This window comes from Mobula birostris, chromosome 7 (assembly GCF_030028105.1).
Source record: "Mobula birostris isolate sMobBir1 chromosome 7, sMobBir1.hap1, whole genome shotgun sequence".
NCBI classification, from domain to species: Eukaryota; Metazoa; Chordata; class Chondrichthyes; order Myliobatiformes; family Myliobatidae; genus Mobula; species Mobula birostris.
The window spans coordinates 87351403-87495581 of NC_092376.1; positions in this window are offsets into that span (position 1 = coordinate 87351403).

Below are 144179 nucleotides of genomic sequence, written 5' to 3' on the forward strand. Positions count from 1 at the left end.
CATTTCCTCATCCTGTGTAGATGTGAGGAGGACATTTCCTCATGATGTGTACACATGGAGAGGACATTTCCTCATGGTGTGTAGATGTGAAGCAGACATTTCCTCATGATGTGTAGACATGGAGAGGACATTTTCTCATGTTGTGCAGATGTGGAGAGGAGATTTCCTCATGATGTGTAGATGTGAAGCAGACATTTCCTCATGATGTGTAGACATGGAGAGGACATTTTCTCATGGTGTGCAGATGTGGAGAGGAGATTTCCTCATGATGTGTAGACATGGAGAGGACATTTCCTCATGGTGTGTAGATGTGTAGAGGACATTTCTTCAGGATGTGTAGACATGGAGAGGACATTTCCTCATGATATGTAGAGATGGAGAGGATATTTCCTCATGAAGTGTAGATGTTAAGGGGACATTTCCTCATTGTATGTAGACATGGAGAGGACATTTCCTCATGATGTGTAGACATGGAGAGAACATTTCCTCATGGTGTGTAGATGTGAAGAGGACATTTCCTCATGCTGTGTAGAAATGGAGAGGACATTTCCTCATGATATGTAGACATGGAGAGGAAATTTCCTCATGATGTGTAGATGTGAAGACATTTCCTCACACTGTGCAGAAATGAAGGGGACATTTCCTCACCCTGTGTAGACAGTGTGAGGATATTTCGTCATGATGTGTATATGTGAAGGGGAAATTTCCTCATGATGTGTAGAAATGGAGACTTCATTTCCTCATGATGTACAGATGTTAAGAGGACATTTTCACATGGTGTGTAGATGTAAAGAGGACATTTCCGCACGATGTGTAGACATGGAGAGGGCATTTCCTCATGATGTGTAGATGTGAAGGGGACATTTTCTAATGATATGTAAATGTGAACGGGACATTTGCTCATCCTGTGTAGATATGAGGAGGACATTTCCTCATGATGTGTACACATGGAGAGGACATTTCCTCATGGTGTGTAGATGTGAAGCAGACATTTCCTCATGATGTGATGACATGGAGACTTCATTTCCTCATGATGTACAGATGTTAAGAGGACATTTTCACATGGTGTGTAGATGTAAAGAGGACATTTCCTCACGATGTGTAGACATGGAGAGGGCATTTCCTCATGATGTGTAGATGTGAAGGGGACATTTTCTAATGATGTGTAAATGTGAAGGGGACATTTCCTCATCCTGTGTAGATATGAGGAGGACATTTCCTCATGATGTGTACACATGGAGAGGACATTTCCTCATGGTGTGTAGATGTGAAGCAGACATTTCCTCATGGTGTGTAGACATGGAGAGGACATTTTCTCATGGTGTGCAGATGTGGAGAGGTGATTTCCTCATGATTTGTAGACATGGAGAGGACATTTCCTCATGGTGTGTAGATGTGTAGAGGACATTTCTTCAGGATGTGTAGACATGGAGAGGATATTTCTCATGATGTGGAGGCATGGAGAGGACATTTCCTCATGGTGTGTAGATGTGAAGAGGACATTTCCTCATGATGTGTAGACATGGAGAGGACATTTTCTCATGGTGTGTAGATGTGGAGAGGACATTTCCTCATGGTGTGTAGATGTGGAGTGGACATTTCCTCATGGTGTGTAGACATGGAGACGACATTGCCTCATGGTGTGTAGACATGGAGAGGACATTTCCTCATGATGTGTAGACATGGAGAGGACTTTTCCTCATGATGTGTAGAGATGGAGAGGATATTTCCTCATGAAGTGTAGATGTTAAGGGGACATTTCCTCATTGTATGTAGACATGGAGAGGACATTTCCTCATGATGTGTAGACATGGAGAGAACATTTCCTCATGGTGTGCAGATGTGAAGAGGACATTTCCTAATTATGAGTTGAAATGGAGAGGGCATTTCCTCATGATGTGCAGATGTGAAGGGGACATTTCCTCATGATGTGTAGATGTGAAGAGGACATTTCTTCATGATGTGTATACGTGGAGAGGACATTTCCTCATCCTGTGTAGATGTGAAGAGGACATTTCCACATGTTGTGTAGACAAGGAGAGGACATTTCCTCATGAAGTGCAGACATGGATAGGACATTCACTCATGTTGTGTAGATGTGAGGAGGACATGTCCTGATGTTGTGTAGACATGGAGAGGACATTTCCTCATGATGTGTAGATGTGGCGAGGATATTTTGTCATAGAGTGTAGATATAAAGAGGACATTTCCTCCTGAAGTGTAGACATGGAGAGGACATTTCCTCATGGTCTTTATGTGGAGAGGTCATTTCCTCATGATGTGTAGATGTGGAGAGGTCAGTTTCTCTTGTTGTGTAGATGTGAAGGGGACATTTCCTCATGATGTGTAGATGTGAAGAGGACATTTACTCATGATGTGTAGATGTGAAGAGGACATTTCCTCATGGTGTGTAGACATGGAGAGAACATTTCCTCATGGTGTGTAGATGTGAAGAGGACATTTCCTCATGCTGTGTAGAAATGGAGAGGACATTTCCTCATGATATGTAGACATGGAGAGGAAATTTCCTCATGATGTGTAGATGTGAAGACATTTCCTCACACTGTGCAGAAATGAAGGGGACATTTCCTCACCCTGTGTAGACAGTGTGAGGACATTTCGTCATGATGTGTAGAAATGGAGAGGACTTTTCCTCATGATGTGTTGACAGGGAGACTTCATTTCCTCATGATGTACAGATGTTAAGAGGACATTTTCACATGGTGTGTAGATGTAAAGAGGACATTTCCTCACGATGTGTAGACATGGAGAGGGCATTTCCTCATGATGTGTAGATGTGAAGGGGACATTTTCTAATGATGTGTAAATGTGAAGGGGACATTTCCTCATCCTGTGTAGATATGAGGAGGACATTTCTTCATGATGTGTACACATGGAGAGGACATTTCCTCATGGTGTGTAGATGTGAAGCAGACATTTCCTCATGGTGTGTAGACATGGAGAGGACATTTTCTCATGGTGTGCAGATGTGGAGAGGTGATTTCCTCATGATGTGTAGACATGGAGAGGACATTTCCTCATGGTGTGTAGAAGTGTAGAGGACATTTCTTCAGGATGTGTAGACATGGAGAGGACATTTCTCATGATGTGGAGGCATGGAGAGGACATTTCCTCATGGTGTGTAGATGTGAAGAGGACATTTCCTCATGATGTGTAGACATGGAGAGGACATTTTCTCATGGTGTGTAGATGTGGAGAGGACATTTCCACATGGTGTGTAGATGTGGAGTGGACATTTCCTCATGGTGTGTAGACATGGAGAGGACATTGCCTCATGGTGTGTAGACATGGAGAGGACATTTCCTCATGATGTGTAGACATGGAGAGGACTTTTCCTCATGATGTGTAGAGATGGAGAGGATATTTCCTCATGAAGTGTAGATGTTAAGGGGACATTTCCTCATTGTATGTAGACATGGAGAGGACATTTCCTCATGATGTGTAGACATGGAGAGAACATTTCCTCATGGTGTGTAGATGTGAAGAGGACATTTCCTAATTATGAGTTGAAATGGAGAGGGCATTTCCTCATGATGTGCAGATGTGAAGGGGACATTTCCTCATGATGTGTAGATGTGAAGAGGACATTTCTTCATGATGTGTATACGTGGAGAGGACATTTCCTCATCCTGTGTAGATGTGAAGAGGACATTTCCACATGTTGTGTAGACAAGGAGAGGACATTTCCTCATGAAGTGCAGACATGGATAGGACATTTACTCATGTTGTGTAGATGTGAGGAGGACATTTCCTGATGTTGTGTAGACATGGAGAGGACATTGCCTCATGGTGTGTAGACATGGAGAGGACATTTCCTCATGATGTGTAGACATGGAGAGGACATTGCCTCATGGTGTGTAGATGTGGAGAGGACATTTCCTCATGGTGTGTAGATGTGGAGTGGACATTTCCTCATGGTGTGTAGACATGGAGACGACATTGCCTCATGGTGTGTAGACATGGAGAGGACATTTCCTCATGATGTGTAGACATGGAGAGGACTTTTCCTCATGATGTGTAGAGATGGAGAGGATATTTCCTCATGAAGTGTAGATGTTAAGGGGACATTTCCTCATTGTATGTAGACATGGAGAGGACATTTCCTCATGATGTGTAGACATGGAGAGAACATTTCCTCATGGTGTGCAGATGTGAAGAGGACATTTCCTAATTATGAGTTGAAATGGAGAGGGCATTTCCTCATGATGTGCAGATGTGAAGGGGACATTTCCTCATGATGTGTAGATGTGAAGAGGACATTTCTTCATGATGTGTATACGTGGAGAGGACATTTCCTCATCCTGTGTAGATGTGAAGAGGACATTTCCACATGTTGTGTAGACAAGGAGAGGACATTTCCTCATGAAGTGCAGACATGGATAGGACATTCACTCATGTTGTGTAGATGTGAGGAGGACATGTCCTGATGTTGTGTAGACATGGAGAGGACATTTCCTCATGATGTGTAGATGTGGCGAGGATATTTTGTCATAGAGTGTAGATATAAAGAGGACATTTCCTCCTGAAGTGCAGACATGGAGAGGACATTTCCTCATGGTCTTTATGTGGAGAGGTCATTTCCTCATGATGTGTAGATGTGGAGAGGTCAGTTTCTCTTGTTGTGTAGATGTGAAGGGGACATTTCCTCATGATGTGTAGATGTGAAGAGGACATTTACTCATGATGTGTAGATGTGAAGAGGACATTTCCTCATGGTGTGTAGACATGGAGAGAACATTTCCTCATGGTGTGTAGATGTGAAGAGGACATTTCCTCATGCTGTGTAGAAATGGAGAGGACATTTCCTCATGATATGTAGACATGGAGAGGAAATTTCCTCATGATGTGTAGATGTGAAGACATTTCCTCACACTGTGCAGAAATGAAGGGGACATTTCCTCACCCTGTGTAGACAGTGTGAGGACATTTCGTCATGATGTGTAGAAATGGAGAGGACTTTTCCTCATGATGTGTTGACAGGGAGACTTCATTTCCTCATGATGTACAGATGTTAAGAGGACATTTTCACATGGTGTGTAGATGTAAAGAGGACATTTCCTCACGATGTGTAGACATGGAGAGGGCATTTCCTCATGATGTGTAGATGTGAAGGGGACATTTTCTAATGATGTGTAAATGTGAAGGGGACATTTCCTCATCCTGTGTAGATATGAGGAGGACATTTCCTCATGATGTGTACACATGGAGAGGACATTTCCTCATGGTGTGTAGATGTGAAGCAGACATTTCCTCATGGTGTGTAGACATGGAGAGGACATTTTCTCATGGTGTGCAGATGTGGAGAGGTGATTTCCTCATGATGTGTAGACATGGAGAGGACATTTCCTCATGGTGTGTAGAAGTGTAGAGGACATTTCTTCAGGATGTGTAGACATGGAGAGGACATTTCTCATGATGTGGAGGCATGGAGAGGACATTTCCTCATGGTGTGTAGATGTGAAGAGGACATTTCCTCATGATGTGTAGACATGGAGAGGACATTTTCTCATGGTGTGTAGATGTGGAGAGGACATTTCCACATGGTGTGTAGATGTGGAGTGGACATTTCCTCATGGTGTGTAGACATGGAGAGGACATTGCCTCATGGTGTGTAGACATGGAGAGGACATTTCCTCATGATGTGTAGACATGGAGAGGACTTTTCCTCATGATGTGTAGAGATGGAGAGGATATTTCCTCATGAAGTGTAGATGTTAAGGGGACATTTCCTCATTGTATGTAGACATGGAGAGGACATTTCCTCATGATGTGTAGACATGGAGAGAACATTTCCTCATGGTGTGTAGATGTGAAGAGGACATTTCCTAATTATGAGTTGAAATGGAGAGGGCATTTCCTCATGATGTGCAGATGTGAAGGGGACATTTCCTCATGATGTGTAGATGTGAAGAGGACATTTCTTCATGATGTGTATACGTGGAGAGGACATTTCCTCATCCTGTGTAGATGTGAAGAGGACATTTCCACATGTTGTGTAGACAAGGAGAGGACATTTCCTCATGAAGTGCAGACATGGATAGGACATTTACTCATGTTGTGTAGATGTGAGGAGGACATTTCCTGATGTTGTGTAGACATGGAGAGGACATTGCCTCATGGTGTGTAGACATGGAGAGGACATTTCCTCATGATGTGTAGACATGGAGAGGACTTTTCCTCATGATGTGTAGAGATGGAGAGGATATTTCCTCATGAAGTGTAGATGTTAAGGGGACATTTCCTCATTGTATGTAGACATGGAGAGGACATTTCCTCATGATGTGTGGACATGGAGAGAACATTTCCTCATGGTGTGTAGATGTGAGGAGGACATTTCCTAATTATGAGTTGAAATGGAGAGGGCATTTCCTCATGATGTGCAGATGTGAAGGGGACATTTCCTCATGATGTGTAGATGTGAAGAGGACATTTCTTCATGATGTGTATACGTGGAGAGGACATTTCCTCATCCTGTGTAGATGTGAAGAGGACATTTCCACATGTTGTGTAGACAAGGAGAGGACATTTCCTCATGAAGTGCAGACATGGATAGGACATTTACTCATGTTGTGTAGATGTGAGGAGGACATTTCCTGATGTTGTGTAGACATGGAGAGGACATTTCCTCATGATGTGTAGATGTGAGGAGGACATTTTGTCATAGAGTGTAGATATAAAGAGGACATTTCCTCCTGAAGTGTAGACATGGAGAGGACATTTCCTCATGGTCTTTATGTGGAGAGGTCATTTCCTCATGATGTGTAGATGTGGAGAGGTCATTTTCTCTTGTTGTGTAGATGTGAAGGGGACATTTCCTCATGATGTGTAGATGTGAAGAGCACAGTTCCTCATGATGTGTAGACATGGAGTGGACTATTCCTTATGATGTGTAGAGATGTAGAGGACATTTCCTCATGATGTGCAGATGTGATGAGGACATTGCCTCATGATGCGTAGATATGGAGAGGACATTTCCTCATGATGTGTAGACATGGAGAGGGCATTTTCTCATGGTGTGTAGATATGAAGAGGACACTTCCTCATGATGTGTAGACATGGAGAGGACATTTCCTCAGGATGTGTAGACATGGAGAGGACATCTCCTCATCCTGTGTGGATGTGAAGAGGACATTTCCTAATTATGAGTAGAAATGGAGAGGGCAGTTCCTCATGATGTGTAGATGTGAAGGAGACATTTGCTCATGATGTGTAGATGTGAAGAGGATATTTTCACATATTGTGTAGACAAGGAGAGGACATTTCCTCATGATGTGCAGATGTGGAGAGGACATTTCCTCAGCCTGTGTACACATGGAGTGGACATTTCATCATGATGTGTAGACATGGAGAGGACATTTCCTCATGAAGTGCAGACATGTAGAGGACATTTCCTCATGGTGTGTAGATTTGAGGAGGACATTTCCTCATGATGTATAGACATGGAGAGGACATTTACTCATGATGTGTTGATGTGCAGAGGACATTTCGTCATAGAGTGTAGATATAAAGAGGACATTTCCTCCTGAAGTGTAGACATGGAGAGGACATTTCCTCATGGTGTGTAGATGTGGAGAGGTCATTTCCTCATGATGTGTAGATGTGGAGAGGTTATTTTCTCATGGTGTGTAAACATGGAGAGGACATTGCCTCATGGTGTTTAGACATGGAGAGGACATTTCCTCATGATGTGTAGACATGGAGAGGACTTTTCCTCATGATGTGTAGAGATGGAGAGGATATTTCCTCATGAAGTGTAGATGTTAAGGGGACATTTCCTCATTGTATGTAGACATGGAGAGGACATTTCCTCATGATGTGTAGACATGGAGAGAACATTTCCTCATGGTGTGTAGATGTGAAGAGGACATTTCCTAATTATGAGTTGAAATGGAGAGGGCATTTCCTCATGATGTGCAGATGTGAAGGGGACATTTCCTCATGATGTGTAGATGTGAAGAGGACATTTCTTCATGATGTGTATACGTGGAGAGGACATTTCCTCATCCTGTGTAGATGTGAAGAGGACATTTCCACATGTTGTGTAGACAAGGAGAGGACATTTCCTCATGAAGTGCAGACATGGATAGGACATTTACTCATGTTGTGTAGATGTGAGGAGGACATTTCCTGATGTTGTGTAGACATGGAGAGGACATTGCCTCATGGTGTGTAGACATGGAGAGGACATTTCCTCATGATGTGTAGACATGGAGAGGACTTTTCCTCATGATGTGTAGACATGGAGAGGACATTTCCTCATGATGTGTAGACATGGAGAGAACATTTCCTCATGGTGTGTAGATGTGAAGAGGACATTTCCTAATTATGAGTTGAAATGGAGAGGGCATTTCCTCATGATGTGCAGATGTGAAGGGGACATTTCCTCATGATGTGTAGATGTGAAGAGGACATTTCTACATGATGTGTATACGTGGAGAGGACATTTCCTCATCCTGTGTAGATGTGAAGAGGACATTTCCACATGTTGTGTAGACAAGGAGAGGACATTTCCTCATGAAGTGCAGACATGGATAGGACATTTACTCATGTTGTGTAGATGTGAGGAGGACATTTCCTGATGTTGTGTAGACATGGAGAGGACATTTCCTCATGATGTGTAGATGTGAGGAGGACATTTTGTCATAGAGTGTAGATATAAAGAGGACATTTCCTCCTGAAGTGTAGACATGGAGAGGACATTTCCTCATGGTCTTTATGTGGAGAGGTCATTTCCTCATGATGTGTAGATGTGGAGAGGTCATTTTCTCTTGTTGTGTAGATGTGAAGGGGACATTTCCTCATGATGTGTAGATGTGAAGAGCACAGTTCCTCATGATGTGTAGACATGGAGTGGACTATTCCTTATGATGTGTAGAGATGTGGAGGACATTTCCTCATGATGTGCAGATGTGATGAGGACATTGCCTCATGATGCGTAGATATGGAGAGGACATTTCCTCATGATGTGTAGACATGGAGAGGGCATTTTCTCATGGTGTGTAGATATGAAGAGGGCACTTCCTCATGATGTGTAGACATGGAGAGGACATTTCCTCAGGATGTGTAGACATGGAGAGGACATCTCCTCATCCTGTGTGGATGTGAAGAGGACATTTCCTAATTATGAGTAGAAATGGAGAGGGCAGTTCCTCATGATGTGTAGATGTGAAGGAGACATTTGCTCATGATGTGTAGATGTGAAGAGAATATTTTCACATATTGTGTAGACAAGGAGAGGACATTTCCTCATGATGTGCAGATGTGGAGAGGACATTTCCTCAGCCTGTGTACACATGGAGTGGACATTTCATCATGATGTGTAGACATGGAGAGGACATTTCCTCATGAAGTGCAGACATGTAGAGGACATTTCCTCATGGTGTGTAGATTTGAGGAGGACATTTCCTCATGATGTATAGACATGGAGAGGACATTTACTCATGATGTGTTGATGTGCAGAGGACATTTCGTCATAGAGTGTAGATATAAAGAGGACATTTCCTCCTGAAGTGTAGACATGGAGAGGACATTTCCTCATGGTGTGTAGATGTGGAGAGGTCATTTCCTCATGATGTGTAGATGTGGAGAGGTTATTTTCTCATGATGTGTAGACATGGAGAGGACATTTCCTCATTGTGTGTAGACATGGAGAGGACATTTTCTCATGGTGTTTAGACATGGAGAGGACATTTCCTCATGATGTGTAGATGTGAAGGGGACATTTCCTCATGGTGTTTAGACATGGAGAGGACATTTCCTCATGATGTGTAGACATGGAGAGGACATTTCCTCATCCAGTGTAGATGTGAAGAGGACATTTCCTCACGATGTGTAGATTTGAAGAGGACATTTTCTCATGATGTGTGGATATGAAGAGGACATTTCCTCATCCAGTGTAGATGTGAAGAGGACATTTCCTCACGATGTGTAGATGTGAAGAGGACATTTTCTCATGATGTGTGGATATGAAGAGGACTTTTCCTCACCCTGTGTAGACATGGAGAGGACATTTCATCAGTATTTGTATATGTGAAGGGGAAATTTCCTTGTGGTGTGTAGACATGGAGAGGACATTTCTTCATGATGTGCAGACATTGAGAGGACATTTCATCATGAAGTGTAGATGTTGAGAGGACATTTCCTCATGATGTGTAGACATGGAAAGGACTTTTCCTCATGATGTGTAGAGATGGAGAGGACATTTCCTCATGGTGTGTAGATGTGGAGAGGACATTTCCTCATGGTTTGTAGACATGGAGAGGACATTTCCTCATGGTTTGTAGACATAGAGAGGACATTTCCATATGATTTGTAGACATGGAAAGGCCTTTTCCTCATGATGTGTAGATGTGAAGGAGACATTTGCTCATGATGTGTAGATGTGAAGAGGATATTTTCACATATTGTGTAGACAAGGAGAGGACATTTCCTCATGATGTGCAGATGTGGAGAGGACATTTCCTCAGCCTGTGTACACATGGAGTGGACATTTCATCATGATGTGTAGACATGGAGAGGACATTTCCTCATGAAGTGCAGACATGTAGAGGACATTTCCTCATGGTGTGTAGATGTGAGGAGGACATTTGCTCATGATGTATAGACATGGAGAGGACATTTACTCATGATGTGTTGATGTGCAGAGGACATTTCGTCATAGAGTGTAGATAAAAAGAGGACATTTCCTCCTGAAGTGTAGACATGGAGAGGACATTTCCTCATGGTGTGTAGATGTGGAGAGGTCATTTCCTCATGATGTGTAGATGTGGAGAGGTTATTTTCTCATGATGTGTAGACATGGAGAGGACATTTCCTCATTGTGTGTAGACATGGAGAGGACATTTTCTCATGGTGTGTAGACATGGAGAGGACATTTCCTCATGATGTGTAGATGTGAAGGGGACATTTCCTCATGGTGTTTAGACATGGAGAGGACATTTCCTCATGATGTGTAGACATGGAGAGGACATTTCCTCATCCAGTGTAGATGTGAAGAGGACATTTCCTCACGATGTGTAGATGTGAAGAGGACATTTTCTCATGATGTGTGGATATGAAGAGGACATTTCCTCATCCAGTGTAGATGTGAAGAGGACATTTCCTCACGATGTGTAGATGTGAAGAGGACATTTTCTCATGATGTGTGGATATGAAGAGGACTTTTCCTCACCCTGTGTAGACATGGAGAGGACATTTCGTCAGTATTTGTATATGTGAAGGGGAAATTTCCTTGTGGTGTGTAGACATGGAGGGGACATTTCTTCATGATGTGCAGACATGGAGAGGACATTTCATCATGAAGTGTAGACATGGAGAGGACATTTCATTATGAAGTGTAGATGTTGAGAGGACATTTCCTCATGATGTGTAGACATGGAAAGGACTTTTCCTCATGATGTGTAGAGATGGAGAGGACATTTCCTCATGGTGTGTAGACATAGAGAGGACATTACCCTATGATTTGTAGACATGGAAAGGACTTTTCCTCATGATGTGTAGAGATGGAGAGGATATTTCCTCATGAAGTGTAGACATGGAGAGGACATTTCCTCATTGTGTGTAGACATGGAGAGGACATTTTCTCATGGTGTGTAGACATGGAGAGGACATTTCCTCATGATGTGTAGATGTGAAGGGGACATTTCCTCATGGTGTGTAGACATGGAGAGGACATTTCGTCATGATGTGTAGACATGGAGAGGACATTTCCTCATCCAGTGTAGATGTGAAGCGGACATATCCTCACGATGTGTAGATGTGAAGAGGACATTTCCTCATGATGTGTGGACATTGAGAGGACATTTCATCATGAAGTGTAGATGTTGAGAGGATATTTCCTCATGATGTGTAGACATGGAAAGGACTTTTCCTCATGATGTGTAGAGATGGAGAGGACATTTCCTCATGGTGTGTAGACATGGAGAGGGCATATCCTCATGATGTGTAGAGATGGAGAGGACATTTCCTCATGGTGTGTAGACATGGAGAGGACATTTCCTCATGGTTTGTAGACATAGAGAGGACATTTCCTTATGATTTTTAGACATGGAAAGGACTTTTCCTCATGATGTGTAGAGCTGGAGAGGATATTTCCTCATGATGTGTAGATGTGAAGGGGACATTTCCTCATGGTGTGTAGACATGGAGAGGACATTTCCTCAGGATGTGTAGACATGGAGAGGACATCTCCACATCCTGTGTAGATGTGAAGAGGACATTTCCTAATTATGAGTAGAAATGGAGAGGGCAGTTCCTCATGATGTGTAGATGTGAAGGAGACATTTGCTCATGATGTGTAAATGTGAAGAGGATATTTTCACATATTGTGTAGACAAGGAGAGGACATTTCCTCATGATGTGCAGATGTGGAGAGGACATTTCCTCAGCCTGTGTACACATGGAGTGGACATTTCATCATGATGTGTAGACATGGAGAGGACATTTCCTCATGAAGTGCAGACATGTAGAGGACATTTCCTCATGGTGTGTAGATGTGAGGAGGATATTTCCTTATGATTTATAGACATGGAGAGGACATTTACTCATGATGTGTTGATGTTGAGAGGACATTTCGTCATAGAGTGTAGATATAAAGAGGACATTTCCTCCTGAAGTGTAGACATGGAGAGGACATTTCCTCATGGTGTGTAGATGTGGAGAGGTCATTTCCTCATGATGTGTAGATGTGGAGAGGTTATTTCCTCATGATGTGTAGACATGGAGAGGACATTTCCTCATTGTGTGTAGACATGGAGAGGACATTTCATCATGATGTGTAGACATGGAGAGGACATTTCCTCATGAAGTGCAGACATGTAGAGGACATTTCCTCATGGTGTGTAGATGTGAGGAGGACATTTCCTTATGATTTATAGACATGGAGAGGACATTTACTCATGATGTGTTGATGTTGAGAGGACATTTCGTCATAGAGTGTAGATATAAAGAGGACATTTCCTCCTGAAGTGTAGACATGGAGAGGACAATTCCTCATGGTGTGTAGATGTGGAGAGGTCATTTCCACATGATGTGTAGATGTGGAGAGGTTATTTTCTCATGATGTGTAGACATGGAGAGGACATTTCCTCATTGTGTGTAGACATGGAGAGGACATTTTCTCATGGTGTGTAGACATGGAGAGGACATTTCCTCATGATGTGTAGATGTGAAGGGGACATTTCCTCATGGTGTTAAGACATGGAGAGGACATTTCCTCATGATGTGTAGACATGGAGAGGACATTTCCTCATCCAGTGTAGATGTGAAGAGGACATTTCCTCATGATGTGTAGATGTGAAGAGGACATTTTCTCATGATGTGTGGATATGAAGAGGACATTTCCTCACCCTGTGTAGACATGGAGAGGACATTTCGTCAGTATTTGTATATGTGAAGGGAATATTTCCTTGTGGTGTGTAGACATGGAGAGGACATTTCCTCATGATGTGTGGACATTGAGAGGACATTTCATCATGAAGTGTAGACATGGAGAGGACATTTCATCATGAAGTGTAGATGTTGAGAGGACATTTCCTCATGATGTGCAGACATGGAGAGGACATTTCCTCATGGTGTGTAGATATGAAGAGGACACTTCCTCATGATGTGTAGACATGGAGAGAACATTTCCTCATGGTGTGTAGATGTGGAGAGTACATTTCCTCATAATGTGTAGACATGGGGAGGACATTTCCTCATGACGTGTAGATGTTGAGAGGACATTTCATTATGATATGTAGACATGGAGAGGACATATTCTCATGATGTGTAGATGTAAAGAGGACATTTCCTCATGATGCGTAGATATGGAGAGGACATTTGCTCATGATGATTAGGCACGGAGAGGGCATTTTCTCATGATGTGCAGATGTGCAGAGGACATTTCCTCATGATGAGTTGATGAGAAGAGGACATTTCCTCACCCTATGTAGATATGAAGAGGATATTTTCTCATGACGTGTAGGCATGGGGAGGACATTTCCTCATGGTGTGTAGATGTGGAGAGGACATTTCCTCATGGTGTGTAGATATAAAGAGGACATTTCCACATGATGTCAGGACATGGGGATGACATATACTCATGGTGTGTAGATGTGGAGAGGAAATTTCCTCATGATGTGTAGATGTGAAGAGGACATTTACTCATGATGTGTAGATGTGAAGAGGACATTTCCTCAGGATGTGTAGAGATGGAGTAGACATTTTCTCATGGTGTGTAGATGTGGAGAGGACATTTCCTCATGCTGTGTAGAAATGGAGAGGACATTTCCTCATGATATGTAGACATGGAGAGGAAATTTACTCATGATGTGTAGATGTGAAGTCATTTCCTCACCCTGTGTAGACATGGAGAGGACATATTCTCATGATGTGTGGATGTAAAGAGGTCATTTCCTCATTATGTGTAGATGTGCAGAGGACATTTCCTCATGATGAGTAGATGAGAAGAGGACATTTCCTCACCCTATGTAGATATGAAGAGGATATTTTCTCATGACGTGTAGGCATGGAGAGGACATTTCCTCATGGTGTGTAGATGTTCAGAGGACATTTCCTCATGGTGTGTAGATGTGGAGAGGACATTTCCTCATGGTGTGTAGATATGAAGAGGACATTTCCACATGATGTCAGGACATGGGGATGACATATACTCATGGTGTGTAGATGTGGAGAGGAAATTTCCTCATGATGTGTCGATGTGAAGAGGACATTTACTCATGATGTGTAGATGTGAAGAGGACATTTCCTCAGGATGTGTAGAGATGGAGTGGACATTTTCTCATGGTGTGTAGATGTGGAGAGGACATTTCCTCATGATGTGTAGATGTGGAGAGGGGATTTCCTCATCATGTGTAGATGTGAAGAGGACATTTCCCCATGCTGTGTAGAAATGGAGAGGACATTTCCTCATGATATGTAGACATGGAGAGGAAATTTACTCATGATGTGTAGATGTGAAGACATTTCCTCACACTGTGTAGATATGAAGGGGAAATTTCCTCACCCTGTGTAGACATGGAGAGGACATTTCGTCATGATGTGTATATGTGAAGGGGATATTTCCTCGTGGTGTGTAGACAGTGAGAGGACATTTCCTCATGGTGTGTAGATGTGGAGAAAACATTTCCTCATGATGTGTAGAAATGGAGAGGACATTTCCTCAGGTTGTGTTGACATGGAGAGTTCATTTCCTCATGATGTACAGATGTTAAGAGGACATTTTCTCATGGTGTGTAGATGTGAAGAGGACATTTCCTCACGATGTGTAGACATGGAGAGGGCGTTTCCTCATGATGTGCAGATGTGAAGGGGACATTTTCTCATGATGTGTAAATGTGAAGGGGACATTTCCTCATGGTGTGTAGATGTGGAGAAAACATTTCCTCATGATGTGTAGAAATGGAGAGGACATTTCCTCAGGTTGTGTTGACATGGAGAGTTCATTTCCTCATGATGTACAGATGTTAAGAGGACATTTTCTCATGATGTGTAAATGTGAAGGGGACATTTCCTCATCCTGTGTAGATGTGAGGAGGACATTTTCTCATGATGTGTAGACATTGAGTGGACATTTCCTCATGGTGTGTAGATGTGAAGAGGACATTTCCTCATGATGTGTAGATATGGAGAGGACATTTCCTCATGATGTGTAGATGTGAAGAGGACATTTCCTCATGATGTGTAGACGTGGAGAGGACATTTCTCATACTGTGTAGATGTGAGGAGGACATTTCCACATGTTGTGTAGACAAGGAGAGGACATTTCCTCATGGTGTGTAGATGTGGAGAGGACATTTCCTCATGATGTGTAGACAAGGAGTGGACATTTCCTCATGGTGTGTAGATGTGGAGAGGACATTTCTTCATAAAGTGTAGATATAAAGAGGACATTTCCTCACCCTGTGTAGACATGGAGAGGACATTTCATCATGATGTGTTGACATGGAGAAGATATTTCCTCATGATGTGCAGGCATGGAGAGGACATTTCCTCATGGTGTGTAGATGTGGAGAGGACATTTCTTCATAGAGTGTAGATATAAAGAGGACATTTCCTCACCCTGTGTAGACATGGAGAGGACATTTCCTCATGATGTGCAGGCATGGAGAGGACATTTCCTCATGGTGTGTAGATGTGAGGAGGACATTTCCTCATGAAGTGTAGACATGGAGAGGACATTTCCTCATGATGTGTAGATGTGGAGAGGACATTTCTTCATAGTGTGTAGATAGAAAGAGGACATTTCCTACTGAAGTGTAGACATGGAGAGGACATTTCCTCATGGTGTGTAGATGTGGAGAGGGCATTTCGCCATGATGGGTAGATGTGGAGAGGTCATTTGATCATGATATGTAGATGTGAAGGGGACATTTCCTCATGATGTGTAGACAAGGAGTGGACATTTCCTCATGGTGTGTAGATGTGGAGAGGACATTTCTTCATAAAGTGTAGATATAAAGAGGACATTTCCTCACCCTGTGTAGACATGGAGAGGACATTTCATCATGATGTGTTGACATGGAGAAGATATTTCCTCATGATGTGCAGGCATGGAGAGGACATTTCCTCATGGTGTGTAGATGTGGAGAGGACATTTCTTCATAGAGTGTAGATATAAAGAGGACATTTCCTCACCCTGTGTAGACATGGAGAGGACATTTCCTCATGATGTGCAGGCATGGAGAGGACATTTCCTCATGGTGTGTAGATGTGAGGAGGACATTTCCTCATGAAGTGTAGACATGGAGAGGACATTTCCTCATGATGTGTAGATGTGGAGAGGACATTTCTTCATAGTGTGTAGATAGAAAGAGGACATTTCCTACTGAAGTGTAGACATGGAGAGGACATTTCCTCATGGTGTGTAGATGTGGAGAGGGCATTTCGCCATGATGGGTAGATGTGGAGAGGTCATTTGATCATGATATGTAGATGTGAAGGGACATTTCCTCATGATGTGTAGACGTGGAGAGGACATTTCCTCATGATGTGCAGGCATGGAGGGGACATTTCCTCATGCTGTGTAGATGTGAAGAGGATATTTTTTCTTGGTGTGTAGATGTGAAGATGACATTTACTCATGGTGTGCAGACATGGAGAAAACATTTCCTCATGATGTGTAGACATGTAGAGGACATTTCTTCATGATGTGCAGATGTGAAAAGGACATTTATTCATGTTGCGTAGATATGGAGAGGATATTTCCTCATGTTGTTTAGACATGGAGAGGGCATTTCCTCATGATGTGCAGATGTGAAGAGGACATTTCCTCACTCTTTGTAAATACGAAGATGACATTTCCTCATGACATGCAGACATGGAGAAGACATTTCCTCATGGTGTGTAGATATGAAGAGGACACTTCCTCATGATGTGTAGACATGGAGAGGAATTTCATCATGGTGTGTAGATGTGGAGAGGACATTTCCTCATGATGTGTAGATGTGGAGAGGACATTTCCTCATGATGTGTAGATGTGAAGAGGATATTTCGTCATGATGTGTAGACATGTAGAGGACATTTCCTAGTCTGTGTAGATGTGAAGAGGACATTTCTTCATAATGTGTAGACATGGGGAGGACATTTCCTCATGACGTGTTGATGTTGAGAGGACATTTCATTATGATATATGGACATGGAGAGGACATATTCTCATGATGTGTAGATGTAAAGAGGTCATATCCTCATTATGTGTAGATGTGCAGAGGACATTTCCTCATGATGAGTAGATGAGAAGAGGACTTTTCCTCATGACGTGTAGGCATGGAGAGGACATTTCCTCATGGTGTGTAGATGTGGAGAGGACATTTCCTCATGGTGTGTAGATATGAAGAGGACATTTCCACATGATGTCAGGACATGGGGATGACATATACTCATGGTGTGTAGATGTGGAGAGGAAATTTCCTCATGATGTGTAGATGTGAAGAGGACATTTACTCATGATGTGTAGATGTGAAGAGGACATTTCCTCAGGATGTGTAGAGATGGAGTGGACATTTTCTCATGGTGTGTAGATGTGGAGAGGACATTTCCTCATGATGTGTAGATGTGGAGAGGGGATTTCCTCATCATGTGTAGATGTGAAGTGGACATTTCCCCATGCTGTGTAGAAATGGAGAGGACATTTCCTCATGATATGTAGACATGGAGAGGAAATTTACTCATGATGTGTAGATGTGAAGACATTTCCTCACACTGTGTAGATATGAAGGGGAAATTTCCTCACCCTGTGTAGACATGGAGAGGACATTTCGTCATGATGTGTGTATGTGAAGGGGATATTTCCTCGTGGTGTGTAGACATGGAGAGGACATTTCCTCATCCTGTGTAGATGTGAAGAGGACATTACCTATTGATGTGTAGACAGTGAGAGGACATTTCTTCATGGTGTGTAGATGTGGAGAAAACATTTCCTCATGATGTGTAGAAATGGAGGGAACATTTCCTCAGGTTGTGTTGACAAAATGAGAGTTCATTTCCTCATGATGTACAGATGTTAAGAGGACATTTTCTCATGGTGTGTAGATGTGAAGAGGACATTTCCTCACGATGTGTAGACATGGAGAGGGCGTTTTCTCATGATGTGCAGATGTGAAGGGGACATTTTCTCATGATGTGTAAATGTGAAGGGGACATTTCCTCATGGTGTGTAGATGTGGAGAAACATTTCCTCATGATGTGTAGAAATGGAGAGGACATTTCCTCAGGTTGTGTTGACATTGAGAGTTCATTTCCTCCATGATGTACAGATGTTAAGAGGACATTTTCTCATGATGTGTAAATGTGAAGCGGACATTTCCTCATCCTGTGTAGATGTGAGGAGGACATTTTCTCATGATGTGTAGACATTGAGTGGACATTTCCTCATGGTGTGTAGATGTGAAGAGGACATTTCCTCATGATGTGTAGATATGGAGAGGAAATTTCCTCATGATGTGTAGATGTGAAGAGGACATTTCCTCATGATGTGTAGACGTGGAGAGGACATTTCTCATACTGTGTAGATGTGAGGAGGACATTTCCACATGTGTAGACAAGGAGAGGACATTTCCTCATGGTGTGTAGATGTGGAGAGGACATTTCCTCATGATGTGTAGATGTGGAGAGGACATTTCCTCATGATGTGTAGACAAGGAGTGGACATTTCCTCATGGTGTGTAGATGTGGAGAGGACATTTCGTCATAAAGTGTAGATATAAAGAGGACATTTCCTCACCCTGTGTAGACATGGAGAGGACATTTCATCATGATGTGTTGACATGGAGAAGATATTTCCTCATGATGTGCAGGCATGGAGAGGACATTTCCTCATGGTGTGTAGATGTGGAGAGGACATTTCTTCATAGAGTGTAGATATAAAGAGGACATTTCCTCACCCTGTGTAGACATGGAGAGGACATTTCCTCATGATGTGCAGGCATGGAGAGGACATTTCCTCATGGTGTGTAGATGTGAGGAGGACATTTCCTCATGAAGTGTAGACATGGAGAGGACATTTCCTCATGATGTGTAGATGTGGAGAGGACATTTCTTCATAGTGTGTAGATAGTAAGAGGACATTTCCTACTGATGTGTAGACATGGAGAGGACATTTCCTCATGGTGTGTAGATGTGGAGAGGGCATTTCGCCATGATGGGTAGATGTGGAGAGGTCATTTGATCATGATGTGTAGATGTGAAGGGGACATTTCCTCATGATGTGTAGACGTGGAGAGGACATTTCCTCATGATGTGCAGGCATGGAGGGGACATTTCCTCATGATGTGTAGATGTGAAGAGGACATTTTTTCTTGGTGTGTAGATGTGAAGATGACATTTACTCATGGTGTGCAGACATGGAGAAAACATTTCCTCATGATGTGTAGACATGTAGAGGACATTTCTGCATGATGTGCAGATGTGAAAAGGACATTTACTCATGATGCGTAGATATGGAGAGGATATTTCCTCATGATGTTCAGACATGGAGAGGGCATTTCCTCATGATGTGCAGATGTGAAGAGGACATTTCCTCACTCTTTGTAAATACGAAGATGACATTTCCTCATGACATGCAGACATGGAGAAGACATTTCCTCATGGTGTGTAGATATGAAGAGGACACTTCCTCATGATGTGTAGACATGGAGAGGAATTTCCTCATGGTGTGTAGATGTGGAGAGGACATTTCCTCATGATGTGTAGATGTGGAGAGGACATTTCCTCATGATGTGTAGATGTGAAGAGGATATTTCGTCATGATGTGTACACATGTAGAGGACATTTCCTAGTCCTGTGTAGATGTGAAGAGGACATTTCTTCATAATGTGTAGACATGGGGAGGACATTTCCTCATGACGTGTTGATGTTGAGAGGACATTTCATTATGATATATGGACATGGAGAGGACATATTCTCATGATGTGTAGATGTAAAGAGGTCATATCCTCATTATGTGTAGATGTGCAGAGGACATTTCCTCATGATGAGTAGATGAGAAGAGAACTTTTCTTCACCCTATGTGGATATGAAGAGAACATTTTCTCATGACGTGTAGGCATGGAGAGGACATTTCCTCATGGTGTGTAGATGTGGAGAGGACATTTCCTCATGGTGTGTAGTTATGAAGAGGACATTTCCACATGATGTCAGGACATGGGGATGACATATACTCATGGTGTGTAGATGTGGAGAGGAAATTTCCTCATGATGTGTAGATGTGAAGAGGACATTTACTCATGATGTGTAGATGTGAAGACATTTCCTCACACTGTGCAGAGATGAAGGTGACATTTCCTCACCCTGTGTAGACAGGGTGAGGACATTTCGTCTTGATGTGTATATGTGAAGGGGAAATTTCCTCATGATGTGTAGAAATGGAGAGGACATTTCCTCATGATGTGTTGACATGGAGACTTCATTTCCTCATGATGTACAGATGTTAAGAGGACATTTTCACATGGTGTGTAGATGTGAAGAGGACATTTCCTCACGATGTGTAGACATGGAGAGGGATTTCCTCATGATGTGAAGATGTGAAGGGGACATTTTCTAATGATGTGTAAATGTGAAGGGGACATTTCCTCATCCTGTGTAGATGTGAGGAGGACATTTCCTCATGATGTGTACACATGGAGAGGACATTTCCTCATGGTGTGTAGATGTGAAGCAGACATTTCCTCATGATGTGTAGACATGGAGAGAACATTTTCTCATGTTGTGCAGATGTGGAGAGGAGATTTCCTCATGATGTGTAGACATGGAGAGGACATTTCCTCATGGTGTGTAGATGTGTAGAGGACATTTCTTCAGGATGTGTAGACATGGAGAGGACATTTCTCATGATGTGGAGGCATGGAGAGGACATTTCCTCATGGTGTGTAGATGTGAAGAGGACATTTCCTCATGATGTGTAGACATGGAGAGGACATTTTCTCATGGTGTGTAGATGTGGAGAGGACATTTCCTCATGGTGTGTAGATGTGGAGAGGACATTTCCTCATGGTGTGTAGACATGGAGAGGACATTGCTTCATGGTGTGTAGACATGGAGAGGACATTTCCTCATGATGTGTAGACATGGAGAGGACTTTTCCTCATGATGTGTAGAGATGGAGAGGATATTTCCTCATGAAGTGTAGATGTTAAGGGGACATTTCCTCATTGTATGTAGACATGGAGAGGACATTTCCTCATGATGTGTAGACATGGAGAGAACATTTCCTCATGCTGTGTAGATGTGAAGAGGACATTTCCTAATTATGAGTTGAAATGGAGAGGGCATTTCCTCATGATGTGCAGATGTGAAGGGGACATTTCCTCATGATGTGTAGATGTGAAGAGGACATTTCTTCATGATGTGTATACGTGGAGAGGACATTTCCTCATCCTGTGTAGATGTGAAGAGGACATTTCCACATGTTGTGTAGACAAGGAGAGGACATTTCCTCATGAAGTGCAGACATGGATAGGACATTTACTCATGTTGTGTAGATGTGAGGAGGACATTTCCTGATGTTGTGTAGACATGGAGAGGACATTTCCTCATGATGTGTAGATGTGAGGAGGATATTTTGTCATAGAGTGTAGATATAAAGAGGACATTTCCTCCTGAAGTGTAGACATGGAGAGGACATTTCCTCATGGTCTTTATGTGGAGAGGTCATTTCCTCATGATGTGTAGATGTGGAGAGGTCAGTTTCTCTTGTTGTGTAGATGTGAAGGGGACATTTACTCATGATGTGTAGATGTGGAGAGGACATTTCCTCATGGTGTGTAGACATGGAGAGGACATTGCCTCATGGTGTGTAGACATGGATTGGACTATTCCTTATGATGTGTAGAGATGTAGAGGACATTTCCTCATGATGTGCAGATGTGATGAGGACATTGCCTCATGATGCGTAGATATGGAGAGGACATTTCCTCATGATGTGTAGACATGGAGAGGGCATTTTCTCATGGTGTGTAGATATGAAGAGGACACTTCCCCATGATGTGTAGACATGGAGAGGACATTTCCTCAGGATGTGTAGACATGGAGAGGACATCTCCTCATTCTGTGTGGATGTGAAGAGGACATTTCCTAATTATGAGTAGAAATGGAGAGAGCAGTTCCTCATGATGTGTAGATGTGAAGGAGACATTTGCTCATGATGTGTAGATGTGAAGAGGATATTTTCACATATTGTGTAGACAAGGAGAGGACATTTCCTCATGATGAGCAGATGTGGAGAGGACATTTCCTCAGCCTGTGTACACATGGAGTGGACATTTCATCATGATGTGTAGACATGGAGAGGACATTTCCTCATGAAGTGCAGACATGTAGAGGACATTTCCTCATGGTGTGTAGATGTGAGGAGGACATTTCCTCATGATGTATAGACATGGAGAGGACATTTACTCATGATGCGTTGATGTGCAGAGGACATTTCGTCATAGAGTGTAGATATAAAGAGGACATTTCCTCCTGAAGTGTAGACATGGAGAGGACATTTCCTCATGGTGTGCAGATGTGGAGAGGTCATTTCCTCATGATGTGTAGATGTGGAGAGGTTATTTCCTCATGATGTGTAGACATGGAGAGGACATTTCCTCATTGTGTGTTGATATGGAGAGGACATTTTCTCATGGTGTGTAGACATGGAGAGGACATTTCCTCATCCAGTGTAGATGTGAAGGGGACATTTCCTCATGGTGTTTAGACATGGAGAGGACATTTCCTCATGATGTGTAGACATGGAGAGGACATTTCCTCATCCAGTGTAGATGTGAAGAGGACATTTCCTCACGATGTGTAGATGTGAAGAGGACATTTTCTCATGATGTGTGGATATGAAGAGGACTTTTCCTCACCCTGTGTAGACATGGAGAGGACATTTCGTCAGTATTTGTATATGTGAAGGGGACATTTTCTCGTGGTGTGTAGACATGGAGAGGACATTTCCTCATGATGTGTAGACATTGAGAGGACATTTCATCATGAAGTGTAGATGTTGAGAGGACATTTCCTCATGATGTGTAGACATGGAAAGGACTTTTCCTCATGATGTGTAGAGATGGAGAGGACATTTCCTCATGGTGTGTAGACATGGAGAGGACATTTCCTCATGGTTTGTAGACATAGAGAGGACATTTCCTTATGATTTGTAGACATGGAAAGGACTTTTCCTCATGATGTGTAGAGCTGGAGAGGATATTTCCTCATGATGTGTGGAGGTGAAGGGGACATTTCCTCATGGTGTGTAGACATGGAGAGGACATTTCCTCAGGATGTGTAGACATGGAGAGGACATCTCCACATCCTGTGTGGATGTGAAGAGGACATTTCCTAATTATGAGTAGAAATGGAGAGGGCAGTTCCTCATGATGTGTAGATGTGAAGGAGACATTTGCTCATGATGTGTAGATGTGAAGAGGATATTTTCACATATTGTGTAGACAAGGAGAGGACATTTCCTCATGAAGTGCAGACATGTAGAGGACATTTCCTCATGGTGTGTAGATGTGAGGAGGACATTTCCTTATGATTTATAGACATGGAGAGGACATTTACTCATGATGTGTTGATGTTGAGAGGACATTTCGTCATAGAGTGTAGATATAAAGAGGACATTTCCTCCTGAAGTGTAGACATGGAGAGGACATTTCCTCATGGTGTGTAGATGTGGAGAGGTCATTTCCTCATGATGTGTAGATGTGGAGAGGTTATTTTCTCATGATGTGTAGACATGGAGAGGACATTTCCTCATTGTGTGTAGACATGGAGAGGACATTTTATCATGGTGTGTAGACATGGAGAGGACATTTCCTCATGATGTGTAGATGTGAAGGGGACATTTCCTCATGGTGTTAAGACATGGAGAGGACATTTCCTCATGATGTGCAGACATGGAGAGGACATTTCCTCATCCAGTGTAGATGTGAAGAGGACATTTCCTCATGATGTGTAGATGTGAAGAGGACATTTTCTCATGATGTGTGGATATGAAGAGGACATTTCCTCACCCTGTGTAGACATGGAGAGGACATTTCGTCAGTATTTGTATATGTGAAGGGGAAATTTCCTTGTGGTGTGTAGACATGGAGAGGACATTTCCTCATGATGTGTGGACATTGAGAGGACATTTCATCATGAAGTGTAGACATGGAGAGGACATTTCATCATGAAGTGTAGATGTTGAGAGGACATTTCCTCATGATGTGTAGACATGGAAAGGACTTTTCCTCATGATGTGTAGAGATGGAGAGGACATTTCCTCATGGTGTGTAGATGTGGAGAGGACAATTCCTCATGTTTGTAGACATGGAGAGGACATTTCCTCATGGTTTGTAGACATAGAGAGGACATTTCCTTATGATTTGTAGACATGGAAAGGACTTTTCCTCATGATGTGTAGAGATGGAGAGGATATTTCCTCATGAAGTGTAGACATGGAGAGGACATTTCCTCATTGTGTGTAGATATGGAGAGGACATTTTCTCATGATGTGTAGACATGGAGAGGACATTTCCTCATGATGTGTAGATGTGAAGGGGACATTTCCTCACGATGTGTAGATGTGAAGAGGTCATTTCCTCATGATGTGTGGATATGAAGAGGACATTTCCTCACCCTGTGTAGACATGGAGAGGACATTTCATCATTATTTGTATATGTGAAGGGGACATTTTCTCGTGGTGTGTAGACATGGAGAGGACATTTCCTCATGATGTTAGACATTGAGAGGACATTTCATCATGAAGTGTAGATTTTGAGAGGACATTTCCTCATGATGTGTAGAGATGGAAAGGACTTTTCCTCATGATGTGTAGAGATGGAGAGGACATTTCCTCATGGTGTGTAGATGTGGAGAGGACATTTCCTCATGGTGTGTAGACATGGAGAGGACATTTCCTCATGGTTTGTAGACATAGAGAGGACATTTCCTTATGATTTGTAGACATGGAAAGGACTTTTCCTCATGATGTGTAGAGCTGGAGAGGATATTTCCTCATGATGTGTAGATGTGAAGGGGACATTTCCTCATGGTGTGTGGACATGGAGAGGACATTTCCTCAGGATGTGTAGACATGGAGAGGACATCTCCACATCCTGTGTAGTAGTGAAGAGGACATTTCCTAATTATGAGTAGAAATGGAGAGGGCAGTTGCTCATGATGTGTAGATGTGAAGGAGACATTTGCTCATGATGTGTAGATGTGAAGAGGATATTTTCACATATTGTGTAGACAAGGAGAGGACATTTCCTCATGATGTGCTGATGTGGAGAGGACGTTTCCTCAGCCTGTGTACACATGGAGTGGACATTTCATCATGATGTGTAGCCATGGAGAGGACATTTCCTCATGAAGTGCAGACATGTAGAGGACATTTCCTCATGGTGTGTAGATGTGAGGAGGACATTTCCTCATGATGTATAGACATGGAGAGGACATTTACTCATGATGTGTTGATGTGGAGAGGACATTTCGTCATAGAGTGTAGATATAAAGAGGACATTTCCTCCTGAAGTGTAGACATGGAGAGGACATTTCCTCATGGTGTGTAGACATGGAGAGGGCAATTCATCATGATGTGTAGAGGTGGAGAGGATATTTCGTCATGATGTGTAGATGTGAAGAGGACATAACCTCATTGTGTGTAGATGTGAAGAGGACATTTACTCGTGGTGTGCAGTCATGGAGAGGACATTTCCTCATGGTTTGTAGACATAGAGAGGACATTTCCTTGTGATGTGTAGACATGGAAAGGACTTTTCCTAATGATGTGTAGAGATGGAAAGGATATTTCCTCATGATGTGTAGATGTGAAGGGGACATTTCCTCATGGTGTGTAGATGTGAAGAGGATATTTTCACATATTGTGTAGACAAGGAGAGGACATTTCCTCATGATGTGCAGATGTGGAGAGGACATTTCCTCAGCCTGTGTACACATGGAGTGGACATTTCATCATGATGTGTAGACATGGAGAGGACATTTCCTCATGAAGTGCAGACATGTAGAGGACATTTCCTCATGGTGTGTAGATGTGAGGAGGACATTTCCTTATGATTTATAGACATGGAGAGGACATTTACTCATGATGTGTTGATGTTGAGAGGACATTTCGTCATAGAGTGTAGATATAAAGAGGACATTTCCTCCTGAAGTGTAGACATGGAGAGGACATTTCCTCATGGTGTGTAGATGTGGAGAGGTCATTTCCTCATGATGTGTAGATGTGGAGAGGTTATTTTCTCATGATGTGTAGACATGGAGAGGACATTTCCTCATTGTGTGTAGACATGGAGAGGACATTTTCTCATGGTGTGTAGACATGGAAAGGACATTTCCTCATGATGTGTAGATGTGAAGGGGACATTTCCTCATGGTGTTAAGACATGGAGAGGACATTTCCTCATGATGTGTAGACATGGAGAGGACATTTCCTCATCCAGTGTAGATGTGAAGAGGACATTTCCTCATGATGTGTGGATATGAAGAGGACATTTCCTCACCCTGTGTAGACATGGAGAGGACATTTCGTCAGTATTTGTATATGTGAAGGGGAAATTTCCTTGTGGTGTGTAGACATGGAGAGGACATTTCCTCATGATGTGTGGACATTGAGAGGACATTTCATCATGAAGTGTAGACATGGAGATGACATTTCATCATGAAGTGTAGATGTTGAGAGGACATTTCCTCATGATGTGTAGACATGGAAAGGACTTTTCCTCATGATGTGTAGAGATGGAGAGGACATTTCCTCATGGTGTGTAGATGTGGAGAGGACAATTCCTCATGTTTGTAGACATGGAGAGGAAATTTCCTCATGATGTGTAGATGTGAAGACATTTCCTCACAGTGTGTAGATATGAAGAGGAAATTTCCTCATGATGTGTAGACATGGAGAGGACTTTTCTTCATGATGTGTAGATGTGAAGGGGACATTTCCTCATGTTGTGTGTAGATGTGAAGGGACACTTCCTCATGATTTGTAGACATGGAGAGGACATTTCCTTATGATGTGTTGACATGGAGAGGACATTTCCTCATCATGTGTGGACATGGAGAGGACATTTCCTCATGATGTGTAGACATGGTGAGCACATTTCCTCATGAAAGGTATGTGTGAAGAGGACATTTCCTCATGATGTGTAGACAAGGAGAGGACACTTTCAGATGATGTGTAGACATGGGGAGAACATTTCCTGATGATGTACAGATGTTAAGAGGACATTTTCTCATGGTGTGTAGATACGAAGAGGACATTTTGTGATGTGTAGACATGGAGAGGACATTTCCTCATGATGTGTACACATGGAGAGGACATTTCCTCATGATATGTAGATGCGGAGAGGAAATTTCCTCATGATGTGAAGACATGGAGAGGACATTACCTCATGATATCTAGTCATGGAGAGGACATTTCCTTATGATGTGTGAGATGTGAAGAGGACATTTCCTCATGATGTGTAGATATGAAGAGGACATTTCCTCACCCTGTGTAGACATAGAGAGGAGATTTCATCAAGATGTGTATATGCGAAGGGGACATTTCCTCATGGTATGTAGACATGGAGAGGACATTTCCTCATCCTGTCTAGATGTGAAGAGGACATTTCCTAATGATGTGTAGATAGTGAGAAGACATTTCCTCATGGTGTGCAGCTGTGGAGAGGACATTTCCTGATGATGTGTAGAAATGGAGAGGACATTTTCACATGAAATGTAGACATGGGGAGGACATTTCCTCACCCTGTGTAGATGTGAAGAGGACATTTCCTAATGATGTGTAGACATGGAGAGGGCATTTGCTCATGATGTGTAGATGTGAAGGGGACATTTCCTCATGATGTGTAGATGTGAAGGGGACATTTCCTCATCCTGTGTAGATGTGAAGAGGACATATCCTCATGATGTGTAGACATGGAGAGGACATTTCCTCGTGGTGTGTAGATGTGGAGAGGACATTTCCTCATGATGTGTAGAAACGGAAAGGACAAATTCCCATGATGTTTAGATGTAAAGAGGGCATTTCCTCATTATGTTTGGATGTGGAGAGGACATTTCCTAATTGTGTGTAGACATGGAGAGGACATTTTCTCATGGTGTGTAGACATGGAGAGAACATTTCCTCATGATGTGTAGATGTGAAGGGGACATTTCCTCATGGTGTGTAGACATGGAGAGGACATTTCCTCATGATGTGTAGACATGGAGAGGACATTTCCTCATCCAGTGTAGATGTGAAGAGGACATTTCCTCACGATGTGTTGATGTGAAGGGGACATTTCCTCATGATGTGTTAATATGAAGAGGACATTTCCTCACCCTGTGTAGACATGGAGAGGACATTTCGTCATTATTTGTATATGTGAAGGGGACATTTCCTCGTGGTGTGTAGACATGGAGAGGACATTTTCTCATGATGTGTAGACATTGAGAGGACATTTCATCATGAAGTGTAGATATGGAGAGGACATTTCATCATGAAGTGTAGATGTTGAGAGGACATTTCCTCATGATGTGTAGACATGGAAAGGACTTTTCCTCATGATGTGTAGAGATGGAGAGGACATTTCCTCATGGTGTGTAGATGTGGAGAGGACATTTCCTCACCCTGTGTAGACATGGAGAGGACATTTCGTCATGATGTGTATATGTGAAGGGGACATTTCCTCGTGGTGTGTAGACATGGAGAGGACATTTCCTCATGATGTGTAGCCATTGAGAGGACATTTCATCATGAAGTGTAGACATGGAGAGGACATTTCATCATGATGTGTAGACATGGAGAGGACATTTCCTCAATGGTGTGTAAATGTTCAGAGGACATTTCCTGATGATGTGTAGACACGGAGAGGACATTTCCTCATGGTGTGTAGATGTGAATAGGACATTTCCTAATTATGAGTAGAAATGGAGAGGTCAGTTCCTCATGATGTGTAGATGTGAAGGGGACATTTCCTCATGATGTGTAGATGTGAAGAGGATATTTTCACATGTTGTGTAAACAAGGAGAGGACATTTCCACATGATGTGCAGATGTGGAGAGGACATTTCCTCATGATGCGTAGATATAGAGAGGACATTTCCTCATGATGTGTAAACATGGAGAGGACATTTCCTCATCCAGTGTAGATGTAGAGAGGACATTTCAGTATGACATGTAGACATGGAGAGGATATATTCTGATGATGTGTAGATGTAAAGAGGTCATTTCCTCATTATGTGTAGATGTGTAGAGGACATTTCCTCACCCTGTGTCGACATGGAGAGGACATCTCCTCATCCTGTGTAGATGTGAAGAGGACATTTCCTAATTATGAGTAGAAATGGAGAGGGCAGTTCCTCATGATGTGTAGATGTGAAGAGGACATTTACTCATGGTGTGCAGACATGGAGAGGACATTTCCTCATGGTTTGTAGACATAGAGAGGACATTTCCTTATGATGTGTAGACATGGAAAGGACTTTTCCTAATGATGTGTAGAGATGGAGAGGATATTTCCTCATGATGTGTAGATGTGAAGAGGACATTTCCTCATTGTGTGTAGATGTGAAGAGGACATTTACTCATGGTGTGCAGACATGGAGAGGTCATTTTCTCATGATGTGTGGACATGTAGAGGACATTTCCTCATGATGTGCAGATGTGAAGAGGACATTTCCTCATGATGCGTAAATATGGAGAGGACATTTTCTCATGATGTGTAAACATGGAGAGGACATTTCCTCATCCAGTGTAGATGTGGAGAGGACATTTCAGTATGACATGTAGACATGGAGAGGATATATTCTGATGATGTGTAGATGTAAAGAGGTCATTTCCTCATTATGTGTAGATGTGTAGAGGACATTTCCTCACCCTGAGTAGACATGGAGAGGACATTTCGTCATGATGTGTATATGTGAAGGGGACATTTCCTCGTGGTGCGTAGACATGGAGAGGACATTTCCTCATGATGTGTAGACATTGAGAGGACATTTCATCATGAAGTGTAGACATGGAGAGGACATTTCATCATGAAGTGTAGACATGGAGAGGACATTTCCTCAATGGTGTGTAAATGTTCAGAGGACATTTCCTGATGATGTGCAGACACGGAGAGGACATTTCCTCATGGTGTGTAGATGTGAAGAGGACATTTCCTAATTATGAGTAGAAATGGAGAGGTCAGTTCCTCATGATGTGTAGATGTGAAGGGGACATTTCCTCATGATGTGTAGATGTGAAGGGGACATTTCCACATGATGTGCAGATGTGGAGAGGACATTTCCTTAGCCTGTGTACACATGGAGAGGACATTTCATCATGATGTGTAGACATGGAGAGGACATTTCCTCATGAAGTGCAGACATGTAGAGGACATTTCCTCATGGTGTGTAGATGTGAGGAGGACATTTCCTCATGATGTGTAGACATGGAGAGGACATCTCCTCATCCTGTGTAGATGTGAAGAGGACATTTCCTAATTATGAGTAGAAATGGAGAGGGCAGTTCCTCATGATGTGTAGATGTGAAGAGGACATTTACTCATGGTGTGCAGACATGGAGAGGACATTTCCTCATGGTTTGTAGACATAGAGAGGACATTTCCTTATAATGTGTAGACATGGAAAGGACTTTTCCTAATGATGTGTAGAGATGGGGAGGATATTTCCTCATGATGTGTAGATGTGAAGAGGACATTTCCTCATTGTGTGTAGATGTGAAGAGGACATTTACTCATGGTGTGCAGACATGGAGAGGACATTTTCTCATGATGTGTAGACATGTAGAGGGCATTTCCTCATGATGTGCAGATGTGAAGAGGACATTTCCTCATGATGCGTAGATATGGAGAGGACATTTCCTCATGATGTGTAAACATCGAGAGGACATTTCCTCATCCAGTGTAGATGTAGAGAGGACATTTCAGTATGACATGTAGACATGGAGAGGATATATTCTGATGATGTGTAGATGTAAAGAGGTCATTTCCTCATTATGTGTAGATGTGTAGAGGACATTTCCTCACCCTGTGTAGACATGGAGAGGAGATTTCGTCGTGATGTGTATATGTGAAGGGGACATTTCCTCGTGCTGTGTAGACATGGAGAGGACATTTCCTGATGATGTGTAGACACGGAGAGGACATTTCCTTATGGTGTGTAGATGTGAAGAGGACATTTCCTCATGATGTGTAGATGTGAAGAGGATATTTTCACATGTTGTGTAGACAAGGAGAGGACATTTCCGCATGATGTGCAGATGTGGAGAGGACATTTCCTCAGCCTGTGTACACATGGAGAGGACATTTCATCATGATGTGTAGACATGGAGAGGACATTTCCGCATGAAGTGCAGACATGTAGAGGACATTTCCTCATGGTGTGTAGATGTGAGGAGGACATTTCCTCATGATGTGTAGACATGGAGAGGACATTTCCTCATGATGTGTTGATGTGGAGAGGACATTTCTTTACAGGGTGTATTTATAAAGAGGACATTTCCTCCTGAAGTGTAGACATGGAGAGGACATTCCCTCATGGTGTGTAGATGTGGAGAGGTCATTTTCTCATGATGTGTAGATGTGAAGGGTCATTTCCTCATGATGTGTCGATGTGAAGAGCACATTTCCTCATGATGTGTAGACATGGGTAGGACATTTCCTCATGCTGTGGAGACATGGAGAGGACAATTCTTCATGATGTGTAGATGTGGAGAGGACATTTCCTCATGATGTGTAATGTGAAGAGGACATTTCCTCATTGTGTGTAGATGTGAAGAGGACATTTACTCATGGTGTGCAAACATGGAGAGGACATTTTCTCATGATGTGTAGACGTGTAGAGGACATTTCCTCATGATTTGCAGATGTGAAGAGGACATTTCCTCATGATGCGTAGATATGGAGAGGACATTTCCTCATGATGCGTAGATATGAAAATGACATTTCCTCATGACGTGCAGACATGGAGAGGACATTTCATCATGAAGTGTAGATGTTGAGAGGACATTTCATTATGATATGTGGACATGGAGAGGACATATTTTCATTATGTGTAGATGTAAAGAGGTCATTTCCTCATTATGTGTAGATGTGAAGAGGACATTTCCTCGTTACGTTTAGATGTGGAGGGGACATTTCCTCATGATGTGTAGACTTGGAGAGGACATTTCCTCATGATGTGCAGGCATGGAGAGAACATTTCCTCATCCTGTGTAGGTGTGAAGAAGTCATTTCCTCATGATGTGTGGACATGGAGAGGAATTTCTTCACGATGTGTAGACAAGGAGAGGACATTTCTTCATGGTGTGTAGATGTTGAGAGGACATTTCCTGATGATGTTTAGATGTTGAGAGGACATTTCAACATGATATGTAGACAGGGAGAGGACATATTTTCATGATGTGCAGATGTAAAGACGTCATTTGCTCAGGATGGGTAGACATGGAGAGGACATTTCCTCATGGTGTGTAGATGTTGAGAGGATATTTCCTCATGATGTGTAAACATGGAGAGGACATTTCCTCATGGTGTGTAGATGTGGAGAGGTCATTTCCTCATGATGTGTAGATGTGGAGAGGTCATTTTCTAATGATGTGTAGATGTGAAGGGGACATTTCCTCATGATGTGTAGGTGTGAAGAGCACATTTCCTCATGATGTGTAGACATGGAGAGGACAATTCCTCATGATGTGTAGATGTGGAGATGACATTTCCTGATGATGTGTAGATGTGAAGAGGACATTTCCTCATAGTGTGTAGATGTGAACAGGACATTTACTCATGTTGTGCAGACATGGAGAGGACATTTCCTCATGATGTGTAGACATGTAGAGGATATTTCGTCATGATGTGCAGATGTGAAGAGGACATTTCCTCAAGATGCGTACATATGGAGAGGACATTTCCTCATGATGTGTAGACATGGAGAGGACATTTCCTCATCCAGTGTAGATGAGAAGAGGGCATTTCCTCATGATGGGTAGACATGGAGAGGACATTTCCTCATGGTGTGTAGATGTTGAGAGGACATTTCCTCATGATGTGTAGACATGGAGAGACGTTTCCTCATGGTTTGTAGATGTGAAGAGGACATTTCCTAATTATGTGTTGAAATGGAGACGGCAGTTCCTCATGATGTGCAGATGTGAAGGGGACATTTCCTCATGATGTGTAGATGTGAAGAGGACATTTCCTGATGTTGTGTAGATGTGGAGAGGACATTTCCTCATCCGGTGTAGATGTGAAGAGGATATTTCCACATGTTGTGTAGACAAGGAGAGGCATTTCCTCATGATGTGTAGATGTGGATAGGATATTTCCTCATGAAGTTCAGACATGGAGAAGGCATTTCCTCATGATGTGCATATGTAGAAAGGACATTTCCTCACCCTGTGTAGACATGGAGAGGACATTTTATCATGAAGTGTAGGTGTGAAGAGGACATTTCCTCATGATGTGCAGATGTGGAGAGGACATTTCCTCACCCTGTGTAGACATGGAGATGACATTTCATCATGATGTGTAGACATGAAGAGGACATTTCCTCATGAAGTGCAGACATGGAGAGGATATTTCCTCATGGTGTGTAGATGTGAGGAGGACATTTCCTCATGAATTGTAGACATGGAGAGGACATTTTCTCATGATGTGTAGATGTGGAGAGGACATTTCGCCATGGTGTGTAGATGCGGGGATGTCATTTCCTAATGATGTGTAGATGTGGAGAGTTCATTTTCTCATGATGTATAGATGTGAAGGGGAAATTTCCTCAGGATGTGTAGATGTGAAGAGCACATTTCCTCATGATGTGTAGACATGGAGAGGACATTTCCTCATGATGTGTAGACATGGAGAGGGCATTTCCTCATGATCTGTAGATGTAAAGAGGACATTTCCTCGCACTGTGTAGATATGAAGATGTCATTTCCTTATGATGTGCAGACATGGAGAGGACATTTCCTCATGGTGTGTAGATATGAAGAGGACATTTCCTCATGATGTGTAGACAGGGAGAGGACAATTCCTCATGGTGTGTACACATGGAGAGGACATTTCCTCATGATGTGTGGATATGAAGAGGACATTTCGTCATGATGTGTAGACACGGAGAGGACATTTCATCATGATGTGTACACATGGAGAGGACAATTCCTCATGATGTGTAGTTGTGGAGAGGACATTTCCTCATGATGTGCAGACATGTAGAGGACATTTCCTCATGATGTGCAGATGTGAAGAGGTCATTTCCTCATGATGCGTAGATATGGAGAGGACATTTCCTCATGATGTGCAGGCATTGAGAGAACATTTCCTCCTGGTGTGTAGATATGAAGAGGACATTTCCTCATGATGTGTAGACATTGAGAGGTCATTTCCTCATCCTGTGTAGGTGTGATGAGGACATTTGCTCATGATGTGTGGACATGGAGAGGACATTTCCTCATGGTGTGTAGATGTTGAGAGGTCATTTCCTCATGATGTGTAGATGTGGAGAGGTCACTTTCCAATGATGTGTAGATGTGAAGGGGATATTTCCTCATGGTGTGTAGATATGAAGAGGACATTTCCACATGATGTCAGGACATGGAGAGGACATATCCTCATGGTGTGTAGGTGTGGATAGGACATTTCCTCATGATGTGTAGATGTGAAGAGGACATTTACTCATGATGTGTAGATGTGAAGGGGAAATTTCCTCAGGATGTGTAGATGTGAAGAGCACATTTCCTCATGATGTGTAGACATGGAGAGGACATTTCCTCATGATGTGTAGACATGGAGAGGGCATTTCCTCATGATCTGTAGATGTAAAGAGGACATTTCCTCGCACTGTGTAGATATGAAGATGTCATTTCCTTATGATGTGCAGACATGGAGAGGACATTTCCTCATGGTGTGTAGATATGAAGAGGACATTTCCTCATGATGTGTAGACAGGGAGAGGACAATTCCTCATGGTGTGTACACATGGAGAGGACATTTCCTCATGATGTGTGGATATGAAGAGGACATTTCGTCATGATGTGTAGACACGGAGAGGACATTTCATCATGATGTGTACACATGGAGAGGACAATTCCTCATGATGTGTAGTTGTGGAGAGGACATTTCCTCATGATGTGCAGACATGTAGAGGACATTTCCTCATGATGTGCAGATGTGAAGAGGTCATTTCCTCATGATGCGTAGATATGGAGAGGACATTTCCTCATGATGTGCAGGCATTGAGAGAACATTTCCTCCTGGTGTGTAGATATGAAGAGGACATTTCCTCATGATGTGTAGACATTGAGAGGTCATTTCCTCATCCTGTGTAGGTGTGATGAGGACATTTGCTCATGATGTGTGGACATGGAGAGGACATTTCCTCATGGTGTGTAGATGTTGAGAGGTCATTTCCTCATGATGTGTGGATGTGGAGAGGTCACTTTCCAATGATGTGTAGATGTGAAGGGGATATTTCCTCATGGTGTGTAGATATGAAGAGGACATTTCCACATGATGTCAGGACATGGAGAGGACATATCCTCATGGTGTGTAGGTGTGGATAGGACATTTCCTCATGATGTGTAGATGTGAAGAGGACATTTACTCATGATGTGTAGATGTGAAGGGGAAATTTCCTCAGGATGTGTAGATGTGAAGAGCACATTTCCTCATGATGTGTAGACATGGAGAGGACATTTCCTCATGATGTGTAGACATGGAGAGGGCATTTCCTCATGATCTGTAGATGTAAAGAGGACATTTCCTCGCACTGTGTAGATATGAAGATGACATTTCCTTATGATGTGCAGACATGGAGAGGACATTTCCTCATGGTGTGTAGATATGAAGAGGACATTTCCTCATGATGTGTGGATATGAAGAGGACATTTCGTCATGATGTGTAGACACGGAGAGGACATTTCCTCATGATGTGTACACATGGAGAGGACAATTCCTCATGATGTGTAGTTGTGGAGAGGACATTTCCTCATGATGTGCGGACATGTAGAGGACATTTGCTCATGATGTGCAGATGTGAAGAGGTCATTTCCTCATGATGCGTAGATATGGAGAGGACATTTCCTCATGATGTGCAGGCATTGAGAGAACATTTCCTCCTGGTGTGTAGATATGAAGAGGACATTTCCTCATGATGTGTAGACATTGAGAGGTCATTTCCTCATCCTGTGTAGGTGTGATGAGGACATTTGCTCATGATGTGTGGACATGGAGAGGACATTTCCTCGTGGTGTGTAGATGTTGAGAGGACATTTCTTCATGATGTGTAGACAGGGAGAGGACATTTCCTCATGATGTGTAGACATGGAGAGGACATTTCCTCATGGTGTGTAGATGTGGAGAGGTCATTTCCTCATGATGTGTAGATGTGGAGAGGTCATTTTCCAATGATGTGTAGATGTGAAGGGGATATTTCCTCATGGTGTGTAGATATGAAGAGGACATTTCCACATGATGTGAGGACATGGAGAGGACATATCCTCATGGTGTGTAGGTGTGGATAGGACATTTCCTCATGATGTGTAGATGTGAAGAGGACATTTACTCATGATGTGTAGATGTGAAGAGGACATTTCCTCAGGATATGTAGACATGGAGAGGACATTTCCTCATGGTGTTTAGATATGGAGAGGACATTTCCTCATGATGTGTAGATATGAAGAGGATATTTCCTTACCCTGTGTAGACATGAAGAGGATATTTCCTTACCCTGTGTAGACATGAAGAGGACATTTCCTTATGATGTGCATCTGTGAAGGGGACATTTCCTCATGGTGTTTAGACATGGAGAGGACATTTTTTCATCCTGTGCAGAAGTGAAGAGGACATTTCCTAATGATGTGTGGACAGTGAGAGGACATTTCCTCATTGTGTGTAGATGTGGAGAGGTCATTTCCTCATGATGTGTAGATCTGAAGAGGATATTTCCTTACCCTGTGTAGACATGAAGAGGACATTTCCTTATGATGTGCATATGTGAAGGGGACATTTCCTCAAGGTGTTTAGACATGGAGAGGACATTTTTTCATCCTGTGCAGAAGTGAAGAGGACATTTCCTAATGATGTGTGGACAGTGAGAGGACATTTCCTCATTGTGTGTAGATGTGGAGAGGTCATATACTCATGATGTGTTGACATGGAGAGGGCATTTCCTCATCCTGTGTAGATGTGAAGAGGACATTTCCTCATTATGTGTTGACATGGAGAGGATATTTCCTCGTGCTGTGTAAACATGGAGAGGACATATTCTCATGACGTGTAGCTGTAAAGAGGACATTTCCTCATTATGTTTAGAAGTGGAGAGGACATTTCCTCATGATGTGTAGACATGGAGAGGACATTTCCTCATGATGTGCAGGCATGGAGAGAACATTTCCTCATGGTGTGTAGATGTGAAGAGGACATTTCCTCATGATGTGTAGTCTGGGAGAGGACATTTCCTCATGGTGTGTAGACATGGAGAGGACATTTCCTCATGATGTGTAGACATGGAGAGACTTTTCCTCCTGATGTGTAGACATGGAGAGGACATTTCCTCATTCTGTGCAGGTGTGAAGAGGTCATTTCCTCATGATGTGTAGACATGGAGAGGACATTTCCTCATGATGTGTACACAGGGAGAGGACATTTCCTCATGATGTGCAGATGTGGAGAGGACATTTAATCATGATGTGTAGACATGGGGAGGACTTTTCCTCATGATGTGTAGACGTGGAGAGGACAATTCCTCATGATGTGTAGATGTGGAGATGACATTTCCTGATGATGTGTAGATGTGAAGAGGACATTTCCTCATAGTGTGTAGATGTGAACAGGACATTTACTCATGTTGTGCAGACATGGAGAGGACATTTCCTCATGATGTGTAGACATGTAGAGGATATTTCGTCATGATGTGCAGATGTGAAGAGGACATTTCCTCAAGATGCGTACATATGGAGAGGACATTTCCTCATGATGTGCAGGCATGGAGAGAACATTTCCTCATTGTGTGTAATGTGAAGAGGACATTTCCTCTTGATGTGTAGACAGGGAGAGGACATTTCCTCATGGTGTGTAGACATGGAGAGGACATTTCCTCATTATTTGTAGACATGGAGAAGACTTTTCCTTATGATGTGTAGAGATGGAGAGGACATTTCCTAATTGTGTGTAGACATGGAGAGGACATTTCCTCATGATGTGCATGCATGGAGAGGACATTTCCTCATGGTGTGTAGATGTGGAAATGACATTTGCTCATGGTGTGTAGACATGGAGAGGACATTTTCTTATTGTGTGTAGACATGTAGAGGACATTTCCTCATGATGTGTAGACATGGAGAGGACATTTCCTCATCCAGTGTAGATGAGAAGAGGGCATTTCCTCAAGATGGGTAGACATGGAGAGGACATTTCCTCATAGTGTGTAGATGTTGAGAGGACATTTCCTCATGATGTGTAGACATGGAGAGACGTTTCCTCATGGTTTGTAGATGTGAAGAGGACATTTCCTAATTATGTGTTGAAATGGAGACGGCAGTTCCTCATGATGTGCAGATGTGAAGGGGACATTTCCTCATGATGTGTAGATGTGAAGAGGACATTTCCTGATGTTGTGTAGATGTGGAGAGGACATTTCCTCATCCGGAGTAGATGTGAAGAGGATATTTCCACATGTTGTGTAGACAAGGAGAGGCATTTCCTCATGATGTGTAGATGTGGATAGGATATTTCCTCATGAAGTTCAGACATGGAGAGGGCATTTCCTCATGATGTGCATATGTAGAAAGGACATTTCCTCACCCTGTGTAGACATGGAGAGGACATTTTATCATGAAGTGTAGGTGTGAAGAGGACATTTCCTCATGATGTGCAGATGTGGAGAGGACATTTCCTCACCCTGTGTAGACATGGAGATGACATTTCATTATGATGTGTAGACATGAAGAGGACATTTCCTCATGAAGTGCAGACATGGAGAGGATATTTCCTCATGGTGTGTAGATGTGAGGAGGACATTTCCTCATGAATTGTAGACATGGAGAGGACATTTTCTCATGATGTGTAGATGTGGAGAGGACATTTCGCCATGGTGTGTAGATGCGGGGATGTCATTTCCTAATGATGTGTAGATGTGGAGAGTTCATTTTCTCATGATGTATAGATGTGAAGGGGAAATTTCCTCAGGATGTGTAGATGTGAAGAGCACATTTCCTCATGATGTGTAGACATGGAGAGGACATTTCCTCATGATGTGTAGACATGGAGAGGGCATTTCCTCATGATCTGTAGATGTAAAGAGGACATTTCCTCGCACTGTGTAGATATGAAGATGTCATTTCCTTATGATGTGCAGACATGGAGAGGACATTTCCTCATGGTGTGTAGATATGAAGAGGACATTTCCTCATGATGTGTAGACAGGGAGAGGACAATTCCTCATGGTGTGTACACATGGAGAGGACATTTCCTCATGATGTGTGGATATGAAGAGGACATTTCGTCATGATGTGTAGACACGGAGAGGACATTTCATCATGATGTGTACACATGGAGAGGACAATTCCTCATGATGTGTAGTTGTGGAGAGGACATTTCCTCATGATGTGCAGACATGTAGAGGACATTTCCTCATGATGTGCAGATGTGAAGAGGTCATTTCCTCATGATGCGTAGATATGGAGAGGACATTTCCTCATGATGTGCAGGCATTGAGAGAACATTTCCTCCTGGTGTGTAGATATGAAGAGGACATTTCCTCATGATGTGTAGACATTGAGAGGTCATTTCCTCATCCTGTGTAGGTGTGATGAGGACATTTGCTCATGATGTGTGGACATGGAGAGGACATTTCCTCATGGTGTGTAGATGTGGAGAGGTCATTTCCTCATGATGTGTAGATGTGGAGAGGTCATTTTCCAATGATGTGTAGATGTGAAGGGGATATTTCCTCATGGTGTGTAGATATGAAGAGGACATTTCCACATGATGTCAGGACATGGAGAGGACATATCCTCATGGTGTGTAGGTGTGGATAGGACATTTCCTCATGATGTGTAGATGTGAAGAGGACATTTACTCATGATGTGTAGTTGTGAAGGGGAAATTTCCTCAGGATGTGTAGATGTGAAGAGCACATTTCCTCATGATGTGTAGACATGGAGAGGACATTTCCTCATGATGTGTAGACATGGAGAGGGCATTTCCTCATGATCTGTAGATGTAAAGAGGACATTTCCTCGCACTGTGTAGATATGAAGATGACATTTCCTTATGATGTGCAGACATGGAGAGGACATTTCCTCATGGTGTGTAGATATGAAGAGGACATTTCCTCATGATGTGTGGATATGAAGAGGACATTTCGTCATGATGTGTAGACACGGAGAGGACATTTCCTCATGATGTGTACACATGGAGAGGACAATTCCTCATGATGTGTAGTTGTGGAGAGGACATTTCCTCATGATGTGCGGACATGTAGAGGACATTTCCTCATGATGTGCAGATGTGAAGAGGTCATTTCCTCATGATGCGTAGATATGGAGAGGACATTTCCTCATGATGTGCAGGCATTGAGAGAACATTTCCTCCTGGTGTGTAGATATGAAGAGGACATTTCCTCATGATGTGTAGACATTGAGAGGTCATTTCCTCATCCTGTGTAGGTGTGATGAGGACATTTGCTCATGATGTGTGGACATGGAGAGGACATTTCCTCGTGGTGTGTAGATGTTGAGAGGACATTTCTTCATGATGTGTAGACAGGGAGAGGACATTTCCTCATGATGTGTAGACATGGAGAGGACATTTCCTCATGGTGTGTAGATGTGGAGAGGTCATTTCCTCATGATGTGTAGATGTGGAGAGGTCATTTTCCAATGATGTGTAGATGTGAAGGGGATATTTCCTCATGGTGTGTAGATATGAAGAGGACATTTCCACATGATGTGAGGACATGGAGAGGACATATCCTCATGGTGTGTAGGTGTGGATAGGACATTTCCTCATGATGTGTAGATGTGAAGAGGACATTTACTCATGATGTGTAGATGTGAAGAGGACATTTCCTCAGGATATGTAGACATGGAGAGGACATTTCCTCATGGTGTTTAGATGTGGAGAGGACATTTCCTCATGATGTGTAGATATGAAGAGGATATTTCCTTACCCTGTGTAGACATGAAGAGGATATTTCCTTACCCTGTGTAGACATGAAGAGGACATTTCCTTATGATGTGCATCTGTGAAGGGGACATTTCCTCATGGTGTTTAGACATGGAGAGGACATTTTTTCATCCTGTGCAGAAGTGAAGAGGACATTTCCTAATGATGTGTGGACAGTGAGAGGACATTTCCTCATTGTGTGTAGATGTGGAGAGGTCATTTCCTCATGATGTGTAGATCTGAAGAGGATATTTCCTTACCCTGTGTAGACATGAAGAGGACATTTCCTTATGATGTGCATATGTGAAGGGGACATTTCCTCAAGGTGTTTAGACATGGAGAGGACATTTTTTCATCCTGTGCAGAAGTGAAGAGGACATTTCCTAATGATGTGTGGACAGTGAGAGGACATTTCCTCATTGTGTGTAGATGTGGAGAGGTCATATACTCATGATGTGTTGACATGGAGAGGGCATTTCCTCATCCTGTGTAGATGTGAAGAGGACATTTCCTCATTATGTGTTGACATGGAGAGGATATTTCCTCGTGCTGTGTAAACATGGAGAGGACATATTCTCATGACGTGTAGCTGTAAAGAGGACATTTCCTCATTATGTTTAGAAGTGGAGAGGACATTTCCTCATGATGTGTAGACATGGAGAGGACATTTCCTCATGATGTGCAGGCATGGAGAGAACATTTCCTCATGGTGTGTAGATGTGAAGAGGACATTTCCTCATGATGTGTAGTCTGGGAGAGGACATTTCCTCATGGTGTGTAGACATGGAGAGGACATTTCCTCATGATGTGTAGACATGGAGAGACTTTTCCTCCTGATGTGTAGACATGGAGAGGACATTTCCTCATTCTGTGTAGGTGTGAAGAGGTCATTTCCTCATGATGTGTAGACATGGAGAGGACATTTCCTCATAGTGTGTAGATGTTGAGAGGACATTTCCTCATGATGTGTAGACATGGAGAGACGTTTCCTCATGGTTTGTAGATGTGAAGAGGACATTTCCTAATTATGTGTTGAAATGGAGACGGCAGTTCCTCATGATGTGCAGATGTGAAGGGGACATTTCCTCATGATGTGTAGATGTGAAGAGGACATTTCCTGATGTTGTGTAGATGTGGAGAGGACATTTCCTCATCCGGTGTAGATGTGAAGAGGATATTTCCACATGTTGTGTAGACAAGGAGAGGCATTTCCTCATGATGTGTAGATGTGGATAGGATATTTCCTCATGAAGTTCAGACATGGAGAGGGCATTTCCTCATGATGTGCATATGTAGAAAGGACATTTCCTCACCCTGTGTAGACATGGAGAGGACATTTTATCATGAAGTGTAGGTGTGAAGAGGACATTTCCTCATGATGTGCAGATGTGGAGAGGACATTTCCTCACCCTGTGTAGACATGGAGATGACATTTCATCATGATGTGTAGACATGAAGAGGACATTTCCTCATGAAGTGCAGACATGGAGAGGATATTTCCTCATGGTGTGTAGATGTGAGGAGGACATTTCCTCATGAATTGTAGACATGGAGAGGACATTTTCTCATGATGTGTAGATGTGGAGAGGACATTTCGCCATGGTGTGTAGATGCGGGGATGTCATTTCCTAATGATGTGTAGATGTGGAGAGTTCATTTTCTCATGATGTATAGATGTGAAGGGGAAATTTCCTCAGGATGTGTAGATGTGAAGAGCACATTTCCTCATGATGTGTAGACATGGAGAGGACATTTCCTCATGATGTGTAGACATGGAGAGGGCATTTCCTCATGATCTGTAGATGTAAAGAGGACATTTCCTCGCACTGTGTAGATATGAAGATGTCATTTCCTTATGATGTGCAGACATGGAGAGGACATTTCCTCATGGTGTGTAGATATGAAGAGGACATTTCCTCATGATGTGTAGACAGGGAGAGGACAATTCCTCATGGTGTGTACACATGGAGAGGACATTTCCTCATGATGTGTGGATATGAAGAGGACATTTCGTCATGATGTGTAGACACGGAGAGGACATTTCATCATGATGTGTACACATGGAGAGGACAATTCCTCATGATGTGTAGTTGTGGAGAGGACATTTCCTCATGATGTGCAGACATGTAGAGGACATTTCCTCATGATGTGCAGATGTGAAGAGGTCATTTCCTCATGATGCGTAGATATGGAGAGGACATTTCCTCATGATGTGCAGGCATTGAGAGAACATTTCCTCCTGGTGTGTAGATATGAAGAGGACATTTCCTCATGATGTGTAGACATTGAGAGGTCATTTCCTCATCCTGTGTAGGTGTGATGAGGACATTTGCTCATGATGTGTGGACATGGAGAGGACATTTCCTCATGGTGTGTAGATGTGGAGAGGTCATTTCCTCATGATGTGTAGATGTGGAGAGGTCATTTTCCAATGATGTGTAGATGTGAAGGGGATATTTCCTCATGGTGTGTAGATATGAAGAGGACATTTCCACATGATGTCAGGACATGGAGAGGACATATCCTCATGGTGTGTAGGTGTGGATAGGACATTTCCTCATGATGTGTAGATGTGAAGAGGACATTTACTCATGATGTGTAGATGTGAAGGGGAAATTTCCTCAGGATGTGTAGATGTGAAGAGCACATTTCCTCATGATGTGTAGACATGGAGAGGACATTTCCTCATGATGTGTAGACATGGAGAGGGCATTTCCTCATGATCTGTAGATGTAAAGAGGACATTTCCTCGCACTGTGTAGATATGAAGATGTCATTTCCTTATGATGTGCAGACATGGAGAGGACATTTCCTCATGGTGTGTAGATATGAAGAGGACATTTCCTCATGATGTGTAGACAGGGAGAGGACAATTCCTCATGGTGTGTACACATGGAGAGGACATTTCCTCATGATGTGTGGATATGAAGAGGACATTTCGTCATGATGTGTAGACACGGAGAGGACATTTCATCATGATGTGTACACATGGAGAGGACAATTCCTCATGATGTGTAGTTGTGGAGAGGACATTTCCTCATGATGTGCAGACATGTAGAGGACATTTCCTCATGATGTGCAGATGTGAAGAGGTCATTTCCTCATGATGCGTAGATATGGAGAGGACATTTCCTCATGATGTGCAGGCATTGAGAGAACATTTCCTCCTGGTGTGTAGATATGAAGAGGACATTTCCTCATGATGTGTAGACATTGAGAGGTCATTTCCTCATCCTGTGTAGGTGTGATGAGGACATTTGCTCATGATGTGTGGACATGGAGAGGACATTTCCTCATGGTGTGTAGATGTGGAGAGGTCATTTCCTCATGATGTGTAGATGTGGAGAGGTCATTTTCCAATGATGTGTAGATGTGAAGGGGATATTTCCTCATGGTGTGTAGATATGAAGAGGACATTTCCACATGATGTCAGGACATGGAGAGGACATATCCTCATGGTGTGTAGGTGTGGATAGGACATTTCCTCATGATGTGTAGATGTGAAGAGGACATTTACTCATGATGTGTAGATGTGAAGGGGAAATTTCCTCAGGATGTGTAGATGTGAAGAGCACATTTCCTCATGATGTGTAGACATGGAGAGGACATTTCCTCATGATGTGTAGACATGGAGAGGGCATTTCCTCATGATCTGTAGATGTAAAGAGGACATTTCCTCGCACTGTGTAGATATGAAGATGACATTTCCTTATGATGTGCAGACATGGAGAGGACATTTCCTCATGGTGTGTAGATATGAAGAGGACATTTCCTCATGATGTGTGGATATGAAGAGGACATTTCGTCATGATGTGTAGACACGGAGAGGACATTTCCTCATGATGTGTACACATGGAGAGGACAATTCCTCATGATGTGTAGTTGTGGAGAGGACATTTCCTCATGATGTGCGGTCATGTAGAGGACATTTCCTCATGATGTGCAGATGTGAAGAGGTCATTTCCTCATGATGCGTAGATATGGAGAGGACATTTCCTCATGATGTGCAGGCATTGAGAGAACATTTCCTCCTGGTGTGTAGATATGAAGAGGACATTTCCTCATGATGTGTAGACATTGAGAGGTCATTTCCTCATCCTGTGTAGGTGTGATGAGGACATTTGCTCATGATGTGTGGACATGGAGAGGACATTTCCTCGTGGTGTGTAGATGTTGAGAGGACATTTCTTCATGATGTGTAGACAGGGAGAGGACATTTCCTCATGATGTGTAGACATGGAGAGGACATTTCCTCATGGTGTGTAGATGTGGAGAGGTCATTTCCTCATGATGTGTAGATGTGGAGAGGTCATTTTCCAATGATGTGTAGATGTGAAGGGGATATTTCCTCATGGTGTGTAGATATGAAGAGGACATTTCCACATGATGTGAGGACATGGAGAGGACATATCCTCATGGTGTGTAGGTGTGGATAGGACATTTCCTCATGATGTGTAGATGTGAAGAGGACATTTACTCATGATGTGTAGATGTGAAGAGGACATTTCCTCAGGATATGTAGACATGGAGAGGACATTTCCTCATGGTGTTTAGATGTGGAGAGGACATTTCCTCATGATGTGTAGATATGAAGAGGATATTTCCTTACCCTGTGTAGACATGAAGAGGATATTTCCTTACCCTGTGTAGACATGAAGAGGACATTTCCTTATGATGTGCATCTGTGAAGGGGACATTTCCTCATGGTGTTTAGACATGGAGAGGACATTTTTTCATCCTGTGCAGAAGTGAAGAGGACATTTCCTAATGATGTGTGGACAGTGAGAGGACATTTCCTCATTGTGTGTAGATGTGGAGAGGTCATTTCCTCATGATGTGTAGATCTGAAGAGGATATTTCCTTACCCTGTGTAGACATGAAGAGGACATTTCCTTATGATGTGCATATGTGAAGGGGACATTTCCTCAAGGTGTTTAGACATGGAGAGGACATTTTTTCATCCTGTGCAGAAGTGAAGAGGACATTTCCTAATGATGTGTGGACAGTGAGAGGACATTTCCTCATTGTGTGTAGATGTGGAGAGGTCATATACTCATGATGTGTTGACATGGAGAGGGCATTTCCTCATCCTGTGTAGATGTGAAGAGGACATTTCCTCATTATGTGTTGACATGGAGAGGATATTTCCTCGTGCTGTGTAAACATGGAGAGGACATATTCTCATGACGTGTAGCTGTAAAGAGGACATTTCCTCATTATGTTTAGAAGTGGAGAGGACATTTCCTCATGATGTGTAGACATGGAGAGGACATTTCCTCATGATGTGCAGGCATGGAGAGAACATTTCCTCATGGTGTGTAGATGTGAAGAGGACATTTCCTCATGATGTGTAGTCTGGGAGAGGACATTTCCTCATGGTGTGTAGACATGGAGAGGACATTTCCTCATGATGTGTAGACATGGAGAGACTTTTCCTCCTGATGTGTAGACATGGAGAGGACATTTCCTCATTCTGTGTAGGTGTGAAGAGGTCATTTCCTCATGATGTGTAGACATGGAGAGGACATTTCCTCATGATGTGTAGACAGGGAGAGGACATTTCCTCATGATGTGCAGATGTGGAGAGGACATTTCATCATGATGTGTAGACATGGGGAGGACTTTTCCTCATGATGTGTAGACGTGGAGAGGACATTTCCTCATCCTGTGTAGATGTGGAGAGTACATTTCCTCATGATGTGTAGACATGGGGAGGACATTTCCTCATGAAGTGTAGATGTTGAGAGGAAATTTCATTATGATATGTAGACATTTAGAGGACATATTCTTATGATGTGAAGATGTAATGAGGTCATTTCCTCATTAGTTGCAGATGTGTAGAGGACATTTCCTCATGATGTGTAGATGTGAAGAGGACGTTTCTTCACCCTATGTAGATATGAAGAGGACATTTTCTCATGACGTGTAGGCATGGAGAGGACATTTCCTCATGGTCTGTAGATGTGGAGAGGACATTTCCTCATGGTGTGTAGATATGAAGAGGACATTTCCACATGATGTCAGGACATGGAGAGGAAATCTCCTCATGGTGTGTAGATGTGGAGAGGACATTTCCTCATGATGTGTATATGTGAAGAGGACATTTACTCATGATGTATAGATGTGAAGAGGTCATTTCCTCACGATGTGTAGAGATGCAGAGGACATTTCCTCATGGTGTGTAGATGTGGAGAGGACATTTCCTCATGATGTATAGATGTGGAGAGGGGATTTCCTCATCTGTGTAGATGTGAAGAGGACATTTCCTCATGCTGTGTAGAAATGGAGAGGACATTTCCTCATGATATGTATACATGGAGAGGAAATTTCCTCATGATGTGTAGATGTGAAGACATTTCCTCACAATGTGTAGATATGAAGAGGAAATTTGCTCATGATGTGTAGACATGGAGAGGACTTTTCTTCATGACGTGTAGAGGTGAAGGGGACATTTCCTCATGGTGTGTAGATGTGAAGGGACACTTCCTCATGATTGTTAGACATGGAGAGGACATTTCCTCATGATGTGTAGACATGGTGAGCACTTTTCCTCATGAAAGGTATGTGTGAAGAGAAGATTTCCTCATGATGTGCAGACAAGGAGACGACACTTTCAGATGATGTGTAGACATGGAGAGGACATTTCCTCATGATGTACAGATGTTAAGAGGACATTTTCTCATGGTGTGTAGGTACGAAGAGGACATTTTCTGATGATGTGTAGACATGGAGAGGACATTTCCTCATGATGTGTAGATGTGAAGAGGACATTTCCTCATGATGTGTACATATGGAGAGGACATTTCCTCATGCTATGTAGATGCGGAGAGGAAATTTCCTCATGATGTGCAGACATGGAGAGGACATTACCTCATGATATGTAGTCATGGAGAGGACATTGCCTTATGATGTGTGAGATGTGAAGAGGACATTTCCTCATGGTATGTAGACATGGAGAGGACATTTCCTCATCCTGTGTAGGTGTGATGAGGACATTTGCTCATGATGTGTGGACATGGAGAGGACATTTCCTCGTGGTGTGTAGATGTTGAGAGGACATTTCTTCATGATGTGTAGACAGGGAGAGGACATTTCCTCATGATGTGTAGACATGGAGAGGACATTTCCTCATGGTGTGTAGATGTGGAGAGGTCATTTCCTCATGATGTGTAGATGTGGAGAGGTCATTTTCCAATGATGTGTAGATGTGAAGGGGATATTTCCTCATGGTGTGTAGATATGAAGAGGACATTTCCACATGATGTGAGGACATGGAGAGGACATATCCTCATGGTGTGTAGGTGTGGATAGGACATTTCCTCATGATGTGTAGATGTGAAGAGGACATTTACTCATGATGTGTAGATGTGAAGAGGACATTTCCTCAGGATATGTAGACATGGAGAGGACATTTCCTCATGGTGTTTAGATGTGGAGAGGACATTTCCTCATGATGTGTAGATATGAAGAGGATATTTCCTTACCCTGTGTAGACATGAAGAGGATATTTCCTTACCCTGTGTAGACATGAAGAGGACATTTCCTTATGATGTGCATCTGTGAAGGGGACATTTCCTCATGGTGTTTAGACATGGAGAGGACATTTTTTCATCCTGTGCAGAAGTGAAGAGGACATTTCCTAATGATGTGTGGACAGTGAGAGGACATTTCCTCATTGTGTGTAGATGTGGAGAGGTCATTTCCTCATGATGTGTAGATCTGAAGAGGATATTTCCTTACCCTGTGTAGACATGAAGAGGACATTTCCTTATGATGTGCATATGTGAAGGGGACATTTCCTCAAGGTGTTTAGACATGGAGAGGACATTTTTTCATCCTGTGCAGAAGTGAAGAGGACATTTCCTAATGATGTGTGGACAGTGAGAGGACATTTCCTCATTGTGTGTAGATGTGGAGAGGTCATATACTCATGATGTGTTGACATGGAGAGGGCATTTCCTCATCCTGCGTAGATGTGAAGAGGACATTTCCTCATTATGTGTTGACATGGAGAGGATATTTCCTCGTGCTGTGTAAACATGGAGAGGACATATTCTCATGACGTGTAGCTGTAAAGAGGACATTTCCTCATTATGTTTAGAAGTGGAGAGGACATTTCCTCATGATATGTAGATATGAAGATGACATTTCCTCATGATGTGCAGGCATGGAGAGAACATTTCCTCATGGTGTGTAGATGTGAAGAGGACATTTCCACATGATGTGTAGTCTGGGAGAGGACATTTCCTCATGGTGTGTAGACATGGAGAGGACATTTCCTCATGATGTGTAGACATGGAGAGACTTTTCCTCCTGATGTGTAGACATGGAGAGGACATTTCCTCATTCTGTGTAGGTGTGAAGAAGTCATTTCCTCATGATGTGTGGACATGGAGAGGACATTTCCTCATGATGTGTAGATGTGGAGAGGACATTTCATCATGATGTGTAGACATGGGGAGGACTTTTCCTCATGATGTGTAGACGTGGAGAGGACATTTCCTCATCCTGTGTAGATGTGGAGATTACATTTCCTCATGATGTGTAGACATGGGGAGGACATTTCCTCATGAAGTGTAGATGTTGAGAGGAAATTTCATTATGATATGTAGACATTTAGAGGACATATTCTTATGATGTGAAGATGTAATGAGGTCATTTCCTCATTAGTTGCAGATGTGTAGAGGACATTTCCTCATGATGTGTAGATGTGAAGAGGACGTTTCTTCACCCTATGTAGATATGAAGAGGACATTTTCTCATGACGTGTAGGCATGGAGAGGACATTTCCTCATGGTGTGTAGATATGAAGAGGACATTTCCACATGATGTCAGGACATGGAGAGGAAATCTCCTCATGGTGTGCAGATGTGGAGAGGACATTTCCTCATGATGTGTATATGTGAAGAGGACATTTACTCATGATGTATAGATGTGAAGAGGTCATTTCCTCACGATGTGTAGAGATGCAGAGGACATTTCCTCATGGTGTGTAGATGTGGAGAGGACATTTCCTCATGATGTATAGATGTGGAGAGGGGATTTCCTCATCTGTGTAGATGTGAAGAGGACATTTCCTCATGCTGTGTAGAAATGGAGAGGACATTTCCTCATGATATGTAGACATGGAGAGGAAATTTCCTCATGATGTGTAGACATGGAGAGGACTTTTCTTCATGACGTGTAGAGGTGAAGGGGACATTTCCTCATGGTGTGTAGATGTGAAGGGACACTTCCTCATGATTGTTAGACATGGAGAGGACATTTCCTCATGATGTGTAGACATGGTGAGCACTTTTCCTCATGAAAGGTATGTGTGAAGAGAAGATTTCCTCATGATGTGCAGACAAGGAGACGACACTTTCAGATGATGTGTAGACATGGAGAGGACATTTCCTCATGATGTACAGATGTTAAGAGGACATTTTCTCATGGTGTGTAGGTACGAAGAGGTCATTTTCTGATGATGTGTAGACATGGAGAGGACATTTCCTCATGATGTGTAGATGTGAAGAGGACATTTCCTCATGATGTGTACATACGGAGAGGACATTTCCTCATGCTATGTAGATGCGGAGAGGAAATTTCCTCATGATGTGCAGACATGGAGAGGACATTACCTCATGATATGTAGTCATGGAGAGGACATTGCCTTATGATGTGTGAGATGTGAAGAGGACATTTCCTCATGGTATGTAGACATGGAGAGGACATTTCCTCATCCTGTGTAGGTGTGATGAGGACATTTGCTCATGATGTGTGGACATGGAGAGGACATTTCCTCGTGGTGTGTAGATGTTGAGAGGACATTTCTTCATGATGTGTAGACAGGGAGAGGACATTTCCTCATGATGTGTAGACATGGAGAGGACATTTCCTCATGGTGTGTAGATGTGGAGAGGTCATTTCCTCATGATGTGTAGATGTGGAGAGGTCATTTTCCAATGATGTGTAGATGTGAAGGGGATATTTCCTCATGGTGTGTAGATATGAAGAGGACATTTCCACATGATGTGAGGACATGGAGAGGACATATCCTCATGGTGTGTAGGTGTGGATAGGACATTTCCTCATGATGTGTAGATGTGAAGAGGACATTTACTCATGATGTGTAGATGTGAAGAGGACATTTCCTCAGGATATGTAGACATGGAGAGGACATTTCCTCATGGTGTTTAGATGTGGAGAGGACATTTCCTCATGATGTGTAGATATGAAGAGGATATTTCCTTACCCTGTGTAGACATGAAGAGGATATTTCCTTACCCTGTGTAGACATGAAGAGGACATTTCCTTATGATGTGCATCTGTGAAGGGGACATTTCCTCATGGTGTTTAGACATGGAGAGGACATTTTTTCATCCTGTGCAGAAGTGAAGAGGACATTTCCTAATGATGTGTGGACAGTGAGAGGACATTTCCTCATTGTGTGTAGATGTGGAGAGGTCATTTCCTCATGATGTGTAGATCTGAAGAGGATATTTCCTTACCCTGTGTAGACATGAAGAGGACATTTCCTTATGATGTGCATATGTGAAGGGGACATTTCCTCAAGGTGTTTAGACATGGAGAGGACATTTTTTCATCCTGTGCAGAAGTGAAGAGGACATTTCCTAATGATGTGTGGACAGTGAGAGGACATTTCCTCATTGTGTGTAGATGTGGAGAGGTCATATACTCATGATGTGTTGACATGGAGAGGGCATTTCCTCATCCTGTGTAGATGTGAAGAGGACATTTCCTCATTATGTGTTGACATGGAGAGGATATTTCCTCGTGCTGTGTAAACATGGAGAGGACATATTCTCATGACGTGTAGCTGTAAAGAGGACATTTCCTCATTATGTTTAGAAGTGGAGAGGACATTTCCTCATGATGTGTAGACATGGAGAGGACATTTCCTCATGATGTGCAGGCATGGAGAGAACATTTCCTCATGGTGTGTAGATGTGAAGAGGACATTTCCTCATGATGTGTAGTCTGGGAGAGGACATTTCCTCATGGTGTGTAGACATGGAGAGGACATTTCCTCATGATGTGTAGACATGGAGAGACTTTTCCTCCTGATGTGTAGACATGGAGAGGACATTTCCTCATTCTGTGCAGGTGTGAAGAGGTCATTTCCTCATGATGTGTAGACATGGAGAGGACATTTCCTCATGATGTGTAGACAGGGAGAGGACATTTCCTCATGATGTGCAGATGTGGAGAGGACATTTCATCATGATGTGTAGACATGGGGAGGACTTTTCCTCATGATGTGTAGACGTGGAGAGGACATTTCCTCATCCTGTGTAGATGTGGAGAGTACATTTCCTCATGATGTGTAGACATGGGGAGGACATTTCCTCATGAAGTGTAGATGTTGAGAGGAAATTTCATTATGATATGTAGACATTTAGAGGACATATTCTTATGATGTGAAGATGTAATGAGGTCATTTCCTCATTAGTTGCAGATGTGTAGAGGACATTACCTCATGATGTGTAGATGTGAAGAGGACGTTTCTTCACCCTATGTAGATATGAAGAGGACATTTTCTCATGACGTGTAGGCATGGAGAGGACATTTCCTCATGGTCTGTAGATGTGGAGAGGACATTTCCTCATGGTGTGTAGATATGAAGAGGACATTTCCACATGATGTCAGGACATGGAGAGGAAATCTCCTCATGGTGTGTAGATGTGGAGAGGTCATTTCCTCATGATGTGTAGATGTGGAGAGGTCATTTTCCAATGATGTGTAGATGTGAAGGGGATATTTCCTCATGGTGTGTAGATATGAAGAGGACATTTCCACATGATGTGAGGACATGGAGAGGACATATCCTCATGGTGTGTAGGTGTGGATAGGACATTTCCTCATGATGTGTAGATGTGAAGAGGACATTTACTCATGATGTGTAGATGTGAAGAGGACATTTCCTCAGGATATGTAGACATGGAGAGGACATTTCCTCATGGTGTTTAGATGTGGAGAGGACATTTCCTCATGATGTGTAGATATGAAGAGGATATTTCCTTACCCTGTGTAGACATGAAGAGGATATTTCCTTACCCTGTGTAGACATGAAGAGGACATTTCCTTATGATGTGCATCTGTGAAGGGGACATTTCCTCATGGTGTTTAGACATGGAGAGGACATTTTTTCATCCTGTGCAGAAGTGAAGAGGACATTTCCTAATGATGTGTGGACAGTGAGAGGACATTTCCTCATTGTGTGTAGATGTGGAGAGGTCATTTCCTCATGATGTGTAGATCTGAAGAGGATATTTCCTTACCCTGTGTAGACATGAAGAGGACATTTCCTTATGATGTGCATATGTGAAGGGGACATTTCCTCAAGGTGTTTAGACATGGAGAGGACATTTTTTCATCCTGTGCAGAAGTGAAGAGGACATTTCCTAATGATGTGTGGACAGTGAGAGGACATTTCCTCATTGTGTGTAGATGTGGAGAGGTCATATACTCATGATGTGTTGACATGGAGAGGGCATTTCCTCATCCTGTGTAGATGTGAAGAGGACATTTCCTCATTATGTGTTGACATGGAGAGGATATTTCCTCGTGCTGTGTAAACATGGAGAGGACATATTCTCATGACGTGTAGCTGTAAAGAGGACATTTCCTCATTATGTTTAGAAGTGGAGAGGACATTTCCTCATGATGTGTAGACATGGAGAGGACATTTCCTCATGATGTGCAGGCATGGAGAGAACATTTCCTCATGGTGTGTAGATGTGAAGAGGACATTTCCTCATGATGTGTAGTCTGGGAGAGGACATTTCCTCATGGTGTGTAGACATGGAGAGGACATTTCCTCATGATGTGTAGACATGGAGAGACTTTTCCTCCTGATGTGTAGACATGGAGAGGACATTTCCTCATTCTGTGTAGGTGTGAAGAGGTCATTTCCTCATGATGTGTAGACATGGAGAGGACATTTCCTCATGATGTGTAGACAGGGAGAGGACATTTCCTCATGATGTGCAGATGTGGAGAGGACATTTCATCATGATGTGTAGACATGGGGAGGACTTTTCCTCATGATGTGTAGACGTGGAGAGGACATTTCCTCATCCTGTGTAGATGTGGAGAGTACATTTCCTCATGATGTGTAGACATGGGGAGGACATTTCCTCATGAAGTGTAGATGTTGAGAGGAAATTTCATTATGATATGTAGACATTTAGAGGACATATTCTTATGATGTGAAGATGTAATGAGGTCATTTCCTCATTAGTTGCAGATGTGTAGAGGACATTTCCTCATGATGTGTAGATGTGAAGAGGACGTTTCTTCACCCTATGTAGATATGAAGAGGACATTTTCTCATGACGTGTAGGCATGGAGAGGACATTTCCTCATGGTCTGTAGATGTGGAGAGGACATTTCCTCATGGTGTGTAGATATGAAGAGGACATTTCCACATGATGTCAGGACATGGAGAGGAAATCTCCTCATGGTGTGTAGATGTGGAGAGGACATTTCCTCATGATGTGTATATGTGAAGAGGACATTTACTCATGATGTATAGATGTGAAGAGGTCATTTCCTCACGATGTGTAGAGATGCAGAGGACATTTCCTCATGGTGTGTAGATGTGGAGAGGACATTTCCTCATGATGTATAGATGTGGAGAGGGGATTTCCTCATCTGTGTAGATGTGAAGAGGACATTTCCTCATGCTGTGTAGAAATGGAGAGGACATTTCCTCATGATATGTATACATGGAGAGGAAATTTCCTCATGATGTGTAGATGTGAAGACATTTCCTCACAATGTGTAGATATGAAGAGGAAATTTGCTCATGATGTGTAGACATGGAGAGGACTTTTCTTCATGACGTGTAGAGGTGAAGGGGACATTTCCTCATGGTGTGTAGATGTGAAGGGACACTTCCTCATGATTGTTAGACATGGAGAGGACATTTCCTCATGATGTGTAGACATGGTGAGCACTTTTCCTCATGAAAGGTATGTGTGAAGAGAAGATTTCCTCATGATGTGCAGACAAGGAGACGACACTTTCAGATGATGTGTAGACATGGAGAGGACATTTCCTCATGATGTACAGATGTTAAGAGGACATTTTCTCATGGTGTGTAGGTACGAAGAGGACATTTTCTGATGATGTGTAGACATGGAGAGGACATTTCCTCATGATGTGTAGATGTGAAGAGGACATTTCCTCATGATGTGTACATATGGAGAGGACATTTCCTCATGCTATGTAGATGCGGAGAGGAAATTTCCTCATGATGTGCAGACATGGAGAGGACATTACCTCATGATATGTAGTCATGGAGAGGACATTGCCTTATGATGTGTGAGATGTGAAGAGGACATTTCCTCATGGTATGTAGACATGGAGAGGACATTTCCTCATCCTGTGTAGGTGTGATGAGGACATTTGCTCATGATGTGTGGACATGGAGAGGACATTTCCTCGTGGTGTGTAGATGTTGAGAGGACATTTCTTCATGATGTGTAGACAGGGAGAGGACATTTCCTCATGATGTGTAGACATGGAGAGGACATTTCCTCATGGTGTGTAGATGTGGAGAGGTCATTTCCTCATGATGTGTAGATGTGGAGAGGTCATTTTCCAATGATGTGTAGATGTGAAGGGGATATTTCCTCATGGTGTGTAGATATGAAGAGGACATTTCCACATGATGTGAGGACATGGAGAGGACATATCCTCATGGTGTGTAGGTGTGGATAGGACATTTCCTCATGATGTGTAGATGTGAAGAGGACATTTACTCATGATGTGTAGATGTGAAGAGGACATTTCCTCAGGATATGTAGACATGGAGAGGACATTTCCTCATGGTGTTTAGATGTGGAGAGGACATTTCCTCATGATGTGTAGATATGAAGAGGATATTTCCTTACCCTGTGTAGACATGAAGAGGATATTTCCTTACCCTGTGTAGACATGAAGAGGACATTTCCTTATGATGTGCATCTGTGAAGGGGACATTTCCTCATGGTGTTTAGACATGGAGAGGACATTTTTTCATCCTGTGCAGAAGTGAAGAGGACATTTCCTAATGATGTGTGGACAGTGAGAGGACATTTCCTCATTGTGTGTAGATGTGGAGAGGTCATTTCCTCATGATGTGTAGATCTGAAGAGGATATTTCCTTACCCTGTGTAGACATGAAGAGGACATTTCCTTATGATGTGCATATGTGAAGGGGACATTTCCTCAAGGTGTTTAGACATGGAGAGGACATTTTTTCATCCTGTGCAGAAGTGAAGAGGACATTTCCTAATGATGTGTGGACAGTGAGAGGACATTTCCTCATTGTGTGTAGATGTGGAGAGGTCATATACTCATGATGTGTTGACATGGAGAGGGCATTTCCTCATCCTGCGTAGATGTGAAGAGGACATTTCCTCATTATGTGTTGACATGGAGAGGATATTTCCTCGTGCTGTGTAAACATGGAGAGGACATATTCTCATGACGTGTAGCTGTAAAGAGGACATTTCCTCATTATGTTTAGAAGTGGAGAGGACATTTCCTCATGATATGTAGATATGAAGATGACATTTCCTCATGATGTGCAGGCATGGAGAGAACATTTCCTCATGGTGTGTAGATGTGAAGAGGACATTTCCACATGATGTGTAGTCTGGGAGAGGACATTTCCTCATGGTGTGTAGACATGGAGAGGACATTTCCTCATGATGTGTAGACATGGAGAGACTTTTCCTCCTGATGTGTAGACATGGAGAGGACATTTCCTCATTCTGTGTAGGTGTGAAGAAGTCATTTCCTCATGATGTGTGGACATGGAGAGGACATTTCCTCATGATGTGTAGATGTGGAGAGGACATTTCATCATGATGTGTAGACATGGGGAGGACTTTTCCTCATGATGTGTAGACGTGGAGAGGACATTTCCTCATCCTGTGTAGATGTGGAGATTACATTTCCTCATGATGTGTAGACATGGGGAGGACATTTCCTCATGAAGTGTAGATGTTGAGAGGAAATTTCATTATGATATGTAGACATTTAGAGGACATATTCTTATGATGTGAAGATGTAATGAGGTCATTTCCTCATTAGTTGCAGATGTGTAGAGGACATTTCCTCATGATGTGTAGATGTGAAGAGGACGTTTCTTCACCCTATGTAGATATGAAGAGGACATTTTCTCATGACGTGTAGGCATGGAGAGGACATTTCCTCATGGTGTGTAGATATGAAGAGGACATTTCCACATGATGTCAGGACATGGAGAGGAAATCTCCTCATGGTGTGCAGATGTGGAGAGGACATTTCCTCATGATGTGTATATGTGAAGAGGACATTTACTCATGATGTATAGATGTGAAGAGGTCATTTCCTCACGATGTGTAGAGATGCAGAGGACATTTCCTCATGGTGTGTAGATGTGGAGAGGACATTTCCTCATGATGTATAGATGTGGAGAGGGGATTTCCTCATCTGTGTAGATGTGAAGAGGACATTTCCTCATGCTGTGTAGAAATGGAGAGGACATTTCCTCATGATATGTAGACATGGAGAGGAAATTTCCTCATGATGTGTAGACATGGAGAGGACTTTTCTTCATGACGTGTAGAGGTGAAGGGGACATTTCCTCATGGTGTGTAGATGTGAAGGGACACTTCCTCATGATTGTTAGACATGGAGAGGACATTTCCTCATGATGTGTAGACATGGTGAGCACTTTTCCTCATGAAAGGTATGTGTGAAGAGAAGATTTCCTCATGATGTGCAGACAAGGAGACGACACTTTCAGATGATGTGTAGACATGGAGAGGACATTTCCTCATGATGTACAGATGTTAAGAGGACATTTTCTCATGGTGTGTAGGTACGAAGAGGTCATTTTCTGATGATGTGTAGACATGGAGAGGACATTTCCTCATGATGTGTAGATGTGAAGAGGACATTTCCTCATGATGTGTACATACGGAGAGGACATTTCCTCATGCTATGTAGATGCGGAGAGGAAATTTCCTCATGATGTGCAGACATGGAGAGGACATTACCTCATGATATGTAGTCATGGAGAGGACATTGCCTTATGATGTGTGAGATGTGAAGAGGACATTTCCTCATGGTATGTAGACATGGAGAGGACATTTCCTCATCCTGTGTAGGTGTGATGAGGACATTTGCTCATGATGTGTGGACATGGAGAGGACATTTCCTCGTGGTGTGTAGATGTTGAGAGGACATTTCTTCATGATGTGTAGACAGGGAGAGGACATTTCCTCATGATGTGTAGACATGGAGAGGACATTTCCTCATGGTGTGTAGATGTGGAGAGGTCATTTCCTCATGATGTGTAGATGTGGAGAGGTCATTTTCCAATGATGTGTAGATGTGAAGGGGATAGTTCCTCATGGTGTGTAGATATGAAGAGGACATTTCCACATGATGTGAGGACATGGAGAGGACATATCCTCATGGTGTGTAGGTGTGGATAGGACATTTCCTCATGATGTGTAGATGTGAAGAGGACATTTACTCATGATGTGTAGATGTGAAGAGGACATTTCCTCAGGATATGTAGACATGGAGAGGACATTTCCTCATGGTGTTTAGATGTGGAGAGGACATTTCCTCATGATGTGTAGATATGAAGAGGATATTTCCTTACCCTGTGTAGACATGAAGAGGATATTTCCTTACCCTGTGTAGACATGAAGAGGACATTTCCTTATGATGTGCATCTGTGAAGGGGACATTTCCTCATGGTGTTTAGACATGGAGAGGACATTTTTTCATCCTGTGCAGAAGTGAAGAGGACATTTCCTAATGATGTGTGGACAGTGAGAGGACATTTCCTCATTGTGTGTAGATGTGGAGAGGTCATTTCCTCATGATGTGTAGATCTGAAGAGGATATTTCCTTACCCTGTGTAGACATGAAGAGGACATTTCCTTATGATGTGCATATGTGAAGGGGACATTTCCTCAAGGTGTTTAGACATGGAGAGGACATTTTTTCATCCTGTGCAGAAGTGAAGAGGACATTTCCTAATGATGTGTGGACAGTGAGAGGACATTTCCTCATTGTGTGTAGATGTGGAGAGGTCATATACTCATGATGTGTTGACATGGAGAGGGCATTTCCTCATCCTGTGTAGATGTGAAGAGGACATTTCCTCATTATGTGTTGACATGGAGAGGATATTTCCTCGTGCTGTGTAAACATGGAGAGGACATATTCTCATGACGTGTAGCTGTAAAGAGGACATTTCCTCATTATGTTTAGAAGTGGAGAGGACATTTCCTCATGATGTGTAGACATGGAGAGGACATTTCCTCATGATGTGCAGGCATGGAGAGAACATTTCCTCATGGTGTGTAGATGTGAAGAGGACATTTCCTCATGATGTGTAGTCTGGGAGAGGACATTTCCTCATGGTGTGTAGACATGGAGAGGACATTTCCTCATGATGTGTAGACATGGAGAGACTTTTCCTCCTGATGTGTAGACATGGAGAGGACATTTCTTCATTCTGTGTAGGTGTGAAGAGGTCATTTCCTCATGATGTGTAGACATGGAGAGGACATTTCCTCATGATGTGTAGACAGGGAGAGGACATTTCCTCATGATGTGCAGATGTGGAGAGGACATTTCATCATGATGTGTAGACATGGGGAGGACTTTTCCTCATGATGTGTAGACGTGGAGAGGACATTTCCTCATCCTGTGTAGATGTGGAGAGTACATTTCCTCATGATGTGTAGACATGGGGAGGACATTTCCTCATGAAGTGTAGATGTTGAGAGGAAATTTCATTATGATATGTAGACATTTAGAGGACATATTCTTATGATGTGAAGATGTAATGAGGTCATTTCCTCATTAGTTGCAGATGTGTAGAGGACATTTCCTCATGATGTGTAGATGTGAAGAGGACGTTTCTTCACCCTATGTAGATATGAAGAGGACATTTTCTCATGACGTGTAGGCATGGAGAGGACATTTCCTCATGGTCTGTAGATGTGGAAAGGACATTTCCTCATGGTGTGTAGATATGAAGAGGACATTTCCACATGATGTCAGGACATGGAGAGGAAATCTCCTCATGGTGTGTAGATGTGGAGAGGAAATCTCCTCATGGTGTGTAGATGTGGAGAGGACATTTCCTCATGGTGTGTAGATGTGGAGAGGACATTTCCTCATGATGTATAGATGTGGAGAGGGGATTTCCTCATCTGTGTAGATGTGAAGAGGACATTTCCTCATGCTGTGTAGAAATGGAGAGGACATTTCCTCATGATATGTAGACATGGAGAGGAAATTTCCTCATGATGTGTAGTTGTGAAGACATTTCCTCACAGTGTGTAGATATGAAGAGGAAATTTCCTCATGATGTGTAGACATGGAGAGGACTTTTCTTCATGACGTGTAGAGGTGAAGGGGACATTTCCTCATGGTGTGTAGATGTGAAGGGACACTTCCTCATGATTGTTAGACATGGAGAGGACATTTCCTCATGATGTGTAGACATGGTGAGCACTTTTCCTCATGAAAGGTATGTGTGAAGAGAAGATTTCCTCATGATGTGCAGACAAGGAGACGACACTTTCAGATGATGTGTAGACATGGAGAGGACATTTCCTCGTGGTGTGTAGATGTTGAGAGGACATTTCTTCATGATGTGTAGACAGGGAGAGGACATTTCCTCATGATGTGTAGACATGGAGAGGACATTTCCTCATGGTGTGTAGATGTGGAGAGGTCATTTCCTCATGATGTGTAGATGTGGAGAGGTCATTTTCCAATGATGTGTAGATGTGAAGAGGACATTTACTCATGGTGTGCAGACATGGAGAGGACATTTCCTCATGGTTTATAGACATAGAGAGGACATTTCCTTATGATGTGTAGACATGGAAAGGACTTTTCCTAATGATGTGTAGAGATGGAGAGGATATTTCCTCATGATGTGTAGATGTGAAGGGTACATTTCCTCATTGTGTGTAGATGTGAAGAGGACATTTACTCATGGTGTGCAGACATGGAGAGGACATTTTCTCATGATGTGTAGACATGTAGAGCACATTTCCTCATGATGTGCAGATGTGAAGAGGACATTTCCTCATGATGCGTAGATATGGAGAGGACATTTCCTCATGATGTGTAAACATGGAGAGGACATTTCCTCATCCAGTGTAGATGTGGAGAGGACATTTCAGTATGACATGTAGACATGGAGAGGACATATTCTGATGATGTGTAGATGTAAAGATGTCATTTCCTCATTATGTGTAGATGTGTAGAGGACATTTCCTCACCCTGTGTAGACATGGAGAGGACATTTCCTCATGATGTGTAGACATTGAGAGGACATTTCATCATGAAGTGTAGATGTTGAGAGGACATTTCCTCATGATGTGTAGACATGGAGAGGACATCTCCTCATCCTGTGTAGGTGTGAAGAGGACATTTCCTCATGATGTGTAGACATGGAGAGGACATTTCCTCAATGGTGTGTAGATGTTCAGAGGACATTTCCTCATGATGTGTAGACACGGAGAGGACATTTCCTCATGGTGTGTAGATGTGAAGAGGACATTTCCTAATTATGAGTAGAAATGGAGAGGTTAGTTCATCATGATGTGTAGATGTGAAGGGGACATTTCCTCATGATGTGTAGATGTGAAGGGGATATTTTCACATGTTGTGTAGACAAGGAGAGGACATTTCCGCATGATGTGCAGATGTGGAGAGGACATTCCCTCATGGTGTGTAGATGTGGAGAGGTCATTTTCTCATGATGTGTAGGTGTGAAGGGTCATTTCCTCATGATGTGTAGATGTGAAGAGCACATTTCCTCATGATGTGTAGACATGGGTAGGACATTTCCTCATGCTGTGTAGACATGGAGAGGACAATTCTTCATGATGTGTAGATGTGGAGAGGACATTTCCTCATGATGTGTAATGTGATGAGGACATTTCCTCATTGTGTGTAGATGTGAAGAGGACATTTACTCATGGTGTGCAAACATGGAGAGGACATTTTCTCATGATGCGTAGACGTGTAGAGGACATTTCCTCATGATTTGCAGAAGTGAAGAGGACATTTCCTCATGATGCGTAGATATGGAGAGGACATTTCCTCATGATGTGTAGACATGGAGAGGGCATTTCCTCATGATGTGTAGAATTGAAGAGGACATTTCCTCACACTGTGTAGATATGAAGATGACATTTCCTCATGACGTGCAGACATGGAGAGGACATTTCCTCATGATGTGTAGACATGGAGAGGACATTTCCTCATGATGTGCAGGCATGGAGAGAACATTTCCTCATGGTGTGTAGATGTGAAGAGGACATTTCCTCATGATGTGTAGACAGGGAGAGGACATTTCCTCATGAAGTGTAGATGTTGAGGGGACATTTCAGTATGATATGTAGACATGGAGAGGACATATTCTCATTATGTGTAGATGTAAAGAGGTCATTTCCTCATTATGTGTAGATGTGTAGAGGACATTTCCTCATGATGTGTAGACATGGAGAAGACATTTCCTCACCCTGTGTAAATATGAAGAGGACATTTCCTCATGATGTGTTGACATGGAGATTTCATTTCCACATGATGTACAGATGTTAAGAGGACATTTTCTCATGGTGTGTAGATGTGAAGAGGACATATCCTCATGATGTGTAGACATGGAGAGGGGATTTCCTCATCCTGTGTAGATGTGAAGAGGACATTTCCTCATGATGTGTAGACATGGAGAGGACATTTCCTCATGGTGTGTAGATGTGGAGAGGACATTTCCTCGTCATGTGTAGACATGGAGAGGACATATTCTCATGATGTGTAGATGTAAAGAGGACATTTCCTCGTTACGTTTAGATGTGGAGGGGACATTTCCTCATGATGTGTAGACATGGAGAGGACATTTCCTCATGATGTGCAGGCATGGAGAGAACATTTCCTCATGGTGTGTAGATGTGTAGAGGACATTTCTTCATGATGTGTAGACATGGAGAAGACATTTCCTCACCCTGTGTAAATATGAAGAGGACATTTCCTCATGATGTGTTGACATGGAGATTTCATTTCCACATGATGTACAGATGTTAAGAGGACATTTTCTCATGGTGTGTAGATGTGAAGAGGACATATCCTCATGATGTGTAGACATGGAGAGGGGATTTCCTCATCCTGTGTAGATGTGAAGAGGACATTTCCTCATGATGTGTAGACATGGAGAGGACATTTCCTCATGGTGTGTAGATGTGGAGAGGACATTTCCTCGTCATGTGTAGACATGGAGAGGACATATTCTCATGATGTGTAGATGTAAAGAGGACATTTCCTCGTTACGTTTAGATGTGGAGGGGACATTTCCTCATGATGTGTGGACATGGAGAGGGCATTTCCTCATGATGTGCAGGCATGGAGAGAACATTTCCTCATGGTGTGTAGATGTGAAGAGGACATTTCCTCATGATGTGTAGACAGGGAGAGGACATTTCCTCATGGCGTGTAGACATGGAGAGGACATTTCCTTATGATGTGTGGACATGGAGAGGACATTTCCTCATCCTGTGTAGGTGTGAAGAGGTCATTTCCTCATGATGTGTGGATATGGAGAGGAATTTCTTCACGATGTGTAGACAAGGAGAGGACATTTCTTCATGGTGTGTAGATGTTGAGAGGACATTTCCTCATGATGTTTAGATGTTGAAAGGACATTTCAACATGATATGTAGACAGGGAGAGGACATATTTTCATGATGTGCAGATGTAAAGACGTCATTTCCTCAGGATGGGTAGACATGGAGAGGATATTTCCTCATGGTGTGTAGATGTTGAAAGGATATTTCCTCATGATGTGTAGACATGGAGAGGACATTTCGTCATGGTGTGTAGATGTGGAGAGGTCATTTCCTCATGATGTGTAGATGTGGAGAGGTCATTTTCCAATGATGTGTAGATGTGAAGGGGACATTTCCTCATGATGTGTAGATGTGAAGAGCACATTTCCTCATGATGTGTAGACATGGAGATGACATTTCCTGATGATGTGTAGATGTGAAGAGGACATATCCTCATGATGTGTAGACATGGAGAGGGGATTTCCTCATCCTGTGTAGATGTGAAGAGGACATTTCCTCATGATGTGTAGACATGGAGAGGGCATTTCCTCATGGTGTGTAGATGTGGAGAGGACATTTCCTCGTCATGTGTAGACATGGAGAGGACATATTCTCATGATGTGTAGATGTAAAGAGGACATTTCCTCGTTACGTTTAGATGTGGGGGGACATTTCCTCATGATGTGTAGACATGGAGAGGACATTTCCTCATGATGTGCAGGCATGGAGAGAACATTTCCTCATGGTGTGTAGATGTGAAGAGGACATTTCCTCATGATGTGTAGACAGGGACAGGACATTTCCTCATGAAGTGTAGATGTTGAGGGGACATTTCAGTATGATATGAAGACATGGAGAGGACATATTCTCATTATGTGTAGATGTAAAGAGGTCATTTCCTCATTATGTGTAGATGTGTAGAGGACATTTCCTCATGATGTGTAGACATGGAGAAGACATTTCCTCACCCTGTGTAAATATGAAGAGGACATTTCCTCATGATGTGTTGACATGGAGATTTCATTTCCACATGATGTACAGATGTTAAGAGGACATTTTCTCATGGTGTGTAGATGTGAAGAGGACATATCCTCATGATGTGCAGACATGGAGAGGGGATTTCCTCATCCTGTGTAGATGTGAAGAGGACATTTCCTCATGATGTGTAGACATGGAGAGGACATTTCCTCATGGTGTGTAGATGTGGAGAGGACATTTCCTCGTCATGTGTAGACATGGAGAGGACATATTCTCATGATGTGTAGATGTAAAGAGGACATTTCCTCGTTACGTTTAGATGTGGAGGGGACATTTCCTCATGATGTGTAGACATGGAGAGGACATTTCCTCATGATGTGCAGGCATGGAGAGAACATTTCCTCATGGTGTGTAGATGTGTAGTGGACATTTCCTCATGATGTGTAGACATAGAGAAGCCATTTCCTCACCCTGTGTAAATATGAAGAGGACATTTCCTCATGATGTGTTGACATGGAGATTTCATTTCCACATGATGTACAGATGTTAAGAGGACATTTTCTCATGGTGTGTAGATGTGAAGAGGACATTTCCTCATGATGTGTAGACAGGGAGAGGACATTTCCTCATGGCGTGTAGACATGGAGAGGACATTTCCTTATGATGTGTAGACATGGAGAGGACATTTCCTCATCCTGTGTAGGTGTGAAGAGGTCATTTCCTCATGATGTGTGGATATGGAGAGGAATTTCTTCACGATGTGTAGACAAGGAGAGGACATTTCTTCATGGTGTGTAGATGTTGAGAGGACATTTCCTCATGATGTTTAGATGTTGAGAGGACATTTCAACATGATATGTAGACAGGGAGAGGACATATTTTCATGATGTGCAGATGTAAAGACGTCATTTCCTCAGGATGGGTAGACATGGAGAGGATATTTCCTCATGGTGTGTAGATGTTGAAAGGATATTTCCTCATGATGTGTAGACATGGAGAGGACATTTCGTCATGGTGTGTAGATGTGGAGAGGTCATTTCCTCATGATGTGTAGATGTGGAGAGGTCATTTTCCAATGATGTGTAGATGTGAAGGGGACATTTCCTCATGATGTGTAGATGTGAAGGGCACTTTTCCTCATGATGTGTAGACATGGAGATGACATTTCCTGATGATGTGTAGATGTGAAGAGGACATTTCCTCATAGTGTGTAGATGTGAACAGGACATTTGCTCATGTTGTGCAGACATGGAGAGGACATTTCCTCATGATGTGTAGACATGTAGAGGATATTTCCTCATGATGTGCAGATGTGAAGAGGACATTTCCTCATGATGCGTACATATGGAGGGGACATTTCCTCATGATGTGCAGGCATGGAGAGAACACTTCCTCATGGTGTGTAATGTGAAGAGGACATTTCCTCTTGATGTGTAGACAGGGAGAGGACATTTCCTCATGATGTGTTGATGTGGAGAGGACATTTCTTCATAGGGTGTATTTATAAAGAGGACATTTCCTCCTGAAGTGTAGACATGGAGAGGACATTCCCTCATGGTGTGTAGATGTGGAGAGGTCATTTTCTCATGATGTGTAGATGTGAAGGGTCATTTCCTCATGATGTTTAGATGTGAAGAGCACATTTCCTCATGATGTGTAGACATGGGTAGGACATTTCCTCATGTTGTGTAGACATGGAGAGGACAATTCTTCATGATGTGTAGATGTGGAGAGGACATTTCCTCATGATGTGTAATGTGAAGAGGACATTTCCTCATTGTATGTAGATGTGAAGAGGACATTTACTCATGGTGTGCAAACATGGAGAGGACATTTTCTCATGATGTGTAGACGTGTAGAGGACATTTCCTCATGATTTGCAGAAGTGAAGAGGACATTTCCTCATGATGCGTAGATATGCAGAGGACATTTCCTCATGATGTGTAGACATGGAGAGGGCATTTCCTCATGATGTGTAGAATTGAAGAGGACATTTCCTCACACTGTGTAGATATGAAGATGACATTTCCTCATGACGTGCAGACATGGAGAGGACATTTCATCATGAAGTGTATATGTTGAGAGGACATTTCAGTATGATATGTAGACATGGAGAGGACATATTCTCATTATGTGTAGATGTAAAGAGGTCATTTCCTCATTATGTGTAGATGTGTAGAGGACATTTCGTCATGATGTGTAGACATGGAGAAGACATTTCCTCACCCTGTGTAGATGTGGAGAGGACATTTCCTCATGATGTGTTGACATGGAGATTTCATTTCCACATGATGTACAGATGTTAAGAGGACATTTTCTCATGGTGTGTAGATGTGAAGAGGACATATCCTCATGATGTGTAGACATGGAGAGGGGATTTCCTCATCCTGTGTAGATGTGAAGAGGACATTTCCTCATGATGTGTAGACATGGAGAGGACATTTCCTCATGGTGTGTAGATGTGGAGAGGACATTTCCTCGTCATGTGTAGACATGGAGAGGACATATTCTCATGATGTGTAGATGTAAAGAGGACATTTCCTCGTTACGTTTAGATGTGGAGGGGACATTTCCTCATGATGTGTAGACATGGAGAGGACATTTCCTCATGATGTGCAGGCATGGAGAGAACATTTCCTCATGGTGTGTAGATGTGAAGAGGACATTTCCTCATGATGTGTAGACAGGGAGAGGACATTTCCTCATGGCGTGTAGACATGGAGAGGACATTTCCTTATGATGTGTAGACATGGAGAGGACATTTCTTCATCCTGTGTAGGTGTGAAGAGGTCATTTCCTCATGATGTGTGGATATGGAGAGGAATTTCTTCACGATGTGTAGACAAGGAGAGGATATTTCTTCATGGTGTGTAGATGTTGAGAGGACATTTCCTCATGATGTTTAGATGTTGAGAGGAAATTTCCTCATGCTGTGTAGACATGGAGAGGACATTTCATCATGGTGTGTAGATGTTGAGAGGATATTTCCTCATGATGTGTAGACATGGAGAGGAGATATCCTCATGGTGTGTAGGTGTGGATAGGACATTTCCTCATGATGTGTGGATGTGAGGAGGACATTTACTCATGATGTGTAGATATGAAGAGGACATTTCCTCAGGATATGTAGACATGGAGAGGACATTTCCTCATGGTGTTTAGATGTGGAGAGGACATTTCCTCATGATTTGTAGATATGAAGAGGATATTTCCTTACCCTGTGTAGACATGAAGAGGACATTTCCTTATGATGTGCATATGTGAGGGGACATTTCCTCATGGTGTTTCGACATGGAGAGGACATTTTTTCATCCTGTGCAGAATGATGTGTGGACAGTGAGAGGACATTTCCTCATTGTGTGTAGATGTGGAGAGGTCATTTCCTCATGATGTGTAGAAATGGAGAGGTCATTTTCACATGAAGTGTAGACATGGGGAGGACATTTCGTCACCCTGTATAAATATGAAGAGGACATTTCCTCATGATGTGTTGACATGGAGAGTTCATTTCCTCATGATGTACAGATGTTAAGAGGACATTTTCTCATGGTGTGTAGATGTGAAGAGGACATATACTCATGATGTGTTGACATGGAGAGGGCATTTCCTCATCCTGTGTAGATGTGAAGAGGACATTTCCTCGTGATGTGTTGACATGGAGAGGACATTTCCTCGTGCTGTGTAGACATGGAGAGGACAATTCCACATGATGTGTAGACATGGAGAGGACATTTCCTCATCCTGTGTAGGTGTGAAGAGGTCATTTCCTCATGATGTGTGGATATGGAGAGGAATTTCTTCACAATGTGTAGACAAGGAGAGGACATTTCTTCATGGTGTGTAGATGTTGAGAGGACATTTCCTCATGATGTTTAGATGTTGAGAGGACATTTCAACATGATATGTAGACAGGGAGAGGACATATTTTCATGATGTGCAGATGTAAAGACGTCATTTCCTCAGGATGGGTAGACATGGAGAGGATATTTCCTCATGGTGTGCAGATGTTGAAAGGATATTTCCTCATGATGTGTAGACATGGAGAGGACATTTCGTCATGGTGTGTAGATGTGGAGAGGTCATTTCCTCATGATGTGTAGATGTGGAGAGGTCATTTTCCAATGATGTGTAGATGTGAATGGGACATTTCCTCATGATGTGTAGATGTGAAGAGCACATTTCCTCATGATGTGTAGACATGGAGATGACATTTCCTGATGATGTGTAGATGTGAAGAGGACATTTCCTCATAGTGTGTAGATGTGAACAGGACATTTGCTCATGTTGTGCAGACATGGAGAGGACATTTCCTCATGATGTGTAGACATGTAGAGGATATTTCCTCATGATGTGCAGATGTGAAGAGGACATTTCCTCATGATGCGTACATATGGAGAGGACATTTCCTCATGATGTGCAGGCATGGAGAGAACACTTCCTCATGGTGTGTAATGTGAAGAGGACATTTCCTCTTGATGTGTAGACAGGGAGAGGACATGTCCTTATGGTGTGTAGACATGGAGAGGACATTTCCTCATTATTTGTAGACATGGAGAGGACTTTTCCTTATGATGTGTAGAGATGGAGAGGACATTTCCTAATTGTGTGTAGACATGGAGAGGACATTTCCTCATGATGTGCATGCATGGAGAGGACATTTCCTCATTGTGTGTAGATGTGGAGATGACATTTGCTCATGGTGTGTGGACATGGAGAGGACATTTTCTCATTGTGTGTAGACATGTAGAGGACATTTCCTCATGATGTGTAGACATGGAGAGGACATTTCCTCATCCAGTGTAGATGAGAAGAGGGCATTTCCTCATGATGGGTAGACATGGAGAGGACATTTCCTCATGGTGTGTAGATTTTGAGAGGACATTTCCTCATGATGTGTAGACATGGAGAGACGTTTCCTCATGGTTTGTAGATGTGAAGAGGACATTTCCTAATTATGTTTAGAAATGGAGACGGCAGTTCCTCATGATGTGCAGATGTGAAGGGGACATTTCCTCATGATGTGTAGATGTGAAGAGGACATTTCCTGATGATGTGTAGATGTGGAGAGGACATTTCCTCATCCGGTGTAGATGTGAAGAGGATATTTCCACATGTTGTGTAGACAAGGAGAGGCATTTCCTCATGATGTGTAGATGTGGATAGGATATTTCCTCATGAAGTTCAGACATGGAGAGGACATTTCCTCATGATGTGCAGATGTGGAGAGGACATTTCCTCACCCTGTGTAGACATGGAGAGGACATTTCATCATGATGTGTAGACATGAAGAGGACATTTCCTCATGAAGTGCAGACATGGAGAGGAAATTTCCTCACGATGTGTAGACAAAGAAGGACATTTCCTCATGGTGTGTAGATGTTCAGAGGACATTTCCTCATGATGTGTAGACAGGGAGAGGACATTTCCTCATGATGTGTAGATGTGGAGAGGACATTTCCTCATGATGTGTAGACTTGGAGAGGACTTTTCCTCATGATGTGTTGACATGGAGAGGACATTTCCTCATCCTGTGTAGGTGTGAAGAGGACATTTCCTCAGGATGTGTGGACATGGAGAGGACATTTCCTCATGGTGTGTAGATGTTGAGAGGAAATTTCCTCATGATGTGTAGACATGGAGAGGACATTTCATCATGGTGTGTAGATGTTGAGAGGATATTTCCTCATGATGTGTAGACATGGAGAGGAGATATCCTCATGGTGTGTAGGTGTGGATAGGACATTTCCTCATGATGTGTGGATGTGAGGAGGACATTTACTCATGATGTGTAGATGTGAAGAGGACATTTCCTCAGGATATGTAGACATGGAGAGGACATTTCCTCATGGTGTTTAGATGTGGAGAGGACATTTCCTCATGATTTGTAGATATGAAGAGGATATTTCCTTACCCTGTGTAGACATGAAGAGGACATTTCCTTATGATGTGCATATGTGAAGGGGACATTTCCTCATGGTGTTTAGACATAGAGAGGACATTTTTTTATCCTGTGCAGAATGATGTGTGGACAGTGAGAGGACATTTCCTCATTGTGTGTAGAAATGGAGAGGTCATTTTCACATGATGTGTAGACATGGGGAGGACATTTCGTCACCCTGTATAAATATGAAGAGGACATTTCCTCATGATGTGTTGACATGGAGAGTTCATTTCCTCATGATGTACAGATGTTAAGAGGACATTTTCTCATGGTGTGTATATGTGAAGAGGACATATACTCATGATGTGTTGACATGGAGAGGGCATTTCCTCATCCTGTGTAGATGTGAAGAGGACATTTCCTCGTGATGTGTTGACATGGAGAGGACATTTCCTCGTGCTGTGTATACATGGAGAGGACATATTCTCATGACGTGTAGATGTAAAGAGGACATTTCCTCATTATGTTTAGAAGTGGAGAGGACATTTCCTCATGATGTGTAGACATGTAGAGGACATTTCCTCATGATGTGCAGGCATGGAGAGAACATTTCCTCATGGTGTGTAGATGTGAAGAGGACATTTCCTCATGATATGTAGTCTGGGAGAGGACATTTCCTCATGGTGAGTAGACATGGAGAGGACATTTCCTCACGATGTGTAGACATGGAGAGACTTTTCCTCATGGTGTTTAGATGTTGAGAGGACATTTCCTCATGATGTGTAGACAGGGAGAGGACATTTCCTCATGATGTGCAGATGTGGAGAGGACATTTCCTCATGATGTGTAGACATGGAGAGGACTTTTCCTCATGATGTGTAGACATGGAGAGGACATTTCCTCATCCTGTGTAGGTGTGATGAGGATATTTCCTCATGATTTGTGGAGATGGAGAGGAGATTTCCTCACGATGTGTAGACAAGGAGAGGACATTTCTGCATGGTGTGTAGATGTTGAGAGGACATTTCCTCATGATGTGTAGACATGGAGAGGACATTTCCTCATGCTGTGTAGACATGGAGAGGACATTTCCTCATGATGTGTAGATGTTGAGAGGACATTTCAACATGATATGTAGACATAGAGAGGACATATTCTCATGATGTGTAGATGTAAAGAGTTCATTTCCTCATGATGGGTAGATATGGAGAGGACATTTCCTCATGGTGTGTAGATGTTGAGAGGATATTTTTTCATGATGTGTAGACATGGAGAGGACATTTCCTCATGGTGTGTAGATCTGGAGCGGACATTTCATCATAGTGTGTAGATATAAAGAGGACATTTCCTCCTGAAGTGAAGCCATGGAGAGGACATTTCCTCATGGTGTGTAGATGTGGAGAGGTCATTTCCTCATGATGTGTAGACGTGGAGAGGTTTTTTATCATGATGTGTAGATCTGAAGTGGACATTTCCTCATGATGTGTAGACATGGAGAGGACATTTCCTCATGATGTGTAGACATGGAGAGGACATTTCCTCATGATGTGTAGATGTTAAGAGGACATTTCCTCACACTGTGTAGATATGAAGATGTCATTTCCTCATGATGTTCAGACATGGAGAGGACATTTCCTGATGGTGTGTAGATGTGAAGGGGACATTTCCTCTTGATGTGTAGACAGGGAGGGGAGATTTCGTCCTGATGTGCAGAGATGGAGAGGACATTTCCTCATTGTGTGTAGACATGGAGAGGTCATTTCCTCATGATGTGTAGACGTGGAGAGTTTTTTTCTCATGATGTGTAGATCTGAAGTGGACATTTCCTCATAGTGTGTAGATGTGAAGAGCACATTTCCTCATGATGTGTAGACATGGAGAGAACTTTTCCTCATGATGTGTAGACTTGGAGAGGACAATTCCTCATGATGTGTAGATGTGGAGATGACATTTCCTCATGATGTGTCGATGTGAAGAGGACATTTGCTCATAGTGTGTAAATGTGAAGAGGACATTTACTCATGGTGTGCAGACATGGAGAGGACATTTCGTCATGATGTGTAGACATGTAGAGGATATTTCCTCATGATGTGCAGGCATGGAGAGAACATTTCCTCATGGTGTGTAGATGTGAAGGGGACATTTCCTCTTGATGTGTAGACAGGGAGAGGACACTTCCTCATGGTGCGTAGACATGGAGAGGAATTTCCTCATGATTTGTAGACATGGAGAGGATATTTCCTCATGATGTGCATGCATGGAGAGGACATTTCCTCATGGTGTGTAGATGTGGAGAGTACATTTGCTCATGGTGTGTAGACATGGAGAGGACACTTTCTCATGGTGTGTAGACATGGAGAGTATATTTCCTCATGATGTGTAGACATGGAGAGGACTTTTCCTCATGATGTGTAGAGATGGAGAGGACATTTCCTCATGATGTGTAGATGTGAAGGGGAGATTTCCTCATGGTGTGTAGACATGGAGAGGACATTTCCTCATCCTGTGTAGATGTGAAGAGAACATTTCCTCATGATGTGTAGACATGGAGAGGACGTTTCCTCATGGTTTGTAGATGTGAAGAGGACATTTCCTAATTATGTGTAGAAATGGAATCGGCAGTTCCGCATGATGTGCAGATGTGAAGGGGACATTTCCTCATGATGTGTAGATGTGAAGAGGACATTTCCTGATAATGTGTAGACGTGGAGAGGACATTTCCTCATCCTGTGTAGATGTGAAGAGGATATTTCCACATGTTGTGTAGACAAGGAGAGGCATTTCCTAATGATGTGTAGATGTGGAGAGGATATTTCCTCATGAAGTTCAGACATGGAGAGGACATTTACTTATGATGTGCATATGTGGAGAGGACATTTCCTCACCCTGTGTAGACATGGAGAGGACCCTTCCTCATGAAGTGTAGATGTTGAGTGACACTTCATTATGATATGTAGACATGGAGTGGACATTTTCTCATGATGTGTAGATGTGGAGAGGACATTTCGCCATGGTGTGTAGATGTGGAGAGGTCATTTTCTCATGATGTGTAGATGTGGAGAGGTCATTTTCTCATGATGTGTAGATGTGAAGGGGACATTTCCTTATGATGTGTAGATGTGAAGAGCACATTTCCTCATGATGTGTAGACTTGGAGTGGACATTTCCTCATGATGTTTAGACATGGAGAGGACATTTCCTGATGGTGTGTAGATGTGGAGAGGTCATTTCCTCATGATGTGTAGATGTGGAGAGGTCATTTTCTCATGATGTGTAGATGTGAAGGGGACATTTCCTCATGATGTGTAGATGTAAAGAGCACATTGCCTCATGATGTGTAGACATGGAGAGGACATTTGCTCATGATGTGTCGATGTGGAGAGGACATTTTCTCATGATGTGTTGATGTGAAGAGGACATTTCCTCATGGTGTGTAGATGTAAATAGGACATTTACTCATGGTGTGCAGACATGGAGAGGACATTTCCTCATGATGTGTAGACATGTAGAGGACATTTCCTCATGATGTGCAGATGTGAAGAGGACATTTCCTCATGATGCGTTAATATGGAGAGGACATTTCCTCATGATGTGTAGATGTGGGGAAGTCATTTTCTCATGACGTGTAGATGTGAAGGGTCATTTCCTCATGATGTGTAGATGTGAAGAGCACATTTACTCATGATGTGCAGACATGGAGAGGACATTTCCTCATGCTGTGTAGACATGGAGAGGACAATTCCTCATGATGTGTAGATGTGGAGAGGACATTTCCTCATGGTGTGTAGATATGAAGAGGACACTTCCTCATGATGTGTAGACATGGAGAGGACATTTCCTCACGATGTGTAGACAAGGAGAGAACATTTCCTCATGATGTGCAGATATGAAGAGGACATTTCCTCATGATGTGTAGATATGAAGAGGACATTTCCTCACCCTGTGTAGACATGGAGAGGACATTTCGTCATGATGTGTATATATGAAGGGGACATTTCCTCGTGGTGTGTAGACATGGAGAGGACATTTCCTCATCCTGTGCAGATGTGAAGAGGACATTTCCTATTCATGTGTAGACCATGAGAGGACATTTCCTCATGGTGTGTAGATGTGGAGAGGACATTTCCTCATGATGTGTAGAAATGGAGAGGACATTTTCAGATGATGTGTAGACATGGGGAGGACATTACCTCACCCTGTGTAAATATGAAGAGGAGATTTCCTCATGAGGTGTTGACATGGAGATTTCATTTCCTCATGATGTACAGATGTTAAGAGGACATTTTCTCATGGTGTGTAGATGTGAAGAGGACATTTCCTCATGATGTGTAGACATGGAGAGGGCATTTCCTCATGATGTGTAGATGTGAAGGGGACATTTCCTCATGATGTGTAGATGTGAAGAGGACATTTCCTGATAATGTGTAGACGTGGAGAGGACATTTCCTCATCCTGTGTAGATGTGAAGAGGATATTTCCACATGTTGTATAGACAAGGAGAGGCATTTCCTCATGATGTGTTGACATGGAGAGGACATTTCCTCATGATGTTTAGACATGGAGAGGACATTTACTTATGATGTGCATATGTGGAGAGGACATTTCCTCACCCTGTGTAGACATGGAGAGGACCCTTCCTCATGAAGTGTAGATGTTGAGTGACACTTCATTATGATATGTAGACATGGAGAGGACATTTTCTCATGATGTGTAGATGTGGAGAGGACATTTCGCCATGGTGTGTAGATGTGGAGAGGTCATTTTCTCATGATGTGTAGATGTGGAGCGGTCAGTTTCTCATGATGTGTAGATGTGAAGGGGACATTTCCTTATGATGTGTAGATGTGAAGAGCACATTTCCTCATGATGTGTAGACATGGAGAGGACATTTCCTCATGATGTTTAGACATGGAGAGGACATTTCCTGATGGTGTGTAGATGTGTAGAGGTCAATTTCTCATGATGTGTAGATGTGAAGGGGACATTTCCTCATGATGTGTAGATGTAATGAGCACATTGCCTCATGATGTGTATTCATGGATAGGACATTTGCTCATGATGTGTAGATGTGGAGAGGACATTTCCTCATGATGTGTCGATGTGAAGAGGACATTTCCTCATGGTGTGTAGATGTAAATAGGACATTTACTCATGGTGTGCAGACATGGAGAGGACATTTCCTCATGATGTGTAGACACGTAGAGGACATTTCCTCATGATGAGCAGATGTGAAGAGGACATTTCCTCATGATGCGTTAATATGGAGAGGAAATTTCCTCATGATGTGTAGATGTGGAGAAGTCATTTTCTCATGACGTGTAGATGTGAAGGGTCATTTCCTCATGATGTGTAGATGTGAAGAGCACATTTCCTCATGATGTGTATACATAGAGAGGACATTTCCTTATGCTGTGTAGACATGGAGAGGACAATTCCTCATGATGTGTAGATGTGGAGAGGACATTTCCACATGGTGTGTAGATGTGGAGAGTACATTTCCTGTTGATGTGTAGACATGGAGAGGACCCTTCCTCATGAAGTGTAGATGTTGAGAGGACACTTCATTATGATATGTAGACATGGAGAGGACATATTCTGATGATGTGTAGATGTAAAGAGGTCATTTCCTCATTATGTGTAGATGTGTAGAGGACATTTCCTAATGATGTATAGACATGGAGAAGACATTGCCTTATGTTGTGCAGGCATGGAAAGGTCATTTCCTCATGGTGTGTAGATGTGAATAGGACATTTACTCATGGTGTGCAGACATCGAGAGGACATTTCCTCATGATGTGTAGACATGCAGAGGACATTTCCTCATGATGTGTAGACATGGAGAGGACATTTTCTCATCATGTGTAGACATGGAGAGGACATTTCCTCACGATGTGTAGATGTGAAGAGGACATTTCCTCATGATGTGTAGATATGAAGAGGACATTTCCTCACCCTGTGTAGACATGGAGTGGACATTTCGTCATGATGTGTATATATGAAGGGGACATTTCCTCGTGGTGTGTAGACATGCAGAGGACATTTCCTCATCCTGTGCAGATGTGAAGAGGACATTTCCTATTCATGTGTAGACCATGAGAGGACATTTCCTCATGGTGTGTACATGTGGAGAGGACATTTCCTCATGATGTGTAGAAATGGAGAGGACATTTTCAGATGATGTGTAGATATGGGGAGGACATTACCTCACCCTGTGTAAATATGAAGAGGAGATTTCCTCATGAGGTGTTGACATGGAGAATTCATTTCCTCATGATGTACAGATGTTAAGAGGACATTTTCTCATGGTGTGTAGATGTGAAGAGGACATTTCCTCATGATGTGTAGACATGGAGAGGGCATTTCCTCATGATGTGTAGATGTGAAGGGGACATTTTCTCATGATGTGTAAATGTGAAGGGGACATTTCCTCATCCTGTGTAGATGTGAAGAGGACATTTCCAAATGATGTGTAGACATGGAGAGGACTTATTCTCAAGATGTGTAGATGTAAAGAGGACATTTCCTCATTATGTTTAGATGTAGAGAGGACATTTCTTCACGATGTGTAGACGTGGAGAGGTCATTTCCTCATGATGTGCAGGCATGGGGAGGACATTTCCTCATGGTGTGTAGATGTGAAGAGGACATTTCCTCATGATATGTAGACCTGGGGAGGATATTTTCTCATGGTGTGTAATGTGGAGAGGACATTTCCTCATGATGTGTAGACATGGAGAGGAAATTTCCTCAAGGTGTGTAGATGTGGAGAGGACTTTTCCTCATGGTGTGTAGACATGGAGAGGACATTTCCTCATGGTGTGTAGACATGGAGAGGACATTTCATCATGATGTGTAGACATGGAGAGGACATTTCCTCATGAAGTGCAGACATGAAGAGGACATTTCCTAATGATGTGCAGATGTGAGGAGGACATTTCCTCATGATGTGTAGACATGGAGAGGGCATTTCCTCATGATATGTAGCTGTGAAATGGACATTTCCTCACACTGTGTAGATATGAAGATGACATTTCCTCATGGTGTGTAGACGTGGAGAGGACATTTCATCATGATGTGTAGACATGGAGAGGACATTTCTTCATGAAGTGCAGACATGAAGAGGACATTTCCTCATGGTGTGTAGATGTGAGGAGGACATTTCCTCATGATGTGTAGATGTGGAGAAGTCATTTTCCAATGATGTGTAGATGTGAAGGCGACATTTCCTCATGATGTGTAGACATCGAGAGGACAATTCCTCATGATGTGTAGATGTGGAGATGACATTTCCTGATGATGTGTAGATGTGAAGAGGACATTTCCTCATAGTGTGTAGATGTGAACAGGACATTTACTCATGTTGTGCAGACATGGAGAGGACATTTCCTCATGATGTGTAGACATGTAGAGGATATTTCCGCATGATGTGCAGATGTGAAGAGGACATTTCCTCAAGATGCGTACATATCGAGAGGACATTTCCTCATGATGTGTTGATGTGGGGAGGACATTTCGTCATAGAGTGTAGATATAAAGAGGACATATCCTCCTGAAGTGTAGACATGGAGAGGACATTTCCTCATGATGTGTGGATGTGGACAGGTCATTTTCTCATTATGTGCAGATGTGAAGGGTCATTTCCTCATGATGTGTAGATGTGAAGAGCACATTTCCTCATGATGTGTAGACATGGAGAGGACATTTTCTCATGGTGTGTGCACATGGGGAGGACAATTCCTCATGATGTGTAGATGTGGAGAGGACATTTCCTCATGATGTGAAGATGTGAAGAGGACATTTCCTCATAGTGTGTAGATGTGAAGAGGACGTTTACTCATCGTGTGCAGACATGGAGAGGACATTTCGTCATGATGTGTAGACATGTAGAGGACAGTTTCTCATGATCTGCAGGCATGGAGAGAACATTTCCTCATGGTGTGTAGACATGGAGAGGGCATTTCCTCATGATGTGTAGCTGTGAAATGGACATTTCCTCACACTGTGTAGATATGAAGATGACATTTCCTCATGACGTGCAGACATGGAGAGGACATTTCCTCATGGTGTGTAGATATGAAGAGGACACTTCCTGATGATGTGTAGACATGGAGAGGACATTTCCTCATGGTGTGTAGACATGGAGAGGACATTTTCTCATGGTGTGTGCACATGGGGAGGACAATTCCTCATGATGTGTAGATGTGGAGAGGACATTTCCTCATGATGTGAAGATGTGAAGAGGACATTTCCTCATAGTGTGTAGATGTGAAGAGGACGTTTACTCATCGTGTGCAGACATGGAGAGGACATTTCGTCATGATGTGTAGACATGTAGAGGACAGTTTCTCATGATCTGCAGGCATGGAGAGAACATTTCCTCATGGTGTGTAGACATGGAGAGGGCATTTCCTCATGATGTGTAGCTGTGAAATGGACATTTCCTCACACTGTGTAGATATGAAGATGACATTTCCTCATGACGTGCAGACATGGAGAGGACATTTCCTCATGGTGTGTAGATATGAAGAGGACACTTCCTGATGATGTGTAGACATGGAGAGGACATTTCCTCATGGTGTGTAGATGTTGAGAGAACATTTCATTATGATATGTAGACATGGAGAGGCCATATTCTCATGATGTGTAGATGTAAAGAGGTCATTTCCTCATTACGTGTAGATGTGTTGAAGACATTTCCTTATGATGTGTAGACATGGAGAAGACATTTCCTCACCCTCTGTAAATATGAAGAGGACATTTCCTCATGATGTGTTGACATGGAGAGTTCATTTCCTTATGATGTACAGATGTTAAGAGGACATTTTCTCATGGTGTGTAGATGTGAAGAGGACATATCCTCATAATATGTAGACATGGAGAGGGCATTTCCTCATCCTGTGTAGATGTGAAGAGGACATTTCCTCATGATGTGTAGACATGGAGAGGACATTTCCTCATGATGTGTAGATATGAAGAGGACATTTCCTCACCCTGTGTAGACATGGAGTGGACATTTCGTCATGATGTGTATATATGAAGGGGACATTTCCTCGTGGTGTGTAGACATGCAGAGGACATTTCCTCATCCTGTGCAGATGTGAAGAGGACATTTCCTATTCATGTGTAGACCATGAGAGGACATTTCCTCATGGTGTGTACATGTGGAGAGGACATTTCCTCATGATGTGTAGAAATGGAGAGGACATTTTCAGATGATGTGTAGATATGGGGAGGACATTACCTCACCCTGTGTAAATATGAAGAGGAGATTTCCTCATGAGGTGTTGACATGGAGAATTCATTTCCTCATGATGTACAGATGTTAAGAGGACATTTTCTCATGGTGCGTAGATGTGAAGAGGACATTTCCTCATGATGTGTAGACATGGAGAGGGCATTTCCTCATGATGTGTAGATGTGAAGGGGACATTTTCTCATGATGTGTAAATGTGAAGGGGACATTTCCTCATCCTGTGTAGATGTGAAGAGGACATTTCCAAATGATGTGTAGACATGGAGAGGACTTATTCTCAAGATGTGTAGATGTAAAGAGGACATTTCCTCATTATGTTTAGATGTAGAGAGGACATTTCTTCACGATGTGTAGACGTGGAGAGGTCATTTCCTCATGATGTGCAGGCATGGGGAGGACATTTCCTCATGGTGTGTAGATGTGAAGAGGACATTTCCTCATGATATGTAGACCTGGGGAGGATATTTTCTCATGGTGTGTAATGTGGAGAGGACATTTCCTCATGATGTGTAGACATGGAGAGGAAATTTCCTCAAGGTGTGTAGATGTGGAGAGGACTTTTCCTCATGGTGTGTAGACATGGAGAGGACATTTCCTCATGGTGTGTAGACATGGAGAGGACATTTCATCATGATGTGTAGACATGGAGAGGACATTTCTTCATGAAGTGCAGACATGAAGAGGACATTTCCTCATGGTGTGTAGATGTGAGGAGGACATTTCCTCATGATGTGTAGATGTGGAGAAGTCATTTTCCAATGATGTGTAGATGTGAAGGCGACATTTCCTCATGATGTGTAGACATCGAGAGGACAATTCCTCATGATGTGTAGATGTGGAGATGACATTTCCTGATGATGTGTAGATGTGAAGAGGACATTTCCTCATAGTGTGTAGATGTGAACAGGACATTTACTCATGTTGTGCAGACATGGAGAGGACATTTCCTCATGATGTGTAGACATGTAGAGGATATTTCCGCATGATGTGCAGATGTGAAGAGGACATTTCCTCAAGATGCGTACATATCGAGAGGACATTTCCTCATGATGTGTTGATGTGGGGAGGACATTTCGTCATAGAGTGTAGATATAAAGAGGACATATCCTCCTGAAGTGTAGACATGGAGAGGACATTTCCTCATGATGTGTGGATGTGGACAGGTCATTTTCTCATTATGTGCAGATGTGAAGGGTCATTTCCTCATGATGTGTAGATGTGAAGAGCACATTTCCTCATGATGTGTAGACATGGAGAGGACATTTTCTCATGGTGTGTGCACATGGGGAGGACAATTCCTCATGATGTGTAGATGTGGAGAGGACATTTCCTCATGATGTGAAGATGTGAAGAGGACATTTCCTCATAGTGTGTAGATGTGAAGAGGACGTTTACTCATCGTGTGCAGACATGGAGAGGACATTTCGTCATGATGTGTAGACATGTAGAGGACAGTTTCTCATGATCTGCAGGCATGGAGAGAACATTTCCTCATGGTGTGTAGACATGGAGAGGGCATTTCCTCATGATGTGTAGCTGTGAAATGGACATTTCCTCACACTGTGTAGATATGAAGATGACATTTCCTCATGACGTGCAGACATGGAGAGGACATTTCCTCATGGTGTGTAGATATGAAGAGGACACTTCCTGATGATGTGTAGACATGGAGAGGACATTTCCTCATGGTGTGTAGACATGGAGAGGACATTTTCTCATGGTGTGTGCACATGGGGAGGACAATTCCTCATGATGTGTAGATGTGGAGAGGACATTTCCTCATGATGTGAAGATGTGAAGAGGACATTTCCTCATAGTGTGTAGATGTGAAGAGGACGTTTACTCATCGTGTGCAGACATGGAGAGGACATTTCGTCATGATGTGTAGACATGTAGAGGACAGTTTCTCATGATCTGCAGGCATGGAGAGAACATTTCCTCATGGTGTGTAGACATGGAGAGGGCATTTCCTCATGATGTGTAGCTGTGAAATGGACATTTCCTCACACTGTGTAGATATGAAGATGACATTTCCTCATGACGTGCAGACATGGAGAGGACATTTCCTCATGGTGTGTAGATATGAAGAGGACACTTCCTGATGATGTGTAGACATGGAGAGGACATTTCCTCATGGTGTGTAGATGTTGAGAGAACATTTCATTATGATATGTAGACATGGAGAGGCCATATTCTCATGATGTGTAGATGTAAAGAGGTCATTTCCTCATTACGTGTAGATGTGTTGAAGACATTTCCTTATGATGTGTAGACATGGAGAAGACATTTCCTCACCCTCTGTAAATATGAAGAGGACATTTCCTCATGATGTGTTGACATGGAGAGTTCATTTCCTTATGATGTACAGATGTTAAGAGGACATTTTCTGATGGTGTGTAGATGTGAAGACGACATATCCTCATGGTATGTAGACATGGAGAGGGCATTTCCTCATCCTGTGTAGATGTGAAGAGGACATTTCCTCATGATGTGTAGACATGGAGAGGACATTTCCTCATGGTGTGTAGATGTGGAGAGGACATTTCTCATGATGTGTAGACATGGAGAGGACATTTCCTCATGATGTGCAGGCATGGAGAGAACATTTCCTCATGCTGTGTAGAAGTGAAGTGGACATTTCCTCATGATGTGTAGGCAGGGAGAGGACATTTCCTCATGGTGTGTAGAGATGGAGAGGACATTACCTCATGATGTGTAGTGATGAAGAGGACTTTTCCTCATGATGTGTAGACATGGAGAGGACATTTCCTCATCCTGTGTAGGTGCGAAGAGGAAATTTCCTCATGATGTGTGGACATGGAGAGAACATTTTCTCACGATGTGTAGACAAGGAGAGGACATTTCCTCATGATGTGTAGATGTGGAGAGGACATTTCCTCATGATGTGTAGATGTGAAGAGCAAATTTCCTCATGATGTGTAGACATGGAGAGGACATTTCCTCATGGTGTGTGCACATGGGGAGGACAATTCCTCATGATGTGTAGATGTGGAGAGGACATTTCCTCATGATGTTTAGATGTGAAGAGGACATTTCCTCATAGTGTGTAGATGTGAAGAGGATGTTTACTCATGGTGTGCAGACATGGAGAGGACATTTCGTCATGATGTGTAGACATGTAGAGGACATTTTCTCATGATCTGCAGGCATGGAGAGAACATTTCCTCATGGTGTGTAGATGTGAAGGGGACATTTCCTCATGATTTGTAGACAGGGAGAGTACATTTCCTCATGGTGCGTAGACATGGAGAGGACATTTCCTCATGATTTGTAGACATGGAGAGTAGTTTTCCTTATGATGTGTTGACATGGAGAGTTCATTTCCTTATGATGTACAGATGTTAAGAAGACATTTTCTCATGGTGTGTAGATGTAAAGAGGGCATATCCTCATGATATGTAGACATGGAGAGGGCATTTCCTCATCCTGTGTAGATGTGACGAGGACATTTCCTCATGATGTGTAGACATGGAGAGGACATTTCCTCATGGTGTGTAGATGTGGAGAGGACATTTTCTCATGATGTGTAGACATGGAGAGGACATATTCTCATGAAGTGCAGACATGAAGAGGACATTTCCTAATGATGTGCAGATGTGAGGAGGACATTTCCTCATGATGTGTAGACATGGAGAGGGCATTTCCTCATGATATGTAGCTGTGAAATGGACATTTCCTCACACTGTGTAGATATGAAGATGACATTTCCTCATGGTGTGTAGACGTGGAGAGGACATTTCATCATGATGTGTAGACATGGAGAGGACATTTCTTCATGAAGTGCAGACATGAAGAGGACATTTCCTCATGGTGTGTAGATGTGAGGAGGACATTTCCTCATGATGTGTAGATGTGGAGAAGTCATTTTCCAATGATGTGTAGATGTGAAGGCGACATTTCCTCATGATGTGTAGACATCGAGAGGACAATTCCTCATGATGTGTAGATGTGGAGATGACATTTCCTGATGATGTGTAGATGTGAAGAGGACATTTCCTCATAGTGTGTAGATGTGAACAGGACATTTACTCATGTTGTGCAGACATGGAGAGGACATTTCCTCATGATGTGTAGACATGTAGAGGATATTTCCGCATGATGTGCAGATGTGAAGAGGACATTTCCTCAAGATGCGTACATATCGAGAGGACATTTCCTCATGATGTGTTGATGTGGGGAGGACATTTCGTCATAGAGTGTAGATATAAAGAGGACATATCCTCCTGAAGTGTAGACATGGAGAGGACATTTCCTCATGATGTGTGGATGTGGACAGGTCATTTTCTCATTATGTGCAGATGTGAAGGGTCATTTCCTCATGATGTGTAGATGTGAAGAGCACATTTCCTCATGATGTGTAGACATGGAGAGGACATTTTCTCATGGTGTGTGCACATGGGGAGGACAATTCCTCATGATGTGTAGATGTGGAGAGGACATTTCCTCATGATGTGAAGATGTGAAGAGGACATTTCCTCATAGTGTGTAGATGTGAAGAGGACGTTTACTCATCGTGTGCAGACATGGAGAGGACATTTCGTCATGATGTGTAGACATGTAGAGGACAGTTTCTCATGATCTGCAGGCATGGAGAGAACATTTCCTCATGGTGTGTAGACATGGAGAGGGCATTTCCTCATGATGTGTAGCTGTGAAATGGACATTTCCTCACACTGTGTAGATATGAAGATGACATTTCCTCATGACGTGCAGACATGGAGAGGACATTTCCTCATGGTGTGTAGATATGAAGAGGACACTTCCTGATGATGTGTAGACATGGAGAGGACATTTCCTCATGGTGTGTAGACATGGAGAGGACATTTTCTCATGGTGTGTGCACATGGGGAGGACAATTCCTCATGATGTGTAGATGTGGAGAGGACATTTCCTCATGATGTGAAGATGTGAAGAGGACATTTCCTCATAGTGTGTAGATGTGAAGAGGACGTTTACTCATCGTGTGCAGACATGGAGAGGACATTTCGTCATGATGTGTAGACATGTAGAGGACAGTTTCTCATGATCTGCAGGCATGGAGAGAACATTTCCTCATGGTGTGTAGACATGGAGAGGGCATTTCCTCATGATGTGTAGCTGTGAAATGGACATTTCCTCACACTGTGTAGATATGAAGATGACATTTCCTCATGACGTGCAGACATGGAGAGGACATTTCCTCATGGTGTGTAGATATGAAGAGGACACTTCCTGATGATGTGTAGACATGGAGAGGACATTTCCTCATGGTGTGTAGATGTTGAGAGAACATTTCATTATGATATGTAGACATGGAGAGGCCATATTCTCATGATGTGTAGATGTAAAGAGGTCATTTCCTCATTACGTGTAGATGTGTTGAAGACATTTCCTTATGATGTGTAGACATGGAGAAGACATTTCCTCACCCTCTGTAAATATGAAGAGGACATTTCCTCATGATGTGTTGACATGGAGAGTTCATTTCCTTATGATGTACAGATGTTAAGAGGACATTTTCTGATGGTGTGTAGATGTGAAGACGACATATCCTCATGGTATGTAGACATGGAGAGGGCATTTCCTCATCCTGTGTAGATGTGAAGAGGACATTTCCTCATGATGTGTAGACATGGAGAGGACATTTCCTCATGGTGTGTAGATGTGGAGAGGACATTTCTCATGATGTGTAGACATGGAGAGGACATTTCCTCATGATGTGCAGGCATGGAGAGAACATTTCCTCATGCTGTGTAGAAGTGAAGTGGACATTTCCTCATGATGTGTAGGCAGGGAGAGGACATTTCCTCATGGTGTGTAGAGATGGAGAGGACATTACCTCATGATGTGTAGTGATGAAGAGGACTTTTCCTCATGATGTGTAGACATGGAGAGGACATTTCCTCATCCTGTGTAGGTGCGAAGAGGAAATTTCCTCATGATGTGTGGACATGGAGAGAACATTTTCTCACGATGTGTAGACAAGGAGAGGACATTTCCTCATGATGTGTAGATGTGGAGAGGACATTTCCTCATGATGTGTAGATGTGAAGAGCAAATTTCCTCATGATGTGTAGACATGGAGAGGACATTTCCTCATGGTGTGTGCACATGGGGAGGACAATTCCTCATGATGTGTAGATGTGGAGAGGACATTTCCTCATGATGTTTAGATGTGAAGAGGACATTTCCTCATAGTGTGTAGATGTGAAGAGGATGTTTACTCATGGTGTGCAGACATGGAGAGGACATTTCGTCATGATGTGTAGACATGTAGAGGACATTTTCTCATGATCTGCAGGCATGGAGAGAACATTTCCTCATGGTGTGTAGATGTGAAGGGGACATTTCCTCATGATTTGTAGACAGGGAGAGTACATTTCCTCATGGTGCGTAGACATGGAGAGGACATTTCCTCATGATTTGTAGACATGGAGAGTAGTTTTCCTTATGATGTGTTGACATGGAGAGTTCATTTCCTTATGATGTACAGATGTTAAGAAGACATTTTCTCATGGTGTGTAGATGTAAAGAGGGCATATCCTCATGATATGTAGACATGGAGAGGGCATTTCCTCATCCTGTGTAGATGTGACGAGGACATTTCCTCATGATGTGTAGACATGGAGAGGACATTTCCTCATGGTGTGTAGATGTGGAGAGGACATTTTCTCATGATGTGTAGACATGGAGAGGACATATTCTCATGATGTGTAGATGTAAAGAGGACATTTCCTCATTATGTTTAGACATGGAGAGGACTTTTCATCATGATGTGTAGACATGGAGAGGACATTTCCTCATGGTGTGTAGATGTTGAGAGGACATTTCCTCATGAAATGTAGATATTGAGAGGACATTTCAACATGATATGTAGACATGGAGAAGACATATTCTCATGATGTGTAGATGTAAAGAGGTAATTTCCTCATGATGGGTAGACATGATGGGTAGACATTTCCTCATGGTGCATAGATTTTGAGAGGATATTTCCTCATGGTGTGTAGACATGGAGAGGACATTTCCTCATGGTGTGTAGATGTGGAGAGGACATTTCGTCATAGTGTGTAGATATACACAGGACATTTCCTCCTGAAGTGTAGACATCGAGAGGACATTCCTTCATCGTGTGTAGATGTGGAGAGGTCATTTCCTCATGATGTGTAGATGTGGAGAGGTCATTTTCTCATGATGTGTAGATGTGAAGGGGACATTTCCTCATGATGTGTAGATGTGAAGAGCAAATTTCCTCATGATGTGTAGACATGGAGAGGACATTTCCTCATGGTGTGTGCACATGGGGAGGACAATTCCTCATGATGTGTAGATGTGGAGAGGACATTTCCTCATGATGTTTAGATGTGAAGAGGACATTTCCTCATAGTGTGTAGATGTGAAGAGGATGTTTACTCATGGTGTGCAGACATGGAGAGGACATTTCGTCATGATGTGTAGACATGTAGAGGACATTTTCTCATGATCTGCAGGCATGGAGAGAACATTTCCTCATGGTGTGTAGATGTGAAGGGGACATTTCCTCATGATTTGTAGACAGGGAGAGTACATTTCCTCATGGTGCGTAGACATGGAGAGGACATTTCCTCATGATTTGTAGACATGGAGAGTAGTTTTCCTTATGATGTGTTGACATGGAGAGTTCATTTCCTTATGATGTACAGATGTTAAGAAGACATTTTCTCATGGTGTGTAGATGTAAAGAGGGCATATCCTCATGATATGTAGACATGGAGAGGGCATTTCCTCATCCTGTGTAGATGTGACGAGGACATTTCCTCATGATGTGTAGACATGGAGAGGACATTTCCTCATGGTGTGTAGATGTGGAGAGGACATTTTCTCATGATGTGTAGACATGGAGAGGACATATTCTCATGATGTGTAGATGTAAAGAGGACATTTCCTCATTATGTTTAGACATGGAGAGGACTTTTCATCATGATGTGTAGACATGGAGAGGACATTTCCTCATGGTGTGTAGATGTTGAGAGGACATTTCCTCATGAAATGTAGATATTGAGAGGACATTTCAACATGATATGTAGACATGGAGAAGACATATTCTCATGATGTGTAGATGTAAAGAGGTAATTTCCTCATGATGGGTAGACATGATGGGTAGACATTTCCTCATGGTGCTTAGATTTTGAGAGGATATTTCCTCATGGTGTGTAGACATGGAGAGGACATTTCCTCATGGTGTGTAGATGTGGAGAGGACATTTCGTCATAGTGTGTAGATATAAACAGGACATTTCCTCCTGAAGTGTAGACATCGAGAGGACATTCCTTCATCGTGTGTAGATGTGGAGAGGTCATTTCCTCATGATGTGTAGATGTGGAGAGGTCATTTTCTCATGATGTGTAGATGTGAAGGGGACATTTCCTCATGATGTGTAGATGTGAAGAGCAAATTTCCTCATGATGTGTAGACATGGAGAGGACATTTCCTCATGGTGTGTGCACATGGGGAGGACAATTCCTCATGATGTGTAGATGTGGAGAGGACATTTCCTCATGATGTTTAGATGTGAAGAGGACATTTCCTCATAGTGTGTAGATGTGAAGAGGATGTTTACTCATGGTGTGCAGACATGGAGAGGACATTTCGTCATGATGTGTAGACATGTAGAGGACATTTTCTCATGATCTGCAGGCATGGAGAGAACATTTCCTCATGGTGTGTAGATGTGAAGGGGACATTTCCTCATGATTTGTAGACAGGGAGAGTACATTTCCTCATGGTGCGTAGACATGGAGAGGACATTTCCTCATGATTTGTAGACATGGAGAGTAGTTTTCCTTATGAAGTGTTGACATGGAGAGTTCATTTCCTTATGATGTACAGATGTTAAGAAGACATTTTCTCATGGTGTGTAGATGTAAAGAGGGCATATCCTCATGATATGTAGACATGGAGAGGGCATTTCCTCATCCTGTGCAGATGTGACGAGGACATTTCCTCATGATGTGTAGACATGGAGAGGACATTTCCTCATGGTGTGTAGATGTGGAGAGGACATTTTCTCATGATGTGTAGACATGGAGAGGACATATTCTCATGATGTGTAGATGTAAAGAGGACATTTCCTCATTATGTTTAGACATGGAGAGGACTTTTCATCATGATGTGTAGACATGGAGAGGACATTTCCTCATGATGTGTGCACATGGAGAGGACAATTCCTCATGATGTGTAGATGTGGAGAGGACATTTCCTCATGATGTGTAGATGTGAAGAGGACATTTCCCCATAGTGTGTAGATGTGAAGAGGGTTTTTACTCATGGTGTGCAGACATGGAGAGGACATTTCGTCATGATGTGTAGACATGTAGAGGACATTTCCTCATGATCTGCAGGCATGGAGAGAACATTTCCTCATGGTGTGTAGATGTGAAGGGGACATTTCCTCTTGATGTGTAGACAGGGAGAGGACATTTCCTCATGGTGCGTACACATGGAGAGGACATTTCCTCACCCTGTGTAGACATGGAGAGGACATTTCGTCATGATGTGTATATATGAAGAGGACATTTTCTGATGATGTGTAGACATGGAGAGGACATTTCCTCATGATGTGTAGATGTGAAGAGGACATTTCCTCATGATGTGTACACATGGAGAGGACATTTCCTCATGATATGTAGATGCGGAGAGGACATTTACTCATGGTGTGCAGACATGGAGAGGACATTTCGTCATGATGTGTAGACATGTAGAGGACATTTCCTCATGATCTGCAGGCATGGAGAGAACATTTCCTCATGGTGTGTAGATGTGAAGGGGACATTTCCTCTTGATGTGTAGAAAGGGAGAGGACATTTCCTCATGGTGCGTAGACATGGAGAGGACATTTCCTCATGATTTGTAGACATGGAGAGGACTTTTCCTCATGATGTGTAGACATGGAGAGGACATTTCCTCATTGTGTGTAGATGTGGAGAGTACATTTGCTCATGGTGTGTAGACATGGAGAGGACATTTTCTCATGGTGTGTAGACATAGAGAGGACATTTCCTCATGATGTGTAGACATGGAGAGGACTTTTCCTCATGATGTGTAGAGATGGAGAGGACATTTCCTCATGATGTGTAGATGTGAAGGGGACATTTCCTCATGGTGTGTAGACATGGAGAGGACATTTCCTCATCCTTTGTTGACATGGAGAGGACATTTCCTCATCCTGTGTAGATGTGAAGAGGACATTTCCTCATGGTGTGCAGACATGGAGAGGACATTTCGTCATGATGTGTAGACATGTAGAGGACATTTTCTCATGATCTGCAGGCATGGAGAGAACATTTCCTCATGGTGTGTAGATGTGAAGGGGACATTTCCTCATGATTTGTAGACAGGGAGAGTACATTTCCTCATGGTGCGTAGACATGGAGAGGACATTTCCTCATGATTTGTAGACATGGAGAGTAGTTTTCCTTATGATGTGTTGACATGGAGAGTTCATTTCCTTATGATGTACAGATGTTAAGAAGACATTTTCTCATGGTGTGTAGATGTAAAGAGGGCATATCCTCATGATATGTAGACATGGAGAGGGCATTTCCTCATCCTGTGTAGATGTGACGAGGACATTTCCTCATGATGTGTAGACATGGAGAGGACATTTCCTCATGGTGTGTAGATGTGGAGAGGACATTTTCTCATGATGTGTAGACATGGAGAGGACATATTCTCATGATGTGTAGATGTAAAGAGGACATTTCCTCATTATGTTTAGACATGGAGAGGACTTTTCATCATGATGTGTAGACATGGAGAGGACATTTCCTCATGATGTGTGCACATGGAGAGGACAATTCCTCATGATGTGTAGATGTGGAGAGGACATTTCCTCATGATGTGTAGATGTGAAGAGGACATTTCCCCATAGTGTGTAGATGTGAAGAGGGTTTTTACTCATGGTGTGCAGACATGGAGAGGACATTTCGTCATGATGTGTAGACATGTAGAGGACATTTCCTCATGATCTGCAGGCATGGAGAGAACATTTCCTCATGGTGTGTAGATGTGAAGGGGACATTTCCTCTTGATGTGTAGACAGGGAGAGGACATTTCCTCATGGTGCGTACACATGGAGAGGACATTTCCTCACCCTGTGTAGACATGGAGAGGACATTTCGTCATGATGTGTATATATGAAGAGGACATTTTCTGATGATGTGTAGACATGGAGAGGACATTTCCTCATGATGTGTAGATGTGAAGAGGACATTTCCTCATGATGTGTACACATGGAGAGGACATTTCCTCATGATATGTAGATGCGGAGAGGACATTTACTCATGGTGTGCAGACATGGAGAGGACATTTCGTCATGATGTGTAGACATGTAGAGGACATTTCCTCATGATCTGCAGGCATGGAGAGAACATTTCCTCATGGTGTGTAGATGTGAAGGGGACATTTCCTCTTGATGTGTAGAAAGGGAGAGGACATTTCCTCATGGTGCGTAGACATGGAGAGGACATTTCCTCATGATTTGTAGACATGGAGAGGACTTTTCCTCATGATGTGTAGACATGGAGAGGACATTTCCTCATTGTGTGTAGATGTGGAGAGTACATTTGCTCATGGTGTGTAGACATGGAGAGGACATTTTCTCATGGTGTGTAGACATGGAGAGGACATTTCCTCATGATGTGTAGACATGGAGAGGACTTTTCCTCATGATGTGTAGAGATGGAGAGGACATTTCCTCATGATGTGTAGATGTGAAGGGGACATTTCCTCATGGTGTGTAGACATGGAGAGGACATTTCCTCATCCTTTGTTGACATGGAGAGGACATTTCCTCATCCTGTGTAGATGTGAAGAGGACATTTCCTCATGGTGTGCAGACATGGAGAGGACATTTCGTCATGATGTGTAGACATGTAGAGGACATTTTCTCATGATCTGCAGGCATGGAGAGAACATTTCCTCATGGTGTGTAGATGTGAAGGGGACATTTCCTCATGATTTGTAGACAGGGAGAGTACATTTCCTCATGGTGCGTAGACATGGAGAGGACATTTCCTCATGATTTGTAGACATGGAGAGTAGTTTTCCTTATGATGTGTTGACATGGAGAGTTCATTTCCTTATGATGTACAGATGTTAAGAAGACATTTTCTCATGGTGTGTAGATGTAAAGAGGGCATATCCTCATGATATGTAGACATGGAGAGGGCATTTCCTCTTCCTGTGTAGATGTGACGAGGACATTTCCTCATGATGTGTAGACATGGAGAGGACATTTCCTCATGGTGTGTAGATGTGGAGAGGACATTTTCTCATGATGTGTAGACATGGAGAGGACATATTCTCATGATGTGTAGATGTAAAGAGGACATTTCCTCATTATGTTTAGACATGGAGAGGACTTTTCATCATGATGTGTAGACATGGAGAGGACATTTCCTCATGATGTGTGCACATGGAGAGGACAATTCCTCATGATGTGTAGATGTGGAGAGGACATTTCCTCATGATGTGTAGATGTGAAGAGGACATTTCCCCATAGTGTGTAGATGTGAAGAGGGTTTTTACTCATGGTGTGCAGACATGGAGAGGACATTTCGTCATGATGTGTAGACATGTAGAGGACATTTCCTCATGATCTGCAGGCATGGAGAGAACATTTCCTCATGGTGTGTAGATGTGAAGGGGACATTTCCTCTTGATGTGTAGACAGGGAGAGGACATTTCCTCATGGTGCGTACACATGGAGAGGACATTTCCTCACCCTGTGTAGACATGGAGAGGACATTTCGTCATGATGTGTATATATGAAGAGGACATTTTCTGATGATGTGTAGACATGGAGAGGACATTTCCTCATGATGTGTAGATGTGAAGAGGACATTTCCTCATGATGTGTACACATGGAGAGGACATTTCCTCATGATATGTAGATGCGGAGAGGACATTTACTCATGGTGTGCAGACATGGAGAGGACATTTCGTCATGATGTGTAGACATGTAGAGGACATTTCCTCATGATCTGCAGGCATGGAGAGAACATTTCCTCATGGTGTGTAGACATGGAGAGGACATTTTCTCATGGTGTGTAGACATGGAGAGGACATTTCCTCATGATGTGTAGACATGGAGAGGACTTTTCCTCATGATGTGTAGAGATGGAGAGGACATTTCCTCATGATGTGTAGATGTGAAGGGGACATTTCCTCATGGTGTGTAGACATGGAGAGGACATTTCCTCATGATGTGTAGACATGGAGAGGACATATTCTTAAGATGTGTAGATGTAAAGAGGACATTTCCTCATTATGTTTAGATGTGGAGAGGACATTTCTTCAGGATGTGTAGACGTGGAGAGCTCATTTCCTCATGATGTGTAGACATGGAGAGGACATTTTCTCATACTGTGTAGACATGGAGAGGACAATTCCTCATGCTGTGTAGATGTGGAGAGGACATTTCCTCATGATGTGTAGATGTGAAGAGGACATTTCCTCATGGTGTGTAGATGTGAAGAGGACATTTACTCATGGTGTGCAGACATGGAGAGGACATTTTCTCATGATGTGTAGACATGTAGAGGGCATTTCCTGATGATGTGTAGACATGGAGAGGGCATTTCCTCATGATGTGTAGCTGTGAAATGGACATTTGCTCACACTGTGTAGATATGAAGAGGACACTTCCTCATGATGTGTAGATATGGAGAGGAAATTTCCTCATGGTGTGTAGATGTGGAGAGTACATTTCCTCATGATGTGTAGAGATGGAGAGGACATTTCATCATGATGTGTAGATGTTGAGAGGATATTTCATTATGATATGTAGACATGGAGAGGACATATTCTCATTATGTGTAGATGTAAAGAAGTCATTTCCTCATTATGTGTAGATGTGTAGAGGACATTTTCAGATGATGTGTAGACATGGGGAGGACATTACCTCACCCTGTGTAAATATGAAGAGGAGATTTGCTCATGATGTGTTGACATGGAGAGTTCATTTCCTCATGATGTACAGATGTTAAGAGGACATTTTCTCATGGTGTGTAGATGTGAAGAGGACATTTCCTCATGATGTGTAGACATGGAGAGGGCATTTCCTCATGATGTGTAGATGTGAAGGGAACATTTTCTCATGATGTGTAAATGTGAAGGGGACATTTCCTCATCCTGTGTAGATGTGAAGAGGACATTTCCTCATGATGTGTAGACATGGAGAGGACATATTCTTAAGATGTGTAGATGTAAAGAGGACATTTCCTCATTATGTTTAGATGTGGAGAGGACATTTCTTCAGGATGTGTAGACGTGGAGAGGTCATTTCCTCATGATGTGCAGGCATGGGGAGGACATTTCCTCATGGTGTGTAATGTGGAGAGGACATTTCATCATGATGTGTAGACATGGAGAGGACATTATCTCATGAAGTGCAGACATGGAGAGGACATTTCCTCATGGTGTGTAGATGTGAGGAGGACATTTCCTCATGATGTGTAGACATGGAGAAGACGTTTCCTCATGATGTGTTGATGTGGCGAGGACATTTCGTCATAGAGTGTAGATATAAAAAGGACATATCCTCCTGAAGTGTAGACATGGAGAGGACATTTCCTCATGATGTGTCGATGTGGAGAGGTCATTTTCTCATTATGTGTAGATGTGAAGTGTCATTTCCTCATGATGTACAGATGTTAAGAGGACATTTTCTCATGGTGTGTAGATGTGAAGAGGACATTTCCTCATGATGTGTAGACATGGAGAGGGCATTACCTCATGATGTGTAGATGTGAAGGGGACATTTTCTCATGATGTGTAAATGTGAAGGGGACATTTCCTCATCCTGTGTAGATGTGAAGAGGACATTTCCTCATGATGTGTAGACATGGAGAGGACATATTCTTAAGATGTGTAGATGCAAAGAGGACATTTCCTCATTATGTTTAGATGTGGAGAGGACATTTCTTCAGGATGTGTAGACGTGGAGAGGTCATTTCCTCATGATGTGCAGGCATGGGGAGGACATTTCCTCATGGTGTGTAATGTGGAGAGGACATTTCCTCATGAAGTGTAGACATGGAGAGGACATTTCTTCAAGGTGTGTAGATGTGGAGAGGACTTTTCCTCATGGTGTGTAGACATGGAGAGGACATTTCCTCATGGTGTGTAGACATGGAGAGGACATTATCTCATGAAGTGCAGACATGGAGAGGACATTTCCTCATGGTGTGTAGAGGTGAGGAGGACATTTCCTCATGATGTGTAGACATGGAGAGGACGTTTCCTCATGATGTGTTGATGTGGCGAGGACATTTCTTCATAGAGTGTAGATATAAAAAGGACATATCCTCCTGAAGTGTAGACATGGAGAGGACATTTCCTCATGATGTGTCGATGTGGAGAGGTCATTTTCTCATTATGTGTAGATGTGAAGTGTCATTTCCTCACGATGTGTAGATGTGAAGAGCACATTTCCTCATGATGTGTAGACATGGAGAGGACATTTTCTCATACTGTGTAGACATGGAGAGGACAATTCCTCATGCTGTGTAGATGTGGAGAGGACATTTCCTCATGATGTGTAGATGTGAAGAGGACATTTCCTCATTGTGTGTAGATGTGAAGAGGACATTTACTCATGATGTGTTGACATGGAGAGTTCATTTCCTCATGATGTACAGATGTTAAGAGGACATTTCCTCATGGTGTGTAATGTGGAGAGGACATTTCCTCATGATGTGTAGACATGGAGAGCACATTTCATCATGATGTGTAGACATGGAGAGGACATTATCTCATGAAGTGCAGACATGGAGAGGACATTTCCTCGTTGTGTGTAGATGTGAGGAGGTCATTTTCTCATTATGTGTAGATGTGAAGTGTCATTTCCTCATGATGTACAGATGTTAAGAGGACATTTTCTCATGGTGTGTAGATGTGAAGAGGACATTTCCTCATGATGTGTAGACATGGAGAGGGCATTACCTCATGATGTGTAGATGTGAAGGGGACATTTTCTCATGATGTGTAAATGTGAAGGGGACATTTCCTCATCCTGTCTAGATGTGAAGTGGACATTTCCTCATGATGTGTAGACATGGAGAGGACATATTCTTAAGATGTGTAGATGCAAAGAGGACATTTCCTCATTATGTTTAGATGTGGAGAGGACATTTCTTCAGGATGTGTAGACGTGGAGAGGTCATTTCCTCATGATGTGCAGGCATGGGGAGGACATTTCCTCATGGTGTGTAATGTGGAGAGGACATTTCCTCATGAAGTGTAGACATGGAGAGGACATTTCTTCAAGGTGTGTAGATGTGGAGAGGACTTTTCCTCATGGTGTGTAGACATGGAGAGGACATTTCCTCATGGTGTGTAGACATGGAGAGGACATTTCATCATGATGTGTAGACATGGAGAGGACATTATCTCATGAAGTGCAGACATGGAGAGGACATTTCCTCATGGTGTGTAGAGGTGAGGAGGACATTTCCTCATGATGTGTAGACATGGAGAGGACGTTTCCTCATGATGTGTTGATGTGGCGAGGACATTTCTTCATAGAGTGTAGATATAAAAAGGACATATCCTCCTGAAGTGTAGACATGGAGAGGACATTTCCTCATGATGTGTCGATGTGGAGAGGTCATTTTCTCATTATGTGTAGATGTGAGGTGTCATTTCCTCATGATGTGTAGATGTGAAGAGCACATTTCCTCATGATGTGTAGACATGGAGAGGGCATTTCCTCATGATGTGTAGATGTGAAGGGGACATTTTCTCATGATGTGTAAATGTGAAGGGGACATTTCCTCATCCTGTGTAGATGTGAAGAGGACATTTCCTCATGATGTGTAGACATGGAGAGGACATATTCTTAAGATGTGTAGATGTAAAGAGGACATTTCCTCATTATGTTTAGATGTGGAGGGGACATTTCTTCAGGATGTGTAGATGTGGAGAGGTCATTTCCTCATGATGTGCAGGCATGGGGAGGACATTTCCTCATGGTGTGTAATGTGGAGAGGACATTTCCTCATGGTGTGTAGACATGGAGAGGACATTTCATCATGATGTGTAATGTGGAGAGGACATTATCTCATGAAGTGCAGACATGGAGAGGACATTTCCTCATGGTGTGTAGATGTGAGGAGGACATTTCCTCATGATGTGTAGACATGGAGAGGACGTTTCCTCATGATGTGTTGATGTGGCGAGGTCATTTCGTCATAGAGTGTAGATATAAAAAGGACATATCCTCCTGAAGTGTAGACATGGAGAGGACATTTCCCCATGATGTGTCGATGTGGAGAGGTCATTTTCTCATTATGTGTAGATGTGAAGTGTCATTTCCTCACGATGTGTAGATGTGAAGAGCACATTTCCTCATGATGTGTAGACATGGAGAGGACATTTTCTCATACTGTGTAGACATGGAGAGGACAATTCCTCATGCTGTGTAGATGTGGAGAGGACATTTCCTCATGATGTGTAGATGTGAAGAGGACATTTCTTCATTGTGTGCAGATGTGAAGAGGACATTTACTCATGGTGTGCAGACATGGAGAGGACATTTTCTCATGATGTGTAGACATGTAGAGGACATTTCCTCATGATGTGCAGATGTGAAGAGGACATTTCCTCATGATGTGTAGACATGAAGAGGGCATTTCCTCATGATGTGTTGCTGTGAAATGGACATTTCCTCACACTGTGTAGATATGAAGATGTCATTTCCTCATGACGTGCAGACATGGAGAGGACATTTCCTCATGGTGTGTAGATATGAAGAGGACACTTCCTCATGATGTGTAGATATGGACAGGACATTTCCTCATGGTGTGTAGATGTGGAGAGTACATTTCCTCAAGATGTGTAGAGATGGAGAGGACATTTCATCATGATGTGTAGATGTTGAGAGGACATTTCATTATGATATGTAGACATGGAGAGGACATATTCTCATTATGTGGAGATGGAAAGAAGTCATTTCCTCATTATGTGTAGATGTGTAGAGGACATTTCCTCATGATGTGTAGACATGGAGAAGAAATTTCCTCACCCTGTGTAAATATGAAGAGGACATTTCCTCATGACGTGCAGACATGGAGAGGACATTTCCTCATGGTGTGTAGATATGAAGAGGACACTTCCACATGATGTGTAGATATGGAGATTACATTTCCTCATGGTGTGTAGATGTGGAGAGTACATTTCCTCATGATGTGAAGAGATGGAGAGGACATTTCATCATGATGTGTAGATGTTGAGAGGGCATTTCATTATGATATGTGGACATGGAGAGGACATATTCTCATGATGTGTAGATGTAAGGAGGTCATTTCCTCATTATGTGTAGATGTGTAGAGGACATTTCCTCATGATGTGTAGACATGGAGAAGACATTTCCTCACCCTGTGTAATTATGAAGAGGACATTTCCACATGATGTGTTGACATGGAGAGTTCATTTCCTTATCATGTACAGATGTTAAGAGGACATTTTCTCATGGTGTGTAGATGTGAAGAGGACATTTCCTCACACTGTGTAGATATGAAGATGTCATTTCCTCATGATGTACAGACATGGAGAGGACATTTGCTCATGGTGTGTAGATGTGAAGAGGACATTTACTCATGGTGTGCAGAGATGGAGAGGACATTTTCTCATGATGTGTAGACATGTAGAGGACATTTCCTCATGATGTGCAGATGTGAAGAGGACATTTCCTCATGATGTGTAGACATGGAGAGGAGATTTCCTCATGATGTGTAGCTGTGAAATGGACATGTCCTCACACTGTGTAGATATGAAGATGACATTTCATCATGACGTGCAGACATGGAGAGGACATTTCCTCATGGTGTGTAGATATGAAGAGGACATTTCCTCATGATGTGTAGACATGGAGAGGACATTTTCTCATGATGTGTAGACATGGAGAGGACATTTCCTCACGATGTGTAGATGTGAAGAGGACATTTCCTCATGATGTGTAGATATGAAGAGGACATTTCCTCACCCTGTGCAGACATGGAGAGGACATTTCGTCATGATGTGTATATATGAAGGGGACATTTCCTCGTTGTGTGTAGACATGGAGAGGACATTTCCTCATCCTGTGCAGATGTGAAGAGGACATTTCCTATTGATGTGTTGACCATGAGAGGACATTTCCTCATGGTGTGTAGATGTGGAGAGGACATTTCCTCATGATGTGTAGAAATGGAGAGGACATTTTCAGATGATGTGTAGACATGGGGAGGACATTACCACACCCTGTGTAAATATGAAGAGGAGATTTCCTCATGATGTGTTGATATGGAGAGTTCATTTCCTCATGATGTACAGATGTTAAGAGGACATTTTCTCATGGTGTGTAGATGTGAAGAGGACATTTCCTCATGATGTGTAGACATGGAGAGGGCATTTCCTCATGATGTGTGGATGTGAAGGGGACATTTTCTCATGATGTGTAAATGTGAAGGGGACATTTCCTCATCCTGTGTAGATGTGAAGAGGACATTTCCTCATGATGTGTAGACATGGAGAGGACATATTCTTAAGATGTGTAGATGTAAAGAGGACATTTCCTCATTATGTTCAGATGTGGAGAGGACATTTCTTCAGGATGTGTAGACGTGGAGAGGTCATTTCCTCATGATGTGCAGGCATGGGGAGGACATTTCCTCATGGTGTGTAATGTGGAGAGGACATTTCCTCATGATGTGTAGACATGGAGAGGATATTTCTTCAAGGTGTGTAGATGTGGAGAGGACTTTTTCTCATGGTGTGTAGACATGGAGAGGACATTTCCTCATGGTGTGTAGAGATGGAGAGGACATTTCATCATGATGTGTAGACATGGAGAGGACATTATCTCATGAAGTGCAGACATGGAGAGGACATTTCCTCATGGTGTGTAGATGTGAGGAGGACATTTCCTCATGATGTGTTGACATGGAGAGGATGTTTCCTCATGATGTGTTGATGTGGCGCGGACATTTCGTCATAGAGTGCAGATATAAAAAGGACATATCCTCCTGAAGTGTAGACATGGAGAGGACATTTCCTCATGATGTGTCGATGTGGAGAGGTCATTTTCTCATTATGTGTAGATGTGAAGTGTCATTTCCTCATGATGTGTAGATGCGAAGAGCACATTTCCTCATGATGTTTAGACATGGAGAGGACATTTTCTCATACTGTGTAGACATGGAGAGGACAATTCCTCATGCTGTGTAGATGTGGAGAGGACATTTCCTCATGATGTGTAGATGTGAAGAGGACATTTCCTCATTGTGTGTAGATGTGAAGAGGACATTTACTCATGGTGTGCAGACATGGAGAGGACATTTTCTCACGATGTGCAGACATGTAGAGGACATTTCCTCATGATGAGCAGATGTGAAGAGGACATTTCCTCATGATGCGTTAATATAGAGAGGACATTTCCTCATGATGTGTAGACATGGAGAGTGCATTTCCTCATGATGTGTAGATGTGAAGAGGACATTTCCTCACACTGTGTAGATATGAAGATGTCATTTCCTCGTGATGTGCAGACATGGAGAGGACATTTCCTCATGCTGTGTAGATATGAAGAGGACACTTCCTCATGATGTGTAGACATGGAGAGGACATTTCCTCATGGTGTGTAGATGTGGAGAGTACATTTCCTCATGATGTGTAGACATGGAGAGGACCCTTGCTCATGAAGTGCAGATGTTGAGAGGACACTTCATTATGATATGTAGACATGGAGAGGAGATATTCTCATGATGTGTAGATGTAAAGAGGTCATTTCCTCATTATGTGTAGATGTGTAGAGGACATTTCCTAATGATGTATAGACATGGAGAAGACATTTCCTCATGTAGTGCAGGCATGGAAATGTCATTTCCTCATGGTGTGTAGATGTGAAGAGGACATTTCCTCATGGTGTGTAGATGTGAATAGGACATTTACTCATGGTGTGCAGACATGGAGAGGACATTTCCTCATGATGTGTAGACATGGAGAGGACTTTTCCTCATGATGTGTAGACATGGAGAGGGCATTTCCTCATGATGTGTAGATGTGAAGGGGACATTTTCTCATGATGTGTAAATGTGAAGGGGACATTTCCTCATCCTGTGTAGATGTGAAGAGGACATTTCCTCATGATGTGCAGACATGGAGAGGACATTTCCTCATGGTGTGTAGATATGAAGAGGACACTTCCTCATGATGTGTAGATATGGAGAGGACATTTCCTCATGGTGTGTAGATGTGGAGAGTACATTTCCTCATGATGTGTAGAGATGGAGAGGACATTTCATCATGATGTCCAGATGTGGAGAGGACATTTCCTCGCCTTGTGTAGACATGGAGAGGACATTTCATCATGATGTGTAGATGTGAGAAGGACATTTCCTCATGAATTGCAGAAATGGAGACGACATTTTCTCATGATGTGTAGATGTGGACAGGACATTTTGCCATGGTGTGTAGATGTGGAGAGGTCATTTCCTCATGATGTGTAGACATGGAGAGGACATTTCCTGATGGTGTGTAGATGTGAAGAGGTCATTTCCTCATGATGTGTAGATGTGGAGAGGTCATTTTCTCATGATGTGTAGATGTGAAGGGGACATTTCCTCATGATGTGTAGATGTGAAGAGCACATTTCCTCATGATGTGTAGACATGGAGAGGACATTTTCTCATGATGTGTAGATGTGGAGAGGACATTTTGCCATGGTGTGTAGATGTGGAGAGGTCATTTCCTCATGATGGGTAGATGTGGAGAGGTCATTTTCTCATGATGTGTAGATGTGAAGGGGACATTTCCTTATGATGTGTAGATGTGAAGAGCACATTTCCTCATGATGTGTAGACATGGAGAGCACATTTCCTGATGGTGTGTAGATGTGAAGAGGTCATTTCCTCATGATGTGTAGATGTGGAGAGGTCATTTTCTCATGATGTGTAAATGTGAAGGGGACATTTCCTCATCCTGTGTAGATGTGAAGAGGACATTTCCTCATGATGTGTAGACATGGAGAGGACATATTCTTAAGATGTGTAGATGTAAAGAGGACATTTCCTCATTATGTTCAGATGTGGAGAGGACATTTCTTCAGGATGTGTAGACGTGGAGAGGTCATTTCCTCATGATGTGCAGGCATGGGGAGGACATTTCCTCATGGTGTGTAATGTGGAGAGGACATTTCCTCATGATGTGTAGACATGGAGAGGATATTTCTTCAAGGTGTGTAGATGTGGAGAGGACTTTTCCTCATGGTGTGTAGACATGGAGAGGACATTTCCTCATGGTGTGTAGAGATGGAGAGGACATTTCATCATGATGTGTAGACATGGAGAGGACATTATCTCATGAAGTGCAGACATGGAGAGGACATTTCCTCATGGTGTGTAGATGTGAGGAGGACATTTCCTCATGATGTGTTGACATGGAGAGGATGTTTCCTCATGATGTGTTGATGTGGCGCGGACATTTCGTCGTAGAGAGCAGATATAAAAAGGACATATCCTCCTGAAGTGTAGACATGGAGAGGACATTTCCTCATGATGTGTCGATGTGGAGAGGTCATTTTCTCATTATGTGTAGATGTGAAGTGTCATTTCCTCATGATGTGTAGATGCGAAGAGCACATTTCCTCATGATGTTTAGACATGGAGAGGACATTTTCTCATACTGTGTAGACATGGAGAGGACAATTCCTCATGCTGTGTAGATGTGGAGAGGACATTTCCTCATGATGTGTAGATGTGAAGAGGACATTTCCTCATTGTGTGTAGATGTGAAGAGGACATTTACTCATGGTGTGCAGACATGGAGAGGACATTTTCTCATGATGTGCAGACATGTAGAGGACATTTCCTCATGATGAGCAGATGTGAAGAGGACATTTCCTCATGATGCGTTAATATAGAGAGGACATTTCCTCATGATGTGTAGACATGGAGAGTGCATTTCCTCATGATGTGTAGATGTGAAGAGGACATTTCCTCACACTGTGTAGATATGAAGATGTCATTTCCTCGTGATGTGCAGACATGGAGAGGACATTTCCTCATGCTGTGTAGATATGAAGAGGACACTTCCTCATGATGTGTAGACATGGAGAGGACATTTCCTCATGGTGTGTAGATGTGGAGAGTACATTTCCTCATGATGTGTAGACATGGAGAGGACCCTTGCTCATGAAGTGCAGATGTTGAGAGGACACTTCATTATGATATGTAGACATGGAGAGGAGATATTCTCATGATGTGTAGATGTAAAGAGGTCATTTCCTCATTATGTGTAGATGTGTAGAGGACATTTCCTAATGATGTATAGACATGGAGAAGACATTTCCTCATGTAGTGCAGGCATGGAAATGTCATTTCCTCATGGTGTGTAGATGTGAAGAGGACATTTCCTCATGGTGTGTAGATGTGAATAGGACATTTACTCATGGTGTGCAGACATGGAGAGGACATTTCCTCATGATGTGTAGACATGGAGAGGACTTTTCCTCATGATGTGCAGACATGGAGAGGGCATTTCCTCATGATGTGTAGATGTGAAGGGGACATTTTCTCATGATGTGTAAATGTGAAGGGGACATTTCCTCATCCTGTGTAGATGTGAAGAGGACATTTCCTCATGATGTGCAGACATGGAGAGGACATTTCCTCATGGTGTGTAGATATGAAGAGGACACTTCCTCATGATGTGTAGATATGGAGAGGACATTTCCTCATGGTGTGTAGATGTGGAGAGTACATTTCCTCATGATGTGTAGAGATGGAGAGGACATTTCATCATGATGTCCAGATGTGGAGAGGACATTTCCTCGCCTTGTGTAGACATGGAGAGGACATTTCCTCATGATGTGTCGATGTGGAGAGGTCATTTTCTCATTATGTGTAGATGTGAAGTGTCATTTCCTCATGATGTGTAGATGTGAAGAGCACATTTCCTCATGATGTTTAGACATGGAGAGGACATTTTCTCATACTGTGTAGACATGGAGAGGACAATTCCTCATGCTGTGTAGATGTGGAGAGGACATTTCCTCATGATGTGTAGATGTGAAGAGGACATTTCCTCATTGTGTGTAGATGTGAAGAGGACATTTACTCATGGTGTGCAGACATGGAGAGGACATTTTCTCATGATGTGCAGACATGTAGAGGACATTTCCTCATGATGAGCAGATGTGAAGAGGACATTTCCTCATGATGCGTTAATATAGAGAGGACATTTCCTCATGATGTGTAGACATGGAGAGTGCATTTCCTCATGATGTGTAGATGTGAAGAGGACATTTCCTCACACTGTGTAGATATGAAGATGTCATTTCCTCGTGATGTGCAGACATGGAGAGGACATTTCCTCATGCTGTGTAGATATGAAGAGGACACTTCCTCATGATGTGTAGACATGGAGAGGACATTTCCTCATGGTGTGTAGATGTGGAGAGTACATTTCCTCATGATGTGTAGACATGGAGAGGACCCTTGCTCATGAAGTGCAGATGTTGAGAGGACACTTCATTATGATATGTAGACATGGAGAGGAGATATTCTCATGATGTGTAGATGTAAAGAGGTCATTTCCTCATTATGTGTAGATGTGTAGAGGACATTTCCTAATGATGTATAGACATGGAGAAGACATTTCCTCATGTAGTGCAGGCATGGAAATGTCATTTCCTCATGGTGTGTAGATGTGAAGAGGACATTTCCTCATGGTGTGTAGATGTGAATAGGACATTTACTCATGGTGTGCAGACATGGAGAGGACATTTCCTCATGATGTGTAGACATGGAGAGGACTTTTCCTCATGATGTGCAGACATGGAGAGGGCATTTCCTCATGATGTGTAGATGTGAAGGGGACATTTTCTCATGATGTGTAAATGTGAAGGGGACATTTCCTCATCCTGTGTAGATGTGAAGAGGACATTTCCTCATGATGTGCAGACATGGAGAGGACATTTCCTCATGGTGTGTAGATATGAAGAGGACACTTCCTCATGATGTGTAGATATGGAGAGGACATTTCCTCATGGTGTGTAGATGTGGAGAGTACATTTCCTCATGATGTGTAGAGATGGAGAGGACATTTCATCATGATGTCCAGATGTGGAGAGGACATTTCCTCGCCTTGTGTAGACATGGAGAGGACATTTCATCATGATGTGTAGATGTGAGAAGGACATTTCCTCATGAATTGCAGAAATGGAGAGGACATTTTCTCATGATGTGTAGATGTGGACAGGACATTTTGCCATGGTGTGTAGATGTGGAGAGGTCATTTCCTCATGATGTGTAGACATGGAGAGGACATTTCCTGATGGTGTGTAGATGTGAAGAGGTCATTTCCTCATGATGTGTAGATGTGGAGAGGTCATTTTCTCATGATGTGTAGATGTGAAGGGGACATTTCCTCATGATGTGTAGATGTGAAGAGCACATTTCCTCATGATGTGTAGACATGGAGAGGACATTTTCTCATGATGTGTAGATGTGGAGAGGACATTTTGCCATGGTGTGTAGATGTGGAGAGGTCATTTCCTCATGATGGGTAGATGTGGAGAGGTCATTTTCTCATGATGTGTAGATGTGAAGGGGACATTTCCTTATGATGTGTAGATGTGAAGAGCACATTTCCTCATGATGTGTAGACATGGAGAGCACATTTCCTGATGTGTGTAGATGTGAAGAGGTCATTTCCTCATGATGTGTAGATGTGGAGAGGTCATTTTCTCATGATGTGTAGATGTGAAGGGGACATTTCCTCATGATGTGTAGATGTGAAGAGCACATTTCCTCATGATGTGCAGACATGGAGAGGATATTTCCTCATGGTGTGTAGATGTGGAGAGGTCATTTCATCATGATGTGTAGATGTGGAGAGGTCATTTTCTCATGATGTGTAGATGTGAAGGGGACATTTCCTCATGATGTGTAGATGTCAAGAGCACTTTGCCTCATGATGTGTAGACATGGAAAGGACATTTCCTCATGGTGTGTAGATGTAAATAGGACATTTACTCATGGTGTGCAGACATGGAGAGGACATTTCCTCATGGTGTGCAGACATGGAGAGGACATTTCCTCATGATGTGCAGACATGTAGAGGACATTTCCTCATGATGAGCAGATGTGAAGAGGACATTTCCTCATGATGCGTTAATATAGAGAGGACATTTCCTCATGATGTGTAGACATGGAGAGTGCATTTCCTCATGATGTGTAGATGTGAAGAGGACATTTCCTGACACTGTGTAGATATGAAGATTTCATTTCCTCGTGATGTGCAGACATGGATAGGACATTTCCTCATGGTGTGTAGATATGAAGAGGACACTTCCTCATGATGTGTAGACATGGAGAGGACATTTCCTCATGGTGTGTAGATGTGGAGGTACATTTCCTCATGATGTGTAGACATGGAGAGGACCCTTCCTCATGAAGTGCAGATGTTGAGAGGACACTTCATTATGATATGTAGACATGGAGAGGAGATACTCTCATGATGTGCAGATGTAAAGAGGTCATTTCCTCATTATGTGTGGATGCGTAGAGGACATTTCCTAATGATGTATAGACATGGAGAGGACATTTCCTCATGATGTGTAGACATGGAGAAGACATTTTCTAATGATGTGTAGACATGGAGAGGACATTTCCTCACGATGTGTTGATGTGAAGAGGACATTTCCTCATGATGTGTAGATATGAAGAGGACATTTCCTCACCCTGTGTAGACATGGAGAGGACATTTCGTCATGATGTGTATATATGAAGGGGACATTTTCTCGTGCTGTGTAGACATGGAGAGGACATTTCCTCATCCTGTGCAGATGTGAAGAGGACATTTACTATTGATGTGTTGACCATGAGAGTACATTTCCTCATGGTGTGTAGATGTGGAGAGGACATTTCTTCATGATGTGTAGACATGGAGAGGGCATTTCCTCATGATGTGTAGATGTGACGGTGACATTTTCTCATGATGTGTAAATGTGAAGGGGACATTTCCTCATCCTGTGTAGATGTGAAGAGGACATTTCCTCATGATGTGCAGACATGGAGAGGACATTTCCTCATGGTGTGTAGATATGAAGAGGACACTTCCTCATGATGTGTAGATATGGAGAGGACATTTCCTCATGGTGTGTAGATATGGAGATTACATTTCCTCATGATGTGTAGAGATGGAGAGGACATTTCATCATGATGTGCAGATGTGGAGAGGACATTTCCTCACCTTGTGTAGACATGGAGAGGACATTTCATCATGATGTGTAGATGTGAGAAGGACATTTCCTCATGAATTGTAGACATGGAGAGGACATTTTCTCATGATGTGTAGATGTGGAGAGGACATTTCGCCATGGTGTGTAGATGTGGAGAGGTCATTTCCTCATGATGGGTAGATGTGGAGAGGTCATTTTCTCATGATGTGTAGATGTGAAGGGGACATTTCCTCATGATGTGTAGATGTGAAGAGCACATTTCCTCATGATGTGTAGACATGGAGAGGACTTTTCCTCATGATGTGTAGACATGGAGAGGATATTTCCTCATGGTGTGTAGATGTGGAGAGGTCATTTCCTCATGATGTGCAGATGTGGAGAGGTCATTTTCTCATGATGTGTAGATGTGAAGGGGACATTTCCTCATGATGTGTAGATGTAAAGAGCACATTGCCTCATGATGTGTAGACATGGAAAGGACATTTGCTCATGATGTGTAGATGTGGAGAGGACATTTCGTCTTGATGTGTCGATGTGAAGAGGACATTTCCTCATGGTGTGTAGATGTAAATAGGACATTTACTCATGGTGGGCAGACATGGAGAGGACATTTCCTCATGATGTGCAGACATGTAGAGGACATTTCCTCATGATGAGCATATGTGAAGAGGACATTTCCTCATGATGCATTAATTTAGAGAGGACATTTCCTCATGATGTGTAGACATGGAGAGTGCATTTCCTCATGATGTGTAGATGTGAAGAGCACATTTCCTCATGATGTGTAGACATGGAGAGGACATTTCCTCATGATGTGTAGACATGGAGAGGATATTTCCTCATGGTGTGTAGATGTGGAGAGGTCATTTCCTCATGATGTGCAGATGTGGAGAGGTCATTTTCTCATGATGTGTAGATGTGAAGGGGACATTTCCTCATGATGTGTAGATGTAAAGAGCACATTGCCTCATGATGTGTAGACATGGAAAGGACATTTGCTCATGATGTGTAGATGTGGAGAGGACATTTCCTCTTGATGTGTCGATGTGAAGAGGACATTTCCTCATGGTGTGCAGATGTAAATAGGACATTTACTCATGGTGGGCAGACATGGAGAGGACATTTCCTCATGATGTGCAGACATGTAGAGGACATTTCCTCATGATGAGCATATGTGAAGAGGACATTTCCTCATGATGCATTAATATAGAGAGGACATTTCCTCATGATGTGTAGACATGGAGAGTGCATTTCCTCATGATGTGTAGATGTGAAGAGGACATTTCATGACACTGTGCAGATATGAAGATGTCATTTCCTCATGATGTGTAGACATGGAGAGGACATTTCCTCATGGTGTGCAGATGTGGAGAGTACATTTCCTCATGATGTGTAGACATGGAGAGGACATTTCCTCATGATGTGTAGACATGGCGAGGACATTTTCTCATGATGTGTAGACATGGAGAGGACATTTCCTGACGATGTGTAGATGTGAAGAGGACATTTCCTCATGATGTGTAGATATGAAGAGGACATTTCCTCACCCTGTGTAGACATGGAGAGGACATTTCGTCATGATGTGTATATATGAAGGAGACATTTCCTCGTGGTGTGTAGACATGGAGAGGACATTTCCTCATCCTGTGCAGATATGAAGAGGACATTTCCTATTGATGTGTTTACCATGAGAGGACATTTCCTCATGGTGTGTAGAAATGGAGAGGTCATTTTCAGATGATGTGTAGACATGGGGAGGACATTACCTCACCGTGTGCAAATATGAAGAGGAGATTTCCTCATGATGTGTTGACATGGAGAGTTCATTTCCTCATGATGTACAGATGTTAAGAGGACATTTTCTCATGGTGTGTAGATGTGAAGAGGACATTTCCTCATGATGTGTAGACATGAAGAGGGCATTTCCTCATGATGTGTAGATGTGAAGGGGACATTTTCTCATGATGTGTTAATGTGAAGGGGACATTTCCTCATCCTGTGTAGATGTGAAGAGGACATTTCCTCATGATGTGTAGACATGGAGAGGACATATTCTCAAGATGTGTAGATGTAAAGAGGACATTTCCTCATTATGTTTAGATGTAGAGAGGACATTTCTTCAGGATGTGTAGATGTGGAGAGGTCATTTCCTCATGATGTGCAGGCATGGGGAGGACATTTCCTCATGGTGTGTAATGTGGAGAGGACATTTCCTCATGATGTGTAGACATGGAGAGGACATTTCTTCAAGGTGTGTAGATGTGGAGAGGACTTTTCCTCATGGTGTGTAGACATGGAGAGGACATTTCCTCATGGTGTCTAGACATGGAGAGGACATTTCATCATGATGTGTAGACATGGAGAGGACATTATCTCATGATGTGTAGACATGGAGAGGACGTTTCCTCATGATGTGTTGATGTGGCGAGGACATTTCGTCATAGAGTGTAGATATAAAGAGGACATATCCTCCTGAAAGTAGACATGGAGAGGACATTTCCTCATGATGTGTAGATGTGGAGAAGTCATTTTCTCATTATGTGTAGATGTGAAGTGTCATTTCCTCATGATGTGTAGATGGGAAGAGCACATTTCCTCATGATGTGTAGACATGGAGAGGACATTTTCTCATACTGTGTAGACATGGAGAGCACAATTCCTCATGCTGTGTAGATGTGGAGAGGACATTTCCTCATGATGTGTAGATGTGAAGAGGACATTTCCTCATTGTGTGTAGATGTGAAGAGGACATTTACTCATGGTGTGCAGACATGGAGAGGACATTTCCTCATGATGTGTAGACATGGAGAGGGCATTTCCTCATGATGTGTAGCTGTGAAATGGACATTTTCTCACACTGTGTAGATATGAAGATGACATTTCCTCATGACGTGCAGACATGGGGAGGACATTTCCTCATAGTGTGTAGATAAGAAGAGGACACTTCCTCATGATGTGTCGATATGGAGAGGACATTTCCTCATGGTGTGTAGATGTGGAGAGTACATTTCCTCATGATGTGTAGAGATGGAGAGGACATTTCATCATGATGTGTAGATGTTGAGAGGACATTTCATTATGATATGTAGACATGGAGAGGACATATTCTCATTATGTGTAGATATAAAGAGGTCATTTCCTCATTATGTTTAGATGTGTAGAGGACATTTCCTCATGATGTGTAGACATGGAGAAGGCATTTCCTCACCCTGTGTAAATATGAAGAGGACAATTCCTCATGGCGTGCAGACATGGAGAGGACATTTTCTCATGGTGTGTAGATATGAAGAGGACACTTCCTCATGATGTGTAGATATTGAGATTACATTTCCTCATGGTGTGTAGATGTGGAGAGTACATTTCCTCAAGATGTGTAGAGATAGTGAGGACATTTCATCAGGATGTGTAGATGTTGAGAGGACATTTCATTATGATATGTAAACATGGAGAGGACATATTCTCATGATGTGTAGATGTAAGGCGGTCATTTCCTCATTATGTGTAGATGTGTAGAGGACATTTCCTCATGATGTGTCGACATGGAGAAGACATTTCCTCACCGTGTGTAAATATGAAGAGGACATTTCCACATGATGTGTTGACATGGAAAGTTCATTTCCTTATGATGTACAGATGTTAAGAGGACATTTTCTCATGGTGTGTAGATGTGAAGAGGACATATCCTCATGGTGTGTAGATGTGAATAGGACATTTACTCATGGTGTGCAGACATCGAGAGGACATTTCCTCATGATGTGTAGACATGGAGAGGACATTTCCTCATGATGTGTAGACATGGAGAGGACATTTTCTCATGATGTGTAGACATGGAGAGGACATTTCCTCATGATGTGTAGATGTGAAGACGACATTTCCTCATGATGTGTAGATATGAAAAGGACATTTCCTCACCCTGTGTAGACATGGAGTGGACATTTCGTCATGATGTGTATATATGAAGGGGACATTTCCTCGTGGTGTGTAGACATGGAGAGGACATTTCCTCATCCTGTGCAGATGTGAAGAGGACATTTCCTATTGATGTGTAGACCATGAGAGGACATTTCCTCATGGTGTGTAGATGTGTAGAGGACATTTCCTCATGATGTGTAGAAATGGAGAGGACATTTTCAGATGATGTGTAGACATGGGGAGGACATTACCACACCCTGTGTAAATATGAAGAGGAGATTTCCTCATGATGTGTTGATATGGAGAGTTCATTTCCTCATGATGTACAGATGTTAAGAGGACATTTTCTCATGGTGTGTAGATGTGAAGAGGACATTTCCTCATGATGTGTAGACATGGAGAGGGCATTTCCTCATGATGTGTAGATGTGAAGGGGACATTTTCTCATGATGTGTAAATGTGAAGGGGACATTTCCTCATCCTGTGTAGATGTGAAGAGGACATTTCCTCATGACGTGCAGACATGGAGAGGACATTTCCTCATGGTGTGTAGATATGAAGAGGACACTTCCTCATGATGTGTAGATATGGAGAGGACATTTCCTCATGGTTTGTAGATGTGGAGAGTACATTTCCTCATGATGTGTAGAGATGGAGAGGACATTTCATCATGATGTGTAGATGTAGAGAGGACATTTCATTATGATATGTAGACATGGAGAGGACATATTCTCATGATGTGTTGATGTAAAGAGGTCATTTCCTCATTATGTGTAGATGTGTAGAGGACATTTCGTCATGATGTGTAGACATGGAGAAGACATTTCCTCACCCTGTGTAAATATGAAGAGGACATTTCCTCATGATGTGTTGACATGGAGAGTTCATTTCCTTATTATGTACAGATGTTAAGAGGACATTTTCTCATGGTGTGTAGATGTGAAGAGGACATATCCTCATGGTGTGTAGATGTGAATAGGACATTTACTCATGGTGTGCAGACAGGGAGAGGACATTTCCTCACGATGTGTAGATGTGAAGAGGACATTTCCTCATGATGTGTAGATATGAAGAGGACATTTCCTCACCCTGTGTAGACATGGAGAGGACATTTTGTCATGATGTGTATATATGAAGGGGACATTTCCTCGTGGTGTGTAGACATGGAGAGGACATTTCCTCATCCTGTGCAGATGTGAAGAGGACATTTCCTCATGATGTGTTGACATGGAGAGTTCATTTCCTCATGATGTACAGATGTTAAGAGGACATTTTCTCATGGTGTGTAGATGTGAAGAGGACATTTCCTCATGATGTGTAGACATGGAGAGAGCATTTCCTCATGATGTACAGATGTTAAGAGGAAATTTTCTCATGGTGTGTAGATGTGAAGAGTACATTCCCTCATGATGTGTAGACATGGAGAGAGCATTTCCTCATGATGTGCAGATGTGAAGGGGACATTTTCTCATGATGTGTAAATGTGAAGGGGACATTTCCTCATCCTGTGTAGATGTGAAGAGGACATTTCCTCTTTATGTGTAGACGTGGAGAGGTCATTTCCTCATGATGTGCAGGCATGGGGAGGACATTTCCTCATGGTGTTTAGATGTGAAGAGGACATTTCCTCATGATGTGTAGACATGGGGAGGACATTTTCTCATGGCGTGTAATGTGGAGAGGACATTTCCTCATGATGTGTAGACATGGAATGGACATTTCTTCAAGGTGTGTAGATGTGGAGAGGACTTTTCCTCATGGTGTGTAGACATGGAGAGGACATTTCCTCATGGTGTATAGATGTGAGGAGGACATTTCTTCATGATGTTTAGACATGGAGAGGACATTTCCTCATGATGTGTTGATGTGGCGAGGATATTTCATCATAGAGTGTAGATATAAAGAGGACATATCCTCCTGAAGTGTAGACATGGAGAGGACATTTCCTCATGATATGTAGATGTGGAGAGGTCATTTTCTCATACTGTGTAGATATGGAGAGGACAATTCCTCATGATGTGTAGATGTGGAGAGGACACTTCCTCATGATGTGTAGCTGTGAAATGGACATTTCCTCACACTGTGTAGATATGAAGATGACATTTCCTCATGACGTGCAGACATGGAAAGGACATTTCCTCATGGTGTGTAGATATGAAGAGGACACTTCCTCATGATGTGTAGATATGGAGAGGACATTTCCTCATACTGTGTAGATGTGGAGAGTACATTTCCTCATGATGTGTAGAGATGGAGAGGACATTTCATCATGATGTGTGGATGTTGAGAGGACATTTCATTTTGATATGTAGACATGGAGAGGACATATTCTCATGATGTGTAGATGTAAAGAGGTCATTTCCTCATTATGTGTAGATGTGTAGAGGACATTTCCTCATGATGTGTAGACATGGAGAAGACATTTCCTCACCCTGTGTAAATATGAAGAGGACATTTCCTCATGATGTGTTGACATGGAGAGTTCATTTCCTTATGATGTACAGATGTTAAGAGGACATTTTCTCATGGTGTGTAGATGTGAAGAGGACATATCCTCATAATATGTAGACATGGAGAGGGCATTTCCTCATCCTGTGTAGATGTGAAGAGGACATTTCCTCATGATGTGTAGACATGGAGAGGACATTTCCTCATGGTCTGTAGATGTGGAGAGGACATTTTCTCATGATGTGTAGACATGGAGAGGAGATATTCTCATGATGTGTAGATGTAAAGAGGACATTTCCTCATTGTGTTTAGATGTGGAGAGGACATTTCCTCATGATGTGTCGACATGGAGAGGACATTTCCTCATGATGTGCAGGCATGGAGAGAACATTTCCTCATGCTGTGTAGAAGTGAAGAGGACATTTCCTCATGATGTGTAGACAGGGAGAGGACATTTCCTCATGGTGTGTAGACATGGAGAGGACATTTCCTCATGATGTGTAGACATGGAGAGGACTTTTCCTCATGATGTGTAGACATGGAGAGGACATTTCCTCATCCTGTGTAGGTGTGAAGAGGACATTTCCTCATGATGTGTGGAGATGGAGAGGACATTTCCTCATGGTGTGTAGATGTTGAGAGGACATTTCCTCATGAAATGTAGATGTTGAGAGGACATTTCAACATGAAATGTAGACATGGAGAGGACATATTCTCATGATGTGTACATGTAAAGAGGTCATTTCCTCATGATGGCTAGACATGGAGAGGACATTTCCTCATGAAGTGTAGATGTTGAGAGGACATTTCAACATGATATGTAGACATGGAGAGGACATATTCTCATGATGTGTAGATGTAAAAAGGTCATTTCCTCATGATGGGTAGACATGGAGAGTGCATTTCCTCATGATGTGTAGATGTGAAGAGGACATTTCCTCACACTAAGATGTCATTTCCTCATGATGTGCAGACATGGAGAGGACATTTCCTCATGGTGTGTAGATATGAAGATGACACTTCCTCATGATGTGTAAACATGGAGAGGACATTTCCTCATGGTGTGTAGATGTGGAGAGTACATTTCCTCATGATGTGTAGACATGGAGAGGACCCTTCCTCATGAAGTGTAGATGTTGAGAGGACACTTCATTATGATATGTAGACATGGAGAGGACATATTCTCATGATGTGTGGATGTAAAGAGGTCATTTGCTTATTATGTGTAGATGTGTAGAGGACATTTGCTTATTATGTGTAGATGTGTAGAGGACATTTCCTAATGATGTATAGACATGGAGGAGACATTTTCTCATGTTGTGCAAGCATGGAAAGGTCATTTCCTCATGGTGTGTATATGTGAATAGGACATTTACTCATGGTGTGCAGACATGGAGAGGACATTTCCTCATGATGTGTAGACATGGAGAGGACATTTCCTCATGATGTGTAGACATAGAGAGGACATTTTCTCATGATGTGTAGACATGCAGAAGACATTTCCTGATGATGTGTAGATGTGAAGAGGACATTTACTCATGATGTGTAGATATGAAGAGGACATTTCCTCACCCTGTGTAGACATGGAGAGGAAATTTCCTCATGATGTGTATATATGAAGGGGACATTTCCTCGTGGTGTGTAGACATGGAGATGACATTTCCTCATCCTGTGCAGATGTGAAGAGGACATTTCCTAATGATGTGTAGACCATGAGCGGACATTTCCTCATGGTGTGTAGATGTGGAGAGGACATTTCCTCATGATGTGTAGAAATGGAGAGGACATTTTCAGATGATGTGTAGACATGGGGAGGACATTACCTCACCCTGTGTAAATATGAAGAGGACATTTCCTCATGATGTGTTGACATGGAGAGTTCATTTCCTCATGATGTACAGATGTTAAGAGGACATTTTCTCATGGTGTGTAGATGTGAAGAGGACATTTCCTCATCATGTGTAGACATGAAGAGGGCATTTCCTCATGATGTGTAGACGTGAAGGGGACATTTTCTCATGATGTGTAAATGTGAAGAGGACATTTCCTCATCCTGTGTAGATGTGAAGAGGACATTTCCTCATGATGTGTAGACATGGAGAGGACATATTCTTAAGATGTGTAGATGTAAAGAGGACATTTCCTCATTATGTTTAGATGTGGAGAGGAAATTTCTTCAGGATGTGTAGACGTGGAGAGGTCATTTCCTCATGATGTGCAGGCATGGGGAGGACATTTCCTCATGGTGTGTAGATGTGAAGAGGACATTTCCTCATGATGTGTAGACATGGGGAGGATATATTCTCATGGTGTGTAATGTGGAGAGGACATTTCCTCATGATGTGTAGACATGGAGAGGACATTTCCTCAAGGTGTGTAGATGTAGAGAGGACTTTTCCTCATGGTGTGTAGACGTGGAGAGGACATTTCCTCATGGTGTGTAGACATGGAGAGGACATTTCCTTATGATGTGTAGACATGGAGAGGACTTTTCCTCATGATGTGTAGAGATCGAGAGGATATTTCGTCAGGATGTGTAGATGTGAAGGGGACATTTCCTCATCATGTGTAGACATGGAGAGTACATTTCTTCATGGTGTGTAAATGTTGAGAGGACATTTCCTCATGATGTGTAGACATGGAGAGGACATTTCCTCATGGTGTGTGGATGTGAAGGAGACATTTCCTCATGATGTCTAGATGTGAAGAGGATATTTCCACATGTTGTGCAGACAAGGAGAGGACGTTTCCTCATGATGTGCAGATGTGGAGAGGACATTTCCTCAGCCTGTGTAGACATGGAGAGGACATTTCATCATGATGTGTAGACATGGAGAGGACATTTCCTCATGAAGTGCAGACATGGAAAGGACATTTCCTCATGATGTGTAGACATGGACAGGACATTTCCTCATGATGTGTTGATGTGGGGAGGAAATTTCGTCATAGAGTGTAGATATAAAGAGGACATTTCCTCCTGAAGTGTAGACATGGAGAGGACATTTCCTCATGATGTGTAGAAGTGGAGAGGTCATTTTCTCATTAAGTGTAGATGTGAAGGGTCATTTCCTCATGATGTGTAGACCTGGAGAGGACATTTTCTCATGCTGTGTAGACATGGAGAGGACAATTCCTCATGATGTGTTGATGTGGAGAGGACATTTCCTCATGATGTGTAGATGTGAAGAGGATATTAACTCATTGTGTGTAGATGTGAAGAGGACATTTACTCATGGTGTGCAGACATGGAGAGGACATTGTCTCACGATGTGTAGACATGTAGAGGACATTTCCTCTTGATGTGCAGATGTGAAGAGGACATTTCCTCATGATGTGTAGACATGGAGAGGGCATTTCCTCATGATGTGTAGCTGTGAAGAGGACATTTCCTCACACTGTGTAGATATGAAGATGACATTTCCTCATGACGTGCAGACATGGAGAGGACATTTCCTCATGGTGTGTAGATATGAAGAGGACACTTCCTCATGATGTGTATACATGGAGAGGACATTTCCTCATGGTGTGTAGATCTGGAGAGTACATTTCCTCATGAAGTGTAGACAAGGAGGGGACATTTCCTCATGGTTTAGAAGTGGAGAGGACACTTCCTCATGATGTGTAGACATGGAGAGGACATTTCCTCATGGTGTGTAGATGTGGAGAGGACACTTCCTCATGATGTGTAGACATGGAGAGGACATTTCCTCATGGTGTGTAGATGTGGAGACTACATTTCCTCATGATGTGTAGACATGGAGAGGACATTTCATCATGATGTGTAGATGTTGAGAGGACATTTCATTATGATATGTAGACATGGAGAGGACATATTCCCATGATGTGTAGATGTAAAGAGGTCATTTCCTCATTATGTGTAGATGTGTAGAGAACATTTCCTCATGATGTGTAGACATGGAGAAGACATTTCCTCACCCTGTGTAAATATGAAGAGGACATTTCCTCATGATGTGTTGACTTGGAGAGTTCATTTCCTTATGATGTACAGATGTTAAGAGCACATTTTCTCATGGTGTGCAGATGTGAAGAGGACATATCCTCATGATATGTAGACATGGTGAGGGCATTTCCTCATGGTGTGTAGATGTGGAGAGGACATTTTCTCATGATGTGTAGACATGGAGAGGAGATATTCTCATGATGTGTAGATGTAAAGAGGACATTTCCTCATTATGTTTAGATGTGGAGAGGACATTTCCTCATGATGTGTAGAAGTGATGAGGACATTTCCTCATGATGTGTAGACAGGGAGAGGACATTTCCTCATGCTGTGTAGAAGTGATGAGGACATTTCCTCATGATGTGTAGACAGGGAGAGGACATTTCCTCATGGTGTGTAGACATGGAGAGGATATTTCCTCATCATGTGTAGACATGGAGAGGACATTTCCTCATGATGTGTAGACATGGAGAGGACATTTCCTCATCCTGTGTAGGTGTGAAGAGGACATTTCCTCATGATGTGTGGACATGGAGAGTACATTTTCTCACGATGTGTAGACAAGGAGTAGACATTTCCTCATGGTGTGTAGACATGGAGAGGACATTTCCTCATGATGTGTAGACATGGAGAGGACTTTTCCTCATGATGTGTAGACATGGAGAGGACATTTCCTCATCCTGTGTAGGTGTGAAGAGGACATTTCCTCATGATGTGTGGAGATGGAGAGGACATTTCCTCATGGTGTGTAGATGTTGAGAGGACATTTCCTCATGAAATGTAGATGTTGAGAGAACATTTCAACATGATATGTAGACATGGAGAGGATATATACTCATGATGTGTACATGTAAAGAGGTCATTTCCTCATGATCGGTATACATGGAGAGGATATTTCCTCATGGTGTGTAGATGTTGAGAGGATATTTCCTCATGATGTGTAGACATGGAGAGGACATTCCTTCATGGTGTGCAGATGTGAAGAGGTAATTTCCTCATGATGTGTAGATGTGGAGAGGTCATTTCCTCATGGTGTGTAGACATGGAGAGGACCTTTCATCATGAAGTGTAGATGTTGAAAGGACATTTCATTATTATATGTAGACATGGAGAGGACATATTCTCATGATGTGTAGATGTAAAGTGGTCATTTCCTCATTATGTGTAGATGTGTAGAGGACATTTCCTCATGATGTGTAGACATGGAGAAGACATTTCCTCATGTTGTGCTGGCATGGAGAGGTCATTTCCTCATGATGTGTAGATGTGAAGAGGACATTTCCTCATGATGTGTAGATGTGAAGAGGACATTTACTCATGATGTGTAGATGTGAAGAAGACATTTCCTCAGGATGTGAAGACATGGAGAGTACATTTCCTCATGGTGTGTATACATGGAGAGGACATTTCCTCATGATGTGTAGATGTGAAGAGGACATTTCCTTATGGTGGGTAGATATGAAGAGGACATTTCCTCATGGTGTGTAGATGTGGAGAGGACATTTCCTCATGGTGTGTAGATATGAAGAGGACATTTCCACATGATGTCAGGACATGGAGAGGACATATCCTCATGGTGTGTCGATGTGGATAGGACATTTCCTCATGATGTGTAGATGTGGAGAGGTCATTTTCTCATGATGTGTAGATGTGAAGGGGACATTTCCTCATGATGTTTAGATGTGAACAGCAAATTTCCTCATGATGTGTAGACATGGAGAGGACTTTTCCTCATGATGTGTGCACATGGAGAGGACAATTCCTCATGATGTGTAGATGTGGAGTGGACTTTTCCTCATGATGTGTAGATGTGAAGAGGACATTTCCTCATAGTGTGTAGATGTGAAGAGGACATTTACTCATGGTGTGCAGATGTGAAGAGGACATTTCCTCATGATGCATAGATGTGGAGAGGACATTTCTTCTTGATGTGTAGACATGGAGAGGGCATTTCCTCAAGATGTGTAGATGTGAAGAGGACTTTTCCTCACACTGTGTAGATATGAAGATGACATTTCCTCATGATGTGCAGACATGGAGAGGATATTTCCTCATGGTGTGTAGATATGAAGAGGACATTTCCTCATGATGTGTAGACATGGAGAGGACATTTCCTCATGATGTGTAGACATGGAGAGGACATTTTCTCATGATGTGGAGGCATGGAGAGAACATTTCCTCATGGACTGTAGATGTGAAGAGGACATTTCCTCATGATGTGTAGACAGGGAGATGACATTTCCTCATGGTGTGTAGACATGGAGAGGACATTTCCTCATCCTGTGTAGGTGTGAAGAGCACATTTCCTCACGATGTGTGGACATTAAGAGGACATTTCCTCACGATGTGTAGACAAGGAGAGGACATTTCCTCATGGTGTGTAGATGTTGAGAGGACATTTCCTCACGATGTGTAGACATGGAGAGGACATATTCTCATGATGTGTAGATGTAAAGTGGTCATTTCCTCATGATGTGTAGATGCGAAGAGGACATTTCCTCATGATGTGTAGATGTGAAGAGGACATTTACTCATGATGTGTAGGTGTGAAGAAGACATTTCTTCAGGATGTGAAGACATGGAGAGGACATTTCCTCATGGTGTGTATACATGGAGAGGACATTTCCTCATGATGTGTAGATGTGAAGAGGACATTTCCTTATGGTGGGTAGATATAAAGAGGACATTTCCTCCTGATGTGTAGGCATGGAGAGGACATTTCCTCATGTTGTGCAGATGTGGAGAGGACATTTCCTCATGGTGTGTAGATATGAAGAGGACATTTCCACATGATGTCAGGACATGGAAAGGACATATCCTCATGGTGTGTAGATGTGGATAGGACATTTCCTCATGATGTGTAGATGTGAAGAGGACATTTACTCATGATGTGTAGATGTAAAGAGGACATTTCCTCAGGATGTGTAAACATGGAGAGGACATTTCCTCATGGTGTGTAGATGTGGAGAGGACATTTCCTCATGATGTGTAGATATGAAGAGGACATTTCCTTACCCTGTGTAGACATGGAGAGGACATTTCGTTATGATGTGCATATGTGAAGGGGACATTTCCTCATGGTGTGTAGATGTGAAGAGGACATTTCCTTATGGTGGGTAGATATAAAGAGGACATTTCCTCCTGATGTGTAGGCATGGAGAGGACATTTCCTCATGTTGTGCAGATGTGGAGAGGACATTTCCTCATGGTGTGTAGATATGAAGAGGACATTTCCACATGATGTCAGGACATGGAAAGGACATATCCTCATGGTGTGTAGATGTGGATAGGACATTTCCTTATGGTGGGTAGATATAAAGAGGACATTTCCTCCTGATGTGTAGGCATGGAGAGGACATTTCCTCATGTTGTGCAGATGTGGAGAGGACATTTCCTCATGGTGTGTAGATATGAAGAGGACATTTCCACATGATGTCAGGACATGGAAAGGACATATCCTCATGGTGTGTAGATGTGGATAGGACATTTCCTCATGATGTGTAGATGTGAAGAGGACATTTTCTCATCCTGTGCAGAAGTGAAGAGGACATTTCCTAATGATGTGTAGACAGTGAGAGGACATTTGCTCATTGTGCGTTATGTGGAGAGGATATTTCCTCATGATGTGTAGAAATGGAGAGGACATTTTCACATGATGTGTAGACATGTATAGGACATTTCGTCACCCTGTGTAAATATGAAGAGGACATTTCCTCATGATGTGTTGACATGGAGAGTTCATTTCCTCATGATGTACAGATGTTAAGAGGACATTTTCTCATGGTGTGTAGATGTGAAAAGGACATTTCCTCATGATGTGTAGATATGAAGAGGACATTTCCTTACCCTGTGTAGACATGGAGAGGACATTTCATTATGATGTGCATATGTGAAGGGGACATTTCCTCATGGTGTTTAGACATGGAGTGGACATTTTCTCATCCTGTGCAGAAGTGAAGAGGACATTTCCTAATGATGTGTAGACAGTGAGAGGACATTTGCTCATTGTGCGTTATGTGGAGAGGATATTTCCTCATGATGTGTAGAAATGGAGAGGACATTTTCACATGATGTGTAGACATGTGGAGGACATTTCGTCACCCTGTGTAAATATGAAGAGGACATTTCCTCATGATGTGTTGACATGGAGAGTTCATTTCCTCATGATGTACAGATGTTAAGAGGACATTTTCTCATGGTGTGTAGATGTGAAGAGGACATTTCCTCATGATGTGTAGGCATGGAGAGGACATTTCCTCATGTTGTGCAGATGTGGAGAGGACATTTCCTCATGGTGTGTAGATATGAAGAGGACATTTCCACATGATGTCAGGACATGGAGAGGACATATCCTCATGGTGTGTAGATGTGGATAGGACATTTCCTCATGATGTGTAGATGTGAAGAGGACATTTACTCATGATGTGTAGATGTAAAGAGGACATTTCCTCAGGATGTGTAAACATGGAGAGGACATTTCCTCATGGTGTGTAGATGTGGAGAGGACATTTCCTCATGATGTGTAGATATGAAGAGGACATTTCCTTACCCTGTGTAGACATGGAGAGGACATTTCGTTATGATGTGCATATGTGAAGGGGACATTTCCTCATGGTGTTTAGACATGGAGAGGACATTTTCTCATCCTGTGCAGAAGTGAAGAGGACATTTCCTAATGATGTGTAGACAGTGAGAGGACATTTGCTCATTGTGCGTTATGTGGAGAGGATATTTCCTCATGATGTGTAGAAATGGAGAGGACATTTTCACATGATGTGTAGACATGTATAGGACATTTCGTCACCCTGTGTAAATATGAAGAGGACATTTCCTCATGATGTGTTGACATGGAGAGTTCATTTCCTCATGATGTACAGATGTTAAGAGGACATTTTCTCATGGTGTGTAGATGTGAAAAGGACATTTCCTCATGATGTGTAGATATGAAGAGGACATTTCCTTACCCTGTGTAGACATGGAGAGGACATTTCATTATGATGTGCATATGTGAAGGGGACATTTCCTCATGGTGTTTAGACATGGAGTGGACATTTTCTCATCCTGTGCAGAAGTGAAGAGGACATTTCCTAATGATGTGTAGACAGTGAGAGGACATTTGCTCATTGTGCGTTATGTGGAGAGGATATTTCCTCATGATGTGTAGAAATGGAGAGGACATTTTCACATGATGTGTAGACATGTGGAGGACATTTCGTCACCCTGTGTAAATATGAAGAGGACATTTCCTCATGATGTGTTGACATGGAGAGTTCATTTCCTCATGATGTACAGATGTTAAGAGGACATTTTCTCATGGTGTGTAGATGTGAAGAGGACATTTCCTCATGATGTGTAGGCATGGAGAGGACATTTCCTCATGTTGTGCAGATGTGGAGAGGACATTTCCTCATGGTGTGTAGATATGAAGAGGACATTTCCACATGATGTCAGGACATGGAGAGGACATATCCTCATGGTGTGTAGATGTGGATAGGACATTTCCTCATGATGTGTAGATGTGAAGAGGACATTTCCTCTTGATGTGTAGACAGGGAGAGGACATTTCCTCATGGTGTGTAGACATGGAGAGGACATTTCCTCATGATGTGTAGACGTGGAGAGGACATTTTCTCATCCTGTGTAGATGTGAAGAGGACATTTCCTCATGATGTGTGGACATGGAGAGGACATTTCCTCATGATGTGTAGACAAGGAGAGGACATTTCCTCATGGTGTGTAGATGTTGAGAGGACATTTCCTCATGATGTGTAGATGTTGAGAGGACATTTCAACATGATATGCAGACATGGAGAGGACATATTCTCATGATGTGTAGATGTAAAGGGGTCATTTCCTCATGATGGGTAGACATGGAGAGGACATTTCCTCATGAAGTGTAATTGTTGAGAGGACATTTCAACATGATATGTAGACATGGAGAGGACATATTCTCATGATGTGTAGATGTAAAGAGGTCATTTCCTCATGATGGGTATACATGGAGAGGACATTTCCTCATGGTGTGTAGATGTGGAGAGGACATTTCGTCATAGACTGTAGATATAAAGAGGACATTTCCTCCTGAAGTGTGGATGTGAAGGGGACATTTCCTCATGATGTGTAGATGTGAAGAGCATATTTCCTCATGATGTGTAGACATGGAGTGGACAATTCCTCATGATGTGTAGATGTGGAGATGACATTTCGTCATGATGTGTAGATGTGAAGAGGACATTTACTGATGGTGTGCAGACATGGAGAGGATATTTCCTCATGATGTGTAGTCATGTAGAGGACATTTCCTCATGATGTGCAGATGTGAAGAGAACATTTCCTCATGCTGCGCAGATGTGGAGAGGACATTTCCTCATGATGTGCAGGCATGGCGAGAACATTAACTCATGGTGTGTAGATGTGAAGAGGACATTTCCTCTTGATGTGTAGACATGGAGAGGACTTTTCCTTATGATGTGTAGACATGGAGAGGGCATTTCCTCATCCTGTGCAGGTGTGAAGAGGACATTTCCTCATGGTGCGTAGATGTGGAGAGGACATTTCCTCATGATGTGTAGATGTTGAGAGGACATTTCAGCATGTTATGTAGACATGGAGAGGACATATTCTCATGATGTGTAGATGTAAAGAGGTCATTTCCTCATGATTGGTAGAGATGGAGAGGACATTTCCTCATGAAGTGTAGATATTGAGAGGACATTTCAACATGATACGTAGACATGGAGAGGACATATTCTCATGATGTGTAGATGTGAAGAGGACATTTCCTCATGATGTGTAGATGTGAAGAGGACATTTACTCATGATGTGTAGATGTGAAGAGGACATTTCCTCAGGATGTGAAGACATGGAGAGGACATTTACTCATGGTGTGCAGACATGGAGAGGACATTTTCTCATGATGTGTAGAAATGTAGAGGACATTTCCTCATGATGTGCAGATGTGAAGAGGACATTTCCTCATGATGCGTAGATATGGAGAGGACATTTCCTCATGATGTGTAGACATGGTGAGGGCACTTCCTCATGATGTGTAGACATGGAGAGGACATTTCCTCATGGTGTGTTGATGTGGAGAGTACATTTCCTCATGATGTGTAGATGCTGAGAGGACATTTCATTATGATATGTAGACAGGGAGAGGACATATTCTCATGATGTGTAGATGCAAAGAGGTTATTTCCTCATTATGTGTAGATGTGTAGAGGATATTTCCTCATGATGTGTAGACATGGAGAAGACATTTCCTCACCCTGTGTAAATATGAAGAGGGCATTTCCTCATGATGTGTTGACATAGAGAGAGCATTTCCTCATGATGTACAGATGTTAAGAGGACATTTTCTCATGGTGTGTAGATGTGAAGAGGACATATCCTCATGATGTGTAGATATGGAGAGGGCATTTCCTCATCCTGTGTAGATGTGAAGTGGACATTTCCTCATGATGTGTAGAAATGGAGAGGACATTTCCTCCTTGTGTGTAGATGTGGAGAGGACATTTTCTCATGATGTGTAGACATGGATAGGAGATATTCTCATGATGTTTAGATGTAAAGAGGACATTTCCTCATTATGTTTAGATGTGGAGAGTACATTTGTCATCATGTGAAGACATGGAGAGGACATTTCCTCATGATGTGTAGACAGGGAGAGGACATTTCCTCATGGTGTGTAGACATGGAGGGGACTTTTCCTCATGATGTGTAGACATGGAGAGGACATTTCCTCATCCTGTGTAGGTGTGAAGAGGACATTTCCTCATGATTTGTGAACATGGAGTGGACATTTTCTCGCGATGTGTAGACAAGGAGTGGACATTTCCTCATGGTGTGTAGATTTTGAGAGGACATTTCCTCATGAAATGTAGATGTTGAGAGGACATTTCAACATGATATGTAGACATGGAGACGACATATTCTCATGATGTGTAGATGTGAAGAGGTCATTTCCTCATGATGGGTAGACATGGAGAGGACATTTTCTCATAGTGTGTAGATGTTGAGAGGATATTTCCTCATGATGTGTAGACAAGGAGAGGACATTTCCTCATGGTGTGTAGATGTGGAGAAGACATTTCGTCATAGTGTGTAGATATAAAGAGGACATTTCCTCCTGATGTGTAGACATGGAGAGGACATTCCTTCATGGTGTGTAGATGTGAAGAGGTCATTTCCTCATGATGTGTAGATGTGGAGAGGTCATTTTCTCATGATGTGTAGATGTGAAGGGGACATTTCCTCATGATGTGTAGACATGGAGAGGACATTTCCTCATGATGTGTTTACATGGAGAGGACAATTCCTCATGATGTGTAGACATGGAGAGGACATTTCCTCATGATGTGTGCACATGGAGAGGACAATTCCTCATGATGTGTAGACATGGAGAGGACAATTCCTCATGATGTGTAGACATGGAGAGGACATTTCATCATGAAGTGTAGATGTTGAGAGGGCATTTCATTATGATATGTAGACATGGAGAGGACATATTCTCATGATGTGTAGATGTAAAGTGGTCATTTCCTTATTATGTGTTGATGTGTAGAGGACATTTCCTCATGATGTGTAGACATGGAGAAGACATTTCCTCATGTTGTGCTGGCATGGAGAGGTCATTTCCTCAAGATGTGTAGATGTGGATAGGACATTTCCTCATGATGTGTGGATGTGAAGAGGACATTTACTCATGATGTGTAGATGTGAAGAGGACATTTCCTCAGATGTGTAGACATGGGGAGGACATTTCCTCATGGTGTGTAGATGTGTAGAAGACATTTCGTCATAGTGTGTAGATATAAAGAGGACATTTCCTCCTGAAGTGTAGACATGGAGAGGACATTCCTTCATTGTGTTTAGATGTGAAGAGGTCATTTCCTCATGATGTGTAGATGTGGAGAGGTCATTATCTCATGATGTGTAGATGTGAAGGGGACATTTCCTCATGATGTGTAGACATGGAGAGGACATTTCCTCATGATGTGTGCACATGGAGAGGACAATTCCTCATGATGCATAGATATGGAGAGGACATTTCTTCATGATGTGTGGACATGGAGGGGACATTTCCTCATGGTGTGTAGATGTGGAGAGGACATTTCCTCATGGTGTGTAGACATCGAGAGGACATTTTCTCATGATGTGGAGGCATGGAGAGAACATTTCCTCATGGTGTGTAGACATCGAGAGGACATTTCCTCATGATGTGTAGATATGGAGAGGACATTTCTTCATCCTGTGTAGGTGTTAAGAGGACATTTCCTCACAATGTGTAGATATGAAGATGACATTTCCTCATGATGTGCAGACATGGAGAGGATATTTCCTCATGGTGTGTGGACATGGAGAGGACATTTCCTCACGATGTGTAGACAAGGAGAGGACATTTCCTCATTAAGTGTAGATGTTGAGAGCACATTTCCTCATGAAGTGTAGATGTTGAAAGGACATTTCAACATGATATGTAGACATGGAGAGGACATATTCTCATGATGTGTAGATGTAAAGACGTCATTTCCTCATGATGTGTAGACATGGAGAAGACATTTCCTCATGGTGTGTAGATGTTGAGAGGATATTTCCTCATGATGTGTAGACATGGAGAAGACATTTCCTCATGGTGTGTAGATGTGGAGAGGACATTTCGTCATAGAGTGTAGATATAAAGAGGACATTTCCTCCTGAAGTGTAGACATGGAAAGGACATTTCCTCATGGTGTGTAGATGTGGAGAGGTCATTTCCTCATGATGTGTAGATGTGGAGAGGTCATTTTCTCATGATGTGTAGATGTGAAGGGGACATTTCCTCATGATGTGTAGATGTGAAGAGATCATTTCCTCATGATGTGTAGACATGGAGAGGACATTTCCTCATGATGTGTAGACATTGAGAGGATAATTCCTCATGATGTGTAGATGTGGAGATGACATTTCCTCATGATGTGTAGATGTGAAGAGGACATTTCCTGATAGTGTGTAGATGTGCAGAGGACATTTACTCATGGTGTGCCGGCATGGAGAGAACATTTCCTCATGATGCGTACATATGGAGAGGACATTTCCTCATGATGTGCAGGCATGGAGAGAACATTTCCTCATGGTGTGTAGAAGTGAAGATGACATTTCCTCTTGATGTGTAGACAGGGAGCGGACATTTCCTCATGGTGTGTAGACATGGAGAGGACATTTCCTCATGATGTGCATGCATGGAGAGGACATTTCCTGATGGTGTGTGGATGTGGAGAGGACATTTGCGCATGGTGTGTAGACATGGAGAGGACATTTTCTCATTGTGTGTAGACATGGAGAGGACATTTCCTTATGATGTGTAGACATGGAGAGGACTTTTCCTCATGGTGTGTAGACATGGAGAGGACATTTCCTCATGATGTGCATGCATGGAGAGGACATTTCCTGATGGTGTGTGGATGTGGAGAGGACATTTGCGCATGGTGTGTAGACATGGAGAGGACATTTTCTCATTGTGTGTAGACATGGAGAGGACATTTCCTCATGATGTGTAGACATGGAGAGGACATTTCCTCATCCTGTGTAGATGTGAAGAGGGCATTTCCTCATGATGGGTAGACATGGAGAGGACATTTCCTCATGGTGTGTAGATGTGAAGGGGACATTTCCTCATGATGTGTAGATGTGAAGAGCACATTTCCTCATGATGTGTAGACAAGGAGAGGACGTTTCCTCATGATGTGTCGACATGGAGAGGACAATTCCTGATGATGTGTAGATGTGGAGATGACATTTCCTCATGATGTGTAGATGTGAAGAGGACATTTCCTCATAGGGTATAGATGTGAAGAGGACATTTACTCATGGTGTGCAGACATGGAGAGGACATTTCCTGATGATGTGTAGACATGTAGAGGACATTTCGTCATGATGTGCAGACAGGGAGAGGACATTTCCTCATGATGTGTAGACGTGGAGAGGTCTGTTTCTCATCCTGTGTAGATGTGAAGAGGACATTTCCACATGTCATGTAGACAAGGAGAGGACATTTCCTCATTAATGTGTAAATGTGGAGAGGACATTTCCTCACCCTGTGTAGACATGGAGAGGACATTTCATCATGATGTGTAGACATGGAGAGGACATTTCCTCATGAAGTGCAGACATGGAGAGGACATTTCTTCATGATGTGTAGATGTGAGGAGGACATTTCCTCATGATGTGTAGATATGGAGAGGACATTTCCTCATGGTGTGTAGATATGGAGAGGTCATTTCCTCATGGTGTGTGGATGTCAAGGGGACAATTGTTCATGATGTGTAGACGTGAAGAGGACATTTCCTCATCCTGTGTAGACATGGAAATGACATTTTCACATCCTGTGTAGATGTGAAGAGGACAATTCCTCATGATGTCTAGACACGGAGAGGACATTTTCTCATGATGTGCAGATGTGAAGAGGGCATTTCCTCATAGTGAGTAGACGTGAAGGGGACATTTCCTCATGGTGCGTAGATGTGAAGAGTACAGTTCCTCATGATGTGCACACATGGAGAGGACATTTCCTGATGGTGTGTAGATGTAGAGAGGACATTTCCTCATGATGTGTAGACATGGAGAGGACATTTCCTCATGCTGTATAGATGTGAAGAGGAAATTTATTCACCCTGTGTTGATATGAAGAGGACATTTACTCATGATGTGTAGACATGGAGAGGACATTTCCTCATGGTGTGTAGATGTGGTGAGGATACTTTCTCTTGGTTTGTAGATATAAAGAGGACAATTCCTCATCATGTGAAGACATGCAAGGACACTTCCTCATGGTGTGTAGATGTGGAGAGGACGTTTCCTCATGATGTGTAGAAATGGAGAGGATATTTCCTCATGGTGTGTAGACATAGAGAGTACAAATCCTCATGATGTGTAGACATGGAGATGACATTTCATTATGGTGTGCAGATGTTAAGAGGACATTTCCTCAGAATGTGTAGACATAGAGAGGACATTTCCTCATGATGTGCAGATGTGAAGAGGTCATTTCCTCATGGTGTGTAGATGTGGGCAGAATATTTCCTCATGATGTGTATATGTGAAGGCGACATTTGTTCATGATGTGTAGATGTGAAGAGTACATTTCCTCATGATTTGTAGACATGGAGAGGACATTTCCTCGTGATGTGTTCATGTGGAGAGGACATTTCCTCATGATGTGTAGATGTGAAGGGGACATTTCCTCATGATGTGTGGACATGGAGAGGACATTTCCTCACGATGTGTAGACAAGGAGAGGACATTACCTCATGGCGTGTAGATGTTGAGAGGACATTTCCTTATGATGTGTAGACATGGAGAGGACATTTCCTCATGATGTGTAGACATGGAGAGGACATTTCATCATTAAGTGTAGATGTTGAGAGGACATTTCATTATGATATGTAGACATGGAGAGGAAATATTCTCATGATGTGTAGATGTAAAGAGGTCATTTCCTCATTATGTGTAGATGTGTAGAGGACATTTCCTCATGATGTATAGACATGGAGAAGACATTTCCTCACATTGTGCAGGCATGGAGAGGTCATTTCCTCATGATGTGTAGATGTGAAGAGGACATTTCTTCATGATGTGTAGATGTGAAGAGGACATTTACTCATGATGTGTTGATGTGAAGAGGACATTTCCTCAGGATGTGAAGACATGGAGAGGACATTTCCTCATGGTGTGTAGACATGGAGAGGACATTTCCTCATGGTGTGTAGATGTGGAGAGGACATTTCCTCATGGTGTGTAGATATGAAGAGGACATTTCCACATGATGTCAGGACATGGAAAGGACATATCCTCATGGTGTGTAGATGTGGATAGGACATTTCCTCATGATGTGTAGATGTGAAGAGGAAATTTATTCACCCTGTGTTGATATGAAGAGGACATTTCCTCATGGTGTGTGGATGTCCAGGGGACAATTGTTCATGATGTGTAGACGTGAAGAGGACATTTCCTCATCCTGTGTAGACATGGAAATGACATTTTCACATCCTGTGTAGATGTGAAGAGGACAATTCCTCATGATGTCTAGACACGGAGAGGACATTTTCTCATGATGTGCAGATGTGACGAGGACATTTCCTCATAGTGAGTAGACGTGAAGGGGACATTTCCTCATGGTGCGTAGATGTGAAGAGTACAGTTCCTCATGATGTGCACACATGGAGAGGACATTTCCTGATGGTGTGTAGATGTGGAGAGGACATTTCCTCATGATGTGTAGACATGGAGAGGACATTTCCTCATGCTGTATAGATGTGAAGAGGAAATTTATTCACCCTGTGTTGATATGAAGAGGACATTTACTCATGATGTGTAGACATGGAGAGGACATTTCCTCATGGTGTGTAGATGTGGAGAGGATATTTTCTCTTGGTTTGTAGATATAAAGAGGACAATTCCTCATCATGTGAAGACATGCAAGGACACTTCCTCATGGTGTGTAGATGTGGAGAGGACGTTTCCTCATGATGTGTAGAAATGGAGAGGATATTTCCTCATGGTGTGTAGACATAGAGAGTACAAATCCTCATGATGTGTAGACATGGAGATGACATTTCATTATGGTGTGCAGATGTTAAGAGGACATTTCCTCAGAATGTGTAGACATAGAGAGGACATTTCCTCATGATGTGCAGATGTGAAGAGGTCATTTCCTCATGGTGTGTAGATGTGGGCAGAATATTTCCTCATGATGTGTATATGTGAAGGCGACATTTGTTCATGATGTGTAGATGTGAAGAGTACATTTCCTCATGATTTGTAGACATGGAGAGGACATTTCCTCATGATGTGTTCATGTGGAGAGGACATTTCCTCATGATGTGCAGATGTGAAGAGAACATTTCCTCATGCTGCGCAGATGTGGAGAGGACATTTCCTCATGATGTGCAGGCATGGCGAGAACATTAACTCATGGTGTGTAGATGTGAAGAGGACATTTCCTCTTGATGTGTAGACATGGAGAGGACTTTTCCTTATGATGTGTAGACATGGAGAGGGCATTTCCTCATCCTGTGCAGGTGTGAAGAGGACATTTCCTCATGGTGCGTAGATGTGGAGAGGACATTTCCTCATGATGTGTAGATGTTGAGAGGACATTTCAGCATGTTATGTAGACATGGAGAGGACATATTCTCATGATGTGTAGATGTAAAGAGGTCATTTCCTCATGATTGGTAGAGATGGAGAGGACATTTCCTCATGAGGTGTAGATATTGAGAGGACATTTCAACATGATACGTAGACATGGAGAGGACATATTCTCATGATGTGTAGATGTGAAGAGGACATTTCCTCATGATGTGTAGATGTGAAGAGGACATTTACTCATGATGTGTAGATGTGAAGAGGACATTTCCTCAGGATGTGAAGACATGGAGAGGACATTTACTCATGGTGTGCAGACATGGAGAGGACATTTTCTCATGATGTGTAGAAATGTAGAGGACATTTCCTCATGATGTGCAGATGTGAAGAGGACATTTCCTCATGATGCGTAGATATGGAGAGGACATTTCCTCATGATGTGTAGACATGGTGAGGGCACTTCCTCATGATGTGTAGACATGGAGAGGACATTTCCTCATGGTGTGTTGATGTGGAGAGTACATTTCCTCATGATGTGTAGATGCTGAGAGGACATTTCATTATGATATGTAGACAGGGAGAGGACATATTCTCATGATGTGTAGATGCAAAGAGGTTATTTCCTCATTATGTGTAGATGTGTAGAGGATATTTCCTCATGATGTGTAGACATGGAGAAGACATTTCCTCACCCTGTGTAAATATGAAGAGGGCATTTCCTCATGATGTGTTGACATAGAGAGAGCATTTCCTCATGATGTACAGATGTTAAGAGGACATTTTCTCATGGTGTGTAGATGTGAAGAGGACATATCCTCATGATGTGTAGATATGGAGAGGGCATTTCCTCATCCTGTGTAGATGTGAAGTGGACATTTCCTCATGATGTGTAGAAATGGAGAGGACATTTCCTCCTTGTGTGTAGATGTGGAGAGGACATTTTCTCATGATGTGTAGACATGGATAGGAGATATTCTCATGATGTTTAGATGTAAAGAGGACATTTCCTCATTATGTTTAGATGTGGAGAGTACATTTGTCATCATGTGAAGACATGGAGAGGACATTTCCTCATGATGTGTAGACAGGGAGAGGACATTTCCTCATGGTGTGTAGACATGGAGGGGACTTTTCCTCATGATGTGTAGACATGGAGAGGACATTTCCTCATCCTGTGTAGGTGTGAAGAGGACATTTCCTCATGATTTGTGAACATGGAGTGGACATTTTCTCGCGATGTGTAGACAAGGAGTGGACATTTCCTCATGGTGTGTAGATTTTGAGAGGACATTTCCTCATGAAATGTAGATGTTGAGAGGACATTTCAACATGATATGTAGACATGGAGACGACATATTCTCATGATGTGTAGATGTGAAGAGGTCATTTCCTCATGATGGGTAGACATGGAGAGGACATTTTCTCATAGTGTGTAGATGTTGAGAGGATATTTCCTCATGATGTGTAGACAAGGAGAGGACATTTCCTCATGGTGTGTAGATGTGGAGAAGACATTTCGTCATAGTGTGTAGATATAAAGAGGACATTTCCTCCTGATGTGTAGACATGGAGAGGACATTCCTTCATGGTGTGTAGATGTGAAGAGGTCATTTCCTCATGATGTGTAGATGTGGAGAGGTCATTTTCTCATGATGTGTAGATGTGAAGGGGACATTTCCTCATGATGTGTAGACATGGAGAGGACATTTCCTCATGATGTGTTTACATGGAGAGGACAATTCCTCATGATGTGTAGACATGGAGAGGACATTTCCTCATGATGTGTGCACATGGAGAGGACAATTCCTCATGATGTGTAGACATGGAGAGGACAATTCCTCATGATGTGTAGACATGGAGAGGACATTTCATCATGAAGTGTAGATGTTGAGAGGGCATTTCATTATGATATGTAGACATGGAGAGGACATATTCTCATGATGTGTAGATGTAAAGTGGTCATTTCCTTATTATGTGTTGATGTGTAGAGGACATTTCCTCATGATGTGTAGACATGGAGAAGACATTTCCTCATGTTGTGCTGGCATGGAGAGGTCATTTCCTCAAGATGTGTAGATGTGGATAGGACATTTCCTCATGATGTGTGGATGTGAAGAGGACATTTACTCATGATGTGTAGATGTGAAGAGGACATTTCCTCAGATGTGTAGACATGGGGAGGACATTTCCTCATGGTGTGTAGATGTGTAGAAGACATTTCGTCATAGTGTGTAGATATAAAGAGGACATTTCCTCCTGAAGTGTAGACATGGAGAGGACATTCCTTCATTGTGTTTAGATGTGAAGAGGTCATTTCCTCATGATGTGTAGATGTGGAGAGGTCATTATCTCATGATGTGTAGATGTGAAGGGGACATTTCCTCATGATGTGTAGACATGGAGAGGACATTTCCTCATGATGTGTGCACATGGAGAGGACAATTCCTCATGATGCATAGATATGGAGAGGACATTTCTTCATGATGTGTGGACATGGAGGGGACATTTCCTCATGGTGTGTAGATGTGGAGAGGACATTTCCTCATGGTGTGTAGACATCGAGAGGACATTTTCTCATGATGTGGAGGCATGGAGAGAACATTTCCTCATGGTGTGTAGACATCGAGAGGACATTTCCTCATGATGTGTAGATATGGAGAGGACATTTCTTCATCCTGTGTAGGTGTTAAGAGGACATTTCCTCACAATGTGTAGATATGAAGATGACATTTCCTCATGATGTGCAGACATGGAGAGGATATTTCCTCATGGTGTGTGGACATGGAGAGGACATTTCCTCACGATGTGTAGACAAGGAGAGGACATTTCCTCATTAAGTGTAGATGTTGAGAGCACATTTCCTCATGAAGTGTAGATGTTGAAAGGACATTTCAACATGATATGTAGACATGGAGAGGACATATTCTCATGATGTGTAGATGTAAAGACGTCATTTCCTCATGATGTGTAGACATGGAGAAGACATTTCCTCATGGTGTGTAGATGTTGAGAGGATATTTCCTCATGATGTGTAGACATGGAGAAGACATTTCCTCATGGTGTGTAGATGTGGAGAGGACATTTCGTCATAGAGTGTAGATATAAAGAGGACATTTCCTCCTGAAGTGTAGACATGGAAAGGACATTTCCTCATGGTGTGTAGATGTGGAGAGGTCATTTCCTCATGATGTGTAGATGTGGAGAGGTCATTTTCTCATGATGTGTAGATGTGAAGGGGACATTTCCTCATGATGTGTAGATGTGAAGAGATCATTTCCTCATGATGTGTAGACATGGAGAGGACATTTCCTCATGATGTGTAGACATTGAGAGGATAATTCCTCATGATGTGTAGATGTGGAGATGACATTTCCTCATGATGTGTAGATGTGAAGAGGACATTTCCTGATAGTGTGTAGATGTGCAGAGGACATTTACTCATGGTGTGCCGGCATGGAGAGAACATTTCCTCATGATGCGTACATATGGAGAGGACATTTCCTCATGATGTGCAGGCATGGAGAGAACATTTCCTCATGGTGTGTAGAAGTGAAGATGACATTTCCTCTTGATGTGTAGACAGGGAGCGGACATTTCCTCATGGTGTGTAGACATGGAGAGGACATTTCCTCATGATGTGCATGCATGGAGAGGACATTTCCTGATGGTGTGTGGATGTGGAGAGGACATTTGCGCATGGTGTGTAGACATGGAGAGGACATTTTCTCATTGTGTGTAGACATGGAGAGGACATTTCCTTATGATGTGTAGACATGGAGAGGACTTTTCCTCATGGTGTGTAGACATGGAGAGGACATTTCCTCATGATGTGCATGCATGGAGAGGACATTTCCTGATGGTGTGTGGATGTGGAGAGGACATTTGCGCATGGTGTGTAGACATGGAGAGGACATTTTCTCATTGTGTGTAGACATGGAGAGGACATTTCCTCATGATGTGTAGACATGGAGAGGACATTTCCTCATCCTGTGTAGATGTGAAGAGGGCATTTCCTCATGATGGGTAGACATGGAGAGGACATTTCCTCATGGTGTGTAGATGTGAAGGGGACATTTCCTCATGATGTGTAGATGTGAAGAGCACATTTCCTCATGATGTGTAGACAAGGAGAGGACGTTTCCTCATGATGTGTCGACATGGAGAGGACAATTCCTCATGATGTGTAGATGTGGAGATGACATTTCCTCATGATGTGTAGATGTGAAGAGGACATTTCCTCATAGGGTATAGATGTGAAGAGGACATTTACTCATGGTGTGCAGACATGGAGAGGACATTTCCTGATGATGTGTAGACATGTAGAGGACATTTCGTCATGATGTGCAGACAGGGAGAGGACATTTCCTCATGATGTGTAGACGTGGAGAGGTCTGTTTCTCATCCTGTGTAGATGTGAAGAGGACATTTCCACATGTCATGTAGACAAGGAGAGGACATTTCCTCATTAATGTGTAAATGTGGAGAGGACATTTCCTCACCCTGTGTAGACATGGAGAGGACATTTCATCATGATGTGTAGACATGGAGAGGACATTTCCTCATGAAGTGCAGACATGGAGAGGACATTTCTTCATGATGTGTAGATGTGAGGAGGACATTTCCTCATGATGTGTAGATATGGAGAGGACATTTCCTCATGGTGTGTAGATATGGAGAGGTCATTTCCTCATGGTGTGTGGATGTCAAGGGGACAATTGTTCATGATGTGTAGACGTGAAGAGGACATTTCCTCATCCTGTGTAGACATGGAAATGACATTTTCACATCCTGTGTAGATGTGAAGAGGACAATTCCTCATGATGTCTAGACACGGAGAGGACATTTTCTCATGATGTGCAGATGTGAAGAGGGCATTTCCTCATAGTGAGTAGACGTGAAGGGGACATTTCCTCATGGTGCGTAGATGTGAAGAGTACAGTTCCTCATGATGTGCACACATGGAGAGGACATTTCCTGATGGTGTGTAGATGTAGAGAGGACATTTCCTCATGATGTGTAGACATGGAGAGGACATTTCCTCATGCTGTATAGATGTGAAGAGGAAATTTATTCACCCTGTGTTGATATGAAGAGGACATTTACTCATGATGTGTAGACATGGAGAGGACATTTCCTCATGGTGTGTAGATGTGGAGAGGATACTTTCTCTTGGTTTGTAGATATAAAGAGGACAATTCCTCATCATGTGAAGACATGCAAGGACACTTCCTCATGGTGTGTAGATGTGGAGAGGACGTTTCCTCATGATGTGTAGAAATGGAGAGGATATTTCCTCATGGTGTGTAGACATAGAGAGTACAAATCCTCATGATGTGTAGACATGGAGATGACATTTCATTATGGTGTGCAGATGTTAAGAGGACATTTCCTCAGAATGTGTAGACATAGAGAGGACATTTCCTCATGATGTGCAGATGTGAAGAGGTCATTTCCTCATGGTGTGTAGATGTGGGCAGAATATTTCCTCATGATGTGTATATGTGAAGGCGACATTTGTTCATGATGTGTAGATGTGAAGAGTACATTTCCTCATGATTTGTAGACATGGAGAGGACATTTCCTCGTGATGTGTTCATGTGGAGAGGACATTTCCTCATGATGTGTAGATGTGAAGGGGACATTTCCTCATGATGTGTGGACATGGAGAGGACATTTCCTCACGATGTGTAGACAAGGAGAGGACATTACCTCATGGCGTGTAGATGTTGAGAGGACATTTCCTTATGATGTGTAGACATGGAGAGGACATTTCCTCATGATGTGTAGACATGGAGAGGACATTTCATCATTAAGTGTAGATGTTGAGAGGACATTTCATTATGATATGTAGACATGGAGAGGAAATATTCTCATGATGTGTAGATGTAAAGAGGTCATTTCCTCATTATGTGTAGATGTGTAGAGGACATTTCCTCATGATGTATAGACATGGAGAAGACATTTCCTCACATTGTGCAGGCATGGAGAGGTCATTTCCTCATGATGTGTAGATGTGAAGAGGACATTTCTTCATGATGTGTAGATGTGAAGAGGACATTTACTCATGATGTGTTGATGTGAAGAGGACATTTCCTCAGGATGTGAAGACATGGAGAGGACATTTCCTCATGGTGTGTAGACATGGAGAGGACATTTCCTCATGGTGTGTAGATGTGGAGAGGACATTTCCTCATGGTGTGTAGATATGAAGAGGACATTTCCACATGATGTCAGGACATGGAAAGGACATATCCTCATGGTGTGTAGATGTGGATAGGACATTTCCTCATGATGTGTAGATGTGAAGAGGAAATTTATTCACCCTGTGTTGATATGAAGAGGACATTTCCTCATGGTGTGTGGATGTCCAGGGGACAATTGTTCATGATGTGTAGACGTGAAGAGGACATTTCCTCATCCTGTGTAGACATGGAAATGACATTTTCACATCCTGTGTAGATGTGAAGAGGACAATTCCTCATGATGTCTAGACACGGAGAGGACATTTTCTCATGATGTGCAGATGTGACGAGGACATTTCCTCATAGTGAGTAGACGTGAAGGGGACATTTCCTCATGGTGCGTAGATGTGAAGAGTACAGTTCCTCATGATGTGCACACATGGAGAGGACATTTCCTGATGGTGTGTAGATGTGGAGAGGACATTTCCTCATGATGTGTAGACATGGAGAGGACATTTCCTCATGCTGTATAGATGTGAAGAGGAAATTTATTCACCCTGTGTTGATATGAAGAGGACATTTACTCATGATGTGTAGACATGGAGAGGACATTTCCTCATGGTGTGTAGATGTGGAGAGGATATTTTCTCTTGGTTTGTAGATATAAAGAGGACAATTCCTCATCATGTGAAGACATGCAAGGACACTTCCTCATGGTGTGTAGATGTGGAGAGGACGTTTCCTCATGATGTGTAGAAATGGAGAGGATATTTCCTCATGGTGTGTAGACATAGAGAGTACAAATCCTCATGATGTGTAGACATGGAGATGACATTTCATTATGGTGTGCAGATGTTAAGAGGACATTTCCTCAGAATGTGTAGACATAGAGAGGACATTTCCTCATGATGTGCAGATGTGAAGAGGTCATTTCCTCATGGTGTGTAGATGTGGGCAGAATATTTCCTCATGATGTGTATATGTGAAGGCGACATTTGTTCATGATGTGTAGATGTGAAGAGTACATTTCCTCATGATTTGTAGACATGGAGAGGACATTTCCTCGTGATGTGTTCATGTGGAGAGGACATTTCCTCATGATGTGTAGATGTGAAGGGGACATTTCCTCATGATGTGTGGACATGGAGAGGACATTTCCTCACGATGTGTAGACAAGGAGAGGACATTACCTCATGGCGTGTAGATGTTGAGAGGACATTTCCTTATGATGTGTAGACATGGAGAGGACATTTCCTCATGATGTGTAGACATGGAGAGGACATTTCATCATTAAGTGTAGATGTTGAGAGGACATTTCATTATGATATGTAGACATGGAGAGGAAATATTCTCATGATGTGTAGATGTAAAGAGGTCATTTCCTCATTATGTGTAGATGTGTAGAGGACATTTCCTCATGATGTATAGACATGGAGAAGACATTTCCTCACGTTGTGCAGGCATGGAGAGGTCATTTCCTCATGATGTGTAGATGTGAAGAGGACATTTCTTCATGATGTGTAGATGTGAAGAGGACATTTACTCATGATGTGTTGATGTGAAGAGGACATTTCCTCAGGATGTGAAGACATGGAGAGGATATTTCCTCATGGTGTGTAGACATGGAGAGGACATTTCCTCATGGTGTGTAGATGTAGAGAGGACATTTCCTCATGGTGTGTAGATATGAAGAGGACATTTCCACATGATGTCAGGACATGGAGAGGACATATCCTCATGGTGTGTAGATGTGGATAGGACATTTCCTCATGATGTGTAGATGTAAAGACGTCATTTCCTCATGATGGGTAGACATGGCGAGGACATTTCTTCTGGGGTTTAGATGTTGAGAGGATATTTCCTTATGATGTGTAGACATGGAGAGGACATTTCCTCATAGTGTGTAGATGTGGAGAAGACATTTCGTCATAGAGTGTAGATATAAAGAGGACATTTCCTCCTGAAGTGTAGACATGGAGAGGGCATTTCCTCATGGTGTGTAGATGTGGAGAGGTCATTTCCTCATGATGTGTAGATGTGGAGAGGTCATTTTCTCATGATGTGCAGATGTGAAGGGGACATTTCCTCATGATGTGTAGATGTGAAGAGCACATTTCCTCATGATGTGTAGACATGGAGAGGACATTTTCTCATGATGTTTAGACATGGAGAGGACAATTCCTCATGATGTGTAGATGTGGAGAGGACATTTCCTCATGATGTGTAGATGTGAAGAGCACATTTCCTCATAGTGTGTAGATGTGAAGAGGACAATTACTCATGGTGTGCAGAGATGGAGAGGACATTTCCTCATGATGTGTAGACATGTAGAGGACATTTCCTCATGATGTGCAGATGTGAAGAGGACATTTCCTCATAGTGTGTAGATGTGAAGAGGACAATTACTCATGGTGTGCAGACATGGAGAGGACATTAACTCATGATGTGTAGATCTAGAGAGGACATTTCTTCATGATGTGTAGACATGGAGAGTGCATTTCCTCATGATGTGTAGATGTGAAGAGGACATTTCCTCAGACTGTGTAGATATGAAGATGACATTTCCTCATGACGTGCAGTCATGGAGAGGACATTTCCTCATGGTATGTAGATATGAACAGGACACTTCCTCATGATGTGTAGACATTGAGAGGACATTTCCTCATGATGTGCAGATTTGAAGAGGACAATTCCTCATGATGCGTAGATGTGAAGAGGACATTTCCTCATGATGGGTAGACATGGAGAGGACATTTCCTCATCCAGTGTAGATGTGAAGAGGGCATTTCCTCATGATGGGTAGACATGGAGAGGACATTTCCTCATGGTGTGTAGATGTGAAGGGGACATTTTCTCATGATGTGTGGATGTGAAGAGCACATTTCCTCATGATGTGTAGACATGGAGAGGACGTTTCCTCATGATGTGTAGATGTGGAGAGGTCATTTCCTCATGATGTGTAGATGTGAAGAGGAGATTTCTTCATGATGTGTAGATGTGAAGAGGACATTTACTCATGATGTGTCGATGTGAAGAGGACATTTCCTCAGGATGTGAAGACATGGAGAGGACATTTCCTCATGGTGTGTAGACATGGAGAGGACATTTCCTCATGGTGTGTAGATGTGAAGAGGACATTTCCTCACACTGTGTAGATATGAAGATGACATTTCCTCATGACGTGCAGTCATGGAGAGGACATTTCCTCATGGTATGTAGATATGAACAGGACACTTCCTCATGATGTGTAGACATTGAGAGGACATTTCCTCATGATGTGCAGATTTGAAGAGGACAATTCCTCATGATGCGTAGATGTGGAGAGGACATTTCCTCAGGATGTGAAGACATGGAGAGGACATTTACTCATGCTGTGTAGAAATGGAGAGGACATCATCTCATGATGTTTAGATTTAAAGAGGACATTTCTTCATTATGTTTAGATGTGGAGAGGACATTTGCTCATGGTGTGTAGATGTTGAGAGGATATTTCCTCATGATGTGTAGACATGGAGAGGACATTTCCTCATGGTGTGTAGATCTGACGAGGACATTTCCTAATTATGATTAGAAATGGAGAGGGCATTTCCTCATGATGTGTAGATGTGAAGGGGACATATCCTCATGATGTGTAGATGTGAAGAGGACATTTCCTCATGATGTGTAGACGTGGAGAGGTCTGTTTCTCATCCTGTGTAGATGTGAAGAGGACATTTCTACATGTCATGTAGACAAGGAGAGGACATTTTCTCATGGTGTGTAAATGTGGAGAGGACATTTCCTCACCCTGTGTAGACATGGAGCGGACATTTCATCATGTTGTGTAGACATGGAGTGGACATTTCCTAATGAAGTGCAGACATGGAGAGGACATTTCCTCATCCTGTGTAGATGTGAAGAGGGCATTTCCTCATGATGGGTAGACATGGAGAGGACATTTCCTCATCCAGTGTAGATGTGAAGAGGGCATTTCCTCATGATGGGTAGACATGGAGAGGACATTTCCTCATGGTGTGCAGATGTGAAGGGGACATTTTCTCATGATGTGTAGATGTGAAGAGCACATTTCCTCATTATGTGTAGACATGGAGAGGACGTTTCCTCATGATGTGTAGATGTGGAGAGGTCATTTCCTCATGATGTGTAGATGTGAAGAGGAGATTTCTTCCTGATGGGTAGATGTGAAGAGGACATTTACTCATGATGTGTCGATGTGAAGAGGACATTTCCTCAGGATGTGAAGAGATGGAGAGGACATTTCCTCATGGTGTGTAGACATGGAGAGGACATTTCCTCATGGTGTGTAGATGTGGAGAGGACATTTCCTCATGGTGTGTAGTTATAAAGAGGACATTTCCACATGATGTCAGGACATGGAGAGGACATGTCCTCATGGTGTGTAGATGTGGATAGGACATTTCCTCATGATGTGTAGATGTAAAGACGTCATTTCCTCATGATGGCTAGACATGGCGAGGACATTTCCTCTGGGGTTTAGATGTTGAGAGGATATTTCCTCATGATGTGTAGACATGGAGAGGACATTTCCTCATAGTGTGTAGATGTGGAGAAGACATTTCGTCATAGAGTGTAGATATAAAGAGGACATTTCCTCCTGAATTGTAGACATGGAGAGGACATTTCCTCATGGTGTGTAGATGTGGAGAGGTCATTTCCTCATGATGTGTAGATGTGGAGAGGTCATTTTCTCATGATGTGTAGATGTGAAGGGGACATTTCCTCATGATGTGTAGATGTGAAGAGCACATTTCCTCATGATATGTAGACATGGAGAGGACATTTCCTCATGATGTTTAGACATGGAGAGGACAATTCCTCATGATGTGTAGATGTGGAGAGGACATTTCCTCATGATGTGTAGATGTGAAGAGGACATTTCCTCATAGTGTGTAGATTTGAAGAGGACAATTACTCATGGTGTGCAGACATGGAGAGGACATTTCCTCATGATGTGTAGACATGTAGAGGACATTTCCTCATGATGTGCAGATGTGAAGAGGACATTTCCTCATGATGTGTAGATATAGAGAGGACATTTCCTCATGATGTGTAGACATGGAGAGTGCATTTCCTCATGATGTGTAGATTTGAAGAGGACATTTCCTCACACTGTGTAGATATGAAGATGACATTTCCTCATGACGTGCAGTCATGGAGAGGACATTTCCTCATGGTATGTAGATATGAACAGGACACTTCCTCATGATGTGTAGACATTGAGAGGACATTTCCTAATGATGTGCAGATGTGAAGAGGACAATTCCTCATGATGCGTAGATGTGGAGAGGACATTTCCTCAGGATGTGAAGACATGGAGAGGACATTTACTCATGCTGTGTAGAAATGGAGAGGACATCATCTCATGATGTTTAGATTTAAAGAGGACATTTCTTCATTATGTTTAGATGTGGAGAGGACATTTTCTCATGGTGTGTAGATGTTGAGAGGACATTTCCTTATGATCTGCAGGCATGGAGAGAACATTTCCTCATGGTGTGTAGACATGGAGAGGGCATTTCCTCATGATGTGTAGCTGTGAAATGGACATTTCCTCACACTGTGTAGATATGAAGATGACATTTCCTCATGACGTGCAGTCATGGAGAGGACATTTCCTCATGGTATGTAGATATGAACAGGACACTTCCTCATGATGTGTAGACATGGAGAGGACATTTCCTCATGGTGTGTAGATGTGACGAGGACATTTCCTAATTATGAGTAGAAATGGAGAGGGCATTTCCTCATGATGTGTAGATGTGAAGGAGACTTATCCTCATGATGTGCAGATTTTAAGAGGACATTTCCTCATGATGTGTAGACGTGGATAGGTCTGTTTCTCATCCTGTGTAGATGTGAAGAGGACATTTCTACATGTCATGTAGACAA